Source organism: Apteryx rowi, unplaced genomic scaffold, assembly GCF_003343035.1.
Source record: "Apteryx rowi isolate R43461 unplaced genomic scaffold, aptRow1 scaffold_30, whole genome shotgun sequence".
NCBI classification, from domain to species: Eukaryota; Metazoa; Chordata; class Aves; order Apterygiformes; family Apterygidae; genus Apteryx; species Apteryx rowi.
The window spans coordinates 822,643-966,821 of record NW_020449419.1 but is presented as its reverse complement, the minus strand read 5'-3'; the positions used below and the strand labels follow the sequence as shown (position 1 = coordinate 966,821).

The 144,179-nt window shown below is 39.2% G+C and overlaps 2 protein-coding genes across 2 annotated transcripts in view; one reads left to right on the top strand and one right to left on the bottom strand.

The window, feature by feature from the left end:
• The window catches only part of TMEM26 (transmembrane protein 26), a 13,811-nt gene extending 4,562 nt beyond the window's left edge, over window positions 1–9,249 (bottom strand). Inside the window, exons 1-3 of the mRNA XM_026069969.1 lie at window positions 9,059–9,249; window positions 5,748–5,826; window positions 1–85 (exon numbers count right to left, since the gene is read on the bottom strand). The exon at window positions 1–85 is cut by the window's left edge and continues 29 nt beyond it. Of these exons, the coding sequence (XP_025925754.1) occupies window positions 1–85; window positions 5,748–5,826; window positions 9,059–9,249 (355 nt within the window). The remainder of the gene's footprint in view (window positions 86–5,747; window positions 5,827–9,058) is intronic.
• Window positions 9,250–67,690: 58,441 nt separating this feature from the next.
• CABCOCO1 (ciliary associated calcium binding coiled-coil 1) lies at window positions 67,691–122,515 on the top strand. Its single transcript, XM_026069943.1, has 8 exons — window positions 67,691–67,780; window positions 75,799–75,908; window positions 78,513–78,682; window positions 81,890–82,034; window positions 88,303–88,375; window positions 118,289–118,399; window positions 118,811–118,951; window positions 121,720–122,515. Exons 1-8 carry the CDS (start codon window positions 67,691–67,693, stop codon window positions 121,795–121,797), a joined length of 918 nt encoding a protein of 305 aa, XP_025925728.1. The 3' UTR covers window positions 121,798–122,515.
• The last annotated feature ends 21,664 nt before the right edge of the window (window positions 122,516–144,179 follow it).

The window sequence follows — 144,179 nt, the reverse complement described above, 5'->3', positions numbered from 1 at the left end:
CGCTTCCGTGACTGCTGTCTCTGGATTGATTGAAGTCTTGGTTGCTGACATTCACCTGAACTGCTCCAGGCTCATTACTGCAATACTGTTGTGAACGAAAACATCATACATACATAAACATCCTGCAGAGGGAGAGGATGTGCCCTGTGGCTGAAAGAGGCCACTTTTACTGAACTGCAAAGGGTTTGTTTGTAAAAGCTGGTGAATAGTTACAAAGGTATGTGCACACTATGAGTGTAATTTGCCTCTTGTTCAGAAGGGAGGAATTCCTGTTATGAAGACAGAAGTTTTGTGTAGGTTGGCCCTTGAGAAGGTGTAGGATTGTACTGTAGAACCAGATGTAAAATCAAGGGGTGATGGAGCAGGTGACACCTTAGCAAAGTTAAGACTGTGCTCTTTGAATGCAATCTGCCTGCAGCCTTCTTGGACCAGGCTACTGGGTTTCCCGCATAGTCTCTCTCTGGCTGAAAATGTAAAATAGGGCATGTCAGCATGGTCAGTCTGAAATTTTATGGTCACGTAGAGAGAGAGTCTCTGTACTCAAACCTATTTTTAAAAGAATCTGCTTCTTGTCTGTACTGTCCAGAAAAAGGTTCTCTAAAAATGCTCTTTTCTTTCTTCTTTATGACTTTCCTCAAGGATGAAATGAATACATTTGAGGGAGTGGGTTTTTTGGTGCCTCCTCTCCCAGCTGTGCCTATTTTGCAAGGAAATTCATMGTGTGAGAGGTAAGATTCAGGATTAATTAAGAAAGATGGCCCTGTGTTGTTACCTATCCCTGTGGAGTGAAAAAACAGATATTTTAACTTTCTCTGAGTACCAAGGCTCCAGGAAAAGTAATGTTGACTAAAACATAATGCTACTTGAGCTGCAGTAAACCAGTGTTGGGACTGTGCAACCAAGAGTTTTGAGGTATGCAGCACTGCGTTGCCATTCTACCTTCACCCCCAAAGCTGCCCTGGAGCAGCTGGGATATGATTTCTAAAATCTGTCTTCATAGCAGTCCCTTAACATCTCATTTCATTGTAATAAAAAAGGGATAATTAGAAAATCAAACCATGCTGTTATTAAAGACTTTTATCCTGCCCTATTTGTGCCAGATAACAGCAAATGATTTGCATTTCTTCCCTGGGCCCCCCACCATTTTACTGTACAAGGAGCGATTTGCTGCGAGAATTGGAATGTGTTCTGATGCATACTGAATAGCTGTATTCAGCGTAGCGCCTGCCAATATAAAGGCAACATTTTCCAACAAACATCACATTCCAACAAATTTCAGATTCCACTCTTCTCCTTTTGATACTTTGCTTGGTCTCTGATAATATTGCTCAGTATCTGGACAAATGCTGCCTCTTGCCTGCCATTGTAGATAAATGGAGCAACTTCCTGTGGTTTGAAAAATCAGGGAAAAAGTCAGTACTTGTTGCTTTTATAGTTGGTGATAAAGGCTCTTAGAGTGAATACTTGGCTTATTTGGACAGTGGGTGTGATAGCATTGAAAGATTGACACAGAGATGGGGGGAACATGCTTCTTTTGGAGAAGGAAAGTCTACAGTTCTGGGCATGGAAACAGTGAGACAGAGTGGTTGGTGTTCTGGCCGGCTGCAGCCTTGGGGGGGGCTAATCTCCCTGGCTTAGCCCTTCAGTTGAAGGAACGCGAGAGAGGCAGAAGGGCTTGTTCAGGGGATGTTAAAGAAGTGAAGCTTAACTGGTGCTCTGGACAAGCCTTTTTCTCTCTGTAGAAAGAGTCTTATAGTCTATGGAGACCAGCCTCCCTGGCCAAAGTCAGCCCTTCTGGGGGTGGACTGAGTTTGAACAGCCCTTACAGGTAGCATGAGATGGTCAGCTGAGGACACCATGACTTAAAAGTATTGCATAAGTGAGGTGACCACCCCAGAAGTCTGAGGAGAGACGTGAATGTCCACACTGCTGTAACTGGTGTGGGCAGGGCGATGGGACTGCTAACTTGTGCTGGAGGAAGCTCAAGGAAGAATTTACCAAGTTTGAGGCAGAACCCGTATATGCAGCCTGCTGCGTTTGCTGTATGTGGAGGGGCACAAATACCTTCCCAAAGACTGCAAGAGCTTCCAGCAAGTAAATCCAGGGGGTGAATGACAAGAGTGAAACAGGAACCTGTAGCAGTTGTACTGTGTGGGCAGCAAGCTGCTGGTAACTCTGGTCTGGCATTGCCATCACATAGGTGCCATTCAGCAGATGCCGTGGCCTTCCCCTGCCATCAACGGGAGCAGGTAATTCTCCCTGCCCTGGCGCAGCTGGCCAGCGCGACCCGCTCACGGCGCAAAGGAGCTGAGAGCACCGGTGATGCCGGCTGCTGGAGGAAGGTGGGGGAAAGCACGCCGCAGCTTCTGCCTGGCTTGCAAGGGAGGGGGGGTCATCTTTTTCTCAGCAGCACAGAGATGCAGAGAATGTTTCTTTAAGAAAATCAACTTAATTTATCAGTGTCTTCCATAGGTTCCTTATGTGTAATTTTCAAAACTACTCCTGGCTTAATTGGGGGTTACTATTTCGGTGTTAGGCTCCGTGAATTCTGACTGACTGGCACTCCTCAGAGCAGGGACCGTATCTCTTCCTGACTACATGTAGGCAGGAAATGGAAAACAGCAGTTGCAAAAAGCAGTCGTTTAATTAGACTCCTGATTTTAATTTAAGTATGTTCATATCTTCTTTTGGTTTGTTTCTCTCTGAATATTCATTAAAAGTGGTGTTTGTTCACTGGAAAGTTTGGAGAAGAGCCTTTATTTTACATCATGTATATGCGTGTGAATGGGAGTGTTGGTGCCAGACACATCTGCCTAGGTAATGATGTATGTGTAATGCCTTAATGGGAATATGACAAGGAAAAGTGAATGCTAAGTTTCGTAGGCAGTTGATAAAACTAGTTAACCTCTTTACTGCTAGGTGAAGATGGAGCCCGGTTTCTCTTGGGTATTGAGACTGTGTGCATAGCTAAACAAAAATGCATATGTGTGGGATTTTTTTTTTAACTGTGCAAAAATAAAATGGGAAGAAATTGTACACTCTAACAGAAGTTTCAGCTCTGTTTACTCCTTTTGTTTCTTCTAAGATGCAACTTGTATTGCTCTGACTTACAGAACATCTCATCCAAAACAAACTGTCGCATGATGCGGTGGTGTCCTAGTGCGTGGCCTGCAGAGGCCTTGCTGTCAATAGACTGGCAACCCCTGAAATACCAAACTAGCCCAGCAAATTCCTATTTGGGATTGTGAATAACTTGCAAATAGAGACGAGATCAGCTGTGATAAAATGATGCTTGGACAGCCGGGCAGAAGACCCTCAATCCTGTTCAGCTGTGCAGTTGCTGCCAGCCTGGGTASCCGGTGCAGGAGGCCGGCCCTTGCCGGGAGGACCAGGCACCCTGCTCGCCCCCTCTGGCGATTCTGGCGGGCGGGAAGAGCGGGGCCGTCGCTATGGCAAAGCCCGTACATGATGCCACAAACTCTGCCCTGTGACTTCGCTTCGGTCATAAAAGCGAGCCGAAACATCGGGTCAGACACTTGTTTAAGCTGAGTGGTGGGCAGGGGAGGGAAGAAGTGATGCAAGCTGTAAGACCGCTTTTAGAAGAATGATGCACTCAAATTTTTTCTGGTAAGAGAATCCCACTTCAGAATGAGGCTGAGGGGTCTGGACACCATATTTGATTACTCCTTAAAATGCCCAAATGAGGGTGGTTAAGAATAATTATGAGATTTACCAAGAATCTGTCTTTTTAACTGAATGGGAAGCTTACGTTGACTACTGCACTAGCAGTCAGGTGAGCTGTGCTAAAAGTGGCTAATTATTGCTCTGTGGTACTGATGCACCAGGCATTTGAGAAGATAGGTGGCATTTGTTCATCTAGGTTTTTATGCGTTATGAAGGAAGAATGGATTTTGTTTTTAAATGGATTAAATGACTTTAACTTTCTTTCCACTCTGTTTTGCTGACAGCAGTTTTTTTCACTCAATACAATTCAATTTACTTCATAGAGCCTCTTTCAAAAATGTAATTCTTCCCTGAATACTTTACTGCAAAGCAGTACTTTCTATGCAGTGAGTATTTCACTGCTGATATATGAATGGTATTACTTATGTCCAGCTCTGCAGTACTCAGAGAGGCAAAATTGCCTTGGCCTTCCAGAGGAGAGGCTGCGTATTAGAACATGCCTTAAATAATAACAGCACTGACACAAGCAGCTGATGTTTCTTCTCAGGGATTCAACAGCAGATCAAAGCTCTACTGCCTTAAAGACCACACACTATTTTCAAGATATATATATTAAAGTCTGAGTCTAGCGACTGGATAATTACCCATTCTATTAGTATTTTAATAAGGAATTCCCAGCAGTACTTCAGTATAAAGAATAGTACTTCTCTGGGTACTGCATTTGGGGTTAATTGTTGGGAGGGCTGCTCCCCTTCCAGGTGTATGGGTTTTGAATCTATTAGCTTGTGTTTCCAGAACTCTCCTTCCTATCTCTTCAGGTATAAACTAAGCTGTTAACTTGATATACTCCTTCTTTAATTCACAGTAGCAGTGTATCAATAAGAACAAAGTATGCCATGTTTTAACATCATTTTGGGAAATAAACTGCTGCCTTTGACTACAGAATTAGCCTGTTTCTTGGACCAGATTTAACTATGACAAATGTTCTCAATATCCACATTACCTGTCTGTGAGTGTTTAAGGAGATTTGGCAAAACAAGAAGACGATAAATTCCTGCTGCTGTATTTAGAAAAAACCTTAGGCATTTCCAGTGTAAACACAATTTTGAATATTTGATTATGTTTCTGTGGGCTGTAACAATGTTTCAAAGAAGAAAATGAGGCACTATGTCTCCTTAGTCTAATTTATGTATTTTTCTCTGTTGCTTTTTTTGCTGTTACTCCTGTTGGGCCCTCTTCTGCCACGAGTGTAAAGTACTGCATATGTGCAAATGCTGGGTTGGATAAAATCCTCTTCTTCACTGCACCAGAAGTGCTATGTGGACTTGAAAGCGACCTGAATGGTGGCTCGCTTGGCTTGGGATGCTGGGCTAAAGGGCTCTATCCCAGCCCTAACTGACCCCATCTGCCCAAAGGACGATCACCTTTAAAAGTTCTGCCGTGTGCTTAGGTCCTGGAGTGGAATCCAGATCCCTGTGTCTGGCACCCAGATTGCTATACAGCACAAACGCAAAAAGGAAAAGAACACATCCAGGCGAATTACCATGTCGGCTAATTTGTGGTAATAATCTGTGAGTATGTTTCTAGGTTGCAGCAAACACAAGGAAATTTGAGTTTAAGATCCCTTTCACTGACACCTGTCTCAATTTTGGCTTGCTTGGAGTTGTGAYATCTGCCTACAAATGCTGTGAAACCAATACTTTATTTTACAAAACCCTCTAAAGCAATGAAATACTTTCACCATCCTGAGCAGGATTCAAAACGGTAACCTGGGGGTGAAAGGCTGTATTTCATTAACCTCAAAACTACTAGGCCTCAGTTCCCCAACTGAATACAAATAAATGGTCTCATTTGAGGTAGGAATGAGGCCCATTATTTGGAGGAAATGCGTAGTAGTGCATTGAGAGTGCTAGCAGTGCTGTGGGACTCCCATGGCAGTGGGAGGCCTACCAGCATAAAATGGAAAATAGGAACAAGACCTGACAGACTTCTGTGTGCTCACATCCAATCAATCAAATAATGCATCAATTTCCAGCTAATCCATCTTGTCTCATAATAAATACCTGAGTCCCATGATGAATTTCTAGTAGCCATAATGATGGTACTGTGCAAATCAGATATAAAAATATTGCTGGTGAAAACCTGTGAAGGAAAAGAAAAGATACCTTTGGTATTGTATCACATCATAAATACCATGTATCCTATCGTTTTCTGAGTTGGACCTTGGTAATGCTACTTAAGTTACAGTTCACATTGAGAAGTATCTTGTGCCATCTATCATATGAGCTGTAACTGCAAATAAGAGTTGCTGTTCTTGCTGAATTTCTCATGCTGTCAATGCTTGTGAATCATAGGTTTATTAGCAAACCCATCTAAGATCAGATATGGAAGTTTATTTAAAGTAGCTTTTCAAGAACTGACTGAAAGTTTTTCTCTGTTTGTATTTCCACTACAACATCCTCTGCATTGGCGGGGGGGGGGGGGGGGGGGGGAAGCTCTAGCAAACGTGCCCTTTCTGATCTCTTGGAGGGCAAGTTAATAAATTGAGTCATTCCACTGAATGATGCTGGTACAAAGGCTGTTGATCAGACTCCTGCGCATTGACTTAAGAAAGGTAGAAATACCATCAGTTTGCCTAAAATAAGCATTTCTTCATCAGAAGATCTTTCAGTGAAGGCTAAAATGGCCTGGCCCTATAAGAGTGGGTCTTGGCCTTGTGTCTCACTTGTTCTGGCAATCATATAATCAAGGTATTTTTAGGATTTTTGTTTCTAGTTCACTTCCCCTGCCACCTTTCTGTATAACTTATCATAAATGTTAGCAAGGACACAGTGACACTTTATGATCTCCACCTTCTTGAGCTGGGCTTCTTCAGGAGTACCAGAAAGGTTTCATCACTCCTTCTGTAAGCTCCAATTCCTGTGAGGATTGCTGAGGTTTCTTACCAGATGTGTGCCAAAATTTGTTACTGTCCTTATCCTTTTGGAGTAGGAACGAGGTGTGTCTGCCTCTGCCGTGGCACGGAGCAAGCGGTGCAGCAGCACCACGGCGATGCCCTGCAGCCTGGGCATCAGCTGCACGTACTGGCCTAGGACAGAGCAGTGGCGTCAAACTGAGCATACTYGCTTGAATCCCTCTCTCCCGTCATTGGCACATTCTGCAGCAAGTTTACGTAACTGCTCTGTCTGCAGCAATGTTTCAGTCAAAAGTTGCTGCGTTTATTGTCCCGAATATAGCATTATTTTTGTAATCATGACTTTTCCACTAGAGAGTATGTTTTGAGGAAGAAAAAWACTCCTGCCTTTCAGGAAAATGACTGGGTTGCTGAGCTGCTATGAAATGTTTCAATCGACCCCTTCAAAATAAGATAGATAGATAGATATATTTTTAACAAAACAAGCTGTTACCGATTCTGTGGGGTTTTAGCCTGGTGGTTTGGGAAGAGAACACGTATCTCATCTGAATTGGAGGACTACCATGTTTTACAGCATTTTTTTGTAGGACTTCAGCACAAGGAAAAATCCATCCAGCTGGCAGGTTAGCATTGCTGAACTAATGACAGCAGATCAGGCCAGGAGAGTTCAGGAGCTTTAACCCTGCCTTTCTTTCAGAAGGAGCAGTCTAGGGGAAATATTACTTGGCCAGGTCCACAATATTACTTTTTCTCCACATGTGCCATTTAATTACATGTGCTGGTGTAATAAGCAACAGTCTTTTGTCGATAACGAATGGACAGAATAGGAGGCTCTTGGAGGCAGGAGAGGCCTGTGGCACACTCTCCGTTGCCTGGATCAGTGGACATCTACAGAGGTATTTCTATGAATGTGGATGATCCGGTTCTGAATGCTAGTATTTTCTACCAGAGGAGAAAGTTCTCCAGATGCAAATAAATGCTGGCCAGGTCTTGCCCTGTAGACAAGACCTTTTCTACAGGTCTTACCTATAATGTACTTTATTGTGCTCTCTAGAGTGCAGGACCACATCCATTTTACAGATTTGTTTCTAGCTAAATTTACCCCAGTCTTCCAGTGCACATTCATCTAAAATGAATCTGCTTTCTGTAGCTATTTGTCTTTGGTTTTTCCAAAAGCTGGCATAGAAAATGTTCCTTCATGAAGCCCCTGCTGCCTCCTCCTCTCCTCAGTGCATCGGGTGTGCTCACTCTGCCTCCGTTTTGTAAACTGTGTATTTGGCGTTCTGCTGCCTTTAAATATTCCTGTATCGTTAGGAAGCCCAGGCTTTATCACTGCTGTGATCACATTTGAATTTAGAGCATGGAACATTAGTGTGAGTTGTCACGCAACACTGCTTCTGTTATAATGAGTTTCACAGGTTGCAATGGACAGGAATTTAAAATCATTGAAGTACTGTAGTCTTTTTGTCCTGGATTTGTCTCGGTGGCCTGCGGTCTGAGGCTTTTAAAATTAAAAGATCCTAATGAAACCTTGACGATTAGTTACACGACCACTTCCTTTGTCCAGAGCATTTGTTTTGGCTGGCTGATCGTGCTGATGAGCTGTACATGGCTGCAGTCATCCCTCGTGAACAGACATTCTTTAGATGCATGTAAAACCCATGTGCTCGGGCAAGCTCTGCTGTAATTTTTTGTTTCTATTTCATTTCTCGGGCAGCCTTTCCAGCTGGAAGGCTCCGCTCTAGACCAGCCTCTCAAATTCAAATCCAAACATTTAACTGCTTGTACTGTATTGTGAGAATGGTTTGCTGCTCATCTAGCATTTGTCACTGAGTTTTAGCTCTTGTGTTAGCTTGGGGTTAGTATCGCTGCCCGGAGCGGGAATGCAGGCGCCGTGGTACGGGGTGAGAGGGACTGGGGYGAGAGGGGCCAGGGCAAGAGGTGTGGGGCTTTTGCCCGGAGCCTGTTTGGGCCCCGGTGCCTTCCCACACCTCTTGCAGGGGCCCTGACCAGCTGCTACTGAGAAGGTGCCCGGCCCCTCCGTGCCGACGGCAGCGTAGGAGCGTGTGTGCTGCCCTGCCCCAGCCCACAACATCACCAGCACTACGGCACCTATCTCGTGCCTGCAGCAAAGTTTCCAGTGCTTTTCAGCCATTGGAGTGGATGCACACACATAACGTACACACACACGATATACAGAGCGGCTCCCAAATAGTCTAGTGCAAGGCTGCCTCTCCTGAAAGCCCCCTGGATTTGGCAATGCAATAGCCAGGAGTTTACCAGCTTCCAGTCCCCCAGAGGCAACAGGGGAGAAAACGCGACCCCCCGAAAGCTGGGCAGAAACAAAAGCAGGGCAGCTGTGCTCCGAGGCAGCAGCCGCAGAAGGGAGCCTCATATCTGCAGCAAAGTACATGCAAAGAAGCAAGAGGGGCTCTATCGGAGCCGGCGGGATATGCTCACCATTTGTAGCCTCTGCCTTGTTTAAACTTGAGGGTGAGCCCTGTCTCCAGACACAGGAGAAGGTTGAGCAGTGCCAGCAGCCAGTACTTGGGTTCTTTCTTCACTTCAGTCACCCTCCAGACCCCGATGAGCGAGTGCAGAACGAAGAGGAGGCGCGTAACCAGCGCGTTGCACAGAACCATGAGCTCCATGCCGGAGCAGGCCCCCTCCCTGCCCGGCCCCGCGCTGGGCAGCAACGCTGCGAGCTTTCCCTGCAAAGCGCTGCGCAGCGTGCGCGCCGCAGGCACCCAGACCTCTTCTCCTCTTCCATCCCCACAAAGGGGCCCATTATAACAAAAAAGAAACGGCATTGCCCCTCCCCCAGACTTCCTGAAAACTTTTTAAAGGGAGGAAAAAAAAAAAAACCTTACGCTTCCAAGCTGTAGTGGTTTGCAGTGCTCAGCACAGCTCTGGCCGCGCTGAGACAGGGGCGTAAAGGGTTTCCTTCTGCTCACTCGGTTGTCCGCTCGGGAACTAAAGGGCAGGGAGGTTTCTGTCTCGTACAGCACCCATCTCTCTGCTAGCATCGCTCACTGCTCTCATTTCACAGATTTCGAACAAAGAGGAAAAAAAAAGTAAGAAGTGTTACTAATTCAAAATTTCCTTGCTAAAACTTCCCCTGCATTACTGTGACTGAAAACCTTCTTTCCTTTTTCCTCTCTCCAAAAAAAGATAATTCRTATTTGGCAGCTTTTAAAGTTGTTCATTTGCATTGCAATAAATAAAGTAGAAGCTATGTACTTAGTTCAGTATTGGAAACCCTGTGTGCAAATGCTTCGGTGTGGTGGTTGGTGTTGAATAGACTGATTAAATTTCATTGATGTTTAGCTTTTCTATTTTGTATTACTTGTCATCTAAATATTATATTGAATTATCTACAACCTGCTTCAGGATTAAGAAGCAGCCCCAGTGAGGAACTACAGAAAACAGGTTGAAATCTAGGCTAACACTCTAACTTTACCTGAAAGGCTGTTGGGACACGCACAAAAAATACCCAAAGTTTGACTGTTAGGCCAGTTATCTCTATATCAAGCTGTAGTGTCTTCTGTGGGAACAGTTTATAAAGTACAGAGTACATTAAAAGTTGCTTTGGAATTTCTTAGGGTGATTTTAAATACTATTTGAATTTACACTTCTGTAACTGAAGAGAAATCTCTTCTTGATGAAAATTGTCACTGTGTTGCTCCAGCTTTGTGTTCATTTACTTCCAAAGCACTTAAATGGAGACACGTCAGTGTGAAAAAGAAATGGAGAATCAAGTGCACGCGACTTCTTATGGCTATCCGAAGGTCTAACTTCTGAACGTATTTAGTTTTACATATCCCATTCTACTTTAAACATAAGGAGATGCTTTTCTAAGAGCTGTTGCCCTTGCAAGAAGGTATTTTCCTTGATTACTAAACTCTCTCAATGCTTAAATCCATGTGTTCCTCACTACAAAACCAAGCCTATTTCTCTGAGTCACTGAAACCAGTGCTGGCCAGCTGGTATCCTTTGCGGGGGAGAAGACTACTTAAAAAATAAACCTTCCCAGAAAAAAACAAAAATTAAAGGTTCTTCCACAGCATAGACCACCCGCTAAGGAAATGCCTGAGTAAATAAATGGACATGGACATGCTAACTGCACAGACACATTGTGAGTCTGGAAAGATTATGATCAATGGGACAGTCCATTCCTGTGATATCACGATTTGAGAAAGATGCAGCRGGCTTTGCTGGTAGTTCAGGTCTGCACGTTAAAAACAGTTTGTTGCTGAACTGTTTAACAAATAAGCTTTTAAACAAACTAATCGCACAAAMCCCCCCCACACACTCTACATGGGTGCAAGTCCCAGACTTGAGCAGGAAAAATATAGTTTTGACTCTGCCTTGCTGACCAGTGGAGCGGAGTGGCAACACAATGGGCTGACTAGAGGCAGAGAGTATCATAGGTATARAGGACTTTTACATAGGTCTAGATGGGCAAGTTGTTATCTCCAAACTTGACGGACTGCATTTTTAGATGCATCAGTAGGTGTTTTGTGGAGCAGCTGGCTTGGGACCGCAGGAGGACCAACCCTTGGCTGAGTCCTGAGTGGCTCACAGGATGTGATTTAGCAAGTAATAGCTGAAGAGCGCCCCCCCTGCAACAGGGATCTTATGTGCTTAGATTCAGCACCCTTGCAAGAGTAAGACGAGTCAGAGTTCTCTACCATAGCTGTGTTCAGCTTCAAAAAGGGAAATTAGGCACAGATCAGGAAGCTTCTTAAAAGTAAGACAGATTGAGGATTTAACTCCTTACAGGGAGTATGGATGCTACTTCAGTATATCACAGTTATTTTCTCTGCTCTTCCCATGTGTGTAAAGAAGAGCCTGAGAAAGAGTGAAGAGAAGCCAGTATTGGCAGGGTAAGTGAGACTGTGGGAGCAAGAARGCATCCTTCAAAAAGCTGAAATTGTGTCCAGATGAAGAAAATAGAAATGATAATAAACTCTGGCAAGTTGAATGTACAAAAATGATAAGGTTGGCTGAAGGAATTTGAGGGACAACTGGCAAAAGGCATAACAACTAAAATATGTTATCTGTTCAAACACATCAGGAGCAGGAAGTCTGCCAGGGAATCTGCTGGGTCAGTAGATGGCCAGGTACCACAGGAGTCCTTGGAGATGATAAGGTCRTGCTGGAAACGCTGATGAATTCTTTGCATCTGTGCGAGGATCTGGGAAGATTCCCATGCTGGGACTCTGCGGCAGCGTGAGGCAGCACTGATCCCCGTACAAAAGCTTGCAGAAATAGTGTTTTGTTTTTCTTACTATGTCATATTTACCAGTGTTTCCACTAATTCTGTTCTTTTTTTTGTATTTTCTATTAATTTCCCCCTTACAGTTGTCAGACCAGCTAGCACAGGATCGGGAGTACTTTGGGAGAAACACTGTATGTGTTTACCCTGTTCTTGCACTCTTTCCTTGAGCATGGACTATGAATGCTGTTGGAGGCAGACAGAGGGATAGATGGATATTTGCCCTAAGCCAAGATGGCTACATTACTTTCCAGTCTCTAAAGAAATTGGGTCTGGAATGAGAGAAAAACAGTTCATGTGTATGGTATCCTGGCAGTGTTAATTGGACCCAAGCTCAAAGCAAGACGGCTGTCTGTAAGGAAAGCTCTGCTAATAACATTCCTCCTCCTCCTTTTTCCTGTCTGGAAACTTTGTCTATATGAAAGCTGAGAATTATCTTCTTCTGGGAGTCTTTGTGAATTCGATGTCTCTAGATGAGCTGCTGTACTTCTGCAAATCCTGGACATGGTGGTGTGAGCATGTAGTGGTGTTCCTGGGGTTTTCATACAAGGCACCTTGGCGCTGCGTGTCTGTATTGCACGTCGTAGTCAACTGCAGCAAGTCAGATGCACTTGGGAAGCATGAAACCTTGCTGTGCCCCTACCACGACCCAGTCAGCTTCTGCAGGAGCAGTAAATCTGGTATTTGCAAAATCTGTGCCACAAAATCATTGCACATGCGTTTGTCTAATTTCTGCTTCTAGGGTAAGTCCCTATTCCGATTTCACGAAACAGACCCAGGAACTGTCAGAAACTTGGAAAGTGCACCAGTTCCCAAGAAAGGAACCAGGGATGAGGTGACTCACAAGCTGAACACAAATCAGCAATACTGTGCTGTTATGAAATGGGTGGTCACGTTACCATGTCAAAACAGAGCCAAAACCTGCAAAGGACCTGCTCCCCTCTGCTTGGGAAGGCCTTAGCTAAAGTGCTGTCCTATTCTGGTACAACTCTTCCAAGAAAAAGTGTCAATCGGTTAGGGAGAATCCAGCAGAGAAGAGCAAGAGTGTTTATATAGTAGGAAGTGAATACATTGCATAAACGAATGGTACGTTTTTGAGTAACAAAGTGAGGCACTTTATGCTGAAGTGCTTAAAGAACTGAAAGACCCCCATTCAAGCACTTAAGGACCCTTGTTTGGACAGGAATGCAGGGGCTGGAAGTCCTGTCAGGAGGAATCTGAGTACTGAAGTGTTTTTGTGAAAATGTGCCGTATTGAAAAAGCTCTAAAACTGCTGAGAGCATACTTTGCGTTGATCTAAACTCAACGAAGGAGATGATGGTCTCAGAATTTACTCGTGTTGCGTATTTATAAACTTGATGTTTTGGCCGTGACTTGGGGGTAGTGGCTATTAGGTAACTTCAGTTCAAGAGAGACTTGTAACTTGATTTACAATATTCATAATCAAAGAAATAATTAAAGGATATTAAGCAAGTAGCTGAAAGAAACTGGGGATGAGAATGGGTTGCAAATCCAATGTGAGTCAGCAGTGTCAGTCTGTGAAGGAGACGCACTGGGATGTATAAACAGACCTGTAGCCTGCAAGATGTGAGTTATTACTTCCACCTTCCTTGGTGCTAGGAGAGACCTCAGCTAAACTACCCTACTGCAGGTGTTGTATTTCCAAGAGAGAACTGGCCATTTAGAAAGTCTGGAGAAGCACAAGACTGCTGGGGAAAGAATAAGGGGGTGCTGTGACTCAGTCTAGAGAAGAGAAAACTGAGGAGAGAAGAGGAGGCCAAGTATTCAGGAAGCTGTGCAGGAAGGCCAGGAATAGCCTCGTTCCCAGTCCCAAAGCACAGGGAAGGAAGTCAAGGGCTTAAAAAAACATCAAGAAAGATCACAGTTAGGTATCTGGATGCATGTTCTGACAGGAAGGAGAGTGAAGCACTGAAATAGTGCAGAGAGATGTCAAATCTCCATTGTTGCAGGCTTTTAAGCACAGATTAGGGAAACATCTGTCAGGAATGACAGCAGTTTAGTTGATCATGCTTTGGGGCAGAGGGCTAACTGAATGATCTCTGGAGGTTTCTCCAACTCTTACCTCCCAGGGCTCTAAGGTTTATTTCTTTATTATCTGATCATTGTCCCAAGTCACTGTGGAAGTTTCTTGTTTAAATTAAATCTGCTTAATTTAATTTTCAATAGGGTTCTTAAAGAGGAGGAAATTGTTCAGTTTTCTGAATGCTTGACTGCAAACTGTGAACAATTATGACAGCCTTATAAAGAGATCACAACATGTGACAGTTAACATATATGTTGAAATGAATAGAAATGACTCAGTTTTACATGTGAGAGAAACAAAAAAATCAATCCAATTTTGGCATAAGTGAAAGTCTGACTCTTGCTGATCAAATGCAAGAGGGGAGAGACAAATCTTTCAAAACATGATATGTGGTAGAAGGTACTAGCTAGCTTAGTAAGGCTGTGAAGGAAATGGATAAAGGAGTGAAAAAACAGCATAAAAAAAGATTAGCTCTCCAGTAAAGAGCCAATATGATTGCAGAAGCATTAAAATCCCTGCAGGAGATTTACTGAGGACTCTGCCCTGGATTAGAATTTGATATAAAATAACTTAACTGAAGTCATACAATTTCTGTGCCATTTGTAGCTGAGTTAATAGCATATGTTCCTGGAGGATTACAGTCAATGATTAAGGAAATTAGGTTTTGTTTGAATTTAATTTAGTTGTATAAAGCTGCTACAATAATTTACAGCTTTGATATTTAATATTTAATAACCCAGATCTTAAAAGAATCCGAGATATAGCAGTGTCATTATATATTGAAATATTATCCTCATAACTCATTTATATTTGCTAGTTGATAAGAATGTTCATCAACTAGATGGGCTCAACAGGAGCTATTTGATAAAACCAATGCAGTTTTACAGGCAGGGGAGAAAATCTTTCTCTACCTGTTATCTGGTAAATCATAATTCACTTAAAAGGAACTTTGCAGTTTCAGTAATCATTTAGTGCAAGAAAATACCTCTGATAGTTTTCCTTCTTTTAATTTCCAAGCTTGTGACTTCATGAACATTACAAACCCAGCCCCTCCTTTTTTTATACACCTGCCCTTTGTCATCCCTCTGCCCCTTGCCCCCAATATATTTTTTAATTCTTTCCTCACTCTCCAGTTTAGCAAGCTATCCTGCCTCTGTTCAGAGAGGAGGAGGTGTGTAATGGAGCACCCTGGTCCAGAAATCCAGCCCTCAGTAATGTGACTTTGCCACTGAGCTTAGAAGAGCCAAAAGATGCAGTTTAAGTACCATCCTGCATCTACACTGCAAGCTCCAGAACCCTCTCTCTCAAAAAACACTTGTACAAGCTTCTGATCCCAAGGGCAAAACTCTCAAACTGCACTGTGCAAAGCAAGAGAGCAAAAGGCTGCCAATGACCTGCCTTTGTTCTCATTTTCTCTCTTCCCTGCTATATCCTGGATGTGCACTTCACTCCATGCTTCCCTCCTAGGGCCTGTAGTTGTGTCTCTCCTTCTCTAAACCCATTTCTTTGAGGATGGGACCTCTCAAATGGTTGGCCGTTTTGGATAGCTACCACCCATTGTGGGCCACTGTTTTCCAAGACTTAGATCAGGTTCAGGGGAGTAAGGCTGGCATGAACTTCAGTTCATATTTTGGTGTGTTGTGAGTACAGCCTTTTAGTTGGGGGAGGTAAAAGCAGAATTCTCAATTATTAGCGGACATGGGACTACAGCAAACTCCAGGCACCTGGCCAGAGCATTGGATCATGCGAGCTGGTAGAGCTCCATGGACATCAAAGCTTCTGCAGCCCCAAAATATGGCACAGAGGGATATGTTTTTTTTCCCCCCTATTAAAACTGGGGGAAAGCATGGGAGTGATTTACAGCTCTTTACAATTATATATCTTTTCTTTTGGGTTTATAGTTTAGGAAAAAAACCCTTCTGAAGGGATCATTCTTTTCTTAAAGAATTGGGAGAACAAAAGAGTTCCAAGAATTTTACTAGGATTTATAACTCCTCCTCCAGTCCAAGCTTTATTTCTGAGTATGCATGGGAGTTCTGCACCACTCTATTTCAAAGACAAAAGAAGAAACCGTGTTCACAGGTACTACTTCAACCATGGTCAGAGTAGGAATAGCTGGAGTTACAAACACTGAAAAACTATAGTATTCATCCTCAATAAAGAGGAAAATGTCCCATCCTTTGTTTTGACTAGCTATCCTGTCAAATGGCCTTTCTAGCCATTCTGTCTCCCATTTTGTAGCATAAGAATCGTGTGATGACCCCACAGGAAATGTTGTTTGGGTTTGGGGCCCAAGGAAATGGTGGCTGGGCACATGGTTCTGGTGCAGCTATGACAGAAGAAAGGTCAGCTCCTTTTGCACATGAGATACCAGCTTCAAAGGCAAAATATCTCAGGTTTTGTAAGACACAGTCAGTCAAGTTCACTAGCCAAACACTAATGGCACTGCTTTCATTTAAACTGTGGGTACTTCTGCACAGTATCTTACAAGCAAAGGCTTTGCCCATGCTCTGAACACACTGGAATTTCTGCAAAAGTAATTATTATGGCACTGAGTCTGAACTAACAGGTCTGAGGCCAAGCTAATACACCCGGTCTCTTTATACAGCTTGACCCTTTTGGGCATGGTGTCTGGCTACTTGCAGTCACATGCCTCCGATAACCTCAAAGCATCGGCAAGAGAGTTTGCGTCAGTAGCCAACATTTTGAAAAAATATATATTTGTAATGTTAGTGCTGGGTAAATGAGAATTCAGGTCTCTAACAAAGTTATGCTGTATCTCGTTAGGAGAGTTGTGACAGGACCCTGGGTTCTCTGTACATCTGTGCCTGATAATAAAGATGAGCGAAGACATTATTTATATTTTCTATCATACAAAGGTTGCTTGTAGGCCTCTGCCATCATCACTGAGAACAGCTAAACCATGGTACCTCTCTGTTGTCCAAAGAGGCCTTTTTCTTCCCTGGGATTACTGGGGTCCAGTGATGAAATATCTATCTGCAGCTATCTATCTATCTCTATATGCGTGTATGTATATACACATGCACAGAATATGTATGTATAGGTATATATTTTGGCTCTCCCTTGACATGCATTCAGAGGTTAATGAGGAAAATAGTACTGAAACAGCCTATGATAACGCCATCACCTTAGTRTTTCTACAGACTTATTAGTTAAGCTGGCTTTTTAGTCTCTCTTGGTGTTGGAAGTTTCCAAGAGCTGGGAAAGGACTGAAAATCTGGACTGTACCCCAAAACATAGGTTGGCAGACTGGAAAGTGTTTGTATGAATGTGGACAAGGAGAGGGGGAGAGTGGAAAGAAAACAGCTCTCACCTTCTCAAAAAACCTCAGTGACAATCTGTTAATCAGATTCATCATCACTAYAGCAGAAATATAATGACACAGGTCTTTGAGAGCAAGGCTTCCATAAAGCTGTCAAGATGCTTAATTATAATCTTCTGTTGCATGTGAGTGCAGCAGACATGGCAAGTAAAAAAGAAAGTAATATGATTAGCCATACTCTTTTTGAGCCTAAATACTGCACTGCCTTCCCTGTCCTCTTACAATCAAGAAAAACTTTCTAAGGACAAAAATTGCCACATCTTTGTTGCTTGCAAAATATATTCAATTTTACAAAYAAGCTTCTTCCCAAAGGCTGTAGTTTCTGAGCAGACCATCTGCTCAATCATTTTTTTTTCTGGCAAAAAGAGAGGCTGAGTGCCAGAAATTTTTTTGCAATGTTACCTCTCAGTTATTAATACCCGGTCTGTCATCCATAGAGATTTTGAACCTTTTTCTTTTACTGAGTAAAACAATATTGTCGAGTTGTCTGACAATATCAAAAAAAGAGCGATCATTAAAAATTTTGTTTCTGATTACCTCCACCATGTGGCTAACAGTGCCAGCTTGTTTATAAATAATTTAATCTGTTCTCACCTCTTGAGTGTTTTATCGCATTGACTACACTTCCCTCAACCTTTATTTGAGACATCTGTCTATGCCAGTCCTGGTATAGATAATGACTTGAGAGACCTGAATAAAAACAGCTTATATGATGTAATAGGCACCTACAAATATCTTCTGGAGTTTAAACTCAGCAATGTCACAGTATGTTCCTAATGGTCTTTAAACTGCCTTCAAGTAAAATGTCAAACCCAAGTATTGCTTATGGGAAAAGTCACACATGGAAAAGCTGGTTTAAAGAAAAGAAACTAATGATTGCATTGAATGGCTACTAGTTGTTATGAATTTGCTGAGTCTGATAAATTGTACTTGAAATAGTAAAATCTTACATGACAGGAAAATCTTCAGCGTCTGACAGGAAATAATAATGAAAAGTTTTGAACTAAGTTTTATAATTACCCCCAACTTTTCTGTATTTAATATATAATATTAACAACCACTACAGGATGTGAATGATAGGACGAAAGGAATGATCTGTTGCTATAGTTCTGATATGTGTTTAGGGCAGCTTTACCTTCAAACTCCTTTAGAGGAAAGTTTAGGAGTACGTTGGAGTATTTATCATACTAAATGATAAGCAGAGGACAAAAACCATGAAGTCTCATCATCAGGTTTTATTTTCATTTTCATGACCAAAACCTAATTATTTCATCCAAGAGTTTCCATTGGAATAATTCAATAGCGTCAGCTTCTGGTAACACCTTAAATATGGGAAGATACTCCTGTTGCTCTTTGAAACATCTTGGATGATTAATAATCTCCATTACCTCTATTGGCTAAGCTGTGTATTTCCTCTTCTGGAAATTTGGGTGGGATCTACTCATTTAGCATTTTAACATTGACTTTGTAGAAATCAAAGTTTATCCAAATATGGTATGTCATTAGAAATCCTACCCTTGAATTCTTTGATCTGTAATTGAATCAGAAACCAGAGGCTCTTCTAGAAAAGGAAACATAAAATTCTCTGTTGTTTTGCTACTTGAAAGTCCAGTTCGGGATCCCAAAGAGTGTCAGCACACACTTGGCATCCTTGCTGAAGGATTCGAGAAGGGGAGAGGTAACATGTTCACCTGTTTTTCACAGGAGGATCCTTTATTATTTTGCCTGCGCCAAGTGAAAGCAAAATCTTTTTGGAATAAACCTATCAAAACATAGAGTTCAAAGATTCTCAGTCCCAGTAGAGAGGTGAAATTTTTGGAAGTTCTACAGAAATGGGCCATAATTAAGTCTCATCAGAAAAAGTTTGCTTTACTGATTAGAACTAGTCTAGGTGTTTTGTGTTACTTTTTTTGGATGGAGAGGGTAGCAACTGGAGAAAGAGAGAAGATGAGTAAGGACAATGGAGGCCTGCTCAAGCTGTGCAAAACTGCTTTTATTGCACAAAGGCAGTATAAATCATATGGTAAGGTACATTAGTTTGAAATGCCACCCAAAATGCCCAGAAGCTCAGGATTCTGACTTATAGCACTTTAGGAACTGAAGACACTTTGCCAATTCTGTCATTCCTGTGGTGAGTCAGGAAATATTTAGTACTTTCCTTGAGAATATCATGAAATCTTAGGTTTTTCCTCAAGTGCATATCTAACTCTGTCTGAGGAGAAACTTTGCAACTTCTGAGATTCAGAAAAAATCTTGTATTCTTTAAATTTACAGAATCTGTGGGGAGGATCTGGCTCTTGATCTTTCCCTGTGGCAAGGAAAGTTACGTTCTGTGACCCTGCACCGCAGCAGCTGGTGCAGCAGTCTGACAGGTAACGCTGACTTTGGTGTAGTAGGTACCCAGGAGTGCGAAACGGGGTGAACCGCCGGTGCTACAGAACTGGCAGCCTGAATCAGAGTGCCAAAACTGAGGCGCTAGTCTGACACAGTGAGTGGCACACGAGCATATGATTTATAAATTGCAAGTTGCTATACCTTGAGGAAACTTAATACATGTAAGTGGTGTCCGTGTTCTGAGATAGTGATACTGCAGAATGGATGGATGGTACAATAGTTCTGGATGGCTCCAGTTTCTGCATAAACTTTCTATATATATGTATTTTTTGATTAACTTCTCTTTATTACTTGACAGTTTTCTTTTTAACTCTGTCTTGTGCATGTTTGATGGCAATAATTAGCCACATGTCTGTGAACTGTCATGCACAAATGAAATGGATAGTTTCCAAATACAATACATTTCTAGAATGGAAAAGGTTCCAACAAAAAAAAAAATTGAGACTTTTGTTTTAGTCATTGTCATTATTATTTATGATCTTGTTTGTTATTACATTTACAGGACAGTATGAGAAGGATTGTACTGGTACTTCTCATATTTATGATTCTCATGCTCTGTCATTGTATGTTAATAACTTTCTAGTTTTATTAAATCTGATTTCAGAGCAGTGTACTGATGCCTCTCCCTCTCTCCACTGTGAAGTGACACTGTTTTATTTTGAACAGTGTGTTTAATGAAATTATATCCAAAACTGTTTTAGTGCAGATCATACATTCAAAGGGTTAAAGGGTGGTGGGACTGTGATTTGAAATAAGATGCAAAGTTGAATAAACTCCTGGATGTTGGTACAGGCTCCAGAGAAGTCAGATGAAAAAGTTGTTGTATCAACAGAAATTAGGTGGTGTTAGTGGGTAATAAAGGGTCAATGGTAGATGAATTAGGAGCACCAAAAAGACAGTCTGAGATAGTCTAAAGGAGGCATCCATAAATGAAGTCTAGGCAGTTAGAGCTAGCCTCTGAAATGACTGAGGTGTCAGTCTTCCATCGTGGTGGTTGCGTATGCATCCTTGAACTTGTAAGGACAGCAACATTCAGCTCATGAGCCTGGCTTGGAGCCAGAAAAGCGAGACGTGGTTGAGCATTTTAGATGAGGCAGAATTAAAACTGTATTGGAAGTGTTGAAGGAGAGATTTACAGATGTAGCAGGAGGTGAAAGAGGGTAGCATTGTTTAGGATGACATCAGTACTGAATCATGGGTTAATATATTTAGCAATAAATACAATACATCATACAGTATCCTAAAAGGACATACCACACACTCTGGAGGATGTAGATGAACTGTCCGCCTATTCTTGGCAAGCCCCACAATTTTCAAAGTCCTACATCCCAAGGTTATGAAAATAAACCTCTAAAGAATGAAGCATTCTTTAAATGCCTGCATAATGCTGTAGATAAATAGGTTTACAAAGTAAGAGTCAAATAAGTAGAATCAAGAAAAAAATAGAGCAGGCAGAGTTGGTTTCTCATAATCTGGAGTGTCTGTCTCTCTCTTGTACTTTGAGATAATTACCCAAAGGAAGTGAAGAAGAATTCATAGGATTACGGATTCAGTGGTAGCAGAGAGGTTTTACAAGCTCAGCTGTGTTTCTGTGCTACCAGCTGTACCACAGGTTCTGACAGTCCCTCAGGCTCACCCTTTTCCATCACCCTTCTCGGTAATGTGAATTACTCTTCAATACCTTTTTTTTTTTTTTTAATGTTTCCTCCAATAGACCACCTAACCATCTCTTCTCTTCAGTCTGTCACTAGCAGAACTGTGTGCGTGTGTAGGGGGGGGATTCTGCACCAGCCCACACTCTTGATGCCATTTACCTTTTCATTTGCATGAATATCACATTCCAAAAGGAATGGTGTGTGGTGGGGTTTTTTGTGCTTTTTAGAACAAGATACTTAGTCACTGTTACCCATGGATTGTACGCTAATAAAACTGGTAAGAGGAGAGATATCATAGTAAAGCAGATTAAGTAAGGGACATTTCATGGAATATGGAAAATACCATCATAAGTCAGAATAATAAGCCTTGAAAAACTGGCAAGTGCTATTGCTATAAATACAGCTGCACCAAAGAGGTTAAAAAAGATGTCTCCGTGGAGGTATTTAAAGGTATTTTAATACTTCTGTCACTGCAGTAACTGCATGCCATCCATGGGTGCAGCCATAAAACATTGTTCGCATGCATGAGAAAAGAGTTAATATGAAATATCTATTAACAGCACATATAACTTTTGTATCCTCGCAAGGTATTAATTGTATAAAAAAGAAACATTCCTTAAAATATAGGGTATGTTTTTCTGACACACTTGCAGGGACTTGTAAATTGGTGGCTCTAAGTGGGTCTATTTCATTTCTTGCATTAGCATCCAGGGGCAAGTTTTTAATGGAGTTTGGATCTCTCTTGGATTTGCACATAAGCGGCTTTGAACCCTTACAAGCAGAGCTGGTGGAGGGGTGTTGTCTAGGGACCTGTTGTGGACATGGTGTCTGCATGCTCAAAGCTGCCAGCGTAGGAAAGGCAGGTGCACTGTGAAGCTTTCGCAGGTAAAATATTGCTACGTCATGATGGTATCTAATAAACCAAAAGAGTGTTTTAATGCACTGTGTGCCAGTCCGAAGCCATCCAGGAAGGAAGCTAAGAATCAGACTAAAGACAGATTGATGAACCTGTTCTGGCTCTGAGCAGATATAGAATATGAATGATGCTGTATCGCCCCAGATTTTCGGGGACAGTCCTGTAAACCAACGTCACGTGTAAGTGGTCAGTTGCTGTGAATCTACAGGTTCAGCCTGCACTGCTCAACCAGAAACTGGTGTTCAAACTCCCTTTCCTTTTACACAAAGCACCCCGACCAAGTTTGAGATCATCTAATTGAAGCTTATATTGCAGTCCTGAAACAGTGTGGATTCAGGCCAAGAGGTGAAACTGTACCTGCCTTAGTGGAATTGTGGGGATGCTGCTATCGGAGGAGCTCAGGCTGAGGAGTGCTGGCCAAAGCCCGGTATAACAAACTCTGCTAGTCTGAGACCTTGGTGAATACTGGTGAGAGACCACACCTCCAATTGGAGCAAACTCTTTCTATCCCAGGCCATGTCTAGCTGCTTCTAGGTGAATAGACTGGACTGTACTCCAAAGATGACACGTAACCCTGTTTGTTTTTGCCTACACAGTCAAACACACTGTTAACCTATAGCATGAAAACTAACACCATGCCATGTCTCTGCAGCATGGCAAAGCCTGCCCATGGTTGAAGAATAGATGGGAGAAACTAAACTGGAGCAAGGTGACAATGACTCCAGTCAGCTGACAAGACCCTTCATAGATGCCCCCATGATGACACACCTCCGCAGGGGAGATCAGCAGTACCTCACCATAAAGCCTTGTGCATCTCTGAATCTCCAAAGAGCGCAAGAGTGTCCTCACCACCACAAGCTTCTTGAACACATCAAACCTGTCCTTTCCACTGTGCTGACTTACTTCCCAGAACTGAATTAAGCTCAGCTCTGCAGCCCTTTTCTTCACAGAGATCCATGGCTTAGGCACAGGCCAGCTAAAAGGCAGCTGACAGCTCTGTGATTAACAACTTTTTCTTCAGAAATAATGGAGCTTTTTTATGATCGAGATATAGGCCTGTGCCAGAAATCAAACTTTCTAAAGGGGGCAGCGTAAGACCATGAAATAAAATCCCCTAAGAGTTAAGGACCCTCACAGATACCGTATCCTGCTCCAAGTGCAAAATACCTCTCTTCGATCTTAGTTCCTCTAAGATAAACAGGTAGCAATGCACAATTTTTTTTTTCTTTTAATTTCCTACCAAAACAAAACACTTCACTGCGTATGCTTCTCCCCTTGAGGGACTGGAGAACTAACGACATATGACAGATGTTAGTCATGGTTACTTCGTACACTACTAGAAGGCACTTGCATGCTATAGAGATGTTTATAGCATAAGGACAGCTTTAGAATAATGCAATTGGAGCTTACATTGATATTTAAAGAAAAGAAGTTAATCACTTGCTTTCAGTGTTTTAGTTTCAGTGTTGACAATTATTTTAAAGCCACTTGAAGGGCAGATGTCAGACAGAAAAGTATGTTGTTTTCCCACTGAGATGAGTGCATTAGTGATAGATGATTTATGTTCAAGGGAATTTGAAATCCAGTCCTTAATGGCAAGGTTTGAGAAGTGTGTGTGTGAAGGGGGAGAGGAAATTCAAATTGCTACTGARAAAATTGTGTCTCTAATGTTCTTCCCTGGCCCACGTGCAGTGTTGTTAAAGATGCTAATGGACCTCTATTGTGCGTGTATCTATTTTGATAACTATAATACAGGGAAAAAAGCATTAAGCTGTTGTGCTTCTTCTCCAGAGTATTTATTGGGCTATTCAACTAAAGCCAAACCTAGGCTCCTAGCTTGAACGCTGACTTTAGATACTGTGTTCTAGATATTGTGGGCCTGGCACAAACCTTATCAGAGGGGAGCTTAGGGGGTGTAACTCACCTCCTCTTACAGTCATGTGCCAATGCCTAGGCTTTAGTTTTATTTATTATGGACTGGCAAGATCTGTAGCAACCCTAAGGGAAGTTCCCATGCTAGTCACAAGGATCAGCAATTCTTGCATACAACCTAGTCCTAGTGTATCTCTCTTTCCCAGAGCCTTGTAAAAGAAGATGGCTTTGCCATTAGCTGGTGGATTTGAACTGTCATTTTGGTTGAAGATATATAGCACAAGTTTTACATGCCTCAGTGAGAACATCTGTTTGGCAGCTTCTTCTGGTTTCAAATCAACTACTACATCCTCCCTCCCCACTGTCTGTAGGAACTACAGATGAGAGGAGTTAGCTGTGGCTTGCTTCCATTTCTATTTTATGATCAGCTTACACAGTACTGGGACAACCGATAACGCAGAGTGCTCACCAAGCTTGGCTTTCTAGCTGTCAAATAACCTGCAGCATGAAACTGTAAGAAAACTGAGTGTATGAAGAAAACATTCCAAGTGTTTTTGAGTTGGTTGCTCATGTTCATACTCTGGGAAGATAAACCCTCATCCAATACCATGGAGGAGATCTGAATGTCTCCTCTCAAATCCAATGGGCACTGGAGCAGGTCTTTAAATGCCTTGTGAAAAATCTGCCTGCTCCAAATGGAATGATGCAGTGTTTGTTGCTGTTCTTATTTGCTCTTTGTAAGAGGGGCTACTTCTCTGTAAAATGCCATTGAAAAAAGGTCTTGTAGCTAGGGATATTTTGACTTATTACCACATCCAGTATGATCCAGTGATTTTCCAGATATTCAGGGAGATGGAGGGGCTTTGGGGTGTTAAAAGGAGGCCAGGGAGGGATTGTAATCCCTCAGAAAGGAAAAAGGATGCAAAAAATGCTTTTGTGACTTTGTAACTCGTGTTTTCCAAAGTCACTGAGCATCTGAGTACACGCGGTGCAGCAGCCTGAGGGCACTTGTGTTTGTGCAGATTGTTCTCAGTATGCGCGAGTAGGCTGCTAGTTCTCTGCTGTACTGCAGACCACGGTATAGACATGCTCTGAGTCTCTCTGAAAATCTGAGGACCTCAGGAACCTGAACTCAAGAAAATTAAAATGGAAAAAAAAAATCAATGTTGCTTAAAAAAAATTGTTTTAGAAATGTTCCTCGCTTCTCTTTCTTTGTATGTTTAGAAGCTTGTATTCACCCCGCCCTTTAGAAAAGGACAGGTTTTAGCACAGAGGTGACCAACCTTAGGCTCTTCTGCTGAAAACAGCTTGTAGGCAGTCCAGGGTAGAGCATCTCCAACCGTTGATGGCAAGGTTGTGCTCTCCTGGGGACTGCTGGCTACACACGTTCCTCGGCCAGGGCAGAAGCAAACAGGGTGCTGGGACTGGAGTCGCTGGGGCTTGGCCACACATCAAGCTCAGCTCCCTCCAGCAATGAACCTGCAGGGTTGCAGGGAGCCGCAGCTCCTCTCCCTACTCTACTCCCGCATGGCTCTGAGGTCTGTGCATGGTAGCTGGTGGCCCTTGGCCACGCAAAGGTTTTGCTGTGCTAGCTCTCACTGTCAACAATTTTGACCATCCTGCTGCTGCTGGGTTTTACCCCGTGTTGCTGTATTTTCATGCATACAAATTGCATTTGGTGTAACCTTACTCATTTCTTTAAGCACATAACCAGATCCCTGCCTGCCTAATATTATAGACAAGGGGAAATCCAAGGCAGGGAAACTACTGGGGAGAGGAAGATGGTTGAGAGAGAGAGGAGTTAGGGTGAATTTCCCATCATGTTAGCTGTTCATGTGTATGAGCCCCCGTGCTGTAGGTACGTGGTTTCCGATAACTTTCCGAGGATACAGATGAAAATGTAGTAATTCCTGGCAATTACCAGAGTTTGCTTGAAAAATATGTTGTTGTGTGGTTTGTGCAATAATTTAGGAGTAAAGACATTTTTTTAAGGAACAGGGCGAATATAGCTGATCTGCCCAATGACAAACTGAAAAAAAAAAAAATCCATTGTTCAACTATTTGGCTGTTGTAAGTAAGCACTTGTTTGCTTGGCTGTTTCTCCCCAGGAACTTGTCTTTGCCTCAGTGAGACTTCTGGGTGCACTGGAACTGCGGAAATGAGTAGCAGGTAGCCGAATGCAGCTTTTTCCAATGATTCTGTTTGAACTCTGTCTGAAATACGTGCTATTGAAAGAAAACTTTCATTTCAGTAAGGATGGGGGAATACACACAATTGGGTTGGGTTTCAAACCGTATGAGATTAGGATAAATGTTATCATTAAAGGTACTTTAAAACAGAGCTCTCTCTGAAACCGATTAGCAAGGGCTTTTAATTGGTGCGGGCATATTTTTAAGTACCTCTTCTTTAATCTTTTATGGTAATCAGGCTCTCGCATTTACAATTCAGCAGTGTCCTCCATACAAGTAACTAGTTAGAATTCTTAATTAGGTTATAGTGACTATAGGAGAAGTTGTTTTAAAAGTAAAATTACAGATTGTTGTGACTAATGCTGTCCAAATTAGCACAAAGTAGCTCAGACCAAATTATCCCTGAGACTTTGCAATTAGGAGCACCTGCTATTAGTGCACTTGCTAAACTTTTATCAATTAATCGGTACTTCCTTGAATAACAAGAACAAAACTGAATGTTGTGAATATTGTGCAAATGATTAATTGTCAGTGGTAAGTTGCTGACTAGCTCCATTATTACTTTAAAGATTTTTAAAAATAAGTGTCTGTCAGTTCTATGAATGCATAAATTACGCTAATGTTCTCGGTATCAGATGGACTTTTTTTGTCCTACTTAGCTGGTGGCATCTGTTCTCAAACTTACCAAAGTCTCGGAAAGCCATTCAGAGCATGTATTATGTAACATGATATTATATTTACCATGTTGTCCTCCCCCCTCCCCAATGAATCCTAAACTTACACTCCTTGATCCTATCATTAAGAGATTAAATCAATAGCTTTTTTTCTTCTTTAAAGTTTTGAGTATAGGCTAATTCCTATTATCTGAAAAAAAMCCCACCCTTTGACGTCAGCAAAAATATCTGGTGTTTATTAACCTCATTGCCTAAGCTTACCTATTTGTCCCAGCTTTATAAAACAGAATTGTTCTGCTGCTTGTGCAATGCATACATTAATATATGGAAAACTATTATGCCACTAGTTTATAACTAAAGTGGATGTTTTAGTCTTCTATTTTTAAAGAAGCCTCTATTTCCATGGGTCTTACACTTTCTGAAAAGGTCAGCGATGTAGAATACTAATTAAGGGTCCAATAAATGATGTCACTTGAAGCCCTTTTATTTACACTAACTGGGGATTGGAGTAGATCTGAAATTTTGCCAATTCAGGAGTGTTTGCAGCCCTGTGTAATCAAGGGCATTACAGCTTTAACTTAAATTAGAAAACCTAAATTGGAAAATGTGTCATTACAGCTGTTGAGTGAAACAACAGCAAATCACTAAAATGCATAGTACTCTGTTACTATGTTCACAAGCAATATAGGAAAATCTGGAAATTATCAAGAGATACTAGAAATGGCTAGAACTGTTTATCTTGGCTGTTCTGAGATGAAGTCACTGCATGGATGGAAAAACTCTGAAGTGCAGCTTGTGAAAACTGCCAGAAATTAAGATTTCGCAAAGCTGAAAAAATGGTTGTAAATGAGCCAGCAGCCAAAAGATGGACAGATGTTTTTGACATGCCTCGGAAATGTAAATGGGGAATGTATGGCACAAAGACTCTTCTCGTCCTCAGACCATCAGAGCTGTAAGAACGAATCCCTTTCTACTCTCCTTTCGGCATCCTAGAGAAAACATAAATTATGCATACCGTTTCTAACATAATATTGCTAAATGGGCAGTGCCAGTAAGTATTGTTTTGCTTACCTGGCTCCTTATAGTGAAATGGTGACAACACAGGAGCAGAAGCAAACAAGTACCTATGATTTGAAACTAAGCTAGCACCAGAAATGTTCTCAAAGCTTTATGAACACAGTAAATGAAATATAGTCCTTGTCCTAAATACTTCAATCAGATGCCTTGCTACGGTGCCATGGAATTTGGTGGAAATTCCTCTGGAGAGCTCTTGATGAGACAAGCTTTGCATCTTTCTACGAAGCGCCCCTTTTGTTTGCAGCACTGGGCTTCCGAGCAGGAGCCAACCTGGAGACTGCGCTGCATCACACAAGGGTGGCAGGAAGGCAGGAGGGGAAGTTACATCTGCAGGGTCTTTCTAGGGAGTGAGAGCGATAGGTTCTGAACCACTTCTCTCTATGGTTTTTCAAACCATAACCTGGGGTGATGAGGAAATGAAGGGAAATAAGGCATTTCCGTGCAGCCACCATCAAGGCAACGGTTGAAGCCAGCCTTAAACAGTCATATCATCCAAAGCCATGTTCCCCTTCTCTAATGCTGTTCTCTCCAAACATCCACATATCTTCCAACTTCAGTATCTCTTGTCTGAGAGCACTTGGCAGAACAGGTCTACTGTAGTGAACTCACCTTCATGATTAATTAATTCCTACGTTGCATCAAGTGAATATCTGAAGGCAAATATGAGGCTTGCATGAGGTGTATACCATGCTTCACTAATATGTATGCGCAGGTTTCAATTATATTTCCTAATACAATTACAGAAATTAATCTAAATTCAAATATTTTACCCAGAGCTTGTACTTGAGGCTTGTGAACCATGGAGATGAGCACTGGAGCCGGGGGGAAGCCTGGCAATCATTAAAACAGAGGTAGCCATGTAACGAATAGGCATAGTGAGGGGGTTACTATTAACATCCTCATGAAATGCAACAAGAAGAAAATCTTGGCTTAATGAAAAGTAATATTWATCAGAGCTTCCCATTGATTGCCTTCTCTGTGACTGATAAACTGGCCAAATGTATAGGTTCAGCAAAAGGTAATAAAAATTACAGAACACCTAATGACCATCATGCTCAAAGGCTTGAAGATTTTTGCTGTCTTTCTTGCTGACATTTCCCTATCTCCCTGCTGCTTGAATGCCAGGGACTTTTGACAGGTGAAAATCTTCCCCTTCTCCTCCTTATCAAACATCAGACAACCTGAATTTGTGTTTTTAAATGAGCCATTTGCCTCCTCTCTCCCTTTCAGTAGCCTCAGGGCCTGTAAACTTGTTCTCTGCCTTTCTCTCCCTGTATTGACCTCACTTTCTACACTGCATTGCTTGAGCAAATGAGGTTCTGTTTTGTATGTGGTGCTGTGCTAAAGCCTAAGAAGAGTCTCCTTGGTTACTTTGATACACCCTGGATCAGACTCATGTTTGCAAATGCCGCAAGTAATAAATTGCTCTGGTCGTGATGGGTGACTGTCATCGTAACTCTTACTCACGTGAAGCTGCTGCCACAGCATAGAGAGAGAAATGGGTGCAGGGGCCTTAAAAGAATAAACAAATCTGAAACTCATGGGGCAGATGCTGAGCATAGCAGCACTGATTTTTAAGGAAGCCGCACTGATTGATGCGAGTTGAATATATAACTGCATGAAGATATAAGTCACCAGAGAGCTGACATTGAAAACACTTGTTAGGCATTCCCTTTGGCAGTCCTGTTGGCCTAGTTGGGAGTGAGTAATGAGGAAAAATAAAGTGATTCAAGTGACCACTGTGTGGCACTTTTCTCTCTCTGCTTCCCTATATTTACACAAGTCATCAAATGCTCAGTTTTAGTCACTCTAGGTACTGGTTCAGTCACTTCTCTGTTTAAATACAAGGCAGGAAATGTCACAAGAGTAGATGTTTCTCATGAGACTTTCAGCACCTCCCCATTTGGACTTAGTCAAAAGCTCTGCTACAAATGCTATTCTTGCAGTATTTCCACTAGGCCTTTGCCAAAATCAGAGAGAAAAAGAATAGGCATCTTAAATATTTTCCCAACAGTTGTAATGCATGTTCACTTTGCTTTAAGCTTTATACCAARTAATGCAGCTGCTCTCACTTTATTTGAGCTAATTCCCCACATTCTAACTGCTGTAGGCTTCTCTTTTTAAACTCTGCTGCCATGTGGCTACATTTGAGTTATGCTCATAACTCATTTGGAATGAATAAATTGTAGTTGAGAGCTGGCCTCAGAGCTGCAGTGCTAGAATGAGAGCTGTGCTTCGCATTTTGGGGGAAAATCATATGCAGGGAAAAATCAACATAAATGTTGTCAGGCACATACCCAAAAATCAACTTTTTGTGGAAATGTTTTTCTTGTTCAGTTCTGTTTCTACTGAATTTTGCAGCAAGTCGTGGTGAGAGAGTTCTAATATTTTCCCAGCAGATGTAGGACTCATCTCTCTTAATGCAACTCCAGCACCTCCGTTTCAAGTCATAACAGGAATGTAACCAGTATCAGAGTAGTTAGGGTCCTCAGCTAGCTGGCGGTACATTCGGATCAGAGCTTGTTGGCTTACGTTAGCACAGCCCCATCTGTATGCTGGATTGCTCCAACCCAATCTGCTGGTATGGATTGATCCAAACCAATAAAGGCTGAGAGCAAATTCTTCTACCCTGCAGGAGAGCATCTGAGTAGGAAGGAAAAATTCTCATACTTCAATGACTAGTTGAGACTGTTCCTGATACCTTCCTGATACCCTGTAAATGATCATGTATATGTCAGTGTTCATATATACATTAACATTTTGTGAGTCTAACCTTTGCAACTCTTTCAAAAATTGCAGTGATCCTTTTAGACTTACGCAAACATGACTGTTTTGGCTTTTATTGTTCTGTACCAAGTAACAGTTAACCCTTTTTGACCAAATTTAACAGTGATGCAAGTGAGAGAACTACAAGTTCACCCATCAGGCAAAAAGTTGTCATGTCACTTTTTAGCTACCAGGGAAAGTCATAGGAGACGAGGAAGAGCTATAACCAAAGTTTGCACATGCCTTCTTAGATATCGAAGTCAATGAGTTGCAACATACCAATCTGAAAGAAATCAGTCAGTTACTCTGGTAATGTTCCTTGAGGCTGAATAAATTGGTTTCACAATACTACTCTTTTTGATGTTTACCCTGTGAATTAGGAAATGTAGTAAGGTCTGTGATAATTCAATTGTTGAAAATCTATTTTTTACAGAATATCTCTTGGAGATTTGTCAGTTGCTCCGTATCATTATGTTTTAATTTGTGGGAATTGGAAGGGGTCTTTGAAATAGTGTTGTAGTTGCTTCGAATTCAGTTCAAAAACTTTCATGACACAGCAGAGACTAAAGTACATGACTTACCAAGTCAGTGTAGCTCATGCTAATTGTCTGAGGACCTTAGTTTTAGCAGTATGTTGGATTTCCTGTTCTTGGAGAGATCTGAGTAGTTAAGAAAAGGCTACTTTCTTTGAATGTAGGAAATAACTGAAATCTAAAATTGGATATCATTATAATAGACATCTTAGGAACCCCACAGAACAAATGGGATTAAATTACGTGCACAGGCCTTGTTAGAAGTGACTGACTCTATTCTCTTCCTTAAAAAGTTGCTTTACTCGCACACATGCGGTGCTATGTAATTGCCTTATATCATTAATTCATTTTTCAGTACAAATTGGTCTCATTAAAATTGGCTAGTGAGAGTTAATATGGCAAAATCTTCTAGAGAAATATGTTGCTGTGTGTAAACAGGCAGGCTTAGTTCTGCCTTTGCTGGCTTGCGAGCCAAAAATCACAAGTTCTCTGCTCCAGTAATAGCAATTACACTGCATACCATGCAACAATATGTCATCGCTCCTTATTTACAGCAACATGGTATGGCTCACTGATATTACCAGTCTTCTGAAAATACCCTGAAAACAGTTGAATTTAGGAAGGACAAACTCTATCCAATTGTACTCCTGCAAGTCACAAACAGCAAGAATACTGTAATTTCTCAGGTGAAGGAGTTAAACTGTGTTGAGTGTCAGCATGATTTATAGGTCTTGATTTGTTTAGGCAAAGGACRTTGTTTCTTTGTGTCATGCATAGGTTGTGCATATCTGCAGAGACAACCAGGGTGGGTATTTGACTTTACTTTATTCCTAAGTCTGTGCTTAGTACTGTTTGCCTTTAGCAAACATTCTTTGCTGTTTTGTATTAAGTATTTTTGGTGATTGATAGATTTCATGTTCAAAGATTGATAAATATGAATCAGCTTTTCATCTTGGCCTAAAGGGATCCTTGATGGAGTCAAGCTTTTCGGGTCATTTTTTCTATGAGCTTTGAAAAGAGACTGAAAGAGTCACTTGGGAATATGTGTTATAATGTGTGGCTTGGTCTATCACTCATTATGTAGCATACTCAACTAAGTGGCCAGGTCTGATGGGAATAAAAATGCTGTCAGTTTTCTCAGAGAACATCAGTGGATGAATATCCTTCAGCAGACTTCTAACCAAACTCCAAACTGAAAAATAAACCCTGTTGTCTTTAGGAGTGAGGAAAAAAAATCACAGGAGGCTTGGAGAGAAGCAATGAAATAAGAGCAGTGCAGCAAGGGAATCTTTGTGCAGGTGAGAGTAACTGTTTTGCCAGATCTTGAGTGGTAGCAGTTTCTAGAGGTCCTCACTAAAAATATTGGCTTGACCTGCCAAAAAAGTTCATGTGCTCGTATGAGATCTATGAGTCAAACCAATTGTGTTTGCCCCAACAGTGTGTTACTGGGAAGGGAGCAAAGAGAGGAGGAGATACTGATACACAGTGAGTCCGCATAGGCAAAGCACCAGCCTACAAATACCTGGTAATAATTCCAGTTGTTGTTTCCTCGAGGAAGGGCTGCTCCAAGGCTGACTTCTGCCTCCTTCTTGCTGTGCCCTGCTGTGTTTGCCTTGATGGCTCTTGAGCTCCAGATCTCTACTGCCTGCCCCAGTGTAAGGCTGCTGTGCAGGGGAGGCTTCCTGAGACCTGGCCTGCAGCGCCGTAGCTCTTCTCCTTGCTAGTCTGCTCTCCCCGTGGTGGTGGTGGCCAGCCATGCTGTGGGCGTTCAGCCCCTTCCAGCGACAGCTGGGGCAGCCAGGATCCATGCAACGCTCTTGCTGCAGGAGGTGTTTCCTGAACGTAGACTCTCTTTTCTCTTTGCCCAGAACTCTTCTGCTCCCAAACTGGCTATTAGATTAAAGGTCTAGGGTAAAGTGGCCTCTTTCCCCTTGTTCAGCTCTTGTTCTCTACCCGGATGACAATTCCTGTATGTCTAATTTTTTAAACTTCTAGGAGCTCTCAGGAAATGGCTGTTCTTCTCTTTTGAGCCCCTGACTTCCAGGCTTCCACTGGGGAAAAATAAACAAGGAAAAATACAAAACAGACTTTCTAAAGTAAAGGCAAGGAAGAAAACTAAGGTCCTGCAGTCCCTTGCCCACAAGGAAAGTTTGAGGCATGTGAGTAGTTTTGGGGACTGCGGGCTTTTTGTTTTCTGTGGGGTAGGGTTCAAAAGAGAAGCCAGGAAAGAAAGTAATTCTCAGAGCTCCATACCATGTCCCTAGGATATAGCTTTTTGCTTTTTTTTTTTTTTTTTTGGAAGCCCCAAATCAGGAGAAAATTTAAGTCTTCACATAGTTGCAAAACCAAAATGAAAAAGGGTTGATATCTGTCTCTAAAACTGAAACATGCAGGCCTTGGAACCTCTGTGAATATAGTTTTGAAACTGTGTTCAATGTAAGGGGAAACGGTCAAATAAATAAATGTTAAGGTTTAACATAACTAATTCCAGGGAAAATTGACCATGCTCTTTTAAAACAAAAACATCCAGGAAATTTTAGCAGGGAAAGAAAACTAATAAATGTGAAGAGACAGTATTAAAAAAAAAACAAAACACTTATGAAGTTACCAGGATAAAAATAAAACCCTTCTCTTGATCTACTTTTGTGTTCATAAAATGTAAATGAGAACTGCTTATTGCTAAGCCAATTTAAAGACTCAGCTGAACATTAAATAGCCCATTATACCAACAAAAGAGAGTTAGACATTTCACTGATGGAGAACAGCCACAATTCTTCAAGCTTAAGGTGACAGCTTTGCCTAGTGTCTGTCACCTTTACTTTTGCTCTGATGGTCTCTGCTTTCCCTGCTGGCCTAAGAAATCTCACCTCTCTCATTGTGGATCAGGAGAAAAAAGCAACCAGAGAGGTGAAGAAGTTGACTGCACATACCGAACAAACGGTGGGTAATGCAGCTGGCAGTAGTAGTTGCAAAGTCAGAGTGTAATGAAAGGCTTAGTTTCAGTATCATGTAGACATTTAAAACATGAAAACAAGAGCCAAAAATGAAAACATCTGGAAGGGGAGGCGAACAGGGGTGGGAAGAGAGGGGAAAAGTGTATATGTACAATACTCACTTAAGTGGAAATGTATTTCCCTTGTTCAGTTAGTTCATTTTCTGTTTTTATTTTTTTGTCCTCATCCTTATTTTCTGTCTTAACTTTGTGTTCAGAAAGTAGTAATAAGTGGTGCTGCTCAGCAGCCGCATGGACTGTTATTACTGTAGTACTGTGATTGATTTCTTGAAAGAGAAAAGTTGCAAATTAATGCAGGAGAAACTCTGGGCCAAAGGAGTCGTGGCTGTGGTGTGTGGGAACAGTGAATCTCAGAGCAGTTGAGCCAAAAGGCTTGTGTGCATGTGTTTCTCATTTCCCAGCTGAAAGGACACTTTTTTTAGGTACTATTTGAATGGCAGTGATTAAGGTGGATTTTCAGGTCAAATATAAGTATTTCAGCTTCCTATACATAATGGTGGGCATTGATTTGTAGCTGGTATCTTGCCATCCCCTAGATAGCAAATCTCAGTTTGCTATGGAAGGAAATGCCGTCTTTTGAACCCTTTTCAGTTGTCAAATGTATGTCAGAAAATAAGTAAAAGTTTAAGAAAAAAAGTACTGACAGAAGTTGCAGAAGAAATCATACACAATAGGCAGGGACAATTCTGACCTCTCAAAGATGTTCTTGTTTTGTATAGAGTGGCATTTGAATTTCTTACAAAACAATTTCTTTAAAATATCAAGTCTGAGAAATTTCTGTTTCAGAATTTTAAAGATGCATCAGAATTTTGAAGTTTCAATGTGGATTTTCATTTGGGGGAAGAGGGGTTATATTTTATGTGTATTTGGTGTGAAACTAGGTAATGAGCTGTTTTTCACTGCAGGTAGCAAACACTGTGATTTAGGAAAGAGAATTATATTTGTATTAAAACTCAGTAGTAGCTGCTGTTGTTGCCTTTAAAAACCCAGTACAAACAAGAAAGTATTTCAACTATTCTTCCTTACTGCAACACTAGTAGGTGAGCCTGTTATATTCACTATTATTTTCCAGCTGTGAAAAAACTTAAAAATAATAACTTTATGTTACTTTAAAGAAAATATTTCCAGGAAACACTTTTTTAATGAATTTCATCCCAGAGTGCTTTTTTTTCCTCTGTAGCAATTTTTGCTAAGATCTTCTTTATGTGGGAGTGGGAAGGCAAACTTTGCTAAAGGACAAACTTTCATGCATGCACTCACCACGTACATGCAAAATCTAAGTGATTCTTATCGTGAGTAAGTCTAACACCACAGAAATCAGTGTAGCTCTGTAAGATAAAACTGGGAGGTGACACCCAAGGCTTAAGCCTGCGGACGAAACCAGAAAAGCAATGCGCATGTGAAACACTGCCAGTAGGGTTAAGGCAGGAACGGCCAGTTTCTGTGTGCTTTGAGACCTGTTTTATTCCCATGCAGGTATCATGGGGCTGAACACGCAAAGGTGTCTTTTGCACATCTCAACACCTGACCCAATAACCTGACACTTTCTCTCCCTGCCCTGACAAGGTGCTGAATTTATCCCCACACAGAGTGATAGCTCCAATTTTGGTTTGGCCCACTAACATTTGAAGTCTGCTGAAGGCTGCCATATGTCTGCCACTGCTTGGCCATTCCTGATTTGAACCAGTGCAATTCCACTGACTTCAACTGACCTGTATTTTCCTGTGCTAAGATGTGCTTCAAGGCTCAAGCAGGATGAATGTGCCTTCCCCAGTGTGCTACCATCCCAGCTTTGTTTGGAGATTGAAATTCTAGTATATATAACACAGGAAAGTGGAATGGAAGTCCCATTTCAAGGCTTTTTTTTTCTTTTTGTCTAGCTTTTACCACCTTCCAGAGAAAAAAGTTAAAATGACCAAAATGAATCTCTCAAAACCTTTAATCAAAGTACTGGGATGAAAACATGGAGCTTTAAAACTCAGAGGGCTTATCTGCAGGAGGCAGCTAATATCATCGTTACTTTAAAAAAAAAAATCCTATCAAACTGTTGAAGTGAATTTTCTGTGGAAAAGGAATTAAAGCGAAGTGATAGCTTAGGGCCAAATGCAGTCCTTTGCATCCATTGATTTTACAGAGGCAGGGCAGGTGAAAAGTAGCTGACTGATTATAGAAGATAAGAGCAGCAATGGTTCAGCTATGTGGTCTCCTGTTTCAACCTAAGTTTCAGCAAAAGCCTCTCCTCCCTCACTCCTCGCCTTTGCTCTTTTACAGGACCTAGGAAGCAGAGGAAGGGGTAAGAATCCTAAGCAGCCGGTTTCTCTTGCAGCCTTTAATTGCACAGCTGGCAGACCCTGTCCTCTCCCAACTCTGTAAGGCCATTTCAGTCCCATCCCGTTGGAAGGGAGGTGACGCGGGCTCGGGGCTGCCGGGGGAGGCCTGGCATTGCTCCTCTGGACAACGCAAATGCGCTGAGCATATTCCAAGTGCTGGCAAATGCACAGAGTAAGATTGGACGGAGCAGGGAGGAAGGGCCAAGATCAGAACTTAGGCTCAAGTTACTGTAGTGATCTCTGTGTCAGCATCATCCCTGGGAGGTAAAACAGCTCATGGAAATATGATATTTAAGTGAATGCTCTAACACTTTCAGTTCAATGCAGTCTGTATTTGGGTAGGGAGCACCATGCTGAACTAGTTATGCTAAGTTTGTGTTTCACCAAATGCAGCTTAGGCAGACCAGCGAATAGCTCAGTAACACCCCCTGAAATATCTTGGCATATATCTGACAGGTCATTGAGAGAATACTGTGTAAAATTGATGACCTGCCTTCATTACCCCCAAATAAAATTGAGTCAGTGTACTGAGATAAACATTGGTAAGGGTGTTGGGATGCCATTACAGGAAATGAAATCCTCCATGTACATGGCAATATTTATTTTATATTTTGTGTGCTTCAATAGGAAATGAGCTCATATTCATCTTCTCTCCATAGTCAGAGGACTAGAGCTCCCGAGAAAGTACAGCAGCAGTCTCCAAAGGTTTTCATCTTACAGAGCTGTGTGGTACCAAAGTCCTTGTTGCCTTGCCCTACACTTACGCTGCTGCGTAGGGTGGAGAGGGCAAGGGCCCTTTGGAGGTGCCCTTTCTCCTTGTAGGCTTACTTGCCACAGTGTGCTAACGGCGTGGGGGGAGCAGAACGGAAAGCAAGAGTATTCTTGCTGAGGAAGGAGCAAGAGCTCCCTCCTTGCCTTTTTTAAGCCATGGAGGCTCAGCCTGGATGCCAGGGCTGTATTGCAGGCAGCTGCCTCAGGAGGGTGGGCTGGGAAGGGAGCTCTGCTGTGGCGGCCGAGCACGGGCAGTATATCAGCATCTTTCACCGTGCAAGACACACGGGAAGTGGTTGTGAAGCACTGCTCATCTTACAGATGTTTGCTACCCTAGTGGCATTGGTGTTGCCTTGGTCAAGTTCTGAGCTCCACGCTCTAGGGTGGGTTGCCCAGACACAGAGATTTCTTTAGCCTCTAGGGAGCTTTCAGCAGCCGGCTTGTTTGCCACGCTCAAGAAACAAACAAAAAACCCGCAACCAACAAAACTCTCTAGATTTCATTTTGTCTGCAGTTGTAATGGCCAGTCTCCAGAAGGGGAGCAATTTAGCCAAAAAACATTAAACTTCATAGAGTCAGAGCCAATTCAATTAGTATAAATTAGTGCTGCATTTAGGTGGAATAACTGACCCTCCTGACCCGCATCAGATGTTTGACCAATAGGACTTTTCTGGATGCACCTTTAATGTCATCAGAAATAGAAGTGCATAATATATCACTCAGGGATGCGGATGTCAGATAAACTTGTGACAATTTCCTGGGTATCTTTGGATACACAAGTGAAATTGATGTTAGCTTTTACATACTAATCAATTCAAATAATTTAGTGTTGTAGAAATGAGAGACAGAAAACACCTTTTGGAATTTGCTTCCTCCATTTCCACCTTAGGTCCATCTTTCTGCATTAGAAATTACTAATCATCTTTACCTGTCTTGATCTGATCGTACTTCAGTGAATGGCAAATCATTGGCTGGAATGGAATATAAGACTTGTTCTATTTCTTATCATGAAAACTCATTCATATTCTTCAATTTTGTACTTGTTTATATGACTATGTGCCCAGGACCTGAAATATTTTCACAGAAAAAGTACAATTATCCTATAGAACAAGCTATGCTTGAGAAAAGTTTGTACGTTTGGGCCTTAAAAGGGAAAGCAAATTGTGGAATGGAAAATGTTTATACAAAGAATCAGGTAACAAATATTTATCAGATATGTTATAAAGTTGAGTGTGGGTTTTTTTGTTTTTTGTTTTTTTTTCCCCTTACTCTACCACTCAACAATGTGATATTGGAGAAATTATCTTGTTTCTTTATTCATAGCTCAATAAGCTGTTTAGATTCTACAATTTAAATAACTGGCTTTCTGTTAAAAAATATTATCAACATATGGCCATCACCACTGCAGTGTCCAAATGCTTCATAAGCATAAATGGACTTTATTTCCATAATAGCACCCTAAGGTGAGAAAGTTGTCAACCCTACTGAATAGGGGGGGAGGTAGAATAACAGGGAAGTGAAGTGCTTTGCTTACACTCCTGTAGCTGACTGTTGCTGAGAATCCAGTCTTTCCTTCTCTTGTCTTTAAAGGGGCTGATTTTCTTAAACATCAGGAGGATCTTTGCTTTCCTGTCAGTTCCCTCTATACCACGGAGGGCAGGCCGCCAAGGGCATGGGACACAAAGCCACCAGCTCATCACAGTTGCTTTAAACAGTGAATGATGAGGCCTGGTGAAGGTACAGGGAAGTGGGGCTGTAAAGTAGCTGGTCCTTTGAAGTTTGGCTTGAAACTGGGAGCATTCCCATTTAACCAGGTTTAGTTATATATATAAACCGGTAGGTAACTGGGAGCTAAGGCAAAGGAGATGCAGCTAGTGCTCTTTCTTCCCTCCCAGCAATGCCTGCTGGCCAGTATTTTTCTTCTAGCACTGGTTAGCCTACGCATTGCACTAAAAACATACCTTAATTAGATTCCACTTCAGCGACCTTACTCTGAATATTAACAGCCATCACCACAAGCACCATGGAAGGAGGTGTCTCATTCTGGCCACGTGGAAGCGCACAGAACCCAGATGGGAATGCTGGTACATGTCYCACTCACTTCTAGCCCAAATGCTGATGTAGACATTGCACCCAAGGACACATCTGTAGAAATGAAACAGCAGAAATGGAACGTGTTCTGCATCCTGTTGAAATGTTTACTGAGCTCCTTTTATCTTCCAAAGCAATGAATTTGTCAGACAGCCTTCATGTTATCATTGTAAACAATTCCCCACCAGAGGTGGATCATGATCTAGAGTTCCTTCTTGTGGCCAGAGGGCTGTAAGAGACCATACAGCCTGCATTTCTATATTATGTCTTTTCTGCATAAAATTGTGACTGCACGGCACCAAATAGCTATAACGAAGTACTATTAAAACTTTTTTACTGAAAGCTCTGGTGTATATGAATAGGTATCTAAAGTCTATCACTAATGAGTAATACATTTGTTTCAACTGTAGTAACAATAAATAATTGATTTCTTTAGGCCTCTCTTTCTCTTCAGTTTTTCCTTCCTTTTTTTAACAGTTCATAAGCATAATGCAACTCTGTTTCCCAACCTGTCTGTAACTATGACTTTATTTTGTTTCCTTTGCTAACTAAAAGGAAAATCAAATTTATCAAGCTGGTAAAGTAGAGAATTTACTGTAATTAGGACTTTGCATTACAGAAGTAGTCTAAAGAATCCTGTTACATGTCATTGCTCTTAGCAAAAAAATCTGCAGAAGTTAAAATGGAAGTGGAATTTTGAAAATTAACTGTTCAATCATGTTCACTGAAGTCCTCATGATTTTTATTTTAATTTAATAACTTGGTTTTTGTTTCTTCAGTAAAGGATTAGAAGGATTCTTTGATATAAACCATGTAATCCTACAATAGCCTGCTCTTTGTTCAGCAGCTGTTATGCCTTACTGTGTTCCTTTCCCCAGTTGGCACAATGCAAGTAATGACGAGATAGATGATGAGAAATACCTTTGTTGTCACGTTTTCTATTGATTTCATATGCCACATTCTTCAAACCACTACAGAGTAAACCCAGTGCCGGTTACAGCCTAACTCTTAGCCTTTTTCAAGTTTACTTTAAAGGAATATAAATTTCCTTCAGAATAAGTCCAGTCCTTCAGTCTTATCTGTATGGATGTAGCCTATATCATTAATTCATTGGAGCTAGATGCCTGCTCTCCAGGCCATAAGACCTGCCACTGCTGATTAGATTGCAGGATTGGAGCCTAAATAAGAACCCCTGTATCCTTTGGAAAGGAAATATCGTATGATGAAGATTTGCTCATATGCAGCACCATTTGGGAATTAATCTTGTAATCAAATTGAATACAGGATTAGCTCTGAAACCTCTTTCTTATATCTGACATATATTACGCTAACCTACATTTCTAGGAGCCAGGTGGCTCCTTCAGGAAAGTGTAGTCACTGTTCAATTGCTACGAGTTGGCAAATACACAGCGATAAAGACTTGGCCCTGGCCTCTTCGTTCCTTGCTTCAGAACTGGTGAAAGCAAATCTGGCCTGCATTCGAGACACAGAAATGATTACATAGTTCATGAAATCATTTGGATACATTTTATTCTGCTTACTCTTTCACTATGCCTGCGTTGGGCTCACTTGAATCCTTGTATTGTGGATATATGTGTGAAACCCTCCATTTTGGGGAGAGGAATTTGACCTTCTGTTCTTATTTTCTCTCAATGGGTAAAACTGTACCCTCTTACTAGCACAACTATGTAGCCGTACAACAGCTCCTGAACAATGTACAATGTGGAAGTGTTGTTCTTGTTTACAGTATTTAATTTTACATCCATTATAGAAACATTTTCTTAGATGCAAAATTGTCTGTATTTTGTAACATAAAATCAAATGCAGGTTCTGTTTTGAAGGAACTTATCTCTTTAGACATAGAGTATAATACTGAATATATCAACTCTCTATTCTCAATATGTGCAGAATTTTGAAAGAAAAGGATCAAGCAGTTCTTTAAAGTTCAGATCGGGAAATTGATAAATTTTCATCTGCTTCCATCTGCCCTCCCCCACCTGGTGTCTAATGATCTCTAAATATCTTTAGACAGAGAAATGCATTGTAGTATTTTGGACTGACCTGGTTTGAGGATAAAGTACACTGTGTAGAAGAAACAGGAAAAGAAAGTGAAAAGAACACAAAGGCAAACATTCAGGGGTGATCAAACATGCCATTTTCGTAGACGGACAGGATGTCAGGGTGAAATAGATTATGAAAGCATTAAGATCTGGCAACTGAAAGGAAAGTAAAGAATGCTTTTGATAGTTAAACATTGAAACTTTATTGAATAGGGGTCAGGGTTGTAATGAAAACAACATCTGTCTGTGATTGTTAAAACTTGATTGCAAGAGGGAAAACTGAATGATTTTTTTCTCATGCTGATTGATGTAAAAAAACTTGAAAAAATGGACATTAAAAAGGAGAAGTTAGACAGATGTAGCAAAGCAACAGCTGCTGGAGATGGACAAGCTTTCTCCTGGGACATACTGCCAAGGAAAAATAAGAGCCTTGTTCTGATTGCCTGCTGCTACAAATCAGCATTAACTCTACTGAAGCCAAACTGCTTGTGCCAATGTAAAACTGGCATAAGGTCAGAATCAGGTACTGAAAACAAAGCAAAGTGATAGCATGTGACAAATTTCTATCAAGAATCTAATTAGTTTGACATTATTGTCACTTGTAGCTGCGTTTGTAATCTGGTTTATTTTTTATGATTTATGTACGTACCCAAATATTGGCAGCGTGGTCAGATATTCTACCAGGTGAAACACCCATAGGACTATTCCAGATATAGAAAGAAGAGAAAAGGGTAGGTACAGTTTCTTCCTGTTGTGCACCATCTTGGTGAGATAAAATCAGTGCTTGCCTATTTTCAGGGATATCTGAGGGTAAGATGGGGCAGGGGGAAAATGGCTGAAGCCTGTTGAGCACCTCACCTTGTTGAAGGTTCCTCGGCAATAGTTCCCACTGATGTGGGATGGGAGTTCCCCAAACTGGGCTTGCCTGGCCTCGAGGCACATGCAGCTCCCCAGCTGAGGAGTGTTCTCCAAGCTCTGTAGCCCAACACGCTCGCATTTTCAGGTCGGAGGTGCTCAGACTCATGCCAAAGCCATCGATCAGGTTCTGTAATGTGGTGCTTAGACTAGGAAGCAGACATACCGGTTTCCTGCCAATATCAGCACAGTTACAGAACTGACACGAATATCAGCTTTGCTGAGTTGCCCCCTCTATGGGGAACTTCTTGTGTGTGTGCGATTCATCCCCAACTGAGTAAGAAAAAAAATCCTGCAAACAAGAAAACCTGCTTTCCAGCCAGCCTTCCTTGTCACATATTTCTAAGCTGTTCTTTGTTTTTATAGGCAGTTTTCTTTTCACTCTAAACTGTGACCATGTGTTATGGGATAGCAGTTTCTTAACATCTCTTTCTTAGCTTTCTCTAAAGTAAGGCTTTAGTGGGGGCCGTTGCATTACGGAGAATCTTCCTTTATCCTCTACATCGTGGACAAATGCTGGCTGCAAGACAAAGAGTTAGAAGTGAGTGCAAACAGGCAGACTTAAAAAGCTGTCTTAGGGAAGGGGGGTATTACAAAAGTGGAAAGGGATGAATTAGTGGAAAATTAAGATGGATTTCCAAAATAATCTTTCAAGAGGCTGTTGGTAATAATGTTTTAACACCATGGTTTTCTGGTACGACACAAAATAAGCTTACGGTGCTCCAGTGCAATCCAGAAAAAGAGGGGAGGAAGTGAAATGGTGRGGAGACAGTTGATATTTAGAAGAATATTTGCATTGTCTGCTTTAGATAGCTATCTTGCATTGTTAAAGCTGAGATCAAGAAGACAGAGATGCACAAGGGCCAGTTCAGAGGTATTTAATCCATGTCTTCTCTGTGCTAATTGCTGGAAAAATCTAGGGACCCTAGAGAGAGACTAGCCTTCCAGCAGAGGCACAGAAAGTTAGGTGCCCAAAGCAGTGCCAGTACCCCGTAAGTACTGCCCCGCACGGGTAGGGTCGCAAGACTGAAGGTAAATTCCATTGAATTTTGTCTGTTCTCAGGGAAAACACAAGATTCACCACTGCTACCTTTTGGCTAACATAAGAAAGAATGGGTGCTCTGCCTCCTTTTCTCATCAGACAGTTAACTGCATGCTTCCTTTGCCTGCTATATGTACTTCAGATTTCAGCAAATTTCTTTAGACTGACAGGTATAGAAGTAATGTCTCATCAATAGRGCTTTAAACCTTTTCCCTAAAACTTCCTAAGCTTTTTTTGCCCTGGCTTTCCTACTTGTTTCTGAATTGTCTATCCCTGCCTCTTAGATCTCCTCCCAAAAGTCTGTTGTACAGTGGTTTCCTTCTACAGGACCTATTTTTATGGAATTTACAGCATGGGGGGGACCCGCTTTACACACACTGTTAGCACTTTGGTATCTGCATATCGTTTTTATGCTAAGGAAAATGAAAATATATTCAGTTTTGTACTATTGTTCACAAAGTTTGGTATCGAGCTCAAAGGGGGTCATCAAACTGAAGGCTACTGTATAGTAGTGCTTCCTTGCCTTACAGACAAAATAATTTCTAAGTGAATTCTTGGCTGCTGCAAGAAATAGCAAAAGTGTCCGTAAACCCTTCGTAAAAGATTCTTTTCAGGAAACTAACATCACGCAGGTAGTTCTGAGGACTTAGGTGGTAAAGTAATGGCAAAAAACTAATCTCCTCCCRTTTGGCACCCATTTATGCTTACTGACTGCATCTGTTTTGTGATATCAGGAGGAAGCGATCAGATCTGGAGGCCTGGTGCTTACGTTATGTTGTTGTGAAATGCTGTCCGTAGGTGTGTCCTTTCTGTTTCTCTGAACTCAGAGACTCTGATCTTAAATTTTACCACCTTTAAAAGAAATTTGCTGTAATTTGGACTTTTGTAGGGTGGGAATCTGTTATGTCTGCTGGTCATCTCGGGGTGTATCAGACGGGCCAAGTGCAGGTAGCCCACTGTGTGTTCTCCTGGCTGCCTAAGCTGGCACCAAGCAGATGCCCATGTGGGAAATCGTATAGCCTGGCTTTCTTTTCCTGGCCCTGATCACAAGGTAACACAGCTKCTGGAACTGATGTGCATCCAGCCGACTTGGAATACAACTGGAACCGAGTTTCTGTAGAGCTACCTTTACCTGCTCTTATATTTGCACTATGCTGGAAATAGGCCATCYTGATAGTGAATGTTATTCATATAATGATATTTCAAGTCTCCATATTCTTTCTCACATTGTATGTTTCCTGATCACTTTCTTAATATTTCTGGAAAGCTCCTTCTTTTCTTTAAACATATATCCAATGTATCTGTTTCTAATGAATTAGAAATCATGGCTCATTTGGCCTTTATAGGAATTATGGCTGCTCTTGAAGCTGTTTGAATATTCAGTTGCGATTCCAGTTCATTGCAGCTGGTGTCAGCCGTGAGTTCTCCCCGAATTCTGTACATAAGCAGACCTGTCACCACATTGCTCATTCCAGTTTGCTGTTTTTAATGTGTTTAGTATTTGCATTTATAATAGTTTAGAACCTTGCAAATAGGTTTTAAACAAAATATTCAGCTTCGCTTCATCAGGCTCAAGATATGGGGATGAGTCTTGCAAGACCTGTAATACCTTGTCACCCAATGCTTTGGAAGTAGTTTTATCACTTCTTGCTTGCTTTCTGGATGATCTCCTTAGGCTGAAGTCCATTTCAGAAAGTTAGCATCTCTGGGTCTGCATGCACTAATAGGGGCTGATCTTTTCATATGAGTGTAGTGATGGATATCATGTCAGGGTGCATTTAACAGTGCAGTTTGCAAGGTTACCATTGGAGAATTAGCTGTGTGATGATCTAATCGTTATATAAAAGTCCTATTCCTTAAAATTTACTTTTTGTGTGAAAGGCTACCCCTTTTTTTCTGAGCAATGTCTAATATAATGATCCTTGAGCTGGACTGGAATGTCTTGCTCATATTTAAACATTAGGTGGTGATAATTTTATGCATCATGTAAAACTTTACATAATGAAGTCTTTTGACATTCATTTTATGCTGTTATATTCATGTTTTGATGACAAACTAAATTGTCACTGGCGTGTATAGCCTTCCAGGTGTCCTCTGCTATTCCACCTGACTTGCTTTGAACCTGCCTGGTAGTACTTTAAAATCAGGAATGTAATATTAAAGCAGTCACTGGAAATAGCAAATTCTGAAATGTTAACCTTTCCCAACTGGAACCTCTGTGTTAAGCTTGGTTTTGATGTAGAGAAATGCGGATTTCCTGATGTCTCTGCGAGGACTTGCTCCCTGTTAATCCACAGCTGAATTGGAGCCTCTGTTTGCAAGTCCCCACTCTTCTTTCCTTCTAATATGTAATGGTCTGTGACAATAGAAATAATGTTCAACTCTGTTTTGTCTTGTTCACAGCATGTGGTTAGAATATTGTGCTGCCGTTTCAGTAATATTTTTACACTTGTCCCCTACTGTCTTGGCTGGTTGCCAGCATGGTGATTTATGCTTTGTTTGCCTTCAGATGTGATTATTGTTTTGCTTCCCTGGATGGACTATCTGAATGAGTTCTTCACAGAATAAAATACTGGAGTTCTCAAATCAGGGGATTTGTTTAAATTAATTACCRGTGAAAATAGGCACAGAACTTCAGAGAGGAATGGGAAGTCCCTGGATAAAATTTTGGTTTCAGTAGAGAGTCTAAAACTAAATTATTTTAGCTTTAAAGATAAAGTAAGCTAGTTAAGATTCAAAAATTTTAACCTCGTCTTTTTAGATGGTGGATCTCTGAGCTCTGTTTTCTAATCAAGGGAAACTTTTCTGTGTGACTTAGAATGTTTAGTGAAAACTCACAACTTTCTGGTGAAAAGACAGTTTAAACAGAATATTCTAATAAGCCTTTTTTCCCCCTTGTTCTACTTTAAAAATGGTTTTAACACCCACTTTAAGATACATTGAACTTCAAGGAAGTTGGAATTTTATATGCCTAATCAGTACTACATTCAGCACATTTGACTTCATAAAAATCTTCCATTTTAAGTAAGACACTCCTCCTTCTCCCTAACTCCCACAAGTGTCTGAGGGCAATAGTTTACTTAAACGATTTAAGATTGGGTATGTTGGAGATGAGAACAACCCCGGTCATGCTTAAGTGACCAAATCAAAGAATTTTGAATAAAAAGCTATTCTAGCTTATCTTCTATCAAGCCCCCCAAAATATACATGCTCCTGGGTTTCCTGTTTTTAAATCTGTATTGCCTGTGACTTCAGTATGAATGATAGACTGACATAGTTTTTTCATAACATGTAACAAGAAAATGTATTATTAATTTGGAATACTTATGAACATCTTTAGAGGAAATGACTTGAATTCAGACATCTGGAAAATGAAGGCATTATGTGTTGACCTAGCATAATTTGCTATGATGCTAGTAATTTCCTATTCATTTGCCTCAGTACTAGTGAAAAGAGTATTGTATTTAAAAACAGAACTGCTTGTRCCATGTTATTTAGAACAGTACTCCAAGAACACAAATGACTAAGGAGAACTACCACAGCTAATGCCTGAGCCGGACGCATTTCAGCTCTATTGCCTGTAAATGTTCAGGGTCAACATGTATTCATTTGCAAATGCATCTTCACTTCTGTAGCAATAGAGTGCAGAAGATCTCCATGGGCTTATATCAGTTAATACAGAAATGTGCAACTAGCTACAAGAAATCGGTGCTTTCTGATATACTGTACAGTAATCGTCCCAGTTAGCAGGTTAAAATCCCTGACCTGAGGCAAAAGGGTCTTCTAAAAATTAAATGAATAATGGAGGTAAAACACAAAATGAAATAGTAATGTGTATGTTTAGCTTACTATTCTTCTTATTAGCAGCAGAACTGTACACCACTTGTTCCTTAGAATCTGTTTGCACTACCTTCAATTACTTGCTGAAAGCTGCTCAGATCTGGCTTCCATGTCATTGTTTGTATTGCACAGAAACATGAATTAAGTCTGTCAGTCTTTTGATGTGCATGCCGAGTCAACAGTGCAGTCATTGTAAGTACTTATCAAAAACCCCTCCGTGTCTTCTGCCAGTGCAGACAGAACAATTTTTGCCCCTTTGCTTGTTTTTATCACACTCTGTGGAATATTCCTTTAAAAGTGACATTTATTTGTCAGCTGGAAAAAATAATCTTGTCAGGTGCTGTTCTTAATTATAGATTTTGAGATTTGTGAAGTTTACATTCTGTTTTTCAATTCAGGACACAATCTCTCAAAAAGCATAAAGTAAATATTAGAGCTAGCATTACATTTTAAAAATTTTCTTACATTGGCAGTTACTTTATAAACTCCCTCTCCTTTTAGGGAATTAGACTTTGCAATAGTCCTCCAAGAAAGCAGAGGCTTGGACAGGTAGACACTACTAAATCCTAAAATACAGTTAAATACAAGTTATCCTAATCTCTTTATGGGAGAGTATTAAGCTGACATTGTCAGTTTAATTTCATCAAAGGAACAAACGTCCTGTTGCCCCAGGAACTCCAGGAAAAGGTACGTTGGCTTTTGGTCATTATGCAGACATAGTCTCTTTTTCTCCAAATCGATTTTATAGTCTAGAAATAAAAAAAAACCAGCAGCACACAGACCAAAAAAAACCCCAACACCCATACTGTTTCTTTTGGGTTCTCTTTAATGGACAAAAGCACTGAGACAAGCTAAGAGTATGTTATAATTCCAACACAGGAAATTAGGAGGCCCTAGTTTCTGAATCTAATATTGTTAATCTAGCAGCCTTCATTAGACCCACAGGTTTGATTCTGCACTTGGTAAAGTGCACTTGGTTTAAAAAATAATAATAATCCTAACTGAATGGCTGATGCAGTTGTTGCAGTTTAAGGCCAAATGACTGTGAGGCGGCTAAATGAATTCGGATACCAAAACATTTTAATCACAGCTCCATGCAATTTTACCAGTTAAACAGCTTCCCTGTTCCTTAGGAGAGGTGGTGCAGTCCAGGAGGGAAGCGTCCGGGTTAGCGTGATGGTTTCAGCCCTGCTTGACTGGCTCATTCTTGCGCCCTACAACTGGCTGTCGCTCTCGCTGGCCTCGCAATCTGCTCCTCTCAAAGCTTCTTGACATAGTCACAGCTTTTTTCAGTGATTAACAGGTTGTTCGTGCTTAAGTTACTTCCCTGTTCTTATAACTAAAGTACTCCCTTATTCTGTAGGGTTAACTAAATTTCCTCTACATATGCTAATGCTGTTGTCAAGTAGGCCTAACTTACCCTAACATCTACAGCAGGTTATTCTCTTTAAAAATATATCTGCAGTGACATTCTCAAAGGTGTACTTAGTCATTAGATGCACAAGGTGTTAACCCTGAAATTACTCTTATTTAGATTCTCATTTAGAGCCCATTACTCTGGTACATAACAGTAACAGGCAACGGTGACTTTTTTTTTTATCCCTTTTATTGTTTTTAAAACAGAAGAAACGCTGCTAACTACATTTGACATAAATCTTTAGCTGTAAGTTTACCAAAAAAACCCCAACAGCAGCAGCAACAACAAAAAACAAACCAAAATCCTCCTGGCTTTCCAGAATGCAGTGATCTCATTCTGTCTGATATGGCTCATTTGGATTCCATTCATTTTATTTCCAGAAAGTTTCAGAGTCATGGAAAAAAAAGTTGCTCTGTTTAAAATAAATTAAAACATTCATTTGTATGCATCTATCAGTTATCTGTGATTCATACTTACACCTTGGAATACAATACATAGATGAGTCATAAAGAGAAACAGCCTCTGCACAGGAAATTACACTGTTGTTTGAGTAACATTTGTTTCCCAAACTGAAACAAAGATGGGCCATTAGTAATCACAGATAAATGACCAAAAAATTGGAGCATTTGTTTAAAAAAAATAAAAAACAAAAAAACCCACTCCCTTCTACACCTGCAAAACCAGAGCCTGATTCAGACTGTACAGAGTACACTTGCTAATTCTATTGAGTTCTGGGAGACCTGGGAACCTCTCCGGCTCACAACTTCAGCCTCGATTTTTATCTAGGAGTGAGATATCGTACAGGATAGTTTGAACTTTGGCATTCTGATTATCGTCCTTCCAGGGCTTCTCTCCATTTCTTACACTATTTAGGGAATTTTGAGCCTTTGCGCAGCCCTCAGAGGGCTATCTGTACATCTAAAGTCAGATAGGCAGCAGACTTCATGTCTGGTACATGCAAACTGTTACAGAGCATACACGTAGTCATGTTTACAAGTGGTTTGATGAGAACAGCAAAATGGGATGTATATGCCAGGTCAAGGTCCGTTTAAAATGGAACTGTCAGCATGATAGCCACTGACAGTCCTGAGATACGAAGCTGAACATAATGTAGTATCTGCCTGAAGAACTCCAGTCTTTGAAACACACCATCTAGAGAGATGTAAGGAGAATTACTGCTTCTAATGTAAAGCCTTTGATGAAGTCTGTGTCCTTGTATGTTGCCACGTCCTTCTAAAATTTCTGCAGGCTACGAGAACAGTCTCTTCCTCCTTCTCTTCTGCATCAGATCTTCAAGATGGAAATAATGAAGCACAGGAGCATCCTAGCTTGTCCAGGATGCTCTGAATGATGGAAATCATAAATAGAGACAGAGAATCTCATGGCAGCAGTGTTTGCTGACTGCCAAATGCATTGTAATTCCCTAGTCTTTTAAATAAAGCTGCTCATATGCATTGCAAAGCCTGCAGGAGGAGGAACTGAGCATACTAAGATTTGAAGCTCAGTACTCAAGAGGCTGGATGTCACTCAGATTGTGATTTCTGACTCCAAATATGAGCAGAACACAGCATTTTCCCCCAAATCCTGGAAACACAAGACTGCACACCTCTAATCACTGGTATATAGTTTACCTGATTAATGTTTTCAGAGTATTAGTAAAACTCAATGAGGGAAAACAGACAGGAAAACTAGAGTGTATGCATGAAATATAGGTGATTATGTTATATATGCATCTGAAAACTGTACTTTATTCAAGTCAGGATATAATCCAGCTCCCATTAAGTTGGTGGGAATTTCACCAATGAAAACAATAGTAACAGGATCGGGCCAGAATAATTTAATCCATGCTCTTCAGCTGCTATGCTCACAGCAAGAATGTTGCCATTAAGAAGTTTATATGGATATAAATATTCACTTTAACTTCCTAGAGTTCGTCTACTTGCTTAAAATTGCACTTGTGATTAAAAAAAGAGCAACACAGTGTATTACAGCTGCATTTTAATCACTGTAGGTTCAGGAATAGATAGAAGAACAGCTTAAATATTTTATACAGATTATATTGCAATCTTGAATTAACAATCCATTTTGGAGTTGTTCATTTCTTTTTCTTTCTCCTATGGCTTATCTTTCCCTTGCTGGTTCAGGTKTCCAAGCTAATAAGTGAGGGTGACTCTGATGGGTTTGGATTTTTTTCCTCCTGTAATTGCATTCTGTAAAATGTCGCTGCGCATGTTGTATCACTGAGTCACATCTCACCTCGTGCTGCAATTTCATTCTAACAGGAGGAAAAGTTTAGGGGTGCAGCACTACGATGATGTTTGAGGTTTAGTTATTCAAGTGTATCCAAGAGCTTCTTTCACAAAAAACAGGGCTGCTGTCAGYTTCGGAGGATGCGAGACATTGACATGGGGAAGTCGCCAGTAGCTGAAGAGTYTTAGGAAACAGCCCTCGGAAGGTTTACAAAACCAGAGCCTGCTTGTCAGTGCTGTCGGTTGTCCATTAACTTCATTAGGAGCTGCCATGATTTTCGGTCCTTGGTCCTAAAATCATGGTCCTTGGTCCTTATTTTAAGCACCTTAAATGGTCCTTAGCTCCACTGGGTTTAGGTCCTTGACCTAGAACTTTCTCCAGAAGAAGATGCCTCATTTGGAGACCTCGAGCCTTGTCCCCCTGCACGTGGGCTCTGTTCCGAGTAGCACAGCAACTCTACTTCCTTCTTTTTCCTCCCTTTCCAGGGCACAGCACTGAGTTGAGTAAACACTGCAGCTGCACTCAGCCCTTCATAGAGAAGGCACAGATACTCGCCAATACAGGCTTCCAGATTTCTCAAGAGCGTGGGCAAAATGTCATTTTATTATCAGCTGGACATGGAAGGGAACAGTTTAGGAGTCTGTAGGGGCAGAACTGGGGTGAATATGGGGGGTAGATAGCAGCACTGGCAGCCCTCCTTGCCCCCTGGACATACTTCTTTCCTGGCTTCTTCCCTTGGCAATCCAGTCTGGTTTTCCTGAACTCTGGTTTTCATGAAAAAAGCAGCATGGGTATAGTCATTCTGCTGCTGCTACCAGACTACTGCCTTAGTTTACAATGTGTGCTGTACCCATTTACAAATACTGGCGCAGGGATCAGGCACGTGTTGCCTCATGAAATTGCCACTGGAAGCATTTAGTATTTGAAATACTGTTTTCTGCTTTGTTTCCATGACAGCTGGGAGTGAAAAGAAAAAGAAGGAAACCAGACAGTATGCACAAGTGGTTGTAATTGAAAAGTAATCATGGGTCTAATAGTACCATGCACTTACCGCGGGTACTTCCTGTTGCAGCTAACTTTGGCGAGGAGGATAACCATGTCTTCCATGACTCCCCTGCCTCTCTCCCAAGTTCTCTCTTCCCCTTCCTCTGCTGATGCCCCCGCAACCTTGCAACATCATCTTGTCCTTCTTGTTTGTTAATAATGTTAAGAACTTCACTGAATCTTTAGCTCTGCTCCTCCCTCCTGCCTTCCCGCTCGTCTTTTTCTGCTTTGAATCTAACTGTACTTCCTCCAGGCATTTTCGTATCCTTGAAAATCTGTTGAGGCAAAAATGTAACTTGCACCCGTTTTAATGCCATTTTATGCCACCAGAACAACGTCTAAGAAGTTGGTCCTCCATAGTGAATTTGTTGATCTTTCTGTATATTCTCCTTCTCTGTGCTCAAATCTATCTTCTCAGTGAAGCCTAGGCCAGGTAGAGGGGGACCCAGGAGGTAACAGCTCCGCTGTTTACTGCTGTACACACTGCAGTGTATGTGCATTTTAGTTGCCTAGTGATGCCACTCAGAAACTGTGTATATGGACCCAACTTCCTCATATTCCAAACTTTAAATTCACTTTTGTACTTGTTCCGTGTTTCTTATTCTTGCTAGAGTCTTGGATGTGGTCTGGGTGGTGGTATCTGGACACTTGTGGTCTATTCTCTTCCTCTGTGAGGAAGAGAATTTCTGCTGGCACAGCTACTGTGGCTCACCTTTCCTTCTCCCACATTGGCTAGTCTTGGTTTCTATGGCTGTCTCTGTACTGCAGTTTTTAAAACTTTAATATTATGACTGCAGAGGCTGTTACTAGGAAATATTTGGATCATTTCACAGTGGATATCTGAATCTTATTAGTGGGTAGTGAAGGTTAAAAAATTCTCATACTCCCTCCTAAAAATATTTGGAAATTTCTGAAAAATCATTTAATTCTGCATCCTGACTACCTGGTTATAAGGTTGATTGTATATTAGATTTGGTTTATGAAAAAGAGACAGTGAAATTCAATGGATTGAATTAAAATCCTGAATAGGAAATGAGATATAAAAACATTCCTCCTGGATATATTGAGTTATGAGTTCTATGACTGAATGTTATTTTCTATTTATATATAGTGAATTATTCATACCAAAGAGATTAATTATAAAGATGGCTCTGAAAACAAAACAGGATCTCTCAATATATAGTTGCTTGACTTTTTTTTTTTTTTTTTGATTACCTAACCTATTGAGAGAATCCATGAATCTTTATTATACTACTTAATGGCCTGGAAACACATTACAACAGCATAGTAGCTTATTTATAGCTATATAAAGTTGAATTATTTTTAATGAGACAGTTGCATACAATTATTGCAATCACACTGAAATTGAAGAGCTACCTCAGCACATTTTTGAGACTTTGATTGAAGAACTCAGGATTTCCCTTTGCTGCTGGTGGAAAAAGTAAAGTTCTTCTGACCCATTCTCCAGGAGATGCTATATGCACTACTGTTCTTTTGGGGAAGGAGGGAGCCCGTGCTATCCAAATTAAACTGTAAACACTAATTCCCCAGCATAGTCCAATACACTTAGTGCAAAATATGGGTAACTAGTGTTTTTGTGGATGTTAGCTCTCATAGTAAATCTGTTTTCTATTTCAATTAATATTTTGCATAAATCACAGTGTCTCAGTAAAATAAGCAATACCAGACTGAACAGAACACATGGCGACTGTAATTAAGCCACATGTTAGTAATGTGCTGAACAAACAATGGAAAAAATTACTCTTTGGTTACTAAATCAATTGTAATCAACCTCATTCTGCCCACTCACCCACCTCTATGAGGGGATAATACAGCTGTATTAGGAACGAATCCAGCAACTAAATTAATAAATTAAAAAAAAATTGGTGGTTCGGCTACACATGTTGGCATGAATGTATTACTCCCAACCACTCTATCTATACAAACATCTTTTTGCTCCCAGAGGGCACTTTAAAATATATAATATTAAAATACAAAGAACATACTAGCCTTATAATTATAGCATCTTTTATGAGTTTCTCTGCCTGTTGCCAAATAGTTTGAAAGATGATGGATTACCGTTGACAAACTATTTATCTCCAGCAGTCAAATATAACCTATGGGCTCATGTTGCTTTAATCTATATAAAATGAATAAGGCTTTGTGAATATCTGGTGTCAGTTGTCTGCCAGGCAGCTTGTCGAGCTCAAAATGGTAGTGTAAGATAGGGGGCTTAATGGTGAAGCGAATACCAACAAATTGTATGGGATACCAAGTCAATGTGATTCTGCCACTTTGATGTGAGTACATGATGGTAGAGTCGTCATTCATCAAACCTTCACTAATAGATGTGGTAGAAGAAAGACATTTTCTGCCTACCAAAGTGAGGGGGAAGATGCAAGGGGGTGGGTTTATCATCTTCTGTAGCCCAAAGGCAAAAATTACAGGCTTGCTTGCTACGTGGTAATGGAAGGCTTGGCAGTTGGTCATGGCTGCTGGCTGTTTTGCTGTGGTATGTCACTTGTTCCTGCAAAAAGGAGTGGTGCAAATAACTAGAAAAACACAAAAAGCGATTGCTACGTGTCCATGTGTTGGCAGTGAAGAGCAAGGCAGCACTGTTGCTGCAGGAGAGGGAACTYGTTGCTTGAGGCACTGGTATTTGTGTCCCTGAGGCAGCCCTACTGTGCCTATCTGGAAACAAGTGTGAGCAGAACTGGCCCACAGACAGCACCCTCAGGTTAATTATAAAATGTGTTGCAACATGCAAACAGTGGTGTAGTATATAGAGAAGCTTTTATAATCCTTGCTAAATACAGCGAGGGAAAGGCAGTCGAGTTACTAATGACACTAGATTTGTCATCTGACAATGCAGTATTCATGTATGGTGTGAAGTGTCTGAGAATTCATCTCAGGTGAAAAGAGTGCAGAACGTTTGCTTAATACTTTTATCTTTTAACTATTAGTCAGTGAACTGTTTAAAGTACCATTTAAAAATAAAGGTCATCGCCTTGCCAACTATTTGGTTGTCTTCAAAGAGTATAGATGGCTCACAGGCATGGAGGAGAAAGAAAGAAGACGTTTCTAATTCCTGGGTTAAAATTCCCTGGAGGTGCTCATCCAGAGGGGGAAAAACCAGACCCTCAGAGTCAGTCCATAAGAAGATGATAAAACTGCATTACTTTTCTACATTTCCTATGCAAGATTCCACTAATCAGGATTTCCCTGATAAATGAATGTCAGCTGTATGTTAATTTTTGGATGCTTCCCACAGAGTATAGATTATTAAATCCAATAAATACCTCCCAACTAAAAAAAATATATATATATATACACACATATATTTGGGAGGTGTTTTAGCACTGTGCATATATATATATATTATATATATATAAAAAATAATTCTTACTGTTGGGAAAAAGCTTTATGTTTTATCTTAGGGTTTAAATATTAATGAAATAATTTTTAGTAGATCCTTGTGAACTTAGCAGATCTCTATAAAATGTATGTAATTTTTATATAATAAAGAATTTAGAGGAATTAGAGACAGATCTTGAAAGAGAATTTAGGTTTGCATGAAAGGTCCAGATACACATCTTTGGAGATTTTTAAAAACGCTTCAAGATTTTTAGAAATGCTTTAGAAAATCTTCCTGGCTGCCTATTTTTATGCTGAAATCCCTTTTTAAAACTCCATTTATTAATGGCTTGACCAAAACCACGAAATGAGTGAGTAGCACAATTTAGACCTGGAAAGTGAAAGTCTTTATTTTCATTTTTATGATCGTTCTTCTGTAACGAACCTGTGTATTTATAGGACTTATTTTGATCAAACTTTCTTGACTTCAAAGAGAAACAGATGTTGCCCATCTGATTGTCTGAGCCACCGGTAGGTTCAGCTTTGAATATTCAGTGAAATGATGCTATAAGATACGTACGTGAAGATGAGACACCAAGCACAGACATCAGTGGACCTTGTGATTATAGGCAACACAGTTAGTTGAGGTGACAGTTGCAACAGCAAGTTTGTGCTCTCTTGCACCTGGGTTTGTATGTTTGATGATAGAAGCTACAGTAATGACTAGATAAAGAAAATATTCAACTATGGAGAAAGCATTATAGTGTGGAAGAGTTGTCAGTGGTGCTTTCAGGCTGCATTTGCTGATCTTGAGTGGGAAGTGGAATAGGACAGGTGCCCTAAAACCCCATTTGTTTCTTTCAATTTTGTTAGCTTATGAGGCAGTGAGAATAATAAACAATGTGCAAATAATCCTGGCATCTTGAATGCCAAACTGCTCCCGCAGGGTAGATTCGTTCTTCCAGGGAGGGAGTTGGGTGCAATAATATAGATGCTGCTGTACTAAGCAGAGCCAGATTTACTGATGAGAAGCAGCTGGTCAGGGTGGGAGCTAGATGAGCACATCTTTCAGTGCTGTATATGCATTTTAGGCAAAGGGTTAATAATAAACCCAAGTATTCTCACCAAACCTGAAATCATTCCAGAGTGAATAGCAGCCTGCTGCTGCTGCCATTTCACCTTTTCTATATTGGCAAAATGGAGAGTATGTGAAATAAATATTGTGGTCATATGAAATAAATCTAGGCAAGTCTGTATGTACACATCTACCACATGGCAACATGTTTAAAAAGACTTCAACTCTATGAGTTGGTAGAAGCGGCCACATTTGGACTGGTGTCGTTAGCTGGCAAGGGGCTGAATGTACTGCTAGCAATAGTTTACTGTTACGTTCACAAAGGCCCTGCCAAGAAGCACTCGTGCAACCGAAGGAAGGGAGGCTGAGCAGGCTGTGAGTCAGACCGTGAATCAGCTATCCTCCAAACAGCCGAAAGCTGCTTTATTGTGTATCACTGCCAATACACTTGAGGAGTTCATACCACCGCTGGGAATTGCTAGAGAGACACTGGTCACTGCRAGGAGGGGGATGCTGGAGGAGCCTTTACGCCTTGTGCTGGTGGGTGGCCGTGGATCACTTTGCTGCAGCCACAGCTCCTCTTGGCCTTCCCAAGCTGTGCTTCAACCCACTGATAACCTATGTCTTACGGTGGTACATGGGCCGTGGAGTGAGGGGTGCCTGGTAGAGCATCTGAGCCTTCTCCAGCTAGACTCACAAGCTGAGATGTGCAGGRGTATTAGCTGGTTCTTAGGAGGGGAAGCATGGCCCTGCTGAAATCACATAAAGCTCAGAGGTGCTATGGCTGGTTTATATGCGTTTTCAGTAGAGTGACTAAACAGAAGTACAGGGTAAAGAGAACAAATGTGGACTTCATCAGGATTTATAACATCTCAAAACCCAGGAGAAAAAATTGCAATAATGATCCAGGGGATGAAAATAAGTTGCTTTCCATTACTAATAGACAGTTTACATTACAAAGCCACTATCCCATATTACACAATATATATATACATTATACAATGCCCTCCCTATCTCAAGTGAATAAATAACATTAATGCAAACCCAAGATTTATGGCAAGAATGAATCTCTCTCTATTACTCTTTTCTGACTAAGTTTTTGTAAGTATTTCTATCACATATGAACTATCTTAACTGGCCAAGCTAATTCCTGGAGTAACTCCCTTGGCTCTGATGGAAGTACTCCAAAGATGACTTTGTAGCTGTACACTAAATTAGCTCATACATTGTATAGATAGATGTTATAAAAGAAAGTACTTATGCTAATTGACAATGACATCATTCTGGCCCACAGCACAGGGATTGCTTCTAGCTTCCCTTACAGTTATCTCTGTCAAAGGACAGTCATTCCTTTTTCCTTTCTTTGTTTAGTGTTTTCTTTTTCCAGTGTTAAAAACAATTAGGACCTTGAAAACAATTTTTCCTTTCATATGGAAAATGATTCTGCTTCTGCTTACATTTTTAGGGGTACCAGAAGTTAATATTGCTTTGCTTGTTCAGACATACAATAGAAGTATTCCGTTGTTCACATTGCCCGTCACCTGAAATCTCTAAGCACATTACAAATCTTATGCCTCATAGTGCTTGGAAGGTAAACGGTTACTTTTGTAGATATGTAATAGACAAGAGAAACTAGAACTCTGTCTTGTCTTGAAAATTTAACAGGTTTAGAGTGTTCACATGTTGGGAATGATTTTCTCTATATGCACATACAAGTCGTTCCTTCTGGTGGAAACCTGAACATTGGTCGCTGGACTGTGCACATCCAAATGGGCTTCCCACTGTGGGCAGGGGTTATGTCAGCACAGTGACAGTTTGTGTCTATGGTCCCGAACCCGTTACAATAAGCTGCGGTATTTCTTATGTGTTTCAGATCACTGCAGAATGATCACGTCATCATACAAATGATTGATGCTCCTTTGAATCAAGAGGGAAACCGTGTGAAAAATGCACTGCATATGCACAATTTCAGAGTTTTAAGTGTGAACTGCTGCTAAAAGGCTCATTGGAAAATTCTACTGTATACTGAGGTGAGAAAAATATCGTTTTAAAATTTCAGATCCAATTTTTCCAGGGAGATCAGCAGCACTAATCAATTTTTTTAAAAAATCCATGCTTTTGTTAATTATTCATGTTTAAAAGTCCAGGAAATGTGGAAATGTTGAAATTATGAGAAAAGAATTTGATTTTCTATTTAATATTTAATTTCATTGACACACACCCGAAATTAAGAAAAAACTAAATTGTGTCAGAAATTTATTTAAATGCATATGGACTGACACTAAGTAGGAACATTTTCAATCTAAAAGAAATAAAATTGAGAAAATGGCAAGCAATCAGAAACAAAAGTTGCATTACATCCTTAACTATTGTATCTATAGTGGCCACTAGTACTCCTATTATAATACACAAGAGAATTTGAAAGCATTTAGATTTGCCTTTTCAGCTGACAGTCTGCTGCAGGTGCTCAGCTATTATAAGTAACTATTCAGCTGTTATGCATTATTGTCTAAATCACCATTTTGAACCTGAAGTATAAGCTGTACAACCCATAGCTCAAACCTAAGAAATTGGCTCTTGTTTACAATGTAGTTATTTTAAAGAAAGAAAATACCCAGGAAATCAAACTCACAAAGAATTTTAATTATGCTACTTGTTCCTAAGAGCAGCATTACAGTTTTACATTCCAACATTGTTTGCATGGGAAATGAAATACACAACACCTGTTAACAATATATACTCTGATGAATGCTTGGCTAAAAATTGGTTTCTGAATTTTTTTTTTAATTATATAGGGTGGGGAGACAGAAAACTGTTGCCATTTTTTTCCATTACTAGGCAAATATTATCAACATAGTGTAATGATTTACATTTTATTAACATATTAAACCATATTGAGAATTTTTTTGACTGATACAGAAATAATTATGAGTATTTTACATTTATTACATAAGTGGAAATGGATGAATGAATAGAGGTAAAAGCTGTAGGTAAGACTGGAAAAATGGATTCCTTTATAACCCCCTATTAGTAGGCTCCAATTCCTTTGGAAGTTTTCGTTTGACACTGAAAATTTACATGGCTGAGTGTAACTTAAAAAATACTTTATTTGGGTCACATTCAGTTCCTCTACATTTTCAACAAAATAATTTTTCATTGTGGCTGTGAGAAAAAATATTCTTCATATATGTATATAAAACATCCAGTTACAGTTTATACGTTAAAACACAGCAGAAGCAGTTGAAATTTAAATAGTCATTAATCAAGAGTAATGTCTTTGTTGGCTTGGATAACATGGAAAAGGTAGTAGCCAAAAAGTAACCTATGATTCCAGTGAAAGTGTAAAAGTAAGAAGAAAAATTAGATTTTGCTTGATAGGCCCAGGAGTTAAAGATTTAAGTCACAGTTTTGTGTAGGAAAGACTATAATCATCTTTTGAAGCAAAATCTGGTTTTGAAGCTTGTTCCTCTTGTCATCAAAGGGAGCTTCAATGTTGACATCTGAAGGACTAAAGAAGAAGAAATCACAGTTGGAAGAGCACCCTCTGATCCCCCCTCCTTTAGGGACTTTCCATTTTTACTTCATTCTTCAAATTGTAATTGCTAATTTTATAAATAAGCAACAGCTGTATCCTACCATCCTTACGCAGGCTGAACTCCTCTGGATTTTGATGCAAGTTGGTGAGTTGCTGCCTGCTCAGGTGACTGCAGTGCTGAGGTAAAGGAGCAGTGACTAGTCATTACAACAGGCAGGTGCATTGCTGGGTTCTGAGCACACTGAAGGGTTTAAGAGAAGAACTGAAAATGTTACTCATGCAGCCTACCCAAGCTTTGTGCTCGTGAAGACAAATGCTTTCATTGCAGAGTTCTCGGGAACAAAGGAAGTCATGGCCTTTATAAAGTACACAACTGGAAGAAATACTTATATACAAAGTCTGACTCACAACTTATGTAAAGAACATGACAAACTTCTTAGCCTAGTTCATTACCTCTAAAGAATGTCCTTTCATATACCATCCCCAGAAGTAGTTTCTATTGGAGCTGGATTTTTTTTTTCCCCTTTTGCCACAGATTGTTTTTAAAGAATTATGGAAAATGACAACAAAAGAATCAATGTTCTATTTTTCACAAATGAAACTACAAAATTAATGGAGTAGTGTAATCCAATCAGACATGAGAGTAAATTTTATCTTGGTTGTGACAATGCACCGCTTGCTGAATATCAAAAAGGGTATGTTCCCTTCTTTAGAGTAAAAATAGGATTTGCTCTTAATATAAACAATCCTGAATATGCTTAGCAGTATGTGCACGGATACCAAAGAGCATTAAAACTTGAGCAAAATCCCACATGTTTCGTTTGCAAGGGTGTAAAAGAACGATTCACTTGCACTGGTTTATAAGAATGAAACTCCTTTAACTTATATTATTTTCCTTCATACTGCTCTTCCAGTAAATGAGAAGAGCATAAGACCATGCTCAAGGAACATTCCTAAGCAGTGTACTGCGGCTTGCTTTCTACTTCTAAATCTCCTATGAACTGTTTTAGTGTAAGAGAAGCATTTGGATAACTCTACTCGCCTTGGACCAAAATATGTCATTGTTCTTTACAGCTCTACTGTCATAAGTATCAACATAGCAGGTCTGGGTGCTCAAACTGGGGGAAATACTGCTTGAAGGGAGCTGTGAGCCTTCCCTATCGTCTTTTGAATTTTGAGTTCCAAGATTTTGAAGAACTCAAGAAATGAGTTAGAGTGGTTAGTCACTCTGACTCAGAGAGGTTGATATTAGATCCTGCCTTAACTAAATCAATATATTACCATACAAAAGATCTTATGGAAGCATTTGACCCTAGTTTTAGAATAAATCTTTGAGTGTTTCTTATGATGTCGCAGGCAGAGTTGGTACCCAGTTAAAAGAATATTCTTAGTGCAGATGTATGTGCTGGCCTCAGGTCCCCTGCTCAATGAGTTTTATTTTTACTAGGAGTAATATACTTAARCTCTTTAGAGCTCTCCAAATTCATTTTTTACATGCAACTACATAATCTTTTTGGAGTGAATATGGACATTAACTCCTCCTTGCAGCTCTCTATAAACATTTGCTTGCACAGCAGATATTTCAAATTCAGAATCCAAGAAGGAAAGTGCTCCCAGGACTGATTACTGAGTTATAAACCCTTTTATTTTAACGTACTCTGCCAAGATGAGTCCATAACCTCAAATGAGTCAGGGAAGAAAGGGGAAGGGCAATAACAAACAGCTTCATCATAATTTTAACCATATTGCCTTAGCGTGATCACAGAATAACCTTTATGTTTAGATATTTAAGGAGACTATGTGGACACTGGAAAGAAGGCTTGCATTCTTTCTTCCCAAGCATGCTCACCCACTAATTGGGATTTGTACTTGGTGATTCCAAGTAAACCAGGAGAAGACATATGCCATCTTCCCCAAATTTATTCCTTGCTTCTGGCAACCTGAATGTTTAGGCCTTTTGCTAGACCGGACAGAGACAAATTTCACTCTCTCTTGACTAGACCCCACTCTGTAAAATGGGGATACGCTTGCCATCCTAACTTCATGGTATTGTTGCTATGGTTGTGGTCCTACTCCAAGATATCACTTAAGCATTCTGATGTATCCCAGTAATTCAGGCTTACCAGTCCATATTAAATAAGCAAGGAAATAACAAGTTGCTTTGGAAGCTGTTTGTAGCCTAACAAGCAAACTGCTCACAAATATACAAAAAGAAAAAACAGTCAGTTTAGACTGGAAACAGTGGTATGCTTAAAGCTGCATACAGATCTAGGCTGGCATAAGTCACATGGCTTTTTTTTTTTTCTTTCTTTTTTCAAAAGATGAGTTCGTAAGCTCCAGTTTACAAGCCAACTTGTGTCTTGGGTAATTACAGTGTCCCTATTGAAAATCCCCCTGTAATTTCAGCTGGAGGTATTTTTCATTCAGTGCCCTAAACTGTTATACGTTATTCTAAAAGCTGGTTAACATCATATGGAGAAGGTGGCCAAAATCAATAGAGCTTCACAACAAAGACATGAAAGAAGTAAAATATGAAATCTCTGAAAGAAATGATGTTCCCTTTTGGGGGCAAAAGGGCAAGGACAATGGAATCAGTGAATTTATATTTTTTTCACAGACTTTGCTATGTTCTTAAGATATAAGAATAGTTTCAGGCTTTTACTTTGCACAGTACTGCAATTCTATCTTCTTTGGTCTTCCGACAGAATGAAACAATAGTTCTAACTGAAAAGCCAAGTTTTGACTGTTAAAATGAAATTTTAAGATGGTTTGCCCAAAAGACAAATGTCTAGTCTTTTGCATGGAGTTTGATATTCTAGTTTATACAAATCTGTCAAAATTAATGGTAGTTTGTAATCTTAAAAAAAGACATACAGGAGATGGGAATCTCAGATAAAAAGGTATATTGAAAAAGAGTATTTTTATATATAAAAATTATAGTTAACTTTTATCTCTCAGGTTGCCATATAATATATCTGGTTGTTTAATTTGGGATATTCCTTATGGTAATTTTTTCTACTACATTAATTGATGTTGTATACTGAACAGCTTGTCCCCTGTAGACTATAGGAGCTCTCACGTTCAGTGAAATGATGCTTTCCTCTGTGCTCTTAATACATCCAAAGACCTACATTAAGCTTGTGTTAAATTCTTCATTTGTTCATTGTCACCAGTGTGCTCAGTGCTGTATAAGACTAAGAAAGTCAATTCCTGTCCTGAGGTGCTCAGAGTCACTCAATGGTCAGCATTGTTTTTTTTTCTTTCCTGTCTTGAATTTGGGAATTCTTAGTGGATTAGTCTTGTCTGAATGCTGACTGTGAGGAGTCATTTAAATCTAGATGGGTTTTGTTTTGCTGTTAGCAATTGGTGACCTAGGGTGTAGATACTCTGAAAYAGCTGCCATCTAAATTGCCCATCTTGCTTTGTCTTATGCATCAGGTCTCCCAGTTCAGGTTCTTGAACTGAAAGGTACTTAGAGGGAAGAAAATCCTAAGCTTTCTTAGTTCATATTGACAGCATACTGCAATGTTATATGCAYATTTACATTACTTCTACAATTTAATACATAGTAAAGGACTGCCTTGAACTATTGGGTTAAATAAATTCATATTTCTTCTTGAAGTTCTTGTTGGCAGGAAAAAGTACAGCTCCCCTGGAGATGGACTGTATGTCCTTTTAAGTCTTTTCTGTCTAATTTCTAGGAATTCTATGAATCTAAATTCAATTTCTTGGCACCAGATACAGCAATCTTTTGGCTAAGATCAAGAATAGGATCAATCTAATATTTGCTTTTATCCTCCATTGAGCCACCACTCTTTTCAGGGAGAGGAAAATGGAATCATTGATATAGTACATGTTTTATCTCTTTCATTTCTCTCTATTCATATTGTTTTGAATTGCTGAAAATTTATGATTTGCTAAAATTAACTTGTACTTTCTCATTACTGGGCCAGGTACCAAAGTTACTACTCTCACAAAATCACTGTCTAGTCAAATGGATGTTTTACCTATTGTGTTAATTAAACAGAAATGGAGGGATTCTGAGCTAGAGCCTGTTGAAGAACATTGAACCCAAAGAAGCAGTATCTCTCCCTAAACAGCTCAGGTTTCTGTCTGTTCTGCTTCTGATACACTAAAGCAGTTATCATCTTGTGGCTGAATCTTATTTTAATTGGGTATTGCCTGAGAGAGGACAGAATTATCTGTGGCTTTGTTTTAAAAACAGGTTTCTCTGACAACCTGGATTTATATGTTTCTTTCTCTAGTACATAATCACGCACTGAATTTTGTTTCTGAAGACAGTATGTAAAACAGAACATTACCTAGAGGGAATACTGTTCCCTGGATAGAGTATCTGTGATGAACGTTATAAAGGAGCCAGAAGATGATGATTAATTGCTATGTTAATGCACCTATGTACAATAATACAAGACTCGTTATTAAGAGCCATGTAACACTGATGTATTGCTGCTGTCACCAAGGATCAATTTGTTATTAAGGGGATGAGACCCAGATACTGTGTGCAAGTTCTCTGTACACGCCTATGTTTTTTTGTTCCTTGTCCCACAGGGCAAGAATTTAAACAATTTGTTGTCATGAGGGTTGGCTGTCAGGGGATCTATACGTCCATCTGATGTTGTTGTAACAAGCAAGGCTCCACTAGGAATTTCCATCTGCTTTTCATCCTGAATTTGCCTACATATAATTACCATGTTTGGTGATGCTTAACTAAAGGTGAATGGAAACATGTTTGTAATTGGATGTTTTTATAAGATCTCTATCAATAGGAGGATGTGTGGATAGGCTTGGAGTTTACAAATATTTTGCATTTTAAAATAAGGCTTCTGAAAATTCTTTCCTTTTCCTAAATTCTTGGTAGACCTCATGTACCACTGAAATGCAAGGACCTCTGCAAAGCGGTAACAAATTCAGATGGAATCACCCTGGTTACTAAAACTTTGGAGAACTTGGTGGAATATTTTGGAGTCCTCTTGCAGCTGCTACTGTTGTTCCAATAGCAGGTGGCCTACACCAACAAAGCCCTGTAATGCTTCATGTTTGACTGTGACCTCTTTTCCCTTTCCAACACACACTCGTGTGATGCAGGTGAGCCTGCCTACCTACCCATAAGAAGTGATAAAGGGAGCAAGAGGAAAATATTTCTAGGAAGACAGCAATGTAGTTTATGGTGCTGGGAGAGACACATAGGGAGCAGTTTTGAATTGCTGTATTCATACTGCTTCACTGCATCATTAGCAAAATTAAAAACAAGGACCTGATGAAAAATTTAKGAGAGCAACCAGCTGCTTACGGAGCCCCTGTCGTCAATGCTGACTGGACATGGTCGCTTGGTCACCTTTATTAGGCTAGAGGTGGCCCAGGCACTACTAGCTGAAGAGATTTAATCAAAGAAGGAAGGAAGAAGAGAGGAATGTTCCCTCTGAGATACTCATGACCTGGGCGATACCAGCCATGGCAAAACAAGCTCAGAAACCTGAACTCTGGTCACTTCCCAGGTAAGCAGAAGAGCATTTATGGTGTAACACTGTGGAAATGAGGAGCAGATTTTCAAATATGGACTGATTTAAATTACACGTACTAGAACAGACACATCTGAGGAACCTTTACCTCTACTACAGCTACATCTGTAGGGAAGAAGGAGCTGTATAGCAGAAGCTTTTCTTCTCTGACCTGGAGTGTCTGTGACTGCCAGCTATTGTAGAAAATCTAAGGTGGTAACCTATAAAAGGAAAGGATTAGGTCGGACTTTTTAAGACCACTACTGAGTTCCATTTCTGTTGCACTTAGAAGTCCCACATTTGAAGGAGCAAGTCTATTAATAAAAATGAGCCTTCTTAAATACTCACTTGTGCATATAAACATGGGTTTTGCAAACATGAAGGATCCATGTAAAATTTGAAGAAGCTTAATGCTGCTTTTGAATATTTATCTTTTTTATATCTAACCTTTTTGATACTATCTAAATATTTAAATTGAAAAATAAGTGGACACATGGGCAGAGCTTCAGTCTTTAGCTGAGTGCAAGTTTTGCATAAGAAAGAATCCAGTTGAGGACTGGGTCCTTTAATATTAAATAAGAGAAATGTAATTGGTTCCCTTTAAGGGCCTTGAGCTTCCATATCTTTTACATTGAAAACGTGCATGGAAATCAGTGGGCATTTCTAGTGCCAGAGGAATGCAGGCTTAAGTCCAAAATCTACCTGTTACCTACTACATTATCAGAATGAATGTAAACAATGTTATATTGCTTCCAAACATTACATTTAATTCCCCAGGTTTTACACCTTACTGCATGCAGTGTTTGCAGTTCTGAATAGTGTTCTTATTTGGTTAGATTTATGTATGCTGTAAAAAAGAAAGTAACCGTGTCTGTACTGTTGTGAGCTACAGAACCCTGCACAAATTGTAGGAATTCACAGTGTGGGCTCTACGCAGAGCTAAGCAATACTTTAAAATACTATGAATAATTCTACAAAACACYGCAGGATCCAGCGCTCTCAACCCCCTTCAAGCAGATTTCTGACTCGTTTTGGACGCCTGGTTGGTGCACGTGTGTCAGAGAAGGTCAGAGTGAGCAGGGTGAGGAGTTAGGTACATGCTGCTTCTCAAGCTATAAATCAGAACCGCAGTGGTAAGGAACAGGTTCTGGTTTCTTGTSACCCAGCTAAGACCCAGGTACTGTACTTAGTGTTTTGCATGTTTTAAGGAACTGATGATGACAACCTTCAGAAAGTAGCAAACTGCTCAGAAACAGTAGCAGACCTTGAAACAGCTGCAGAAATCCCAGGGGGTCTTTTCTTTATGTGGGGGCATGGCAACGAAATTGTGTTGTCATACCAGCTCCTTCAGCACATCAATAACCTTCGCAAAATAAGTTAGATTTTTTTATTTATTCTTATTCTTGTTCTCCCACCAACTGCTTGCATTTTATTTTATCTTGCAGGTAAGTGCTGTTACTCTGAATTGTTGCTGCCCCCTGAATCTGCATGCAACACAAAACTGACAGAAAAAAATACTTCAGTCTAGCTTCCAGTTTATTAGTGTTCAAAGTTTAAAAAAAAAAARGGGGGCAGGGGGCAAGAGGAAAACCAGGGAATATCAATGTATACTAAACATTTTCGCTCCCTACATGTATCTTAATGAAAAAAACAGTTCCATCTCTAAGTCTTCTCCCGCTTATTATAGTTTGTAAATTATTCCTAAATTGTAGATCAAATATGAATACTTAAATCCAGATCCTCAGCTGAAGTAAATCTGTTTCCCTCCGTTGGTCCCCAAAGAGACGTGCCGATTTACACCAGCGGATGCCTGACCCGCACTGATTTGCGTTGACGTACTCGGAATATATTGACGCGTTTAATTGCAGCAGGGCATCTCAAGACGCAGCAAACGCTGGCAGGGCGCTGGAGGGATGCGGGGAACGGCGCGGTGCAGTGTCCGTTACCGCTGCTCGGCACCGCYGTTGCTGACGCCGTTTGGGCTGGGAAAACGGGCGGAGCTACTTCATAAAGGGCGCGGAGCCGTTGGCCCCGCCCCTGGCCCCGCCCCCTGCTCCGTTCCCTAGGCGACGGGGCGACGCTGGCCCTGGCCAACATGGCGGCCGTCGAGGAGGGGCAGGAGCCGTTGCCGGAGCAGGGGCAGGAACAGGAGCCACAGCCGGAGCCGGAGCTGGAGGCGGGGCAGGTACCGGTACCGGTACCCCCTTGCTCGGCGGCCGTGCGCCGGCCCTTTAGTCACCCCTAGTCTGTTCTGCCTCCCTTAGGCTCATCCCCGGGGCCTGGCGGGGCCCGCCCGGGCGGGGGGAGTGTGGTGGGCCCTGGGGGGCGGCGGGGGTCAGCAGTGCCCGCTCCGCTCGCTTGATGGTCTCTCGACAGACCCTTTCATACTTTTCTGAAGTGTCTTCGTTAAGCTTCAGAAAAGGCGCAAAGAAAGGAGCACCTGTTAAAAATTGTTATCGAGGATAGAAGGAAAACGGCATGTGTATGTATACTCGAATAATCTTTGCGATAAAGTGAGTTTAAGAGAAGGAAAACCACGTGCCTCGACAGGCGTGATTCCTGTATCAGAAACCAACAGAGGTTTCTACCTGACACAGCTGCGCTCAGCTCCTGTGCCCTCCGTGAGCCCAGGCCRAGCCCAGGCGCTGCTGGCTGAGGACGGCTCCGCAAACCTGGGGCTGCTCACAGGTTTTTTGTTTGTTTGTTTTTAACGTATAGAGCTATTTCTTGGCTTATTTGTGATGTTAGGCATCTCTTAATTTTGAATGTTCATAGAAACAGATATGATTTACCTTTAAGGAGCATGGAGGGAATGGAAGGAAGCTCACATCTTGTTTCCAGAAACATCATAATTGTATTTCTCACTTTTCATTGCTTTAGGTAGCCAAAGTGCTCTAGAGTGTTTCACAAATTCCCATCATTCTCCCTAATACTTAGGTTTTTTAGTTGTCTTTGGCCCCCTCTTTTTTTTTTTTCCTTTTTTTTGCATTGCAGTTTCTGATTTGATTGGCATGACAGAGCCAGGCAACCCATCTCGCATTGCATACCAGGAAGAGTTAAAAAACACAGGTTATTCCTCCTCAGAATATACGAGGTGTTGCTTAAGCTCAGAATTTCTCCTCAAGTCCATCTGTAAAGTTGTAGCTAGCACAAGATAATTTTTTCCAGGTCAAACTGCTGTGGTGTCTTAGAGGTCAGAGAAGTTTTTGCAGTTGTTGCTGTGACCGTCTTCATAGCGATTAATCCCTTTCAGCTGATGGAGGTGTTCGCATCTGTTGGCACAAAGATAGCATAGTGACTGTTGGTACAAAATCTTTATATTTAGGTTCCCTTAAATAGCTCTTATTGAAATAAATCCTCTTCCATGTAGAACATACTATTGCATACTCTAAATGCTTTATAAAAAAATATGTATTTTCCACAGTACTCTTCTCTGTCAGTGTTATCTGTAGATATTTTGGCTATTGGGAACAGCATAACAATGGAGTAAAGCAGTCAGTCAAATCATAGTAAAAGGATACAAGGTGTACTGTATGGGAAAGGACAGGCTGTCAAAAATATATTGTACATCTATTTGAARTGTACTACTGAATTTTTTGCCTTTATTACTTCATGGCTTTATAAAATAAATTTTTATGAGAATGTAGTGAACCTTTCTTCATGTATTTCCTGTTCCTTGTATACTGAAGTTTGTTTTATAAATGATAGGTTAACTTTGTGATATTTTCTGCTATCCCTTATGATTTATTTTTATTGTAAACTTTGTGGAATTGTGCATTTCTTTAAATTAAAATATATAGTCTCTGGTTTTGCCTGAATCTAACTTTTCATGTTCTATAGATAAGTCGTAGAGAACACTCTATTCTGTTATAATTTTTGTTGCTTTATTGSCTGTTAGATCTTATAACAATTCATTTTGATTAAATTGAATATTTGTATAATTGTTCAGACTTGTAACAAATATGCAGAAATATATTACTTTCAACAGAAAACATATTACAAAATCTGAATCTTAATCTTAGCAAGACTGTATCGACAGCTGAAGCTTGCTGCTGCTTCATTTTTGGAAACTTTTTTGAATAAGTAGTTTGCAGCTGTGAAAACATTCATATTAGTAAAGTTCAATTTCACAATATATTTAGTCATCCATAAATCTTGGCACTTGGATTGTATGAGTTTTTTGAGTATATTTTATTATTAAAAAGACACCATCAGCTTCTGTTGTTTATAATTGTCCTCTGAAAGTTTCCCTTCCAAATAGGTATCTGCTCATTTCTGTTTTGAATGTAATTGCAATTAGTGTTACTATTTTTGTTTATTTCTTTATTTATTTGATAGCAAGGGAAATATGACTAAAAATAGCAACTATTGATTTTAACTTCCCACTGTGGGAGTGGACAAGTGGGCCTTCTCTAAACAAACAGGAGCAGTGAATGGTTTTCTCTTTCTGTCTAAACTGTTTCGGTAAACAGCTTCTAGATTTTCTGCCTATGCTGAGATATTTCACAGTTAGTTTAATAACAACATGCATATAATAATACAAATAGCAGCCTGTGTTGATGTTTTGCATTCCCATTAAAGTTGTAACTGATTTGTGACAATGTTTTGGGAAATGTCTGTACCGCAGTCGCGGTATCGGTCAGAGAACAGGAGCTGAGGCAGCTTTAAATGAACGAGCTCAGGTGCCGGAAGCAACCTGGCTGCGGTGGCACAGAGTTTAGTCCAGCCCCRTTTCCCTGGTGGAGTGCGGACAGGAGGCTCTCAGGTTCTTTACACCTCAGGTATTTGACATAAATTGCGATGGCTGGTAAGCTATTCCTGTGTGAATATATTTTGAAGGCACTCGTGATTTTGCAAAGCATGTTGTTGTAGTTTCAAACAAATGGAAATAAGTCGTATCTTGAGCCAAAGCAGAGGTCTCACCCCAAAGCGCAAGCTTATTGCCCTTCAAGAACATTGGCACTAGTTTCTGTTGACGTGTTTCAAGCTTGTGCCACTCTGGAAAAGGCCTGTGCCAATATTGCAGCTAGTGGGATGTTTTCCAGCCAGGGATGACTTGTGGTGGTGGTGGTGTTTGGTTGGTTTGGGAGGGTTGGTTTTTTGTTTTTTTGTTTTTTGGGTTTTTTTTGGGGGGGGGGAGTTGTTTTGTTTTTTGGGTTTTTTTCGGAGAGGTCCTTCCTCTTCCCCCCAATCCTCCTTAGAACTCGGAGATTTTTGCTATTTAATCATATCACTCTTCTGTTAAAATTATTTATTTCATAGTGATTTATAAATGCTGGCTGAGAGATTAAAGGAAGATATTGTTCTTTTGTTTTAGAATATTGATTTGATATTTTGATTTGATACCGTTGGTGCCCAAAGCTTTTGTAGTGATAYATTGAACAACTAGAAACATGTTATACATTCAGAACAGCTACAAGTTATTTAAAGGAAAACAAAATGTGAAACAACAGATAATTCTCTAGCAGTAGTCTGTATTTAAATAGGTTAAGTCTATTGCTGACAGTGTATATCAGGAGAAAGCAGAGGCTTCTCTGCTCCCGCCCGCCAACACAGTGAAGGTAGTGTTACCAGAATAAATCACCTTGGATTGCCTCAGTCAGTCACTGCTGTTAACAGTAAAATGAAAGGTAAATTCTTTGACATCAGTTGAACATGTATATAAAATAATTTTGTTAACGGAAATACAGGCACTCTGAATTTTTGATACTGGTTAAAGACAGCAATCTAAAGACAAAACAGTATTTAATCAAAATAGTTACAAGCATTTTGTTTCTTTTTTCCTGCCTGAACAGAAACTTTCCACCAATATGGAATCTTTCAAATGATTTGTGGACATACACTACTTATTTAAATTAAAAAACATAGTTTTAAAAATTAATGTTCTAAATAATGTATTTTCCCTCCCGTAATTACTCATCAGTCATTTGGAACCATATTTCTTATTATTTGATATCTGCACTTACAGTGGGCAGTGATGCCATAAATCTGACTTTATTATGAACATTAGCAATATATCGGGGCATTGTGTCGCTACTATGAATATAGTTACAGATACTAGGTGACGAAAGTTTGTTCCAAATTAAGCTTTCACCTTGACATGTAAACTCTTGGATTTTGAGATGCAATTTCAAGTTACAGAGCCTTATCTGCAATATTTAGTTGCAATAGCTCAACTATCTTTTAAATTTAAACTGAAAACTTAAGTTTGTGTTAAAGACTCTGTTTCCAATGCCAAAGGATCTTTAAATGTGTTGAAAGAAATTGTAGGTGACCGTGTGAAAAGTACCTGGAGTTATTTTAAATAAGTTCATGTAATCTTATATGGTTTAATATATTGGTATAATACAACTGCATTATTATCCTAAGACTTTAGCAAATTTTTCAGAAAGTCCTTGTTGCTATTTGTAATTCAGAGAACAAGATGAGCCTTAGTGCCAGCGTGTTGAGTCGATATCATGTAGGTTAGGAAGCTTCAGACAATAGCTAGCCAGGTGCATACTGGAGGCAAGAGAAAATACTGTTTTTGAGAAGCTTTTTCTTGCATGATAAACTTTGCCTGATACCTTTGAAGAAACAGTGAGGAATTCGTTTGTATAAATTCTTGGGAGTTCAGGTAAAAAGTAGCTTTCCAGAATGTTTAACTTTTTGCTTAGTAACCTGTTCTTTAGAGCAAAAGACATAGTAAGTGGGGAAAAAAAAGATTTTTCATGCACCTCTACTTTACAGGACTACCGCTGTGATCTGGCCTGGTGAAGGAGCGTAGTTACTGGTGGTTAGCAGCGTGCTTGGGGGGGGACTTCGTTCTTGCTCAGCCTTCCAGGCCCTCTGCCTCTTCCGCGCTTACAACTGGCTTATAAGCACAGAGGAGAAGCTGGAAGAAAGCTTGATCAGAACAAAAACATTATGCCTTGAACTTTCTTATGCTTTTCTTTCTGATACATTGCTAAATTCCTCATGCCATACTGATGAAGTCCATTTGGGATGATCCCTGTATAATGTTAATGTATTGCCTTACAAACTAGAGTCAGTAAGATGTTGACTGCCTGACGAGTAATATACTATTTATATAATGGTGTAAAAAGACATCATAAAGTAGCCTATATATTGGACTTTCTGAAAGAAGGAAATAATTGCCATTAACTCAATTTCTGAAACATCAATAACAGTTATTCTTTTAATTTTGGCTTTCACTGCTTCTAAAGAATCCGTTGTTCAATCAATTTGTAACACCACTGGTCCCTTCAGGAAAGCATTAATATTTTTACTAATTAATCAAAACTGTCTTTCAATAATTACATAATTTTAGTACATTGAGCTACTTGTTTATTTTTCTAACTGGGGCATGCAGCTTCAATTATATCAATATTACTGTTGTAGAAGTATTTCTTTTCATGCTGCATGAATTACTGCTATTAAAAACAAAAGCAAACTAATGTCATGCTACTAACTCTGAAGGAAGCCTTCATTTACTTCATTCCTTTTGTTCTGGTGAGACATTGTGTCTGAGACTGACTTTACAGTTGGGAACAATAATTTTTCATATTAAAGTACATGTGAAAGTACTCCAGTGGTTAGTAAAGAAGAAAATAGTCTGTCCACTAAGTCCAATGTTCTTTGTTACTGTCAGTCCTGTTTCATCAGTCTCCAGTGGTATAATTCAGCTGGCCCCAAAAAGCTTAAGTGTGTCTTCTGGCAGTTCGGCAGCAGCAGGGGGAGCAGTGTAACTTTATTTGGGGGCTCTGCTGTCTCCTTGACCAATGCTAGAGTTAGCTGGTTATCAGCCCAGAACAGTAGTACTCAGTCTCAAAACTTAGCTCACATAAGGAAATCTTCCACTTCTCTCTGTAGCTGAGCTAAAAACCTTATTCTGCATGCTTCATCTTGCTATACCTCCTTGGCCATGGAATCCTTTTTCTTGACCCATAGATGCAAAAATGTACCTGCTATGAGCACAGGTTTCAGTGTTCAGGTTTTACCCATTTTTGTGTCCTAGTACAGAAACATCTCAGGCCTGTTAGAGTCAGACTCATTAGGCTGGAAGGGGTCTTTGGGAGATCAGTTAGTCCAACTGCCTCCTCAAAGTTAAGCCAACACTGATTTCAGACCAAGCTGCTCCGGGCTTTGTCCAGCTGAGTCTTAAATCTTCAGGGATGGAGATTCTTCCACCTTTCTGGGTGACCTGTTTCAATGCCTAATTATCCTCATAGTGAAGTATTTTTCCCTGTCYGCAGTCAGAACCGTGTCAGTGTGTGACCATTGTCTCTTGTCGTCCCRCCATGCACCTCTGTAAAGAGTCTGCCTGTGTCTTCTCAGCAAATTCCTCTTTAGGACTCAAAGGCTGCTGTTAGGTTCCCCAGATCCGGCTTTTCTCCAGGTTAAACAGGCCCTTCTCTTAGCCTCTCCTGGATCATGTGCTGTAGCTTCCTGACTGTCTTGGTAGCCCTCCACTGAACCTGCTCAAGTTTATCTACATCTTTCCTGTACTGGAGGCCTATGTAGGTGGACACAGTATGTTTCTGCACATGGTCTAACAAGTGCTGAGTAAAGGGGGATAGTCTCTTCCCTAGATCTACTGGCTGTGCTCCCATTGACCTGGCTCAGGATGCTGTTAGCCTTTGCTGCTAACAGGGCACACTGCTGGCTTGTGTTTAGCCTATTCTCCACTAAGACCCTCAGGTCCTTTACGGGAATTGTTGAATTTCATGAGGTTCCTGTTGTCCCATTCCTCCAGCCTGTCTGGGTACCTCTGCATGGCGGTCGTGCCCTTGAGGATATTGACTGCACCCTCCACTTTGGTATAGTCCTCAACTTGACAAGGGCATGTTCCATCTTCTCCAAGTCCAGGGTAAAGGAATTAAACAGGCTAGATCCCCTGATAAACCCCTGAGGAACTTCCCTTGTAACCAGTTTCCAGGTAGAGTACAAACCATTAACTGCTAACCACAGAGGTTTGTCAGGGGATCTATCCTTTGAGCCTGGTGAACCAGCCAGTTTTTCATTCATCTAGTAGTCCACCCATCTGGACTGTAAAGTCCCGACTTGGATACAAGGATTTGGTGAGATCAGTTCCTTTTTTAAAACTTTGTAACGCTTTTGAGTTGTTTCCCTTGTTATATAATACCTTGAAACTTGCAGGAGGACTCAAGAGTTGCTAAAATGATGCTATACATTGTGTGGCTTTCCTTGGGATTGCACCTTGAACATAATGGGTTCATCTGAACTAACTACTGATAACCATTATCAGCAGCACATGATTTTAACAGCATAGAGATTATTTGATAGTTGTTAAGTGTAATGTTGAGTATCTTTACAGATGATGATTTTATATTGTGCTGTGGCATCTTACTTCATTGCCTAAATATTCTATATAATTCTATTAAAAAAACTATTAAAAATGCTGTAAAACAGTTATTTATATACTGTTTTGTTTCTTTCATGGATTTCTTTCTGGAGTCCATGATCAAATGTTTCACTACGTGTGCTTGGTCTGTGACACACACACAAAAAAGAACATTTTATCACATTTTATTTAGTAAGACGATTGCATTACCTGTTCATGTTGCTTTTATTATGCCTGGTTACATGTACATTCTAGTATTTCCTATAAGGAACTGCCTTCTGTATTACAAATACATAGACCTTCCCTGAAAAAATCATGTCATGTTCTTGTCTGTATATCATTGTATTGCGGCAAACATCTTGGACTTTCTTTGTTTTGGGAAAAAAAGTGTAAACATCAAATTTCTAAAATGTGATCAAGAAGTCCAGGGTGGAGAGCAAATAGTATGGTATTGTGTATGTGTGCTCATAATATCTTAAGCAGAAATTGATTTTAAAATTTAGTTACCGTGCAATTTGGCATCGTGTCGGTCAAATCTAGATTCATGGATTTTCTGCACCTGTATATTTTTATTCTTTTTATTTACAAATGTATTTAATCTTGTGCTGCACATAATATGTCACTATATTCCCACATGAATTTAAGAGAAAAATACAGTTTTCCATGCATCTCCCTTGCTTTTCTCTAGGCAAAAATGTGTTAGGGTTTGTGTTGCTGACATTTAATCATAGCTGCATTCAATTTCTTGTATTTGTTGAATTAATTCCTTCTGTACATCCTAGAAATCAAAATGTAATTTAGGCAAGTTACTGGTATAATAAAATAAACCTTTTACAATTATATTCATTATATGTGTGTAGGAAGAAGAGCAAGATCAGGATACCAAAGATGGAAAGATTATTCAATGGACATTTCTTTCTCCTTCCCAAATTAGTGCTTTGTCAGAAGAGAATATAGAAGGAGTTCAAAAGTAAGTGACAATGATAACWGTGCTAGAACTAAAATTGCTTAGAACTAATTAGAAATAATAGTGAAATAAAAATTGTAGAGCATTTGTAGATTTCTGTTGTGATGGTTGTGATGTTGGTCCTTAATTGATTGTCAGTTGAATCACTCATGATTTAATAAATTTTGTGAAAGATAGGATTTCTTGAAGAAATGCATTTATCTCAGGATCYTGCTAAAACATTTAGTATTGTGTAAATCTGTACTGTAACATGTGAGACTAAAAAGATCAGAAAGGTTTTAAAATTTCAAAGACCTTTAGGAAGGTATTAGTAGGTAGCCATTAGGGTACACTGGGGAAAAAAGGAGGCAGCCAAAGATTTGTGAGGTAAGCCCATGTTGTCTTTCTTTTAGCAATACTGTCTTGTTATTGCAAGTAATAGTAGTAATAGCTAAATTTAGGAGGCCGGGAATACAGCCTGAGACATTTAAGTATGAAAACTCTATACTTTTATTTTAAGAATGGGATTTTCAGAAGCGCTGAAATAATTTAGGAGCACTTGTCTCCACTAGCAAATTCTGGTACTCTTAACTACTTTTGGGGAAAATACCCAAAACAAACACTCTGTCCTTCAGAATAAATGAAATGTTGATGGGATTTTTTTTTAAGAAAACTGGAAAGGGAGTTTCTCCATATCAAATAATAGAAAGGTGAAAGAATTTTTTTCACTTACTCCTTTCTCTTCCATGATAGGCCTCCCACTTTACCGGAGACAGAAGCATAGAACTCACTAGAATCTAAAATTTGTTTAATGACACAATTTCCTGTTAAATTTTCTCATCAATATTAAAAAGGAAAACACTGAAAGATCATATGTTTTTTCTTAGTCTCAGCTGATCACATATATACATACACACAAACACTGCACAAATGGATCGTAAAGTATATACTACATCTAACTGAAAAGAGGATGTTTGTGGGGTATTTTATGCACTATAGGCGTTTTAGATCCATGCAATTTCGTTAGTTCACCACAGCGCATCATTTTTATACACGAGCAGTTTGAAGGCTGCAGGTAGGGATAGAAAACCAGAATAGATAATCTGATTCAGTAAGAGAATTTTAATGTCCTGTGTTCCTGTATGTCTTGGTGTTTTATACAGCTGTTCATCTCTGTAGCATTTGAGCACCTTTCATGACGGAGGAAATAGCAATCAAAGTAATGAAGAAATCTAAAGCACCCATCATTTCCCAATCATTTATAGATACAGTTGTCAGTAGTATGCCTTACAGAATATTGAAAAGATGAGTACTGGCATTGTTAGCAGCACCAGAAAAATCTAAATCCTTTTAAAGTTCTGATTATAAAAACACAGAGTTGGCAGAAGCTTCAGAAAGAGAGGATATGGACTATTTCAAACCGTGGCAAGTTCAGTTGGCCACAGTCCACCTCTATTTCAGTACACAGTTAAGTGTCTTGCGTTGTACAGCTGCACAAATTTGTCAGAACAAAGGAATACATGTTTTAAACAAGACTGATTGGATTATGCTTTTTACTTTGTTAGCTATTGAGCCTTTAATTTTAAAAAAGCTTTCATCTTATTTGACAATATATTTCTATTGGTTTGGTGAAAATCCTAAAAAACTGACAGTTGCCTATCAGTAGGTCTGAGATTAATGCTTTTTATTAGGGAGGAATAAGAAGCAGGGGAAAAAAAAGGTTTAGCCCTTTTATAGGGGAGGAGAAACTGTAACCACAACTGGCACCCATATYATCAGGTATAGTTAAGAAGCCAGGGACTGCTTTAATGCAAAATTTAACTATCTGAAATGCAGCTGAAGTTATATGGCAAGAACTGCAAACTGAAGTCCTGGACCTGATCCCCTATAATCTCTTTAGGTAGAAAAGTTCATACAATAATAAAAGACATTATTAATTCTRTGTTTGGATAGAGGATAGGTAAATATGTTGGCAACAGCACGGTCTCCCTAAGGGGAATGTATTTTTCTCTAATCATTGCTTTTTAAATTTAGTGAAAAATTTCCAGAGYGTGCCAATAAAACAGGATGAAACTCTTTCATAAAAGTCTAAACCATTATGAAAGTGGAATTTCAACATCTAAATAATTTAGGTGTTTCAGTAATCTTATATTGTATTATTTGCATGAATTTTCAAATATAATTTTTCTTCAGAGGGTACATGAAAAAGAAATGTTAAACAGAAACAAGATCACTTTTTAATATTGTAAACATGTATCAATAAGAGAGAAAGAGTGGTAGTAGAAAGTGGGACTAACTGTCACATTTCATTCTACAGCCCACTCCCTGAACAAATACTGATTTTTCTCTTGTTTTTTCAGTGTATTTCTCTTTGATTTTTTTCTCTCTCATTTTTGTTAATTCATTGATCATATTTTGACATTTAAATAGCACCTGTTGAAAAGCTGTAGGTATTTGTTTATTTTTTCCAGTTGGCAGTTTGTCTTCTGATCATGAACTCTTGTATCTAGAAAATGATGTAGCTAAATTCCAGAAATATACATATAATTGCAAGCAGGCTAAGTTAATCTTTGGAATCTATAATTGTTTTTTAATTTCAGTATTTTACTCTCTGCTATTTCTCATTAGAAAGCTGGAAGAATTCCTGAATTTTAAACAATTAAAAACATCTCTGAAGGAAGCTATTTTGCTAGATTATTACACCTCGGGATTTTGGTGGGCTAAAGAAATGAACTTCAGTCTTACACAGCTCACAGGATTCATGGGTCTGTTAAATTTCCTGTTGGAGAACCTCAGTGGTAGGTATAATTAAAAATTATAAAATAAAAATATCTGAATTGGAAGGCAAGAATGTCTTCCAGTCATTTTAATGGAATGATTTTTAATTACAAGTAATCATAAAATTATTTATTTTTCCTCTTGAATGTTGGCACGCTATAACTTGTACCTGATAATAATTCTTCAGCTTGGTTAGAGGGGAGTGTAGTCTCTTTAGCAGAATTTTCCTTGTTCTTTGTACAATACATGGTGTGAGAGGGCCAGGCCCTGAATAGACCTTATCATTGCTGTGGTAAAATAAGTAATTACAGTAGAGTGAGAGCAGGGAACTCTTAAATTCCAATTCCAGCTCTCTCAGTGACTGACTCACTCTAGCCTTAGGCACATTTCTCTGCTGTTTGAGATATTCAGTACATCTTGTAGCATTACAGCGGGTGAATTACATTTATTTTATCCTTGGAGGTGAACTCTTAGGCAGCTTTCTGTATGCCAAATACTGCACTTCTGGCACAAAATATATAGGTTAACTAAAGACTGGTGAAGGAAGTAAACTGGCATCGCTGCCAAAGATGAAAAACAACAATAAAAGGACCATAGCTCCTGTGGCTCTGAAGAAATTTGCAGCAAAATATATATCTTTGATCTAGTGGGAGCAAAATAGCCATAAAAATTGTAGCAGCATCCTCTCAAAAGCCCTTTTCAGAGATCACGATGCTTACTTAACATTCACTTTGAAGGTGAGTATGTCAAGAAAAGTCCATCCCAGAGGAAGAGTGAGAGGATTCAGTGGTTCCATTCAAAAGGAAGGATGAATATTTAAAATCAAACTCATAATAGAGGTTATATTCTTTTGTTGTGATTTAATTCAAGGGCTTTTTGACTTGGAATTTTGACAGAACTTGTACGTGCTTTATGATCACTGGAATTCCAGTTGTCTTTCCTGCCTCCAATGAGAAAGTATCTTAGCATATGCTAACTGTGTTAGTGCAACAATGGAGGAGAACGGAAACATGTCAGAAATCAGTTTTATTAGACTATGTGTAATGCTTGTGTACCAGACAGGATGATAGCACAACTGATTATTAAAGCTGACTGACGTTTTTCAGGAATATGGTCTTAGTTGCATAAAGCTTTGCCAAACTTTAACTCTTTAAGCTGAAATTTTCCATGGCAGGGTCTGCCTCAGCTTAATTTTTACATACAAGTTTAAACTAAAACAGTTAAACGGGCTTCCAGCCAGAAGCAATGGAAAAAAAAATTATTTTGTGCATGTGAAATGATCCTGGCATGCCTTTTTAACAGTTCTAATACCCCTATGCTTTGAAGTAAAGCAAGGATTGTGAATTTACTTTTTGCTGTCCTGTGAAAATCCATTCAGATTTGGCTAGGATACATGGCTTTTGGGGAAAGAAAATGCAGTTTGTAAATGCTTACTAGAGACTTCTTAGATTTTTTTCACAGCTAAATTTCCCAAATAATCCATCTTATAAGGCATGCTGTAGCCCAGGGCTGAGATGAAATTCCTTGTAATTATTGTTCTCAGCTGGTGCAAGCTGCAAGGCCGAACATTGCAAGTAACAGCAAAAAGCCATTATCTTCTATAATTTTAATGACCGTTTCCTTTCCCTTCCCTACGCTGGACCCAAGCAACCTGGAAGAGTAAGCTGATTTGAACATAATAGCAATAACAATATGGAACAGGAAGAATGAGTTTAGTCAAGGAGGGAAGTGGAAGCTCATTTGAGACCGGTAAAGGAGAGAGGAAAATTGAGATTTAGAAAGTCAGAGGCTGTGGTTGATTGGGTGAAGAGAAACAGATGGAGAGCCAAAGAATCTTTGCTGCCTGGACAAGGATTTCTTGGGAAGAAAATGGAACAGGATAACAGCTACGAAGTCAGGATGAATTATTTCTGTGATTTGGTTTACCTTCTATACGTTGAAGGTAATGTGCTCCTGTCCTACCTCACAGAAGTGCTATGACARACTTCCTGAGAGACGCAATTGGGACTGAAAATCAGTCAGGCAGAGGAAAGAGAAAATTTGGAGAAAGGAACTGGGACTGGATCTTGTGGCTACTCATGATCTTGTTCTCTGACTTGACTTCGCCACTAGCTGTGACATTTCTGGTTCTATTACTCTTTCTCATTTCCTGTGGTTTCTCTTCTGTTTCTTCCACATTCTCTGTATTTCTTTCTTGCTTCTTCCGTTATGGTTATTTATATTGTGTTGCCTCTGTTATGGAAAACAAAGGTGAAATTTTCAGGGTTTTGATTGCTGTACCACTAAAGGGCAAAAATGTAAAGATCGGAATCTTGWAAGTTTTTTAATTTGTTTTCTGTACAAAGAACCAAGGAGCAGATCAGTAGAGAATTAAAGCAATAAGAAAAAGAAATCTATTTCACCACTGGTAGATATTTCCCCATTTTCTACTCTAGTTTTTTGAGACTTGAACAAGTAAATCGTGTTCTTAACTCTTTTTTTTTCTGATTTCACCATAGTCCTAGTGATAGCACACACTGAATACAAATCAGAAAGATGAAACCTCTTGTTTTAAACAGAAGGTTCAACAAATGCTATGATATTTTCCTCTTTGTCAAGCCAGTTTATGAAAACAATTTAAATTTTAGTTCCAGGCTGGTTTGGCATTTGGCTTTGATTTCAAGAGTGGAAATATGAAGTAATTAGCTACTTCAGGCTTGCAAAAATCTCCCACTGTTTGATGATGCATGCAGAATATTAAGTATAATTCAATTTAATTAATTATGACTGTAAGCACTTTAAAAAAATAGTGGTTACCCTTTTTAATATCTGTTTCTGTATTACTGGTTTATGTTGCAAGGGACAGGGTCAGAAGGACAGTCTTTTACAATTCATAAACAACAGTAGATTTATTTTAAAGGTAATCATACTATACACCTCAAATTTACCTGTTATTCTGCCTATAGTTATCTCTGAATATGTAAAGGATCAACCTGTAGCATCGTATACATCCATCATTGTGATCCTTACATTATGAGGCTCCATCAGTGATTTTGTGATGGAATGTTAACACACATTTTATTGATAAGAATAATGGCAAAAGGCAAAAATGTTTGACTGCTCTTTTTAAGTTTCTTCGTGACTCATAATGTAACTTCTTAAACTTTAAGAAGTCTTATAATTACAGTGTGCTAAACAAAATCTGTCAGATTTATACTTAGTTTTTGTCCTTCTGGATTACTTTGCAGACAAACATATGACCTTAGTCGATAACATAAAAGAACTTGGAAGAAAAATGGCTGGAATAGGAGGAACTCATTCAGAAGGAAGTGGTGGCTTGGATTTCTTCAGTGTTGAGCAAGCCAAAGCAGTCATTGATTACTTGAATATCAGGTATTTCCCCAGGATCAGTTATTTCTTATTCTAATAATTTAACACTGCAGGAAGTCTGCTGATAAAGTAAGTTAAAATTATTTAGTTGGATATGTTCATGCTGTACCAACATGCTGGACACACCAAACTTTAAAAAGGAAAAATACACAAGTAGCAGTAAAGATCTGGCCTCAGATGTCAAAGCTGAGGAAATTCAAAATTTAGACTGGAAGTTTATCTCAATGTAAGATTATGCTGAAAAGATTCTTCCTGGTTTGTGTTTTGTTTTTGTTTTGTTTTTCCTGGATGATTTAAGGGAAAGGGGAGAGGGTAGTGTATAGAGAATGCTCTTGATTTGCTTTTAAAACATTCTACTTATAGATTCTAGTTGAATAAAAGCTTAGGTCATGTCTATAAGTATTTTCGTAGCCTTTCCAGCTGTCGTGGACAACTTTAGCGCCACTTTACAGAATTATGGCTATGGCAAATCAGTATAAGTCATAAAAATGATTGCATTTCAAAGTCATCAAAAATTCAGCATCTACATGAAGAAGTCTCTTGACAGGTCTCAGTTTTTAAAGAGATGCAAGAAGAGATGCAAACAGCAGTAATTAAATTACTTATCTTAGGAAAAAATGAGAGTTGGGTAGTAGCCTATCATGTATCTCTGTATAAAGTCTTGACTATACAGTGAAGTATACAGACTTTTCTCCACTGAACATGTCATAGTCCTAACAGTGGCTATACCCGTATACCACTGTTTCCAGTACACGATGGACAGAATGCTTCTCAAGCTGTTGTATCACTCGTGTGCCGGGGGCAAGAAGAGATGGAAAATGGAAAAGACGCTATTCTAATGTATGCTTATGTACTATGCTAGATGTATACCCATTCAGCCCATTTCCTCACCTGAATGGTAGTGCTAGAGGGAGAGAGTTTGTGGCAGACAGACATAAAAATTTAGGAAGATCATGATGTCATGATTGATCCATATTGTAGAATTGTTGGGAATTTTCTGACTTTTCTTTTGCTAGGAAAAGTTTAACACATCAAAAAGTGTTTGAGAGTGTTTTCTTGGATGTAGAAAAGTGTTTCCTCTTGAAGACAGACAGAAATATTACAACGGCTAATTGCCTCCTGGTTTAGGGCACTCACAGTTTCAGACTGAGTGTTTAAACCCATCCCAGGTGATTTCTCTGGGCTATAAAGTTTGTCTCTCTGTTTTCCCTGCTCTTTTTTTTTTTTTTTTTTTTTGTATCTTTTTAGTGGAAAATATAATGAACTTCAGGTTCTTCCTGATATGAAATGAGAACATCTCTTTAAATCTCAGATTTCTGTAGTCAAGGCAAACCAATATCCTGCCAAGTATTAGCCCTAAACTTAAATGAAACTTGGCATTAAGATGTCTCACTCAATTTAACTTCTCCTTTCCCGTCTGTGTCTTTTATATATGTATATGGAACAAATGTTCTTTCCAAATAAGATCTCTATGGTTCTTGGGTAAATTATCTGTTGTTAGAGATCTTGTCCATGAAGTAAGTCCTTCACAGTTGCAAGGATTTGGTCAAAGACGTTAGATGCTCTGTCCTACTACCACTGWAGTATTAATGGGAATACAATCAGGCCACAAGACTTTATCAGCAGATATTATTCTGGCCATCAGATGTGTGACTTTATGTTCAGATTCTGCTCAACTTGTAACAAGTACATGCTGTTACAAATTCATGAATATTTAAACATACACTGGAGTTTATCATATATATCCAGTTTATGCAATCCATTATTTCAGTCATTTGAATATTTTTCTTCTAAAAAAGAACTGAATCAGCACGCTTTTTACTTGGGTCTGTTTTGAACTTTATGAACTCAGAAATAGGTGAGCGAATTTTATTACAATACAAATCAATGCATTACTTCAACATTTTTTCTTGTTCTTCACTTCTTTTATTTTAAATGATAGACCTATAGCTTTTTTTCTTTTTCCTACTCAAGGTAGTATGACATGCTTTAGTTCAGATCACATTTTTACAGGTGAGTGATAAACCCATGGGATTTATAATGGAAATGGGGACAAACGCTTAACCATGTTGGCACCAACTGTGCAGCAACTGTAATGATACCTTCAGGTTTGGTGAAAGGTGACAGTTATCATCTTTTTATCTTGTCTCCTTGGGCAAACACACATCAACATATCCCTTGACATTTTCTCTCAGGAAGCAGTGGAGCTAAGGAAATATGTCAATGTTAATCACCTTCAGATTCTCATATGACATCATAAGATGCCCTATGCTTAAAAATCTTACTTGCATAAGTAAAATTCTTTTTGTGTAATTGTTAAAAATCTTGGTACAGAATCTCTTAAATGTTTCCAACATATGAAAACAAACAAGGAAACAAAAAAGCACATTGTATAACACCTGATAGAGGAAAGAAAGCTATGCTTTTGTTCCAAGCTAAATACTGAGGTTGTGTAATTTATGTGATTTGATTTAAGGAGCATTAAATGGAGGAATCCTTTCCYTAATATAGGATTAAGGGTGCCAGGTTAAACAGAGTTCTGTTAAAAAAATGTGTTCAGAACTGTCAAAAGTAATGATTTGTATTTGTGGGAATATTATAAAATTATCTGTACATCTAACATAGTCCATAAAGAATATATTTTGAGGCTCTAAGGGGAAGAACAGATTTTCTGGTGCTGTCAATCTGACTCCTTTCCAAGGCACTGGAATAAATGAAAGAAAGAAGTTCAAAATGTTAAGTTCTACTAATACAGTTTGAAACATATATATCATTTCTTGTATGTCTGTGATAATAAAATATTTTTTGTCTTTTCAAATAATCCCTGTTACAGTATTACCAGAAAATAGGCATGTATGTGTGGGGACACGTGTTTTCATAAATTGGTCTGAGTCATTTCCAGATAAATCCTGAAGTCTGTGTAAACATAGTTCCTATCTCTCCACTGAAACATGGAAGGAATTCTTTGGTGAAGTACCGTTATAAAAACGTACAGCAAATGAAATGGCAAATATTGTAACTTAAATTAATTGCCTATATGACTGGGTTTGGGGAAAGGGAACTTGTTGTTTGTGGTTGCCAAATTTCTTAGGCAAGTTGGTAATAAAATTTGTTTTTTAACAAATGATAATTGAACGACTGAATTAAATGTAACTGTAGAGTAAAACTTTTATATGGCACTTAAAGAGCCAAATGTTCAATGAGGYTGCCATAATACTTCTCTCAAAATTAGGAAATGCATCTGTACATATGTGCAAAAATGTCTGTGCCCATTCAGGCAAAAATGTATTTGAAAGTTTTACGGATGCATTTGACTAAACGTCTTGGAGAAAGTGTTAGTGTCATGTAAGAGAGGCAGGTGGTGCCACCTTCGTATCCTCCTAACGGTGAGCTGGAAGAACCGCTGCTGTGCCTTAGCTGGCCCTTTAGCACTGCTTAAATTAGAGGAACTTCTGTGGCCTGCAGTATTTCTTGAAATCCCTCTGGTGCCATGGCAGTGGCCTGTGACACCTTGTAGAAAACGGGGGGGGCATTGGAGCGCGCCACCTCTTGCCACCGCTGCGGCAGATGCAGTGAGCTGGTGGAGTGCCTCCACGGGCCATGCCTGGGCGCGAGGCCGGGGCRCTGGGGGCGGCCAGCCAGGCGAGCCCTGCGGGGGCCGGGCTTTCGGCAGCGGCACAGGGAGGGCTGCATGTCAGAGCAGGTCGCGCGGGGTCCTGGGACGAGGCACTGGTATCGTAAACACGCTTACAGTATGGATGCAGCTTTGAATGCAGTTTCTACAATACATTTCTGAAGATCCTCACCTAAAAAGCATGTTTAATTATTTCATAGTTAACAAATGTTTGCAAAACAGTTACAGTTGGCCTTGAGATGTTCTGCTTGCTCTTCCTTCACCCCTTCTACTGTTTAAATATTTTTGGCCAGGAGTGTTTCTGTCATAATTTTTCAAGCTGTTTGCATTATGGTTAATTTATTGTAAAAGAGAACCATCTTACTCAAAGGCACATATTTTTTTCTAACATGTACTGTGCCTATCATGCAGTTGACTTTACTCTGATCTTCTAAAAGGAAAAACAAAAAAACTCCAAACAGAACCCCCAAGCAGAACCCCCAAGCATCGTATGTGAGCTTTGCTTGTCTCCGAGGAAAGCATGATGCTTGATGCTCCAAATAAAAGCTGAAATTCACATATACTTCTGCAGTAGCCAGGATTATTCCTGGCACTCTTTATTCAAGAGATGCTTGATGAAACAAGGAGGAGCTTCCCTAAAAGAAATCAAATAAAAACATAGTTTTAAAATGCTGGCATACATCCTCTGATGAGGGACAAGAAGAACCRTTTATCGGCAGCACATATGTGCTCTCTCTGTATTGGCAGTTGCCTTACAGACTGAAAGATGCGGAACCAGGGCACCAGCTTTTGACAGGGGACTTTGGGATGGTTGTTGTTCATTTCTTAATCTCCTGGCCCAGAAATCAATAGTGGAAGGCTTAGATGTGCAACTATATCGCTTGATATCCAGCAGCAAGTAGCAGTAGCCTTAGCATTAGCTAGATAGTTGTATACATGGTGTGTAGTGGTTACATTCATAGACCCATAGAAAAATTTAGGTTGGAAGGGACTTCTGGAGGCCGTCTAGTCCAGCCTCCTACCCCAAGCAGGGCTAACTTCAAAGTTAGGTCAGGTTGCTTATGGCTTTGTCCAGTCAAGCTTTGAGTATTGCTGAGGACAGACGCTGCAGCCCTGCTGGGCAGCCTGTCCCAGTGCCTAATCGCTATCGTGGCAAAGAATTATTTCCTTACGTTCTACTGAAATTTTCCRTGTTGCAACTTGCGCTGTTGTCTCTTGGCCTTTCCCATATACCTCTGGCTCCCCCTTCTCTGTACCTCCTTAGGTAGTGGATAACTGCAACTGGATCCCCCTTTGCCTTCTCATCTCCTGGCTAGACAAACCCAGGTCCGTCAGTGTTTCCTCCGGTGTCRTACAGTCGCGCTCCAACCATCGTGTTGGCCCTGTGCTGTACTCCCTCCGTGTCGTCATTGTCTCGCTTGTACTCAGGGCCCAAAACTGGAYGCAGTGTTCCAGGCGTGGCCTTCCCGGGGCTGAGCAGAGAGGCATCAGCATCCTGGGTGCTGGCGCTTTAAAAAAAAGCAGCTGTGCTCTGTGTCCTTAGCCAGAGAGGGCAGGAGTCAGTTACAGACGTTCCCTCCAGTTATTGCCGTAGCTCTCACAGGTATGTGAGTGTGATAAACTCTGTGAATCGTTCCTCAACTTGCTGTGAAATCACGGAGCTGTGTTTCTAATCGTATGTCAAAATGACATGAGTGAAGCCAGAGGTTCTGTATCTTAATTTTAAGAGAAAAAGTAATTGTAACARATGGACTGTGACAAACCAAACCTTTGATTAAAAAATATAGTGTATCATTGATCATTAGGAAAGAGAACAAGGAAAATTATTTAAAACATGTGAAAGAGAAAGCCATATGTATTTTAAGAAGATAATTATTTTAGGTTGTTGAGAAAGTTTAAGCTTTTTTTTTTTTTTGTAATACACAAAACTCAAGTGTGTTAATCTCATTTTAAGYGGTCTGTCAATCTGAACTTCTGTCAATCTACTGTACTCTACAGTAGCTGAAAAAAACCCTAATTTCAACAAGGGTTTTTTTTTTTCATTCCCCCCACCTTTTTCAAGAAAAGCAGCTCTTTTCCTCTGCCCACTAGTCTCCTCTTTTCCTTGTGTTGTGCATAATTTTAAAATAAGCACCAGGCAAGTTTGTCTTTAAAAAAAAATAATGTGCTGGTTCTGAAACATGATTTTGAGAGAATAAATGCTTCCATTCTTTGTTTTCATGTTCCAAGATCAAACTTGCTTAGTAGTCTAGCAGCCCATCCCAGAATCTGGAAGCTGAGTTGGCTTTTGTTTCCTTCTTGTTGAGTGTTGCCAGTATTAAAGCCATAAGTATCCTGGTGATAAGTGCTTCAGGAATCACTTTTTTCAGAATAGAACTTTTAGTCTTCTCAGAACTCGATCTCAATAATGAGTGCATGTATTCTTAAGTGTAATATGGTATTTTCTATAACTATCTAACAGTAGGTCCTGTAAACTAAATGTTCTGCAAATTGTAGCTGAAGTTAAGCAAGCATTTCTTCTTAACATTTGGAATATCACCCTGCTGGAGAGTAACTCTTAGTGTAACAGATTTTTTAATAGTGTTACCTTTCTAAAGATTTACTGCTGTACTAGTACATTTTTCTCTTGTTTTCCAGCTTATTTCAACGCTATAAACTGTATGAATATCTTTTCCATAGTCCTAGAGAAGAACTTGTAATAAGTGATAAGGTAAGTCATTTAGGTAGATGGGACTCATTATTGCAGAGTTATTTAATGAATGCACTGTGGCATATGTTTTATATTGCTCAAAGCAACTTCATGTCAACATTACTCCATTACTAACAGCATAAAATAGCAGATTTAAGAATACAAGTTAGATATTTTGATCCTCATATTCAAAACAAATTTTGGATTTCAAAGAAGTGTAAATGCATTCCTTGGCTAAGATGCTAGTTGTGCTAAATCAAGAGTACCTCTGTATTTTTAAGGTGGTGCATGTAATTTGAATTAGCAATRTATGAGTCTGATGATACTTCAAAGTCAGCAATMAAAATCTGATAAGGTTCTGTACCAAGCCTAGACTGACCACAGTCCTAATATKTATGTATGTATGTGTATGTACAGCTTTTGTTTCTGTTGTAGCCACCAACAGCTAATTATATAAATTCTGATTGTTTGGAAACAAGCTAAATAGAAATTCAGCATTTTGAAGGCACTCAGTTAATAACAGTGAATTGGCTTGATTGTAAACTTTGCTGTGTATTCTAACTTGTATGTGGAAAAAATAGATAAGAAGATGCATTGTCTCAAGATGTGTTCTTTAATCAAATGGGCAGATTCAGTTCATCAAATAAACCTTCCTTTAGCCAGACTATGCTTATTGAGGATATATTTTACAATACATCAAAAAGGATTTACTTTTATGATTTATATAAGGAAACAACTGGTTACTCTGAGGGGCAGAGTGGTAGAATTTTTTTGATGGCACTTACATTTTAGTTTATCAATATACAGGGAAAATAGAGTTAATACATTTGAATATGTTCTCTACCCTTGAAACTGGGAGTTTATGTCTATAAAGGGTATGGTAGAGTTTCTTCCTATGTTGCTTCTAAATAGCTGAATTAAACACTAGAAATATTTTTCTTGAAGTGGATGCAAATATTTTGGAAATTATTCTTATCATTTGTAAAATGGGGTAGAATTCCAGCTATGCTGAATCAGCATAACAAAGCTGTCATTACAACAGTAGAGCAGGGCTTCAACCTTAGTATATTGGTTTGGTTTTTCTGTATTAACTAATCAGGTCAGTGGCTGGTTAGCACTTCCTAATTGGTAAAATTATTTTTAATGCGACTTCAGTTAAGTAATTTCTTGTGTAAATTTGGGTAATGTATTTTACCAGTTATAAATCAGCTTGAAAGAAATGTCTTTGTGTTTTCTTAAAACCCACTTTTGGGTGGCTAAGAATCAATTCTTGGAATCAATCAGTATACAATTCTGCAGTTTCCCCAACGTGAAAAAATGTCTGCTCTTCACTGCCTGTCCCCTTAAGTGTGCCATCTCCAACTGGGCGGCGAGGGAAATGCAGGTGTGTGAATTAGTTTGGTGAAGATCCATCCAGGGATCAAGGGCAATTTACAAATTATAACAATCACTAAAACCTTCACAACAGTTTTTAACCATAACTCTCTTAAAGCCAATTACTACCTATGTGCCAGTTCAGTTTAATAAGTCTAGTTTGTATTCTAAAGTCCCAAGGTAGAGACTCCTTAATTTGTGCAGCTATACTGCAGTACCCAATAAGATCAATGCTTATCTTTTGTGCAGATTTTATTTTGATAGGGTGATATATTGTTCTTCAATAAGTTGTAGTTACAATATGTATAGCTTTGAAGCTATGCTTCCAAATTTATGGTATTGTGTGTATTTACTTTATTTGTTAAAATGTGATGAGAGGTGAACTGGGTACAAAATTCAAGTTCTCTGGCTACAGCTTTGTTATAATTAGAAATCCTTTGTCATAAAGGAGAGCGTTTCCTTGTATCTCTGCTGTCCTGTAGGCGAACAGCTCAAACCCTAACACGGGAGAGGGGCAGAGGCGGTTTGATGTGTATGGCTTCGACAGGAGCACTCCTGGAGTCACGTGGTCGGCAGCGCGCGCGCTCAGGGAAGTGAAGGGGGCTGGACAGGATCTGGGAAGTCTGATTGCTAAAAATAGTAGATAAAGCTGTGGGGTAAGACTGACTGCTATCTTGATGTATAGATCTCTACTGTAACAGAACGGCTGCTGTGGATACACCTCAGCCCACAGCTAAGTTCAGTACTGTTYGCACCTTAAAAATTTTCTTTTTAGTTCCGATGATAAGAGCCTGTTCTTTGGGAATGGCTAAAGTGTAACGGCCAGATTTGCCTGAATAACAAGAACCATGACGTTCTAAGAGCTTAATGACAGTGTTATCTTCTTTTGCAAATGAAGACTTTGAAGCAAATCAATAACATGACTTGCTTCAACTGAAATGACTTGCTTTAGCTCACTGAGTAAATTTGTGCTCCATGTGTGGTGAAAGTATTACTTACCAAAGAAAAGTCCAACAGTCTAATGACAAGACCTGTTTCTTTAAAAGATATGCAGCTACAACAAATAAAAGTAGTACTTAGTGTAGTAATGGATATCCTTTTGGAGAAGCCATGGTATGTGTTTTCCAGAGAAAACTTAGTGCAATGGGTTATAAACCTATTGAATTTTATTTTTTCTCTAGTGCAGACATTTATACAGTGTTCTCAATCAGATTTCCTTTTTGATCTTTCACTGCAGTTATTTCCAAATGACCCTGTTGTTTCCTGTGTAGAATAAAATCAGACAAGAAAAGGGAAATGACTCAGAACTGAGTTAGATTATGCATACAATATCTGTGGTCATGCCAGCTAACAAAATTTAAGTTACTTAAATATGGCACATAATTAGTGAACCATCACAGTCTGATTAATATTCTTAGTCTTATACAGCTAGCATAATAGAACCAACTTTGTAAAATACAGATAGTATTTAAGTATTAAAAGGGAAAAAAAAGCAACAAATGACTGGCTAATATAAATATATTTTAGCTTCAGCTAAAGCCTTTAAATCAAAGCGCCTGAGGTGATCATATTGCCTAGGAAAAAAGGTTAAAACTGAAAGACATGAATGCTTGGTTAGATGATAAAACACCTCATACATCTAACCTAGTTTGGCAGTCTTTAAAATTTCAAACTTGCCTTTTCAGCTATCAAATCCCTTACTTCTTCGCTCCAGATCTACAAAGACCTATGTATTATGTATGCACGAATACCTGTTAGAAAACCTGATGGTACAAGGAATTACAGAGAAGTGTTAAGATTGCTGAGTAAATCCTTTGCTTTTTTTCTGTTATGAGCATTATGAGCAGTTCCCCACATTCAGAACCATTACAGAAGAAACAGCACTTCAGCTGTATTGTGGCCATGACCCAAAATAAAATGTATGTACCTCTAACATACCAGAGTTCTTCAAGAACATTGTTGTTAAAGATACTGTTTTTTCCTTTTGTCACTTCTGGAGATTTTAGAGGGAGCTATGATTTAGTACACCTATATTACCCTGCAAATTCAAAGAAAGCAAATGGAGTACAGGCTAAATCTTGATGTGCGGGGATTCAACGGAGCAATTCTCATTAACACATGTCAGATCTTATAAAAAGGTTTAAACTGTTAATACATGAGTTGTGTAGAAGTTTTTATTATTTTCTATTTCTGTGTTCAGTTAATTTACTTTGCTTTGATAGGATGATATATTACAGCACATCTTGTAAATTTTTTTGTCATATTTACAAATTGTGCCTTATACTGCAGTTCATGTTTTTGATGCTCTCTGTTGTGTATTTTTGGATGGAATCAGGCTAAAGTCTTCTGGGATTATGTCTGCTTTGAAACATTTCCTAATAAAAATAATGTGCTTGGTAAATCTAGTTTTATTCCTAGTTGCTTTAGCCAGCGTGATGGAGTAATCTGCTATTTTATGGTCCAGATGACTAGCTAAGTTTGACTTCTTGTAGTAGTAGTGTACAATGTAATTTTCTTTAGAGATGTCATAGTGGGTCAGGTTGCAATAAAAATATCTAAGATTAAGTTTAATGGCAGTGCACATTCAATATTATAGCAGTTACTAGATATCATTCCCTGTACTTAGAGTTCCAAAACAGTTTCCATTAATGCCTTGTTTCCATGTGCTCCTTACTTTCTGAAACATTAAGCTTTTGGACTATGTCTGGTCTTTATCCAAATGTGGGGTTGTTTTTTTGTTTTTTTGTTTTTTGAAAGTTTGAACAAAATCCCTTCTGTGTTTGAATTTAAGGGGGTGGATGGGAAGAATATACTATTTGAAGACTGTTAAACCTTTTTTCCGATGGCAAAAGACCTGAAGTCTGGGACTTTACTTTGATATATGATCCTCATTAGGTGTTGCACGGTTTGATTGGTTAATCAAAATCATTTTTAAAGCAATTTAGTCAATGATTTCTTGAGAACTACATTTTGAAGATGTATGAAACCAGAACACTTCTGTAAGCATRTTGGTTCACGCTAGAGACTCATTCCCCAGCTAATGGAGTGCATGCTTTTCAAAGCCTGGTGGTTTCAAATATTTGTAATGCTTAAAAACCACTGAGCTGATTTTGTGTGGCTTTGTTTTGTAAATATCACCATGGCAAAGACATTGAGACTAATTTGAAGGAAATAAGAGCACAAGACTAGAAGGGACCTCTTCAATTGTCCCTTCTTCTCATAGGCAAACGTATCTCATAATCCTCTTTGTCAAACTCCAGCTTAAAAACAGTTAGCTTTTTTGTCTCTGCAATTTCAGTTAGAAAGCTGCCCTGGAGCCTGATTTCTGTAATGGTTAGAAAACTTCTAATTTCCAGCCTAAATGTGTTCATGACAAGCTTATGTGCACTTGTTCTTGTGCCARTTTGTGCCAGTATTGACCTTTAGTTCTTTTTTCCATCCCGAGTGTTTACTTTTCCAGTGTATAAAGAGACAGCAATCTTACCGTCAGCCTTCATTTAGCTAAACTAAAAAAGCCAATCTTCTTCAATCTCCACTTTTAAGATAGGCTTTTGTTATATACATTCTTATGTACATACCATCTTCTACTCATCCTATTGGCCTTTTCTATTTTTGTTTCACTTAAAATTCATTTTGTTTGCTCATAAATGACCAAACTGCACCTAATATTGTTGCTGATGTGAGAGCAAGGCCTTGCACAATGGCAATAGTGCTTTCTTTTTCTCTACTGGGGATATTTGACATGACACATCCTAGAAGCAGTCACACATTTCATAGCTGTATCATGTGGCTGTCTCCTAGTAGGCCTGCTATTCTGATTCCTCTTGATTACTGTCTTTTCCAACTGATACAGTTCCAGTACACAGCAGGTTTTTTTTAAATTTTGTCCCAACAATGTCACTTCAGAATTTATATTATTGAATATATAAGATTGAATATTGTTCAAGATCATTCAGTCCCATCTGTATGATACACCATTCCTCTCATGGATTGATCACATCTCTCACATTGTCTAGAAAATTGGTTCCCATATTAAATAAACTACAAAATTAGTCTGGCATGCTGTAGCTTTCATAAACCAATGTTGCCTGATATCCCATTTTCCCTTTATTTCCATATCCTTATTTATTTTTCCCTTCAGAAAATGTTCTCAAGTCTTGCCTTCTATGGAGATCAAAACTACAGCTTCAGCAGTAGGTTCGTTATTTTACAATTATGAATGTTTAAAACTAGCAAACTAGTACTTGGTTCTTTGATGTCTGAGGGAAAATTCTTGAAGTCTGTTACAGAAKTGTGTAGTACCTAAGACTGGATTACTGAAGTAAGCAGTTGGAGAGCCAGCAGTTTTCAGTGACAAAAATAACTGATATTCAGTCTTTTGATCTTGAATTTTGATGCTGTGACTGTAACCAGAGATCTTGAAGGACTTGTGATTACACTGAATGAAAAAGAASAGTCTGTTGGGATTGTATGCATCATTACTTGAAATATTTTAAAATAATACTACTCTTAAGCATATCTTGCTCATGAGAAACCTCCCTTGTTTTTCAAAGAATGTCTCTGGTATATGCAGTTACCAGTAGTGAAGTTATACTGGACTTTAACAATTATGTTTTCAGGTAGGTCTCATGCTGATGGGCTTCTACAGCTATTTTAACATTTGTGCGTTTTGGTGGCCAGACTGTGCTGCCCTGGAAGCCAACACGAGTTCCAGGGAGTGGGTGGAACTTTAAAGCCAGTGCTGAGTACTTCTGCAGACCTTGCATTAGAGAATGATTGACATTTCTTTTTTTAAATTACTTACTTAAGAAGCATTCAATATGAAACAAACCTGCTTTTTAATTCAGTAGTATGCATGAAGTCATGAAAACAAAGATTCAGCCAGAAAAAATGGAGAATAGCTGACATAGGCTATACCTCCAGAATGCTGAGCACTATGGTTCTGACCCAGCCAGCGTTTAAACAAGAGCCTCATTTTAAGCACTTAGGTAATTTTATTTCAGTGGACTTATTCATATACACAGAGTTAAACTGAGAAGTGACTGGCGTCAGACTGCTCTGTGCCCTGGAGGATGAAAAGCTAAAGACACTAGAAGAAAAATAATTTCTGAAGCTCATTATAACTTTTTGTTTCAGTTATGCAGTTACAAAACATTGCATTTATGAATGTATGATGTTAAATATGAGAGAGAGGAAAAAAAGAAACTAAAATTGTTGGTGATAAAACGTTTCTGGATCTATTCAGGAATTAATGTATACACAGATGTGATCTCTGTTTTTTTAAAATTATTATTTAGAAAGTGGCTCAGTTTCTGTATGTGATGTATATATAAATATATATAGTACTGATAACAGCAACTAGGAATTGTAGGCTTTGACTGGAAGGATAGGCAGTATATTAATGCCAGCATGTTTCTGTTCTTCATCAGAATGTTGTAAGAGCCAGATGACTAAGTGCTGTATCAGAAGGCTATAGCATATGTATAAAAATATTCATAAATCAGTATTTGTTAAGTGTAGATGTGTGTAACTTTTAATGGAAGACAATGAGATTGGGAGAAATRTATTGATTTGGGAACATATTACAGTGGTTAAGCAAAGTACCTGAGGGCAGACTAATAGGATATGAATTTTGGTTTACTTTTCTGGTATTCCTGAATAGCTTAGGGTGTTGATGCCCTTTGGGAGTTCTTCTTGTTTTACTTGACCAGTGTATAACAAAATAATTGGAGCTGAGCAAAGATCAGTAATTCTGTTTCAGAAAGAGATTCAGAGATTTTGCAGTTTGGTTTCATTATAGTTTAAAATAAAATATAAGCACTCTTAACAGAATTGCTGTTCTTGCATTGCTCAGTTTAAACTCCCTTGCTCCGAAGCAGTCCTCTCGAAGGCCACCTCAGGATCCAGGCCCCAGAAGCTCCAGCCTGGGCTCTATGGGGTAGTTGGCTCCTCTGGAGCGAGGTCCATGTGCTTCTGGGGTTTGTGATCTGCTCTCATCAGTCCATAAGGCATGTTGTTGGGGAACCAGCAACCTAAAAAACATGTTGCCAGGCTGGGCAAGGTGGCAAGCTGTCAAAAGAGCCATCTAAGTAAGCTGGTGAGGAACTGGGTAGGATGTTGCTGGAATGTTGGTAGAAGTTCATTTGCAAATTCCATCCTAATTTTTCGGTCAGTTCAAAGAATAACGCTTATGAGGAATCTGCCAAAAAAGGATGCATTTTATTTGAATTATCCCATTCCAATATGTTCACTGCAGGACAATACTATTTTTTTATGTTAAAATATTCCATGTAACATAYCATGGATCAAGGAGTTATTCAAGATGATACCGTGTTTCACATACATTTTGGTTCAAATTTAGCATTGGTTATTTATTGGTTGCCAGCAGGTACCTTTTGGGTATTTGCTGGTCCAGTATGAAATGACTTACTGGTGAYTGTTTGGTTTGCAAGAGCAATTGCCCTATCTCAGAAATTTCCATCATGATTTTTATTAACTGGCAGTTAGAACTGGGCAGGCAGAGAACAGTGGACAACTTTTACTACAGTGAACAACTATTTTTGTATACTATCTGCTGCTCCCCATCTTATTGCAGTTTAAACTGTGTTCATAAAAGAATCTGTGGAATGGCCAAGTGATGTGGTATTTCATGGGAAATGTGTCCCCATGGGTGAATACTTATGTATCAAATTCATACATCTTGTGAACTTGTGTTATGATAAATTTTTGACCTTAATCATATAAATAATAGCATGGCATTTTTTTACTGTAATGATTTATAATCAATATGTATTTTAATAGCATTTTTATCCTGTTGGTTGCTGTTATGAAAAGAGGGCAAACGTATTCAAAATTTAAATAATAGACAAGTTTTGTATTCCTTTAAAGTCCCTTTTTAAAATGCACCAGAAAGTTTGTTTTCTAATTTCACCTCAAAGTTTATGACTTGTCATAAGATACAACATAAAGTATTTTTACTGAACATTGAATCTGATGTGTTTGCATATTTAATTCATAAAATGTTATTTTGATTCCCTATATATATGCTAAGCTCAGCAAAATGCAATGTTACTAATTAGAAAGATGAGTTTTATAGGATGTATGATTGGTTTGTGAAGTAACTTCTATTGCTGCTTAGGCTTACATTTAATAAACGTTAGCTAGGAAAATKGTTTAAATTTCAAAGAAAAGATAATAAATAAAATGAGGGCATAGAATATTAATGTGAACTGTGCCTTTTTTTTTCTTTTTTCCTAGTATTCAAAGTTAAATAGCGGTGGTCTGTTAACAATCTAGGGCTATTTGGCAAGTCTTTAAACTTACTCAATAATCAAAACATAAAAGGACAATGGAAACTTTTTAAAATAAAAGAAAAAGGAGTTGAGTACAGAAACCAAACAAATTATTCTCTGCTTTTCCTTGCTAAGGAGGTGAACTTTATAGGAAGGGCAGCAAGCTCTGAGTTAGGGTTGCCTTTTCCTGTCTTTGTTATAAATTATATCTGTCTGTGAAGAATCCTCTCCAGTTACTTGGTACTGCAGGGTTACGGGGGAGGTGTGCACGTGTTTGTGGAATGAAACCAAGAAAGACACATAGGGGAGAGCCGCCTTCTAGTTTTATTGATTTTTTTTTTTTTTCATTTAGAAAATGGCAATTCTTCATATTCATTAGCCTTGTTTACTAAATTTACAGATGGCTAGACTTCTTAAGATCCCAGCTGTGTAAATAGAAAATTAACAAAACAACTATTTTCTTCAACATTTCTATTGTTTGTTGTTTGTAACTTTATTAGACTTTTGGAAGACTTGTGCACCATTTAGGTTCAGCGTAATCATTCAAAATAAGTTTTAGTTAAGATTTACGTGGGGAAGACATTTGGCAAAGGAATGGACTTTATCCAAAGTGTAATGCTTGATTCTTTGCTGAGAGTCTAAATACACCTAGCACTGTTATCTGCTCCAAAAATAYGGGGGGAAGGTGCCAAATAGTGTCAGAGGGAGAGCCACGTGCTTGAGCTTGGTGCCCTCCACATGTCCTCCTCTCCCTCTACCTAACGAGTGCGGAGACATCGCAGTCGGAGCTCAAGTAGCCCCTGTGCGGCCGTGCTGATAGAAGAGAAAGGGGCCACGACCAAGGTCCTGTACTATTTCTCTGTCCGTTTAAAACAGAAGCAGGAGTCATTTACAGGTTGTTAGCAACGGAGCAGAGGGGGAGCTTCCATCGCTTTCCCCTTCTTCTGTGTAGGCTGATGGCCAGCTCCCACCASCTCCAGCCTGCTTAGTTTCGCTATCTTCTGTTCCTCTGTTTTGGGAAACAAGTTCAGTTTTGTGACTTTCTTCAGCCGTAACTAGCCTCATGCGTTGTGACTCTCTCCCTGATTCACTGCATTGCTTATTATTGCTATTATCTGAACTATTTATGGTTTGACTTCCCATTGTACTGTTGAAAATTTGGTAGTCAAGTAATCCTGAGTCTCTTCTTGACTAACTTAAAACTAGCRAGGAGTACTTTATTTTTTATATCTAGTGTTTGCTTTCCCTTACACGTAAGAATGGGCAGAATCTTTGGCTGGCCTTAAGAGATGGTGAGGTGGTGAGTATCCGTATGAATATTATTTGCTTTTTTTGCAAACTGATTTCACCCTCAAAATTTGTCTTTGTCTCAGATTGCAAAGCCTATACCAGAGCCTGTGCAGGTTCTGCAGGTAATGCTGTGCCCAGGGTAAGACCCAAACAAAGATGGATGTTTACAGCTGAAATGCATTAACAGCTTGCTGTCTACTTTTGTTTGGAGTGATCCTTCTGATCTTTTGATTATTTTCTACAGTATGATTTTACAATGTTGTGGGACTTTCAGGTAGAACCATTGTTACTGTTTTTGCAGCACAGAACATCTTACATCTTTTACACATGCTGATACATGTATTACTCTGTTTCCTTGATGTCAGAATTCCTGTGTTTGGTAGGAGTTTTATTGTCTCTGTGTTCTATTCAAGTAACACTCCTCAAGGAACAATACCTTCTGGGTGATCGCTCAGTAGTTTATTTTGATTGTGCRTATCAAATTTGGCTTGTGAATGCAGTCTAAGGAAATGGCATGGATTCGAAGTGATAAAGATAAATGTCGTATGCTTCATTAATAGCAAGGCAGTCCAAATACGGTCCCCGAGTTGTGAAAATATCCTGTTCTGGAGAAATCTTGAATTTTGGATCAATCAAGGCTGTGGGCAAGTTTCAGACACTAAGGGGCTGGAATTCAGGTCTGTATTGTTCGATTCCGTGAATGATGTGTGTTGTGAATAAAGGTTCACTGCAACCATTGGCAATGTGTGTAGGCCCCATGTATATTAGTCTTGCTTAATAAAAAAGAGGAAGGAGAGAGAGGGGTGTCCCTTAGTGTTCATTACATTTTGAATATCTCCCTAACGTTCTTACAGAGTTTTTCTTAGCATTCATTTTGTATTCATGGCACCCATTTATCATTTTCCTCTCTATCTGTTATGCATTTAGGTGCCTTAATGTTTTTCCTTTGTTCTAAGGGAGGTATTTTGTCAGCTTTTTGTGTTCTCCAGGAGTTAGGATATAGTTGAAGATTTACATTTGGAGAAATGTTARATTACCTGTAAAGATTATCCTTCAAATAAAGTATTTAAAGGTTTTACCCTTGGTTAGTCTTGTTACTGGAGACTGTTTTTAATTTTTAGCATTATCGTTAAAACTGATAGCTAGAGGCTAGGTTGCTGACTTCTTTTTCTTTTTCTTTTTCTTTTTCTTTTTCTTTTTCTTTTTCTTTTTCTTTTTCTTTTTCTTTTTCTTTTTCTTTTTCTTTTTCTTTTTCTTTTTTTCTTTTTCTTTTTCAAAAAAAGGGCCTACCAGTGGTGCATTGTAGTGCCCTCCTGTGGGAGTTCTAAAAATATCATTACATTTCTATTTATTTTGAGAATGACCCCTGAGTTTATTGGTAGGTGCACACATGTTGGTATGTAACTCGGTGTTGAATCTTACCTTCAAGATCCATTCATTTCTGTCTAATAATCAAATTTTGTTTGAGAGGTCAAGAAATTGTCCAAATGAAAGCAGGGGGCCAAATACTACTCATTTTGCCCATGATAAAGATTTTATGTTTTGTCTCTTTCTGCTGCACTTGCAAATGTAACTCTCTGAATTACTCTTGAAATGTAGAAATAATCTCCTTTTCTTTGGAACCTTGGCACAACCAAGCTCAACAGGAGAAGTTCAAGACAAGATTTCAGGCTTATCTCCCCGTTTCCGAACTACTGTTGGTTTGACTCCAGTTCCTACCGTTGTTAATTCACACCATTTTTATTGCAGTGCATTTAATAGACTCTTTGTTCTGATCAACCTCCTCAATTAAATGGGTAAATAATAAAAGAAAAAGGGTACATAGTCAAATTATTAGAAGCAACTGGTCAGTCCAAGCATTCCTGGAATAATGTAACGCGTGGAAAATACAGGGCTTTGCTATCAGAGTCGTAAAGGCCAAGCCTTTAAAACTGACAACGAAAACACATTGCTATTTTGGCACATTTTCTGTGAATTTAAATTACAAATTATTGTGTATAATCAAAACCAGAGCAACTGAAAAAAACATACAGCACAGATAGACTTTATTAATTTCAGATACAAATGACAGATATTAGACAAGCTTAGAAGTCTGACGGACTAGGAGAATCTTAATATTTGACAAGTGCAAGATAAAATGAGAACTTGTAGATTATTTTTTTCTTTCATAGTAGAGGGAACATTACACAAACTAATAAGCAGGAAACAGCATGGATGAGAATACTCTGCGGTGAGGGAGCTTATTTAGGAAATAGGAAAGTTTAAGGACTGTACATTAGACAACAGCCAACAAGATGTGGTATAGTAAATGGGAGAGTGTGGGTTGCTCTGGGAATTGGGAATTAGACACTATAAATTTTCACTGCTTGTTTGCCATTTTGARTACAGTTACCACTTTGCAGACTGTAACATGAAAAGGTCTCATTCCACTTTGTAGTGAATAAATACCAATTACAAAGGCAACCTGCTTTCTCCCTTAGCACTTATCTGTTAATGTACTACCRAATTTGAAAGCAAAAGTAATTGCTTAATCAGATAGGTGTACGTAACTCCAACCTGTACAGAAAAATAGATTTAGATTTTTTTTCATAATTTTCCCTTTCTTCTTTCTACTTAATCTAATTGGGGAAGAATGGGTGAAGAGTRAAGAAAAGGTAGCATGAATGTTAACAGACAACCCCCCAACCTGCTGAAATTCAATTGTATAAAAGGCTATTTTTATGGGTTTGTGTTACTTAGAGGTTTCTGTGTGTCAAGTCCAGTAAGATCCATATGGCGGCGGAATAAATAAAGGTTCTCATTAACAGCACACTAAACTTRCACAGTGCTAGAACAAACAGTACTGGTGCAATGAGGGTATTTCAGCTACCTTTTTACCTGTGGATCACATTGGCTCTGTCAGCTCCCTGTTAAGACCCATTTTGTTTCTTGGGCTACCTAGAGACTTCTGTGTGATAATAAGATGGTGTCAGCATGCAACTCTGTTGAACTTTATGTTCGAGGAATATTAACCTCTACTTAACAATGACATTCTGAATTTGAAAATTAAAGAAGTTTTTAAGATGGAGACTTTTGGACAAATTCATGGGATGGCCCATGAGAAGGCTATAATGTCTATGCTTCACTTACTGTTACTGCTGTCAGATAAAAAGGTTGAGTTTGCAGTTAGGATTTAGGATCCACTTCATGGATCCTCAATCCATGGTACCCCAAGAAATTTCAGGGGATCTACTGGGATTGTATCCAAAATACACGCTGTATTACCATGGTGTGTAATGGTAGCAAAATTGGGCCTCAAGTTTTAGTTGATTTCAATTCAAAAATATTCTTGCAAAAATGCAAACATCCCATATATACARTTGTATAAAATGCTGCTATAGCTTTATGGGTGTGTATGTTAAGCAGAGTAGGAAGTGCTGTGTTAGTTCATCTTATAGATCATTCCTAAATAAGGCTTCATATTCAAAACATTTTAACTAATTTTGCTTTCTATTTTCAATAGTAAATTAWGGAGCCTATTTAATTTTCAAAATTAAGAGAAAGGTTGCTGCAGTATTTCTGCAATATAACAGAAATTATATTTGTTAATATACTTTGGGCACATTTAAATTCTAATCACACAGACGAAAGGAAATTTCAAGTAATGGCAAGTAAATTTAAATTACACAACAGTAAAGACTTTCATACCTTTGAAAATATTTTAGCACTGGCTTTTTTCCCCTCGCTTTGATTATCTATGATCACAGCAGCAGAATTCTATTGCTGTTGCCATAATTTCAAAAGCATAACTGTGCTAACATGAAATATGTATATATAGGTACATTTGCCAACTTTTTTTAATTTTTTCATTCACTTTCCACCTCCTCTGCTGGGAGGGGCCGCTGATCAGTAGACTGACTGTAGGAAAATGCAGATTTGTTGCAGGAGAGAACAGAGACATGCCGGCAACTTTTGCAGAATAAGTAAGCTTTTTGACTGGTCTTCAAGTGAAGAATATTAAATTTTCATCCCATTAAAATCTGCCCCTTGGACCTCTGGGATTCCTCAGTACATTGGCCGTGGCACTCCCTGACCACAGACTCGCAAGCATCTCACAAGCACCCTCTAACAGTATTTACACGCCTCATAAGCTTGCTAGCCTTGTACCCCCTGGATGTTTTTCTGGATCAGGCCTCGTAAGCTGTATGCGTCTAGTCATCTAACTCCTGTAGCTTGTCTCCTYCTGTAAGCTGGGTCTTGGCTTAGGGAGAAAAGTGTCTTGCAAAGAGGACACTGTGACTGTGGAGGGGAGGAGGATTCTCTCTGAGGAATCGTTTTCCTTCCTTTCTCTGGCTTGATGCCCTCCTGCTATGAGACTTTCCACCTCTTCAGCAGCACCTGCCTATTGTAAAACTGAGATGGGGGAACTAAGCACCACTGTGAGCAAAAATAGGATTCCCCAATTTTTTTGTTTATTGCCACATTTAACCTCTGTTCTTTTAATCATAAGCACAGCAGGAGAAAGGGGATGTGCTTTAACAACTTGTCAGGTATTAAGTAGTGCGAATTTTTAGCTAGAAATCGTTCTATCAGTTGGAAGTAAACAATAAGGCCACATATATTTAATTTTTAATACATTTTGAGTTATGCTATTCTTTTAATTGCATTAATCAGGCAGGCTCCAACTCTTCAAGCCTAGGGCTAGAAGTGCAATTTCARTGCTTTGTAATAAATTTGCCAAACTTTGGAAACAGATGAAATGGCTTAATATTAAACATTTGCTTGATTTAAATTTTACTAACCTATGCACTTTATAATTCATATTTTTTTCAGTGCAGCCTACTGCCACAGCRGGATGATCATAATAGTAATTGTAGTAGTAAGCATTCCTTTTGCACACAGGTTTTGTTTATAAAACCAGGCAAATAAAGAGACCAGGAGTATCAAGGGAATGCTAAAGATCTACAGAGCATTTCACTTCAAGGTCACTGGTTCAAGCACACGTCATTAAAGGCAAAGTTAACATTTGACTGCTGCTTCCTAATATACATGAAATGAGTTTGTGGTGTCAATCGACACAAGGAAAAGGTACGACCAGTCTAATCACAGGAAAAGAGGTAGGACTAGTGCAGAGGTTTGAAAAGGAGGAGGAATTGGGAAGCACCCAGTTTACCAGGCTCCTGTCTTCCCCTGCTTGGAGTCCTAAGGGCTATATTCATTCTTCAGCCTGGAAAGGTTAAAAAGGTTGTAGCCACCCTGCTTGGTCTCACTYGATTTCATAAGTTTAATTGAGTTGAGCTGGGTTAATACTAAGCTGAAATGGATCCAAGGAAAACTCAGGTTTTGTAGAAAATGGTTTGTTGATGTAGTAACCAGTGAACCCAGTTTGATGCTACTAGGTACTGCCAACAGGCTCTTTGAAAGAAGATGTAAAACTGATATCCTGACCGCTTACCGTTACCTCAGGCGTATAAATCACCAGCATAAGAACGTTAGCCGTGATGTCTTCCTGCCTGCTTCCAAGGGAGCAATTAGAGCCTGCCGACGCTGGTTCCCCAGCAGATCTAATTGAATGAGGTGCTCTCTCTTTTGATCAGTTGTGCAGTGTTATTGTTGTTTAAGGCTTTTCTAAAGAGGTAGTTGCCTTTCAGTGATGTGATCCCTTTATGTGAGACTTCTAAGAAGATTAGGCACGTTTGGAGGAAAGAGAGTGTGTAACATGGCAGCAATTTTTATTATCCATTTCATATCTAGTTGTCAAAATATAGTAAGTTGCCTTTGTCTAATAAGGTAAAAAGGGTCTTATTTTTCCCTTTTGTTGTATGAACACTTGAGATTTTAAAGGTTTTGTTCCCCAGCTGTGTCTGTCTTCTTCCTTTGTTTTGTTGATGTTTGTTTTGAAATCTGGGTTGAGATTGGACCCAGGATGCCTGTGGTCAGTTTACATGGATTTTAGTGAAATAAGGGTTTCAACGATTATAAAAGAGCCCTTGTCCTTTCCAAAGTGGTTTTGCTTACAAGCATATATGAAAGCAAACAAAAGTGTAACATAAGCAGTTATACTATTACTAAGCTCTCTTAAAAACATTATACTAGTAAGAAGGAAAATAAGGTGAGAGAGATTAGAGAGGGAGAAACTCTGCCTTCTAGACAAGGGGAAATAAAAAGAGTTTGTGGATAAAATATTGAAGTAAGCAACATTGGTTTGATCTGGTTTGTTCCTGGTGTCCTTTAGCCCTTGTTATTTGCATAACTTGAAGCTTCCATACCTGTGGAAGAGGTTTTTGTCACAAGTTCTTTATAGTTTTAGTATATGTATATGTTGAAAATGTTTGGTCATAATTAATATTTATAGTGGGATTTTCTTTTTATTCTCAACACTTGTTGGGAGCAARAAGCAGTTTTTGAAGAACTCTTACCTGTCTGAGCAATTGAACTAGTCAGATGCAGCAATAGATAACTTATAGGTGATTTCACTGAATTCTAATGGTAAATGCCACTGGAAGGTTTTGTAATAGAATTTTATGAATGAAATTGTGTTTTACTTGTAACGAAGTACATGATGTTCAATGAAAGGAACTCTGGAATTTTTCTAAATTTTTGGTGTAATAACCGTAGCCCATGTTTGTTTTTATTAGGAAAATAAAGTTCAAGAGTACTTCCTTGAAGGGACTAGATGCCTTTTTAACTTAATACAACAACAACTTTATTTATAGAGAAAATATTTCAAGCTCTAGTTATTCACACCTTACAAAAGAGAATGTTTGTCTTTTATGAAAAGACTCTGTCTAAATTCCCCCATCACAACTTTATTTTTGGCAGTGACAGTTTAAGGGAAGGAGCCAGAGGTCAAAATTAAGATATTTTTGCAGTAGTCTAGAGGGAAAGTTGCATAGTATATGTTGCTATTCTGTCTGAATGAAGTCTTTGGAATTAGTCCCTCACTTTGCACCAYGAATTTTTCACCTCTATATTTTAATACAATTTTTTTTGACATAAACATCAGTTAGGTTTGAAAAATGTTTTCATTTCTATAAGAAAACAACATATGACTTGAAGTAATTTCAAACAAATTCTTCAGTCACAAGTTATGGCAACCTGCAATATTTGGTTGGAGGATTTTTCAAGGTCTGAAAGAAAAAAAAAAACATGGATCCAACCAGACTTTTACGTTTCAAAATATTAGTGCATCAGCTTTATTGGAAAAAACTGAAATTGTGAAAATGACCTCAGTAAAACAATTTGGACTACATTTCCCGGAATGCTCATGAACCTGACATGTCTACATGGTCTTAAAAAGTCATAATCCATCATTCTGATGCTAGATCGATGGATTATGACGTTCTGATGTCAGATCTGTGAATTAAGGCTTTTTTGAGTACAGCCTGCTATCCAATTATTGCCCTTATTCATATATTATAAATCATTACTCTTTCACCAGRTAGTCAGCAGTTTCTATTTCCTAACATTTCAGAACCTTCTTTTTTTAGCCTTTGTTGCACTCCTGTTGAGCAATCAGAAATGGAGAGTGCTGACCTGAAAAATAGAGCTTCTATCACAGCAAATTGTTGAGGGAACAACATTTGTTTCTATTTCTTGTAGTTGTTAGACTCTCTGTTGAAATAAAGGGAATTAGATTAGATTGAAACAAATCTCATCCCCTTCCTGCACAAACAAGCAATATAATAAATTAGTACAAAAGTTGTTGGCATATATTGACTTTATTTTAAGTGCTCRTGCCTAAGTTTCTCACAAAATGGTGCTTTTTTCTGATAAGGTGATTTTTTTTTAATATAAAATAGATTGGCTTCTGATTTAAAGCTGAAATTTGCTAGTATGCTGCCTTAAGTGATTGTCTGTTAGTGGCTGTTAAACAGAAATTCCCTCAAATGAATTATTTATGSAGTAATAAGCTCACTTCTAATGCAATGGAGTATATAGTATAGGTACAGAATGCTTTACTGTAACCAGTTTAGGTATGTCAAATCAAAATGCATCCTAAACACCAACTTTATTAAAACATACTTAGAAAAAGAAGAGACATTTTAGGTCCTATCATGCATCCAGAGAAGTCATTAAATGAAATGTAATCATGCCATGTTGGAGAGTGATCTCAACAGATTTCTCAAGCTAATGGAATGTAGATCTAGTCCATATGGAGATGGAAAAAAAACACTAGTATGATTTTGTTGGTTTTTATTTCATTTTGCTGTACTGATAATTCTTCATTAGGATGTGATTTTTACAATAGATGGCTGTGCATAAAATATGTCAAGCTGGTACACTGCTAGCTGAGTTGCCATCAAAGAAGGATGTTAAGCAATGAAAGGCAGAGTGGTATAATGAATATGGTAGAATTAGGCTTTTAGTGACTACTTTTTGGTCCTGTGTGAGAGCTGTCACAGCACTGCCTCGTGCCTCAGTTCCTCCTTCATGTCACCGGSCATGTGGATTCCAAAACCTTTGCCACAAGGACTCTTTTCATGGCATTTTTCTGAAAAGTAGGTTTTCCTGTCTTGTGTTACCCATGTTGCTATTCAGTCTGGTTTGCAAGTCAAGTGTGTTATCTGCAACTGCATGCAAAAGTTAATGTAGTATTTTGCATGTCCTGTCATTGAGTAGTAAAGGTAATGCTTTAATATGCTGTAGCTTAATTCTCCTTAGAGGAAGCTGACCTTGTCTTGGCATTTTCATGTAATTAACTTGGTGTTATTTCAGGAGTTCCGGACATCGGTGTTTCCTCTTGCTGTTGAGAATTTTGGCCATTTATACCTAAGACTTCCAGGGTGCTGCAAGGCGTTAGAACGAGCTCGTGGTGTGTTGGGAGAGCGCAGCAATAGACATTGTATGAATGCTTCTGGGGCAAACATGCCTTGAAGGGCAAGTACCAGCACAAATACAGCCCCCAGGAGCAGTTTCAATGCCGCTCTTGGTTTTCATAGCTTTCCGAAGTGATACAGCTTTAGAGCCAAATTCTGCTGACAGGAAGACTAGCAAAGCTCTTTTGTCATCCGTGAAAGTAGGTTCCAACCATTTTCAAATTTCCTGTGAAATGCAATTGCCCACTAGATGGAGACATAATATTTTATACATTAGTGGATATACAGATGGTAATCAAATCCACCAGCTGCTGCCTGCTTTTTCTGGGCACCTTGCCAATTTACTGGCAGTATGTTGACTGGGAAGCAGACAGTGACACACTTTGATCGAAATGCTTGTATGATGATTTTTTTGTTGTAATATTATTGTTTTTTTAAAAAAATGATAAAAGAGATCAAGATGTGTATCTTGATCAAAGGGTACTGCTGTCTGCTTCCCCATCAGCAAGTTCTAATTTATAGAAATCAGATTGCATGGAAAGCAATCAGCAAAGGTTTGAGTTCTTTCTTATTCTACTCACTGCCAGGAGATGCTGACAAGTGAGAAAATTAAAATCAGAGAAGGTGGGGGGAGAACTAGTAAAATACTGGTTGAAATATAATTCTTTAAATTTCACATTTTTAATTTTAGGGCTGTAAGAAATCAGGTTAAAGTGTTCAGATTAGCTATTACTTGTGTTCTAARAGGATCTTAGGATCTTTCTCTGATGGAGGATGTTGCTTTGAGGCTAATTTACTGTGGAGAGACAAATATATGTGTAAAGTTAATTGTTGTCAAGGAGAAATAACCTGTCTGTGGTTTTGGGACCAAGTTTTTCAGCAGTCTCTGCTATCAGCTCTGTTTCTTCCACACGGGGCTGCACATCCAGTATAATTTACAAGGGTGTATAAATGATATAGTGAACACTTGCAAAGAACACTTAAACAGTCAGTGCTATAAATATGAAGATAGCATGTGCAGAATTAGAGGGCTCCTACTGAAAATTTGCCCATTGTATTTGGCAAGTAGGGTCTTTTTTCTTTTTAGCTCTTGATATTGATTCTGTCTTTAAAAGCTCTGAGTTRAAAGAAGAAAAATGTGTCTAAATATCTAAACTTAAATAACAATTTACAGTTACAGACATATATGTATATTGGGATTGTGTCAGTTGGAGAAGGACTATGTTTTGGTGTATGGGTGTATATTTCTGACTAGCACAAAACACAAACCCAGGGGCAGCAGTTAGAGTTGCTTCACATTCTGCCAAACGTTAAAATTAAAATAATCATATGACAGGAGAGACATAGGATACGTGACACTTTGTCTAAATTGACAATTTGTCTAAATTGTCTAAATTGATACAAGAAGGAAATAGATGGAAGTAGGTAAGGAAGTGAATGGGGCTCATCTCCCAAATTTTTCCAAATGCTTTCTTTGATATGATTGTTGGGTTATGAGTCTATTGGAGCAGTAAGTTAAAAGCTTGGTTTGGTCACAGGTGACATCATTGCAGGCCATCCTAGACGTTCAGCCGCTTCAGGAAGCCTGGGGTGCTTGGCAGCTGGGGCCGAACAGGAATTTGAGACTAGAATAGGACGTGTTGTGGGTCAGCATTGAACCCTGCTACCAGAGTGGTGAAGATGGATCTGCTCAGCCTCACTGCCTCTCCTCCGAGTGTGAGACGTTCAGCTCTGTTGTTGGCTACTTCCCATCTCTCCTGCTCTCTTCCTCTACGCATTTACCCACACTTTTCCCTGAGCTGCTGAGTAAGTCTTTTCCTTCCACAAGACCAATTTGGTTCCTGTGCGCCCTCCCCTTTCTTGCACTGACTTTTGCCATCCATTAGTGCTTTTTCTACTCCTTCCTCAACTTCCCTGCCTGGCAGGCCAGACRCGTTTGATGTTCCTGATAGGTGTTTTCCACTGAGGGCTCGGACGAATGACAGCAGCTATGGAGCAGGCAGTGCYGTGTTTCTGCGCAGAGGGAGACTGCCCCATTCAAAGGCTGTGCGTTCTCAACAGAAGGTGCTGCTGTTTGGCATTTGCTTCCTTTACGTACTTATGATGTTGCTGTGCTATTTATGAAAGTTGCCAGGGGAAAGGTGCCATTAAAAGGAATAAATAAATAAATTCCTTTGACATCATTGCTTCATTTTTTTTTCTGTCAAAAGCTGGCCATCACAGACATATTGTCCTTATCCCACGAGGCAAACTGTATTCAGACTTACCTCATTTTCCTCACCTATTCTTGTAGAACAGAGTTTCTTGAAAAGACAAAACATGAGGAGAGGAGAGAATCTAGGGTGCAATTTAATCCTTCATATCCACTTATGCGGCCTTTAGAAAATTCTTGTATTGTTTTTTCAATGCCATGCTAGTGTCTAAAGAAAAAAAATCTGAAGCTCCTTTACTGTGTTAAACACAAAATAATAAAATATACTRCTAGATCAAAGAATAATTGACATATATGGAGGTATATAGTTGGAATGATCTGAATGTTGAGTTGCAAATAAGTATGCAAATAACAAAGTCTTTGCCTAATATTTGCTTAGAAATCCAAATAGGTCAACAAATAGTGTTGAAAAACATATRAATGCCATGGTCTCTACAGCTAGCTCAAAATTTTAGCTTCAGTTTAGTATCAATTCAAAGTTCTAAATCTGTGCTATCAATCCTGGCTTGAGTGAAAATTCTACATGATTATGGAAATTTGTTTAGGCAAATGTCAGATTTTTGTTGTTGTTGCTTTTTGGTTTGTTTGTGGTAATTTTCTGAAAAATCAAGTAAAATCAGAGTTTATAAGGGATAAGGAGTTAAGTGAGTGCTRTAGTATTTTTTCTTCAGGGAAAAAATATTCAATAAAAATGATTGCTTTTCGTCATTCTTTGTTTAAACAAATTCTGAAATGTCCACGTTTGATTATATGATTTGTCATGAGTTTCGTAACAAGTCAAAGCAGACTGAGATTTGTATGTCTTTTCACSAGAAACCTTTTCGTGCCCAAACAGAAATGGAAATGACTCTTCAGCTCTCAAACCTTCCAAGTCTAAGTGGGAGGAAACCTTCTGTAAGGAGATACTACCTTCTCAAAAACAAGCTCACATCATCCAAGGTGTGGTTGGCTTTGGCAGTTAACCAAGAGGAAGTTTACGAGATTACAAATCACCCACCAAGCCAAGCTATGCTCAAACAAAGCTTTGTTTAACTCTGGTGTTGATCAGGCTAAGCCTGACCCTATCCACAGCTACATTTTTATTTAACATGAATGACAGCATTATAAGATATCATTAAAAATAACCCCAAGTTTCAAGTTGAGACCTGTATAAATAGATTTATGAACATGTCCCGTAATAAGGAGAGCCTGTTTACAATGGGCTATGAAATTTAATTTAAGTATGATATGAGGAAGTGACGGTTTCTTTTGACTAAAAAGCTATGGTTGGAATACTTCAGTTTCAAGTTATGTAGAAACACAATTACGAGGTACCAATGTCTTAATGAGTTATATATTTTCTTGTGTGTGTACTGATTAAATATTCTGGTGTTAAAATAGACTAGTTTCACACAGCGAGGTGACTGAAAACTGTAACTCTGAAATTTGAGAGAAAAATTGGTTTACTTCTGCATTCCCAAATTGGAAAATGCATGTTAATAACTTAATTTTGATGATAAAAACATGAAAAATAGGTCCCTAAAACAGTGTCTAGTCAATTTTCTGATAAAGTAAATTTGTTTTCCCATTTGTGATTAAAATGACCTACAGTAAGATTTTTTTTTGAACTAGGTGTTAATTAAAAATATGGAAATGGATTTAAAAAAATATTGAAGATCATGGTGGAAGAATTACCATAACTGATTTGTTCCCACAACTATGCCTGTTTTGAGATGTTTTTAAGATGTCTAAGTTACTGGTTGTTTTTCTGCATGATTGTTTCCAAAGCAAAATGTGATTCCAATAAAAACAGTAATTGAATTTACAGTCCACAGGACAAATTGTTGTTTTAACAGAAACTTACACACTCAGGCAAAGACTTCATGTTTTAGGTCTAATAACAAAGAATACAAGCTCACCATTTTTATGTGGCCATATATCTTGAAAAGTTTTCTAATGTAGCATATTTTTAAAAATCTATATTGCAGTTTTTAAATTATTTGAGCAATTTTTATATTGTTAGCTCAGAATCAATATTGTTTAGGTTTGGGTTTTTTTTAATGCAATCTTTTAAATGTTAGAGCAGTTTTTCTTGTACCATCAGCTAAGGGTGAATCAATATAGACAAGTGTGTTGAGATCTGATGCACCCGATGACTGAGAGGAGGTTAGGGAGAGCTTGTCACGTGGTGGTCTGGGAATATATGGATTATGGGGGGGGGTTGTGTGTGAGGGCTTGTTCACAACCGTTCTTGCATGGAGAAAATGGTATTTTCAGAGGAACTGCATAAGAAAAGAAGGTACAAGAAAGGTGCGTGACAGGCCAGGCAGTGGATAAGGGTGGTAGGTGGAATCTCCATCCAGCTTGAGGCGGTGGTTACCTATTACTGCATCAACAGCAACAAACTCTTCTTCTGCCATCAGGTTTTCTTGGCAGGAGCTAATCAATCCCAGTCATTTCTACGTGAATTTGAACCCTTTTTGTTTCAAAAGTTTCTTCTTGAACTTCTTCATAGTTTTGGGGAAACTTCTTTGTTCCTTTCTTTTGCACACATTGTACTCAGAGCCTGACGACTGGGCTTACGCCACCAGGCTGAGTCCGGTGGGGTAACGTGCGCTCCCTAGGCACACTCCTGCTTTGGTACTTTTACCTACAGTAACGTAACTAGTTTGTGAATGGTGTGACATATACCAAAGAGATACATATATGCCAGAGATAGACATGTTATACTAGCATTTTTGGCAGTCTTAGGGCTGACCTACAGCACTGCGCAGAACAGTGACATTTGGTGATATACTGCTGCTTCTAGGTTCAAGAGTGTACTTTTATGGGTTTGTAATGTAGTCACATGACTAGTGAAAAACTTAGCGTTTTCTAATATTTGTAGATCCAGATCCAGCTAGGTGGTTGATGTGGGAAAGGCCTTGTTTGTTTGTTTGTTTTTAGCTTTTAAATCTCTGTGAAACATAACTGTACAGCCAGAATAGGAGCCGGCTTCTGTTTCCTTGTTTGATGGGTGCTCTTGAAGTGGAAAGGGAGGATTGGCACTTTGAAGACTGCTGCCATACAAGAGTTGCACCTTCAGGTACTAAAAAAATCCCTCACACCTCCTCAAAACCTGTATGCACCTTTTAGAAATAGTATTGTTAACTCCAAGCATTTGAAATGGTGAGTCAGATCCCAAGAAATCATGAGACTTGCTTAAAAGTAATAATAGTTTGGTTCCTTTTGCTTGCACTCTATTTTTTGAGCTTTTAAGACTTGTTTTGATTTTTTTTCTCTGCAACCATGGGAGCTAGATACTAACTTTATTTTTTAAATGAAAGCTGAGATTCTCTTGTATTCCCATAACTCTAGGAGAGCTGGCAATGCTAAACACAGTGTGAATCCAGAGTGACCGTTCCGAGGTGAATCATTTACTGATGTGCCCTCAGCATGAGAGCCAACTGRTGATTTTTTTGGATGTCTCCTACTTTGTCTTTCTTAATAATCTGAGAATTGGCAGTATTACTCGGAAGCTTTGTAAAAGCAGAAATAGATGAGTGCAGCTCAGTAAAATGAGGATTTTTTTYCTGGGGTCTTAGGATATTCTTACAGAATCTAGGTATTAAGGGCATTCTGCACTAGAGTGTCTCTGGAGAGGAATGCTTTGGTTTTGTTCTGCAGAAGCACCCTTTTCTACTCARTCAAGCATTAAAATTGGCAGCAGCAGTTAGAGTAGCAAGAAAATCCTGGTTGTTGCCTCATGTAGTTACTGAAACAGAGGATATGCAAAAGCTTAAACTCTGAGTAAAAAATATTTATAACTGTGACAGTGTGTTTCCTTACAATAATTTATGGGCAAAATGTAGGAAAGGAGGAACACAAGCTATAAATAATATGCCATATGTAAACATAATGGTGGCAGCAAATTCTTTTTATTTAAAAATTAATATTGATGTTCATTAATATAAATTACCACATTTCAGATGACTCTGATGTCCTTGAGGCCAGATGTCACTGACTGATTTACAGCTTCCTGGGGGGAGGAGTAGATCCTGTTTTGTTGATGTAGTTGTGGCACCAAATTGCTTCAGAATAGCTATTTTGGACTAGATTAATTACTAATGTATTGTCAGGAAGGTTGTGTCACGGCTCTAGGTGTTTTTGCTTCTTGTTCAGTTCAAAAATATGGAAGACTCTCTTTAAAATGGATTAACTTGAATTCTGAAATGGAGGAAAAAGAGCATAAAGTATAACTTTCAACTTACTGACTTTTTGTCTCATTTAAGGAATAGCGGTTTGCAATATCCTGCCCAGGAACATGAACACAGAATTTCCATGTAACTCATTGGCAACTGAGGAGCATACTTCAGAGGCCAAGTTTAGTCCCTCATTGATCTTAATTCTACTCTAAATATTAATACAAATGTGTACAGTCAAAGACGTTCAGAAGCAAACTCTGCTATCTTAGTCACGCTGTGCAGATCATGTATCTGGATTAAGTTTTTGAGTGCCTCATAATATCCTGCAGTCCTTTGGACCTTGCGCATAAGTCACTGCCAAATAGGATAGCAGATGCATTTGAAGAGCTGTCGGCGGCCTCCCAGACACCTCCTTACCTGCGGGAGCGCTGGTGGGCGACGCCGCGGCAGCCCGGCGGAGCGGGCCGCTTGTGTTTGCCTGCGCCGGGAGGCGACAAAATGGTGGGTTGAGTCAAAATGGGACAGTGTATCGCTCTCCATTAGTCAATGAATTAATTCAAATTCAGCCATATGAAATACAGGCACCTAACAAACCGCGTCTTGTAGATGCCTTTTATCCAGGCAACTGAAATTCAGGTTTGTGAACATGCAGCTAAGCACACTTAGCATGAATGGCAAAATCATGTAAATCCTGTATTATATATTTTGGTTCATGAGAAATCTCACTTAGGTAAAAGATAAGTCTGTGCACATATCTGGTAGCATAAGGTCCTGCAGCATACCATTAGCAACCATATAGATGATATGAATATAGAGACTAAAACACAAAGAACATGCTTTTTTAAAATGTGTCTGTCATTCATATAAAGCCAAATTGATATCCCACTGAAGGCTATTGAAAGGTTTTGAAAGATGTTACCAGGTTCTAGCAATGATCCATGCTGAACTCAGGATATTTTTTCCAATCTTTATAAATAATTATTTTCCTATCTTTCCTAAGCTACAGAGCTTTCATTAGCAAATGATTCTATGGTACAAACAGCTTTGTATCAAACAAGCACCTACAACACCCCCGCCCCGGTCTCTCTTCTCATTTAAGAAATAAGTAAGCATAAACTTTAAATTCTAATTTTCTGCAAGTATATTAGTAAATCCAAACTGACCTTGACCTTAGCTTTGTTAATATCCAAACTCTGACATTTATTCCCTGAGTAGATTGGTTTCCTTCATACTACATACATAAATACTGCAAAGCTTTCCAATGACTTGAATTAGAGTGTAAGTAAATAGCTGGTTTTAATCTACATAATATTTTGAGAGCAGACGTTCTGTGCTATGACTATTAAGATATACCCAGCAGCCATTTGTATAATACTAAAAACCTCTTACATATATTATTAAAAGTAATGCTATCAGCCAGGGCTTGTTTTATGCCACAGAAACTTAAATAATAAAATACAGTGTGGATAAAATCTGCAATAATAGTAACTTAAGCAAAATTAATTTAAGTAACAGATAACATCTGGGGGGAAATGTAATGGTATATTGGTAACTTATGCAAAGCTAATTTTATAATAACTACCACATCTGTGGAACTCATTTATTAGAACGCCTTACCAGTCRTCTTTCCTGCCATTATTCTGTCTTAGAAATTTTCCTGTATTCTTTATTGGTTTTGCTCTGCTTACATTTGTAGAAGGGTAATGTGCTAGCTCTCAATAATAAGAAAAGCRTGTAGGTATATGTACAGAATAACATGCCGCTTTTTATACTGTATCTGTTTTTATGCAAACTTTTACTAGAAAGAATTCTGGGGAAAAAATTGTAGCATATGGCTATAAAGTCAGAATGCTATTTAAACACCAACTACAGTCCTCTGACTGTGCTGAGACTTGACGTGATCAGAGCGGGAAAGCAAAGGTGATGCTGAATGATATCTCCCATATTAACCTCTGCTGAATGTTAGAGCAGCCTCTAGCCTGCTGTAACTTGTCCAGATTCAAGTGGCCTTTGGCAACCCACTGCACCTTGAAATTAGTAAGAACATTGCATTTAACTTCTGCTCCTTCCAGCCTCCTTCAGAGCATCCCTTTATCTGCAGCTGACACTGATATGCCCTCTGCCCTTGTGCAGCTGTCCTAGGATTTCTTAATGTTTGAATTCTTATGGACCCATTGGACTGCAATGTGCATGAAAATACTGCCAATTAATTTTAAGGCATTATCATCTTGCCAGACTGTTTTTCATACTTATATTGATTCAAAAAGACACTTTGAATAACATATCTTTGTCATAGTGAATAATGCTCAGATAATGACAAATCTTCAGGAATTAAGAAAAGGAGTATGAATTTTTTTAATGTAGGTCACTGGAAGCAATTTGCCTTAAATTTACTCCGAGTTCAGAAACTTGCAACTTTTTTTAAAGCTAACTGTATAAAACTTGCTGTGTCTCCTTCTCTGTTTTTAAATAGATTTTACTACAGAGCCATTGGTGCTGTTAAACATGAGGTTTTGTTCAAAGGAAATACAAAGACTTAATTGTATTTTTAAAGGAAAGTATTGCATCAGAAGGATTCATTTAAATACATTTGTTGGCTTCAGGCTCTCATCACAATTCATTCGTTCTAATTTTCCTCTGGACTTGTTAAGGACACGACATATAGGAAAGAGCAATTCAGAATGGCATTTTTAGGTCACTATATTTTGGCTGTAAACTGTAGTACTGCTCATAAACTTATTATTACTAAACAAAATACTTCATATTCTACATTGCAGTTTCAGGGACTTTTAAAAAACTTTTGGCTGAATGTTGAGCCTATTATGGCTCATTAAAGAGACTAGTTCTGCTGTAATTTAGTTATTTCTTAATGATCCAAGGGTTATTATTAGACACAGAACAGCTGAGTAAAGAATAGCTCTCTTTAAAAGGATGCAGTGAAGCAAAAATATTATTCTAAAACAAAACCTCTGGAAATCTCATCCATGCTGCAAAAATGTATTTGATTAGCTATGAATTGATTTTAAAAATCCAATCTAGATTTTTACAGTTTCATTATTTTTTAAATTTATATCAGAATGAATAAATGGAATAATGATTTGGGCTAAATAAGGAAAATATTGAGTTAATAGTTAAATAATTAACCCCAAAAATGTCATTTTAAGAAAGCGGAAACTATTTGTGAATTCTGGTGCAATTCAGCAAACATTTTTTGAATAAAAAAATATAAGGTGAGAGATCAGATAAAATTGAAATATTTGCTAAATCAGAACAACTCAAATTTAATTTTAAAATAGCATTAGAATTTTAAAACATAACTTCTTTTTATTTTAGAAAGAATAACATTTAATTCCATTTAAGACTTTTTCATTTTGATGAGAAAACTAAACTAGACATTAACAAAATGCTGTAAAATTTTAGTCGCAAGCGATGCAGGAAAATGCTTCTTGGTCTCTTTAAAATCTGTTTTTCTCCTCACTTAAATTCTGAAAATCTTTCTTTCAGCCTTTTGGGTTCAAGTAAGTTTGGAGTAATCCTACCTACCTTTTTTGGCTAGCTCTCATGAGACAGGGACTCTTAAAGATAATGTCAGAAACCAAATATAACTTCTGAAATCTTTTAGGACTACAAAAGAGATCTTTAACACCATAAAGTACAATGACTTGACCTCACTATTTTTTTTCATTTTCCCTTCATTTTTGCAGGCCTGTAGAACCTTAAATATTTCAAAACATCTAACTGTAGCCAAGTAACTGTAAATAAACCAAATATTAACCCAGCTATGATTTCAAGGGTATGAGAAAACTTAACTGATGGGAGCCGCAGTTACACCACTGTGCGTTGATGAAGTTGAGCTACAGCATCCAAGCAAAACCATGTTTGTAAAAGCTGACTCAGAGCTATAACATCTGCCGGGTACTTCCCCTTCGCAGAGGTCCCAAACATACCGTTTTAGCATTATACCCCTGTTCCTTGCTCACCCAAAACTGCCTTGTGTCATCCGATTTGGCACGTGTGCTGTCTGCCATCCATAAACAAACCMCCCCCCCMCACACACACACACACTTGACCCTTTAGAAGACTCAGGGTCTTTTTCTGCATCGCTCCCTAGAGCCCTAAAGCTAGGGACGAAGGAAAACTGCCGCATCCAGCTACTCCGGAGGCAGAAAAAACCCTTTCCTTCTCAGAGTGTTGCTGGAGCAGCAGTTTACAAGGCAACAGAATACCGGTAAAGTTGCCATCTTCACAAAAAAAGAAAAAGAAAAATCGATGCAAATTGATTTAGAAACAAAAATTAGGCAGTCACTGATTCTTAAATTACAGTTGTATATGAAGATATTTCTCTTAGGGCCTCATTTGATGCAGTGTAACTACAGCTTTACTCTCTCTGACTCTTGGTAGAATAACACAGTGGTCAGCTGGGCCTTTTAACTCAGAAATGCAACAAGATCCCTGTTTAGAAGTGACAAATTTGCATTGTGAAGGCTGCAAGTTAGCGAAACACTGTGTTTTCTAAACTTAATTATCCACATGAGTAAGAAGCTGTAGTGTTCTAAAATTATGAAAACCTTCTGTTCTTTCCAAGTATTACAAAGAGGGCCCCTTGAGATGCATACTAGAAATTAAAGCTGACCTATAATCATTTTCTCTATGCTTTCCAATTCCAAGCACCTGGATATTAACAGAAAGGTATTGTTTTTGCTGTTTTTCAAGCATTTCATTTCCTTTAAAAAAAAAAAAAACTCCAGTAAACCTGTGCTCAATAATTAAATGTGAATTACAAACTTTTTTTTTTTAACTGCCAGTATGTGACTGAACTTGCCCCACCTGCAGATGACACTTTCCCTGTTCCACTGGAAGAAGGTATACCTTCCGATATCAGTTCGTCACCAACAGCTGCAGAGATGGATTCTAAGGTACAGGTTTCCCCCCCCCCTTTTTCTTTAAGCTATTTTACTATGAGTCCCCTACTTCATTTTTTCCAATTAGATCCCGGTCACTAATTACATTATTTTCTCCAGAATATGGCGTTCATTCGCTTCTAAGATTGAATGAAGTTGCTGCTATTGTTATTACATTGATCAGTCAGCACAGGAGGACATTTACTTGAGTAAGCACCTCTGGGCTTACCCCCCCGTGCGACTTCATAACCTCAGCATCTGCCTGGCCTGGCCTGGGCAGTGCCAGAGTGATGCTGACGCTCGCTGTCAGAGCAGTTCTCAAAGGCAGGCTTCGTGTATTGTTGCGTGTCCTTGTGCTGACACTGATCTTGTAGAGAGCAGCAAGATGTTCAAACTCACATATTTCTTGTGGTTGGTTGCTACTAGGAGTCTGATCAAGAAAGCTACCTGGAGGAGCCCTGTCCAGAAGCAGAATCCTTCGAGGCAGATGCTTCGGCTGGTTTCACTGTTGAAGATGTGAAGTCTGTAATGGGTGAAATCAAAAATGAAATTATTGGCAATCTTGAGGTACTATCACTAGAAAGCTATTCACTAATTCTGTCTGTGGTTAATTACCTAACTCAGCTTTAATGAATATAAACTGTATTCGTGCTAAAGCTGGCAGAAAACACATCCATATGCCATAAGAATGTGAATTAGCTTCTATAAATAACTCCTAGTTTAGTCAGCTTACATGTGATAAGATAAAAGATACTCAGTAACATAACAACATATATATTCAGCATTACTATGTGTTAAGAAACATGGGCCAAATCCTGCTCTCAGTGATATCAGTGATAAAATTCCTTTTCAGGAGTTCAGGATCAGCTGCTACCATGGAGCGCATGCAATATGTGCTTAATATRAATTGTTAAACGCATGTATGTTACACATCCTCCAATCTGTAGAAGTAACACACATGCCAATTCTAGACTTCATTTTGTTGGTACGTAATTATAGAAGAGCTGCCTTAATGGAGTAGGTCAGGTTTCAGTGTGTGGTCCGCAGATTGTGAGGAGTCTGAACTATTTCTACAGGGTTTGTGAGAGGGAAGCAAGCAACTATTATCAGTGGACTTTAAATTTGTTGTAGGGTGATTTGCTTCTCTATAGGGAGGTCTGTAAATTGAAACATTTGGAAAGCCAGCAGAGTAGACCATTGTTATCTTGTAAACTGCTCCCTAAAGCATATGAAATTATTGAAAGCAAAAGAGCTAGAACTCAGTTCCACCATGAAAATACTATATGGTCTTATTTGCAACAACCAAGTGGCATTAGGTGCTTTGGACTTTGCATGTCGTTACAATTTTTGATATGGCACTTGGATACTGTAGAGTGTGCAGCAGTTTATTAAATATAGAATATTATTTGAAAATAGTGTAGTATTGATAAATTGCTTTACATGGATTATGTATGAATGGAGAATATCAATTGGAATAATGATGCTATCATTAGATCTACCTATTTGATTTCATATTCCCTTTCAACAATCTTTTAGAAATAGGAGAGGACCTGGCCTATGTTGTCTTATTCCTGTCCATACCTATAGAATGCCTGTATGTTTTAAGAAATTAAATGTGTGATTTTCACTTAACCTTGCATTTCATTAGTATCAGTGGTAAAAGCTTTTTTCTTGAACAAAAACTTCAGAGATTGGGAAATGTCTTTTCTACTTGTGCAACTCTGTTTATGTTCCCAGAAAATAACTTCCTCGTAGTTATTAAGTCCTCCACCATTTTGTCTTTTTCGACTGGTTTCTCAATTTGTTGACCTTCCAAGTAATCTTATCTTTAGATTTTTACCTGATGCATGATCAAAGTCCTGCCGTTATATTGTTATGCGTGAACTGTGATTTTACAATGTGCGTTATGTGTCCATAGACATAAGGCAACTTTTGCTCCAGTTGAGTCAAGAATAGTCTAAAATCACAGTGCTGACACTCAGCGATCATGGCACCAGCCAGGGTGAGTGCGGTGGCAGCTGATTTTCACTGAAGGTACAATAAGAGACAGAGAGATTTAAAAGCTGGAGAAGAAAGGGCAATGGGATTGCCTGGTAGATGATTAGCCTAGAGGATCAGTGATCCTCAGGAAAGCAGCTAAGTAAACATATAGTAGGTAGAAGTAATGGGATATGGACATATTTGTTTATACTTGAGGATGGACTGGACATGGTGGAGGTCAAAAACATCTACAAAGATACTAAGTTGAGATAGAAATTCCAGCTTTTTGATATTCATCTGAGCTTTTCAGAACCTTGAAAACATTTTAGATGTCATTATCAATTGATATATTGCAGTATACCAGCAGTGGGGAGTTTTAGGACTGGCACACCAAGAAGTTCCTAAAGTGGCAAATAACTGCAAACTTTTCTGGATCAAATCCATTTGCTTTATCAAAATTACATGAAATTCATTGAGAATGTAGCTGTAAGTTTTGGATCAGTTTGCGTGGAGTCCATAAAGTACCTTTGAGCCCTTTCCAGTTGTTAGAACAAAACTTTATAACTCTTGGAAGGGCTGCGCCATTCTGTTCCTTCCATTTCTCCTGTATTTTTGCAGTGACGTATACTGATACTGAAAAACGTACATAAATTCCCCATAAAATATCAGTATGTACGGCCTTTGTTCCAGTGATCCCACGTTTCCAAATGCTATGGAATTACAGACTGCTACATGTTATCACTTCCAGAGTTTACTAAAATATGTCACAACCCTTGTACCTTTCCTACAAATACTACCTTGCAAATTAAACACTCAATATCTACAAGARTCTGGATTTCCAGAATGTGATACACACTCATAATTGTGATTGTAATTAAGAAAGTGAAGGAACATCACAGAAATGTTTTTTTATTGTTCATTTTCAGTAATGCTTTCTAATTCCAGCAGTGTTTCAATAAAATGTATTTCACTAGAGAACAAACATCTGCAGCAAAGGAAAACAGTGGCAACAACCAAATCCCAAAGCAATTTTTCTGATTTGGTGTTTATTGGTAAAGTCTGTCTGAGAATACAGGCAAATTAGCCTATCTCCCAAGACAAGGTTATATGAAAAATGGCTGTCCCAAATCGCTTCCTGTTCATGGCAGACATACCATACGTTGGGATTGTGCACAGTAATATGATAAAGTGTTATCACTTAAGTACAGGCTGAAACACCGTTATGTCTGCAAAACAGGAAGGTGTGTAGGATAAAGTCTGTCTTACTCCACTACAGTGTGTCAAAACCGCAAAGACAATGTGCAGCCTAAGATAGCTCCATCGTAACCACTTTTTTCTTTTGATTTTCTTTACAGGCAGAGATAAACAAAAAGCTGCAAATACAAGAAGAAGCTTATACTTCAAGAACAGAAAAATTAAAAAGGCCTAAATAACCAGATAAGAAAGGTGAGGTTGAATGTTACAGAAACTAGTGCATAGGGGTGGTACACAGAAGTCTGGCTCCCTGAATGAGCATAATTGTTTTTATATAAAGGAAAGTTCAGTGAACATTTATGTGAAAGAGTTCATCCCAGTTCCTCAAACTGCTGTGTTCTGAAAGTGATATTATTTTGTTTAGACTTAAATAAAAGATTATAAACAGAAAAATATGTAATTCAAATATGTTGGATGTGAGTTTATTTCCAAATAGAAATCTTAATTTTAAGAGCTCTCTGTAGTTTTATTCTCTTTCCTTCCACTTGTAGAATGTTTAATAGTTTCTGATTCACAGCTAAGATTTTTTAAGGAAATTTTGCTAGAAGGAAAGTATGTAGAGAGAGAAAATCATTTTGAGACATTGCAGATATAATAAGAGAATTTAATTAACATGTAATTACACATTTTGCTATAGTTATTTGTTAATAATTTGTATGCTATTTCTTTCTAAATTGCTTCCCAGGCTTTAAAACGAATGTAGTATCTTATACTTCTTTTCATCCACCATATTAAAATTGCATAAATGAAGAGTTTGCACTTTTGTAGTCTTTCAGTGGAAATTTTTCCTGGGTGCATGTAACATTTCATTTGAGAATATATTTGTTCCTTCTCTGTATGCTAACATTGTTCCATATTTTGTCACATATTATAGAAATGTTTTAAACTCAAAATGAATATGACCAAATAAATGATAACAGAAGAACTGGCTTAACATTTTTGTTTTGAAACTGTGAACTGTACTAATTGTCTTGTTACATAACTCTGTGCCTTAGAGAGCGTGTTGGTTAAATACAAGTCATGCTTTCAAGCATAAAGGCTGGATTAAATGTTTAACAGAATATTTGAGAAATAGGACATTTTATTCATTACAATTTCATATTTGTTTCTCGTAACATATTAAGTAAAAAGTTAATTTTTGTTTAATTCCACCCCCATTTTTATGGCTATAATAAAAAAGGTTTGAAAGTCTAATCTCAGCCCAGTCGAAGAAGATGATAGCTTAAAATAGTTTGCCTAAAGGGCCTCGTTTGTCATTGCCCAACTCGCTCGTGACTTGTGCTCAGAACCGAGAACACAACCAGAAGGGGGCATTGCCTGCACGTTATTCATCAAAAACAATTCCCGGAATAAAAGACAATATCCAGTAGCTATATTTGGGTGGCAATAGGCTGGATATACTCTTTAGAGTGTATGTCAGATGTGGGTGGGCGTTGAGCCCTTGTAAAACAATTGTTTGTAATTTTAAGCGGGCAGAATATTTTACTAGGTCTCATGTGTTGGGAAATATCCTTCCCCTGGTACATGATCAGTAAGCTCTGTAACAATTCAGTTCAGGTTTTCTTGGTTTTCTCTCCAGCACTGGCCAGCAAGTTAGTGAGAGCTTCCTTTCAGCCAGAAAAGCTAACCGTTCTTATTTGAACACTGAAATAACTCATAAGAAATTGTTTACTAGTTTAAATTATCATTTAAAGCTGCTAAGATTTGTGGGGGGGAAGAAAAGATTCCTGGTTATATTCTTAGCTGTTTTATTGCTTAGGAATTTGATTTTTTTGTTATCAAAACTTTCTGAAAATCTAAATGTCCTTTATTTTGATGCATAAATTCATCTTCCAATGCATATTGCTCATGTCACAAGTTTCCCTCTGTTTGAGCTCAAAGGTGAGAACAGAACTTCTGAAAAGAGCTGTCCAATGATAGAGTATTTTTTATATTTTTTTTCTGAAAATGTGTTGTTGGCAATTTAGCATTGTTTCTAAAACAGTTTCAGACTTAGATGTGTAGACGACTACAATCTTGCTACGTGGCTAAGCAGAAAGAGATTATGATTTATATTAACACCAACACCAAACAAAGACTTTTGCCCATATCTTTTCTTCCCTCTGCCAGATTTTGTAGAGCCTCTGGGAAATTTTAAAGTGCTTTGAAGATGAGAAGTTGTATATGAACATCAAGTATTACTGCAATGATTTGTTAGCATTCACTCTTAGGACATATGCATAACAGCTGAGGTATTGCTGAAATCCAAAGTGAAGCTCGAATCCCACAAACCATATTTGCAGCAATCTTCCCGCTGAAATAAATAATGCTACCAATAAAAATAACCCCAGGAATTTTGGGGGAGTGGGAGGGAGGATGGTTAGGAAGCTAAGGTGGAGGAGGGAAGATRAGTAAAAGGTGGACATAACATGTCTATAAGCAGTCAGATCGYGTGTTCTGACATAACACATGGACGTCAAATTGAGGAATCCTTTTATGTCTTCAGAATGCTAATAAGAAATGCAAAAAGTCATGCTTTGGCTATATGGGTAGGAATAAAATGTTTAGATGCAATACAGTGAATTAAGAACAGTCTCCATTCTGAATTCCTGGCTTTTCCATTGGTTAAAATCAGGCTTGCTGTTTTTAAGGTCCCTTGTCATGTTGAGTTACCAGATAGTCATCTCTAAAAATAATTATATTGTCATTTCTGGGGCCTACAGTAGAGATTTTTGAGGCTTTGGTATAATAATCTTTGATTTTTGTTAGACTGTTGATGTGACATAGTTCTTTACAGGATACATACTTAATGTGGTTCCTAACAGGTTCCCATCCTACAGAGCTTTCAATTTAAATTAGGCAGATGTTGTTGAAAGGAAGGAAAGAGGTTTTACTTTCTACCTTCTCTGCCAAAAAAGAGGTTTTTCTTCAGGGATAATGAGTTACCTGCATGACTGCAAAATCCTTCTGGAGATGAAACACTATAGGATTTTACAGTGGTATAGTGAACATCTATTAATTATCCTCTAGTAAAGGAAATGTTGTATTTTCTGGCAGTGCTTTCGTGCATTACATTGACAGAGTATGGAAAATAAAAGGTTTAGAAAAGACAGAAAGCAACTTTTCTAATAAGAAGCTGGCTTGGAAAAGATAGAATGGAAAAAGGAAACAAAAGAGAAAACAGTTTCTTCTACCTATTTCACAGTGTTTTGCTATGGCCTTTTCTTATCAAGTATTGCTTCTCCTTCTCTCCACCAAAACTCTGTTGTAATTTGGAAATTGCCACATTGTTTCCTTTCTAAAATTGTAACTGGCATTCCTAGAAAATTTGCTTTCCCAGAGAAACCACTGAGTGTAGGCATTAAATTCAACTTTTTGCGAGTCAGAAAAGGATATTTTCTTTAATGACTTACACTGCCAACTTTGCCACAAAATATGTGTGCAAAGTCAGCATCTGTCCGTTTAAATCAGACTCTTAAGCACATGATTCAGTTGATCACCAAAACACGTTTATCCAGGTGTACATATCATGCTTATTTGAAAAGATTTATTGCATGAATAGTACATTATTTTCATTGCAGGTTTTTTGGTTTTCAACTCATACTAATTGTATAATGTGAAAACTACATATATTACACACTTCCATTGTGATTTTTTTCCAGTGGTATATATTAAACTTTCTGAGTCCTTATTTCTGCTTCTTAATCATGTAAGGTACTTAGTCTCTCCTGTTTAAGAATGCCCATGAGATCTCTCTCGTTCTGGTAAGATTTGCACGTGCCACTGCTGAGGGACGTGCTCGGATGCTACTTCTGCTGTACAGAGCCTACCTGGTATAGGTCTGATCCTTGGCTATAACCCAGAAGTGTATAGAAAAGAGACGCTCGGAGAAAGCACACTGGGCTGTATCCCACTCATCCTGAGCTAGCCCTGACTTATGGCAGAGTGTGGATGTGACAAGTGAACTTTAACATGGGTTACGTACATATCAAGGCTGGTAAAGAATTCACAGCCAGCACCTACAGCTTTACTGGGGTTTCAAGGGAATGGCTGTACTCCTATTAGCAATAGTCCGTGTGGTATGTCATCCTGCGTCTCATGATACTGCATGTAACTGGGCAATTCACCCTCTTTCCTCTCCCTCCTGCCTCATCTTAGGATGGTGTTGTACCTGATCCTGACACAATAGATGTGACCACATAGTTTGCCTGTTGTGCTGGCAATTTAGGGAGGGATTGTGTTCAAGGTGTAATCACCTTCAGCTTCTCTGCCACAGTTCACAAGGAAGTGACAGCAGTGACAAAACGTGCAGGTGGCATTGTTTGCAATGAGCAAGTCAAAACTGGATGTAACGTTTCAACCCGTTCTGTTGTGGCACTTCAGGTGTGTACAGCAAGCTTCAAATGCTGGCAGTTGTGGACCCAGATTATRCATGCATGACAAGAAAGAAAAAGAAAAACCAAAGGATAATTGCAGTGACTTATGTAATTGAAAGTCCCATTCAGATGCAGAGCACTAAACAAAACTTGAAATTAATAATATTGTAGAAAGAACAGAATGTAAAATACTTCCAAGGTAGAAACAACCTGGCTTTTTATACAGTAGAATTAGCAGCCTATTGTTTTAAAGCTTGCACTGTCACTGACACAACAAAGATTGCATTAAATTTGGCGTCTGTATTCATGTAGAATTCTGCACTTAGAGTGTTGGCTAGACCAGCTGGTAGTTGTATTTATTTTGCATATTTATGCAGCTGATTAAAAGAGCAAAAAACCCAAAAAGGTCGGTTGCTGTAACTATCCAGGCCAGGTGGGGTAGGGGGAGCAAGAGAGGAGACCTGCAGCCTGACAGAAGATTGTTTAGAGGCTACAAGGAAAAATGCTCCGTAAAAAAGTTATTCACCTAAAATGAGTGTAGTACTTCTCCAGTGCTGGCAAAGAGCTGCCAGAGTTGCAATGATTTTGGATGCCAATGTGGATGGTGATTCAAGGTGGGAGCCTTTGCAGGGGGATCTGAAGCACCTTCTGGATGATCCTGTTCCTCCAGTGATTTCAAGGAAGGCTTTGGGATTTCACCTCCCCTCAACTGAGGTTAGTCTATGTGAACATTTCAGAGTTGACATTTGTTTTTTTCTTAACCCTTTACAAGGATGTCTCATACAACTTTTTCTTAAAATTTGAATTTTATATCTAGTAAACTCCAGCCAGCACAGTTTTCTTGTCTAAAGGGTCCATTTTTGTATGATTGCATTCATTAAAATATAAGAGCTGACATGTCACTGTGGAGCAGAGTCCAAGTGTCCCCGGGGCTACAGGGAATACTCAGGGAAGAGCGTAAGAAATGGGTGCCATCACAGTGGTCTTCCCTGGCATACCCTTCCATTGATCAGTGCTTTAGAAACTTGTGGAGCCCAAGTATGTACCCAGACCAATGTTTAACTGAAAGCAATGGACTTCTCCTCCATGAATTTGTCTAGTCCTTTTTTGAATTCGGTTATACTCCTGCCCACCACACGATTCTATGGCAATAAGTTGCACACGTTAATGATGTGTTGATTAATCCCAGTTGGAACGGATTCAGGAGGTTCAAGATTACTCATCTTAGAGGCTCTAAAGTTCTTCGGTGTTATTGGTCACTTGTATGTGTTCAGGTGATATAAGTGGTGAACCATGAAGTCACTGACTGTACACATGCACAAGGAGCAGCTGGACACAGGTAAGAAAAAGAAAGCTTGTGTCATTCTCTGCTAGACTGAGCCTGCATTTCTGCCACCTGCCCTGTTACTGTTTTTGCCATTTATTTTAGTGCCAAATCTAATTTAGATCATAATCTTTCTGAGGCAGAGGTGCGTCATTCAGTCTTTATCTGTGTGCTGATGGACACACGTGTGGCCCTGCCTGAATAGTAAGATGCTTATTGTCTGAGGGAGGACAAACTACCGTGTTTGGTCTGTCAGGCAAACRTTCAGTGTTTTGCTGTCCTAGCCATCAGAGTAGCAAGTTTCTCTGGAACATATAAGTCAGAAATTACCATGCAGCTCCAAGAGGAAAACTTTGCCCTTTGATTGTTTTCCAAAGAAATGTTCTCAATTCCTTTTCTGCCAAATTCCTATTGCGGATCATACTAACAAATTTTCCCAAGTCCTTCCTGACCTCCTCCCTTTTTCACAGTAGTAAAAGAAATTTCACTCATCACTGAGAGATGTTAAAGATTACTAAATTTTGCTGATTTAGGAAGCAAGTGAATGAAACAAGCAGACAAAAATGTAGATACTGCATTGCAGAATGCAATTAGTTCCATTAATAAGAAAAGGGAAACTTGTGATATTTCTGCTATTTCACAGTTCATTGGTAAATTGCCTGCAAATGCTTTGCCAGGTTGGGAGTCTGCAGTCACTGCCTCGCTACAAGGCCAGAAGTGTGCATACAGCACTGGGCAGTGCTAATTTGGGCAGGACCCTTTTTTTCTCCCTTCCCCCAGTAAATCTGTGCCTGGTTTTACCAAAGTAAGGCAACGTAATGATGATGCTTACCACGTTACTTTGAACGAAGTGTTTTATTTTGACTGGAGCTCAGAGTTTTCGATGTTTAGCAGCACCAGTCTCTCTGCTACTAAATCATTTGTAGATGGTTGAGTGAGCCTGCCAAGGCTTTAGTCTGAGTAAGGATATTTGGGTTGTTTGTTTTTTGAATGAGCAAGGTGAGAGAAAGCAAGCTTTTTACTGTACTTCTCTTACTATTCACAATTACACAGTCATGTGACAATTTTGCCACTAATACCAATTTTTCATTTTTCTTCCCAGGCTACTGTTTGGATAAAAGCAGGATTACTCAGATTTTGTATGTTATTTTTGCTCCGAGATCACTCCAGCATTTTTTGAAATGTCACATTTCAAATTAACAAATTATGCAGCCCTAATACACCAGAAGTCATTCTGAATGAACTGCTCTAAAAGAAAGACTGATACAGATCTCTGGACTCTATTTCAAAGACATRCCTTTGGACTACAAGATTGCAGATGAGACTCTACTTCTGTAGAACTCAGTAGAGATGTTCATGTGCCACCAAAGGATCTTGCTTTAAATCCTTTTTTTTCTTCTAACTCCTATTTTCTGTGAGTAATGTAGATATGTTCGCCAATCTTCTATTGAAATAGTTGGATCAATTATCAGTGCCAATATTTATATGACCTGATTGTTGTATAGGGCTACACGAAGGTGTGGCTTTGTGATATATAAGCTTTGGGTATTGTCTCCCAACTACAAATTATTGGGCCTGATTTTTAAGCCCTTAATCTCCTGTCTTGCTAACCCTTTACTCAAGCAAAATGCTTCTTGATCTCAATAAACATATTTACCTTGGCCTGACTCAAGTATAACAGAGGCGTGCTTGGATTGCTTGGGGCTGTCTAGCTTGGACACCAGCAGCAACCACAGATTAGCCGGGTGGAGCTAGGTATGAACCAGCGCTCAACCCACCAGCAGCCCAGGTGAACTGGGTGCTGAGCTCCATGCTGCCCTCGCTGCATGCTTCCCATACCCCCAGCTTGTGTGATATTAGTGTGGGTATTTCCACACTATGGGGGAGTCTCGTGTCCACGGACAGTTTGGAATTTGTTTATACATTTCCGTGCTGTGCTTCTAACAGGTTGAACGCATGTGTTTTGCATTATTGAGAAACATTGTGATTTAGATGGATGCACATTATTCCTCAGCTCTGTGTCAACAATCAGAAATGAGCCTTTGGATTTATTAGTTTCCAATCTTGCACCTATCTTAAATCATTACCATATAATAAGAACTCTGTATGGTGCATTGTCAATAAAACCTAATATTGCGAAGATTACTGATCGTCTAGTGCAAGTGGAGAGCACCATAAATGATTTAGAGAATAAGTGTCAAACGTTAAAGCTATCTAATACCTTCTAAAGTAGGTTGATACTCATAAATCTAAGATAAAGGACCTGTAAAACCACTTAAGAAGAAATAATACTCATTTAATCAGGCTTCCAGTCAAAAGACTAGGTAGGAGAGAAGTTCAGAAGGAATTATTAAATCTCTTCAATTTCAGTACTTTGTTGATAGAGAAAGCAACCCCAAATTTGATAAGCCATTTTAATTACCTAAAACTATCTTTGTAATATTGCTAAATTACAATCCCCCCGGGGGAAAAAAAAAAAAAAAACAGCAGCCAAAGGGCATCTCCTTTATGGTTTACTGAGCCCTTAGTTTCCCAGATTCAGCACTTGGTATATCAGACTGAGATATAAGGGGCATTTATTGGAATTAGCGTTTTGCTGGATCACAGGGGTGGGTTGTTGGATTGGCTTCCGCCCGTTTGGCTGTTGTTATTCACAGATAACAGAAGTGGTGGGTAAGTATAACGCTCTTCCCTCACAGGAGCAAGACATTGTTTATTGGGGAAAAGTTGGTTAAAATGATAGTGAAACAAACTCCGTGTTGAAGTGTAGTTGAGAGGTAACTTATACAAACTTAGTCTATTGATTTTAGTGGTATCTTCTGCACTTTGATCCTGCAGAAGATTATTTTTCCCTTTCTACTTTATTTTTCAGATCCATTTGAAAGGTGGAATAAATGCGGGTGGCAGAAAAATTGGGCCATGTTTTTCATTACCAAAGGTCTGAATCTTCAATTCTCATGCAGTCAAAATTTCCATTCTCCTCAATAGGTTTTTAAGCCAATTTGTAAATTCCCGTTCATCTTTTTGGCTTTATGGTTGTTCAGAGCTCAACATCACTGACAGCATTTATTACAGCTTGACACAGAGCTTTTCTTGAAGCAACTGTAATAGTATATTTAGCCGTGGAGAAATCTTTCCGAAGAGAAGTGTGCTCTGACTCATGTGACTCTGCTGCTGCTCTGTTGACCCTAGCAGACTTACTCATCGTTTACATAGTGGCAAACAAGATTAGATTTTGGCTTGGTGCCTTATTTCACTTGATCCAATAAATGTGCAACTTGAAAATGTATTTTACTTCGGTTCACTTTTTTAAGATAAAAAGGATATCCAACTTCTTTCCTCTTATTATGAAAAAATAAAGACACGTGCTGCTTTGAGTGGAAGTAGTGAATGAAATTCAAATGCATCTGATCCATTTATAACTTATTTACACTGCAAGAATAACTAGGGGATGACATGCTTGTGGCTAAACTGTATTATCACCTGCTTTATTCTTGCTTGCTCTTACAGAGGGGAAAGCATACACACAAGCGTACGTATTCTTATGCAATGGCTGTCATCGCATTGAGCTATACAGCTGTGTTTGAGATGGTTGTTTCTCTAATAGGCATGCAACCTTGGTTACAAATTTCTATTGGTTGTGAATTTTTTAGAGACCGATGTCTGTCTGAAGAAAACCTTCCACTTTCTGCTTTTTCTTCAGCTGGTRTAAAACTAGAATCTTTTCACTAAAATATCCGTTAAACAGAGCATACAGTAAGGAAAGATCATTTCAGAAATCTGTCAGCCTTAGGAACATTTCTTTCCAATTCCTGAGAATACCTAGGAATAATTGGTTTTGTTACTCTGAGACAGAGCAGTTGGTTGCATATATGTTGTATGCAAGTTGTGTGTATGTTGTAGTTGTTACTAGTTTAAACAAAAAAAAGAGGTAACAGCTGGACTGATTTATACCTGGTTGTTTGTTACTGTAGTATCTGGCTGTGAATGGAGAGCAGGGAAAAATTCACACATGATTGAGTATTCCTCTGAGAGCCGGAAGCTGAAGCCTTCATCGTATAAAATGGCTTGTGAAGGGGAGAATTGCTTGGCGCTGATCCATTTTTATTTTGATGTCAGTGCTTCTTAAAATTTATATATATATATATTTTTTTTTAACAAACAGGAATGATAGAAAGAGGCTGATGTCTGGTAACTAGTGGCAGACGTTATTTTATGGTAGTTAATTTGACAAGTCTGGGAGGTGCAGATAGCTCGTAACTGTTGGAAATTGGAAGGCCATTGGCATTTGGTTAGGCATCAAGAGTTTGCGTTCTGGAACCTTAATCCGGCAGCTAAACAAGCGAACAGAACTGTGGGGCACGTCCTCAGCTTCTGTCAACTGCAAAAGCCCCCTCGGGGGGGCTGTAGCAAGCCTTACACCAGCTGAGGATCTGCCCCCATCCTCTCCCAGACTACGTACCGGAGAAAAAACCCTCATTCCTCACAGGCAAATCACACCTGCACACGCCCTCCTCAGTTATAATTAAATTAAAATCTCGCTAATTTGGAAGCATACCTATCATGTTCTCTTCTAGGAAGAAACTATTATTTCTCCTTTCATTCTCTTCTGCTTGAATCCCAAGCTATCAATGGCTTTCAAAGAAAAAGGAGTTTTTCTTTAGAAAAAAGTCTATTCAAATTATTCATGATTTATATCAAGAAGGGACCTTTCCTCTTTCAACTAGCAAAAAAGGGGGAGTTTGATCTTCCTTGAAATCATATGAGAGCCTTGTACATTTCCTTCCAGAGCTAAAACTTTCTTACAAAGCTTCGGATATTCAGCAGAATAATGACTATTACATAATTGAAGCTCAATACAATACCATGGGGCTAATAAATGGTCTCCTGGTTCTGTAGAAAATGTAACAAATCATAATAGCGCTTATTGGGACGAGGCCAGGCACAAATGACAAAGCTGCTTTTGAAAGTGAGTTGTGGCCAGAAATACTCTTTTGGACCAAAATCATTTTCTTGACTGTCAGGGGTGCATTTACTCGCTTTAATTTTCAGCCTAGATTTTATGTTGATCCTGCAACACTGAATAAAATCAAGCCTGACAGAGCTGCTACTGCAGCAGTTACAGATGTAAATGCGAAGAAGGCTATTTCAGAAGAGTCTGTTCCCCTGAATATGTTATTTTGAAATTATGCAGATTATATTAAAAAATGACTTGATATGTCCTTGTGTGTTTTTAAAGGAAGAGGAAGATGCTGCACTATTAAGTGGTTTATTAACATTTCTGATCACAGCTTTTTTACTTAGAAAATAATTGTGCTATTGTGTGCTGTGAAGCTGCCTGTAAACAACTGGCAAAGGGATATACTGTTTTGTGTTCTCCATAGAGAAAATATCAAATTCAATTGATTAATCAAAGAAGACATTCTTTGATGGAAGGGAACCTTTTCAAACTTTATTAAAAATACTGAATAAACCATGAGCTATCGAAGTTCATAATCTGAACTTCTGCTCTGCTTTCTCTGATGCAGTAGCTGCTGTGTAAACCTTCAAAATAACTCATAAAGCAGGAAATGAGATGCATTTAATAATAATAATAAAAAAAACCCCCTCAGAACAATGTATTCCAAAACCCTATCTTGATTTGGATCTCAGTTACACCATTGTGGCTCCACTGGTTTTACCAGAATCACTCCGTGTTTCCACTGGAGAGACTGATAAAAAGAATCAAGCCTTGGACCTTTTCAGGCACTAGTTCAGAAACAACCTCACACCCTCTTTTTTTTTCCAGAGAGGGTTTTCCCCCCAATTCTGAAAGAAGAAATGAGATTGCTATCAGTGAAGCTGCCCAGTGATTAAAGATAATCAGGTATGACCTGTAGATTGAATGGATGCCTTGTCTCTGTTTCAGGAGGACAGTAATTGTGGCCAAAGGCAGGATGGCTGGTGGGAATGAAGACAAGTGAAATGGAAATAACCAGAACTGAGGTGGAAAGAGAACTCAAACAGGTGGGACTAGCACATCTCTATCTTGTAGTTGGTACTGAAATCATGGGCCTAGATGAAAGTGCTATGTGGAAAGCCATCATGCTGTCCAGGACCAAATTCAAATGGAAGCTAGCACATAAAATACTCATGTTTAGCAGCAGGAAAAAGTTCTTGGAATGTGTCCAGATATTTTTATGGGAAGAAAAAATGAGTGAAAGACTTAGCAAAGTTGTACAGGCAAAGAGTAAATGAGGGGAACTGAAAACACTGGTTGATCGTGGTAGAATAACCTGATGCCATTTTTGTTTAGTTTTTCACACCTGCACCAGACAATGAAGTGAAGTGGGTCAGGTGCAGATCACATCCTGCCATGACCTCTGGCTGGAAGATGGGATGGAGAGCAGGGTAGGGGCAGAGACATCTGCAAGAACCCAGCAGAGGCCCTCAGATCCCTTGGTTCTGAAGGTAGCGATTTTTAATTTGTTTAGAGCAGTACCCTTGACCCAATGGGGAAAGGAAAGCAAACCAACTGAGAGCTTTTGGGCAAAGGCACTTGGCTGAAAGAGGTGTGGGGGTCTGTCAGCAAAGCATCTGTCTCTGGTTGAGTTGAGTCCTCCTTTGTTCTGGAAATGGAGACTCTGCTGCTGGGAGCAGAGAGATTTGCCCTTGCCAGTCCCCAACCAGAGTAAATACAGGACTGCCAAAACTCTGATTAGTTGTCTGGGACAAAAGAAATCATATTAATTAAAAAGCAGCCTTCCTACATGCAATCCTATCCTATGAGTACTACTGTTAAAAGGGCTTAACCTAAATACTCTGTTTGATAAGGCAACACATTAAAAAGAAAAGAGACACCTTATTAAAAAAATAAAAAATAAAAAGCCCTTCCACAGGCAGTTAGTGACAGATGAATATCCTCCAAGGGGTAAAAGCTTCTATATGCAAATGCCAAACAAAAATGGCAGAGAAAAAACCCTGACAATGCATTGCACAGAATCATTTATTAGATCTCCGTAAGTGATCATTTACATGAAACTTGCATTTAATTTGTTATTGAACTTTTCCTTTTTATATTCTGGCTGCACATGTTTGTGGGGCACAGTGGTCCCTTATCCTATCTCATCTCTCTTCCTGTGCCGAGCTGCTTTTGTTTACTTGAGTATGTGTGGAGGGGGTCATGGGGCAATGAAGATGGGCTGGATTTGAATCTCCCAGCTTCGAATTCGTCTCTCTTTCTGATTCTGGCTCAGACCGAAAAGGAGAAAGTGAAAACCACTGCTTTAGATATCACTGAGTTCTTTTGAAAAGAAATAAAATCTCAGTTGTGCTCCTGACAGTACAGCCCTTTTGGATCAAAGCACAGGGGAACAGCCTATAAGATGTAAATGTTGTCGAGGGTACAAAGAAACATTAGCTTCATTACACTGTATAGATGTACTCTTTCAAGGATGTTAGCAATGGCATGTGGGCTAACTACAGAAATTATTTACCCATGCTGCTATTATTAAAGCACCCAAGCAAGCTACTTCAGAATGAGCCCCATGTGTCTATATGTGTGGCAATCACTGAAATCACTGTACTGTCAACTCAGCTTGATATCCTAGATTTCTGCTTAAAACTGTTGCACATCTGGATTGAGATCTAAAGCCGTCTCCTTGACTTGCTCCTGGGAGCATCTTGCTCAGGGAACTTGGCAAGAATTGAAATAGTCTCCTGTCTTGCAAGAATTTGGGAGACTCACTGCTTCTCTAGGCCCACACTGACACTTCTTGACAAATGTGGCTTGATGGCACAGGTATAATGTTAGCTCTGGAGATCTTCGTAAGTCTGAGAGCTTCTTTCCTCATGTAGCCCCTTGTGGTGTGTGCCCAGCTGCCCTCCTAGTCTCTACCACTGATTTCAATGAGTGACAAGCAAAGGCATTTTAAACTAAAAGGAGGTATTTGAATACTGTCAGGAACAACAGATAAAATAGCCTCAAACAATCCCACATGAAGTCCTTTGTTATTTTCAAAGCACTTTCCCAGCTTGACACCTTTGCTTTTTCATACCCAATATAAAATTCAAAATGTTTTTATTCAAATGCAGCACATGAATATAAATAATATCATACCTCACACTACATTTTAGTGCTACTGCTTTGAAAAAAGACCTGAAGTAAACTGTGCATAAAGATCAAGAAAATTATATTCCACTTCCCAAACTTTTGTTCCCCTTTGTTTTACATAAAATAACTTTTCTCAACCCCGTGCGCTTACAGCACTAAGGAGGAGGCCAGACCCCGCTGGAGCTGGCTTTGTGCATGACAGCTCAGAAGTGCTTGAGGCTGAGCAGGCTGTTCCTAGACCTGCATCAGCTGCCGCTAGCACTGGGGGCCCACAGCGGCAGACTGGCTTGCCAGTGCCTCCCCTAAAATGCTGTCCCTCTGACAGCCGTGCTCCTCCTCCCCAGGGCCGCGGCTGCTTTCCTTTACAGAGTATGTCACTGCCGTGCGYCAGTCCTTGCTAACCTGCCAGAGCCAGAGGTTACTCTTGCACAGCCTGCTCGAGGTGCAGAACCTGTCCTCTGGCCCTTACATCCTTCAAGGCTCTATATTGCTTCAAATATGAGCCTCAAAAACACCTCTTCCTTTCTCTTTGATATTACTATTACCTCTGTTACCGATATTACCAGAGAACTTACTTCCACAGTACTGCTGCTCTTATTTCTGGAGAACGTGACATCCTGCTTCTGCTCTCTGTTTTACAGGGTTTCTTCTGACCTGCTGAGTACACAACTGAATACCAGAAGCAGCACAACACAAGTCGGTCCTGCTGGGTAGGAGCAGGGAAGAGAGATGGAGTGAAGAAATGTGGTCCTGTCTCTCCAAAAAGGATTTGGACATCGTGCAGTGTGGACAAAGACAAAGTAAGGATGAGCTAAAGGAGGCAAGGGCCGGCAAGGCCTCGTGATTTCTTGACAATGTTTTTCTGGGATGTAAAGGGTCAGTAGAAATGGCCTGTCATGGTGCTATGCCTAAAAGGTGGGTGTCTAATTTCTGCTTTCCTTTCTGCTAATTGCTGTGACTAAATGACTCTGAAATTACCTCAGAGTAGCTAAGTGCAGATTTTGGGCCTGTGTGTAAACAGAAATTGAAGTAAAACAGTTTAGAGATGTTTGGAATAGGCATATCTGGCAGCATGCAACAAAGCAAATAGTTGAGTGAATTTGTATCATATTTAGTATGTCAAAGAAAGTTTTAAGCTGTGACTTGAAGAAGTCAAGCCAGGAACAATAAGCTTGTCTGGAGAATTCTGGTATTAGAAACTAAAGGATACGGAACTGTGTCCAAGGTAAATATTGATGTGCCTCAAGATGAACCAGTAAAACATTACATGAAGCTGAAGATACTGCATGTGGGATAGATGTTTATTGTAAAAAATGAAACATTTAAGCAAAAGTAGCCTAGCAATGATGGAGGTTATTCTTAGCGAAGCCAAGTTGGAGGAACAGCGTTTTCTGAAAGAAACTGATTCCAGTTATTTGTGAAACATGGAAAAAATTAAAAAGATAATAGAACTAAAAATACAAATGAATAGCAAGCAGTTGTTTTGGACATTCAGAGTAGATTTTGGAGACTGAATCATACCAAGGGACAAATTACTCAGGTGTCCAGAATAACTCAATTGACTTAGAAGGATTTCTCTGTATTTGCCTTTGTGTAAATGAGAGTTTACTCCCTTATGCCATTTAAGCACTGTATATTAAGAAAACTTGAGAAAAATATTGCCTTTCATTCATTCCAGTATCTTTCTCCTGATGACAGAGAATAAGTCTTATTAACTTCACTAGGCATTTTACAACCACATTAGGAGCTTTTCCCTTTTGTGCAGCATCCCAAAAAAACCCCATGCACAGTGCTGTGAAAATAATCAGAAAGGCTCCATTAAACTGGAAATGGGAATAAATTGTGCTGCTATATTAGAAGTCTTACTCACATGCAAGTCTATGGTGTTATCAGAATGTTCTTTTGTAAGATCCACTGAACCAGGGCTGTGGTGAGCTGACAATTACATTCATGTGTTTACTAGTGGTGGGCATACTAGGGAAGAGATGCCAAAAATTGTAGTTGACTGCTTAGAAGTGTTCTGTCACCAGCTTTATTCTATCTCGGAACTAATGCATAAGGACTCACTACAAAGAAAATATATATTTGGTCCGATCACATGTAGCATACCTATAGTTGTAGCAGCATTACTGTGTTATATGCATGGTAACTCAATAAACCATCCAGTTATTATGCACGTGCAGCTACAGTCTCCTAGATGACTTCTTACCGCGACACAAAGGTGCCCATTCTCACAGCCCAAAGGCACAGGATAATCCGTATGGCTGACCATGCAGCAGAGGGAAGAGAAGCAGGGCAGGAGGAGAAAGGTGAGAGGGGTGCCCCGGGGAAAAGAGTGTCTGCTGTGCTAGAGCAATGCATCCACCCTTTCTCCATGGCTGTTTCTTGTGGATTTCAGGGAAACAGCAATTGTAGTGTGTTTGGCACTGGTGTACTCTGGGGTTGGAAGTAGGGGAGGGAAGTAAGGGGAAGAAGATGGAGGTGACCTGGAGAATGCTCTGTCTCTAGAAACCTTTATGCTAGAAAGAGGTGAGTGCTGCAGTCTCTTTGTCCTCCCAGCAATCTTTTGGAAAGCTGGGTTTCAAAATAATTCAGGACTTTAAGAGTAACCATCAGCTCTTGAACTGGATTTAGAAAATCCACAGAAAACCCATCTGCTTCCTTCATCTCCTATTCACTGAGAAGGTTTCCTCTGGCTAGTCTTACTATAACAGCCATGATCAAATCATAGTTGCTGGTAGATTTTATTATTAAAATAAACAAATAGCACCTTATTTGGTTATTGTCACAATCTTCAAAGTTAAAGCTGGTCAGCATCAGTAGGGCTTAGCAGTACTGACATGTAATTGAAATGCAAAGGAGATGCTGATAATATAAAACACATGTTGCTTATGTAGATCTCTGAGTGTCATTTTAAATGCTCTCTGCAAAGCGCCTCAGCGTGTTCATCAACGAGCAACCTCAGCCAAAATAATGCTGGAGTCGCAAATTCTTTGAGATGCTGCGCGGAAGCAAGGTGTCATCCAGAAGGGCGCTCTTCCGAACTGGAGCTCACCCCAGAAAAGGATGTTGACACAAGTGGTAGATATGTGGGATCACTGTCAGTATTGCCCTCTGAAACTCAAGTTCAGCAAAGGTCTACTCTAGGTAGAGCAAGAAGGATTAAATGAATATAAAAATAGATCAAAAGCAAGTAGGGGCTTTTTGTTGCCATTCTCTCCCCCCACACACACACACACTATTTTATTGGTTTTGTGCTCACAAAACCATTAGCTGATTAGCTCACTTGCAGAAATGTAAAACCTGCTAACTAAAAGGTATGTACAAAACCAGATATGCGTAACRCCTTGATAACAGTAGAGTGAGTTTTCTTTCTGCCTCCTTAATTTTTAAAATCCAGCCAATATAACCTTTTTTCTGTCATCATAATATTTGGCGTTATTCCCATATGTATAGATTGCAACATCTGCGAGTTTTAAAAATTAATATAGAGTTCTGTAATTGTATAAGCCTTGCTCATTTTAATGGTCCTAAATAAGCAACTTAGCTTCGATGCAAAACAAGATACAGTCAGGAAATGAAGCGCTCTACTTGTACAAAGCAAGCTACTCTAATGGGGCTAGTATGTTCATGTCCATGTAGTTGATACTCATGCGTATGATGATTACAGTGTAAGGCCATGCTGTTGAGACATAGAATATGGACTTAAACTGCTAATACATAGACACCTAGTAAGTTACTAATAAGTGGAATTATGGGTAATAAATTGCAAAACAATTGCACKGATTTGGGAAAAGCTTATCTCTTTCATCCACTATCCGTGGAGAACCACAAGTAGTGGGTGACCTTTCTTCTTCCGTAATGCTAGTGTTTTCATCATCGTATGCTATGGTCAGGAGGCTGTACTGCAAGCAATGACAGGCTTTTTTGGAGGAGACAGATTCTCAGAGGAAGTGAATAAAGCAGGCAGAAGCATTCTGACTCTATTCACTAGCCCAAATCAATCCACTAAATAGTGTTGGTACTGATCACAGAAGAGCTCGCCCAACACTGAGGGAGAGAAACGTCTTAAGACATCTTCCTATTTACAGGTTACCATATACAGCTGCTGCTTTTTGCCATATGGCTGTAGTGTTAAAAACTGAAAGTTAAATGTTTAAGACCTCTTTAATTTGTGTCTAAAAACATGCTGGCCACATTGTGGGAGAATTCTTTTGAGCTTAGTGTGAGAATTTGCCACAAGAGAGGAATTCTTGGAGCTGCCTGTGTCTGGGGCTATGCTAAGAAATATGCCCTGCAGGGCAGTTTTTTGTCACTGTATTGCATGCTCTGGAAGTGGACGGGCAGTAGTGCAAGGCTCTGCTTCCCAAGAGCAATTGCCCCTGAATTTGTAGCTCTAGCCTTACTTTTTGGTACTGTAGTCAGTGAACTTCTCTTCACAGGCTTTCTGTGAAGAGGAGGCACAGCATCAACATGACTGATCTTATGATCCAGACACTTAAAAAAAATTAAATCAAACGAGGATAAATTCTGGGCCATATAAGACATAACACAAATACATGTAATTGTTGCTGATGTGTTCTGAAGAGCAAGTTACCTATCTCTTCTGTTCTTTTGTTTTTCCTTTAATTCCTGTGTTTCTAGGTGTGGTGGGTGAGGCTGCATTTTGTCCATTTGGAAGGTTTGAAAAATGGTTCGTGTGCACTGTATATGGATCCATATTTGACTGTGCATGTATCTTATTACAGGCCATAGAATGACCTAGCCTTTAAAGACTGAGAGATGTTATAAATATGGTTCAGCATTTTCCGGTTTATTGGAACAATGGTCTTTTTCTAAAGGTAGGTAAAGTAGAAAAATAACTGTGAACAATAACTTCAGATCTTGCTGTTGCTAAGGATGTGGCAAGCAGTCTCAGGAATGTTTCTGCTTTCCCTACATGTTTATAAAGCCTTGGAAAACTCTGACTGCAACCTATTTCAGCATAAAGGAAACAGAAATAAAATCAGGCTCTTTATTTCATGAGTTCAGTAATGGAGGACTGAAGCAGCAAGAGACAGGTGCTTTTCTGAAAAGAATGAAAGATCTGAACAGCTGATTCATGGTGAAATAACATGCTTTAGCTGGGAAGGTTTATTGTGGCTGAACCTCATGCCATCCCTCTAGCCGATATCTTAGATGAATCAGCATTGTGCTATTTTTATCTCAGCTGTACCAATAGAGTTTATAATATTGTTCTGTCAGTGCTATTTATACATCATCACATGCCTGACTACTCCAGGCTGTGCTTTTTTTTCCACACTCTTGGATGATGTCATCATGAAGTAGGCATTTTTATTGAACAAAGGCTTTCTTCAGAATAGCAACAATTAGAGCATAGGGCAGCGTACAACACCAGGAGCCAATGAAAAACAGAGATAAAGCCCCAGTTTTAAGGTAGCTCTAAGAGAGGTCTTTCATTGCTTCAATAGCTGGGCAAGTGCGTTGCTCCCCCTGGGGAATGGTTTGTAAAGGGGTCGTGCTGCTGTCAGTGCCACACCTGGCCTTTGAGACAGAGAAAGGTAGGGAGAAGTGGGCTGTGAAGTTGGACTGCTCTGCATGGAGGACTTGTTAATGGTGTAATTATTCAGGGAAAGAAAGACAAAGCCCTCTGAGAAGGAAAATTTCCTACTGAGACTATTCTACATCTTCTCCTCAGTCATCCACAAGCAGAGAAACAGGGTTTCTCTTCTCCTTTCTTCTGTCTGAAGACATTCATCCACCTTAAATTTTTTTGGCTGTATTATGAGGGTTTGAAAATGCATCTGTGTGGGTCTGGCCAGCCTCGAAGCTTGCAGTCCTGCCCATGTGCATCTTTCTGAAGCCGGAGAACTGAAGCCCATTGTAGTATGAAGCAGGGAAAGATCTACAAATAATAGGCAAAGAAAGAATTCAGCATCCTCAGTTGATCATCTTTTCATTTGTAATGTTCCAGCAAGCCTGAAATTCTTCACTCTCTCCCTATTCCCCAGTTCATCAAATGCATTTCCAGCTGTTTATCATCATTCCATAAGGCCAGCAACATGTCAACATCAACAGCTGTGTTCTTCTGATCTGCTACTTGTATTGGAGCTCTCGGAGTTTTAACAGCCGAAACTTTCAATCAATGCTGTTCAGACAGAGTGTATATAGCTTTTTCCTAGAAGCTATTTCTCAGGAGTTCCATATGTCCTCCAGCCAAGCCATGACAAACATATCACTGGGTCACAGATGGAAGCAAAGAAAAGAAAGTGTTACCCCCCCCCACCCTCTGCCCATGCTTGCAGTATGATCGCACTAACTAGGCAATTTATTTAAAAAGTACTCATAAGTTGGACACAATCACTAGCTAACCCAGAGATACAGTTGGAACATTATTATGCTGTGGTTTTCAGCCTCTTTTGATTTGCAGACCTCTACAAATTTTCCAGTGGAGGTTTAGACCCATATGTGACAAGTTTAAGCCTGCTGACAAGCTTGTTTTTTCTCAGTGAGCCCTCACAGACTCTCTAGGTATGTTCCACAGACACTCAGGGATCTGTCTCCCACAAGCAGGAGAGTCTTGGTCTGGTCCTGGGGAGAGCTGACCAAATTGCCTTTTCACAGCTACAGTGGCCACTGTTAACTTAGGAGCAGTCCTTCCAAGTGCTCTGATATTTTTAAACTCCTCTTAAATTATGTCTTTCCAAAGCCTCCTTCCAAAGTTTGGCTCTGCAGAAAACATGACAGCATTTGATAAAGACTCAAAACAGAAACAGAATGGTATAAATAGAAATTAAGAAAATTAGGAAGAGATGCCAAAGCAGCAAAATTCTAATGATAGCTGTGACTGTGTGTGCGTGCCATGCAACTTCCAGCACTCACCAGTATGCCAGGTTGACAGTCAGTATTCTTAGAAACATATGCATCTGCTGTGTCACTGGCACTGCCTGTTCGGCCTTGGACAGGCTTTCTCATCTTCTTRCAGACTCTTTAGAAAGCTTTGGTTTATGCAGAGATTTTGTGACAGAGTCTCTCATGATGCCCAGCTAAACTGGTAGCAGCCTCTCTGGCTGGATATTTTTTCCAAACTTGGTAAAGTGTGCTTGTGCCATCTGGTCAGTGCAAATAGCCTTGCCCTCCCTCCAGCCAGATTTTGTGGAAATTGCCGTCTACCTGTGTTGTCAATTCAGACATAATAACATATGGTTTATTTCCTGCAAGTATCAGATGAAACTTGGGCCAGGTTCCCAGCGAGTAAAAGTCAACATGACTGAGGCAAAGTGATTTGTACCACCTGATGGTCTTCGTTCTAGCCAGAGCTGGGAAGATGGAGCACATCATTTGCTGCTTATTCATTATTGATGCTGTTTTTCCATAGGGCCATTGATCACCAGTGAAGAGGAGATAAATGGGTGAGAGCCATTCCCTGTAAGCAGCATGACAATGGAGGACTCGAGATGGAGATCYTTCTTAGAGGTGACAGGTGTTTTTAAAATTGTGTTTGTGGTGCTAAGTCTTCAAAGATAGCCCTGAACCCCTTGGCCTGGCTCCTGCCCTTTTGCTTTTCCACAGAGTGCAGCTTGCAACTAGCAAGGGAGCAATTCTGTCCTCCAAAACTATGCTGGAGATCACCTACCCCAGCCTTCTGGGGGTCTCCTTTTACACTGCCAGTTCTCTCTACTCTGCAAATTAAGCCCTGTCTAGTTTGTAAGCACAGTCAATTTTTTGAAAATCTTTGGGCAGAGAAGAGGGTATGGAGTTGGGGAAGAGGGACAAACAGCATGTCACCCCTGGGCTGCTTAGCCTATGCATATATTTTTGGCCTACACATATACTGAGTGCCTGAGAACTGAGAAGAGGGCAGTTTATCATGTCTTTATTAGATTCTGCCTTGCTTGAGTTCATACTGATAAGGATTGCCTTCTGTTGAACCCATGTTGCCTTTTGCTGTGTCCTGATGCCCCTCCTTGCCAGCTTGGCTTGCAGGTATGCAAGCAGGGGGCTCTGGGTCAACGGAGAGATAATAGTTGCTCTTTTTTGAAGAGCTGGCTGGTCTCCTGAGGCCCAGGGAAGCTGCCAAATAAAAGCRCTGCCAAACTGGAGATCTTGTCCAATACCACAAAACGAATGGTGAAACTCTAAGAGCAGTGGTTGTAGGGAAAGATAACAACTCTTGTTAGACCAGCTGATACACTCAGAAGAAAAGTGGACAAGGTTTTGGGCACATGGTTCTGTTTAATTAAAAGAAACACACTGAATGAATGGGCCTGGAGTGAAGGAAGCAAAAATAGAAAAGCCATCTGTCAATATGCTACTGGATGGCTAATTAGAAAGCCTCAGGTTTCAACCGCTAAATGTTTTACCTCATTTCCTTACAAAATAGAGACAGCAATAAAAATCTCCCCTTGGGGACCGGGCATAGCTCAGTGCTATGGGGCATTCTGGGTAACCTCCCCTCATGGGCCTCTGCGGCAGGTGAGATGCCACAGTGTGGGCCAGGAGGCATTTCTGTCTTGAGGTTCACCATCTTCATGTAGTCAGGGAACGAGACAAGCGCATGTGGCGGAAGAGGCAGGGAGAAGACTTGGAGTAGGTTCATATTGGTTGTCTCAGCCTGCCTGGGCAGGAGCCTTCCTTCACACCAAACAACCCGGCTGTAAAGAGTGAAACAGAGACAAGGCAGCTGAGCTGAGACTGTTAGAAGGATCAAGATGCGATCCTTGCATTACTTTTTGAGCTGTTCCCTCTAAAAATACAACCTGAACATTTTATGTATATATGTAGCATGTA

Bases quoted from the DNA above. Each gene is read 5' to 3' on its own strand.
- CABCOCO1 (XM_026069943.1), top strand. From the start codon at position 67,691: ATGGCGGCCGTCGAGGAGGGGCAGGAGCCGTTGCCGGAGCAGGGGCAG. The intron at 78,683-81,889 runs GTAGGTATAATT...ATTACTTTGCAG, and splicing joins CCTGTTGGAGAACCTCAGTG to ACAAACATATGACCTTAGTC. The intron at 82,035-88,302 runs GTATTTCCCCAG...CTTGTTTTCCAG, and splicing joins ATTGATTACTTGAATATCAG to CTTATTTCAACGCTATAAAC.